At 48.1% G+C, this 144,179-nt stretch overlaps 1 protein-coding gene across 3 annotated transcripts; it reads right to left on the bottom strand.

Moving 5' to 3' along the window:
• Positions 1 to 3,045: 3,045 nt before the first annotated feature.
• On the bottom strand, positions 3,046 to 119,291 carry SCMH1 (Scm polycomb group protein homolog 1). 3 transcript variants are annotated; one of them, XM_067530706.1, is made up of 15 exons: positions 119,255 to 119,291; positions 86,860 to 86,944; positions 83,894 to 83,962; positions 77,807 to 77,877; positions 76,524 to 76,758; positions 72,374 to 72,462; positions 70,566 to 70,809; positions 38,012 to 38,244; positions 37,139 to 37,265; positions 35,809 to 36,009; positions 29,927 to 30,109; positions 27,244 to 27,375; positions 13,660 to 13,863; positions 9,340 to 9,482; positions 3,046 to 5,189 (listed from the first exon to the last, which is right to left on the bottom strand). In XM_067530706.1, exons 2-15 carry the CDS (start codon positions 86,882 to 86,884, stop codon positions 5,064 to 5,066), a joined length of 2,082 nt encoding a protein of 693 aa, XP_067386807.1. In that variant the 5' UTR covers positions 86,885 to 86,944; positions 119,255 to 119,291; the 3' UTR covers positions 3,046 to 5,063. The 3 variants fall into 3 exon arrangements, with proteins under 3 accessions (XP_067386807.1, XP_067386809.1, XP_067386808.1); XM_067530708.1 differs by lacking the exon at positions 27,244 to 27,375; XM_067530707.1 differs by lacking the exon at positions 83,894 to 83,962 and having other exon boundaries at positions 119,255 to 119,290.
• Between the last annotated feature and the right edge of the window lie 24,888 nt (positions 119,292 to 144,179).

The following is a 144,179-nucleotide window of genomic DNA, read 5'->3' on the forward strand; positions in this document are numbered from 1 at the left end:
CGACTGCCCTTCAGTTAGCACCTGGAACCGGAGTCCCACTCATGCCAGCCCAGCCGCTGCTCCCAGTTATAAAGTCAGCCCAGTACCTGGGGGCCAGGCCAGAGCACACTACAGCACAATCCTGGACCTTGAGTCTTCGCCCCAGAACAGGCTCCGTGGACTGGGGACAGCTCCTGCCTCTTCCGAGCGCCCAGGGATCTCAGAGAAGCAGGGAGACGTGTGGGGTTACCACATAAGGGCTGGTGGTCACATCAGTTGGGATAGAAAGACTGCAGGGTTGGTCACCCTGCCAAGGGCCCCGGGGTGTGAACCCAGGAATAGGCCAGGCCAGGGCTTTCCTTGCCCTGCCTGATGCTGCTGTGAGCAAGGAGATGGCTTTAAACCCCGTGTCTGGATTGTGAGGTCATTGAGCATCATCAGCGAGGGGCTCCAGGCTAGTGGGAGAGGGTAGCGTCACGCTCCATGCACCTGGCAGAACTGGCTGAAAGCCTGGCTGGTGCCCCGTGGCAGCGGGGTTAGCCGCTGTGCAGGGCTGTTCGGAGGCGAAATGGACAATGGAGCCAGGCCTGGTCTTTGGCGCGATCCTGTTTATTTACAAAGAACGCACACAGCTCGGTTCCCCTGCGCAGAGCAGAGCAGGACCAAACAGCAGCAGCAGGTGCCTGGTCAGAAATCCACGCCTGCTTTCCACCAGTCCTGTGTCCCAAGATTCTCTCTCTCGGCTTCCTCCCAGGGCCACACACCCACAGCTTCCCTTGCTTTCTTCGGGCTTTCTGGCCCTGCCTGCTTCTCCATCCAGGCACACGCAGCTGCACCACCCAGAGCCCCACTGTCTGCATTTGCAAACAGCCTCCGGAGCCCCTCTCGTTCTCCCTGCCTTAGTTCATGCTCGGCCCTCCCCATGTGGGCTATGCCAGGGCTTCTCTTGGTTCAACTCTTGTTAAGTGGAAGGACGTTGCCTGCTCCCCCAGTGAGCCAGACTGGAGGGTGGCTTCATGCTCCCCCTGTCCGCGAAGTCTGAGACAGCCCGTAGGTCAAAGACACAGTTGTGGGCAGCCCCCTTCACAGCAAGGTCCTTTAGCCCATGCTGTACGTGGGGAGACAGCCAGTGGATCTCGCGTGTGACCGAGGGACCCCCATCTCCCTAAGGCCATGGGATGCAGGGACACATGGGGTGCAGCCCCAGAGATAACGCCCCAGTTCTCTGCCCAACAGAACACACAGTCCCAGCCGGCTCCCCAAGAACACGAGGCGGGGGGAGCACAGCTACAGCAAATAGTGGCGACTGGAGCCATATGAGAACAGGCACAGAGGTGGGCAGGAGCGGCAGATCCAGAGGGGACGGATGGCAGCAGAGCGAGCGGGCAGGCGTAGGGGTGAGGCAGGTGTGGGGTGAGGGGCGGGTGCTGGGGTGGATGCAGGGGGCAGAACGGTGGAACGTGATCAGAGCCGTGTGTGAGGAAGAGGATTTTGGGGCCCCGGGGAGGGGGAAGGGGGGTTGCTGCTGCTCACACTGGGGCTACCAGCGGAGTGCCCCCAGCTAGAGCACCGCACGCCCCTGCCGGGGGAGAGGTGACCCAGCCCTGCAATCACAGCCCCCACTGCCAGTGCTCCTGGGTTCTCGGCTGGGCCCTGGCTGACTCCCCGAGTGCCCGTCTTGTCACTACAGCCTGGGGATCCTGCTCGACTCCTGTAACAGGCCCTGGGCTCGGGGTAGCGGGGGCAAGGCCGGAGCGAAGACTGGCTCTGTTACAGGCTGTCGGTTTCTGCTGGTGTGTGCAAAATCCCTTCTCCCGACCGCCCCCAGAGCGAGCCCCCCCTTTGCGACACCACGAGGTGCAGACCCTCTCAGCAGCTGAAACGCCCCAGACAGGCCCCGGTGTGGTGGGAAGCTAGGGCCGCTCGGAGGCTGGGGGATGGCATTTTATTTAGGGGGATGTCAGAACCCGGAGCCCAAAGCGTGAGCAAGGCAGCGCTTGGGGCACATGGCCCCTCACCGGAGGGCCGTGTGCACGGAGGGTTTGGGGATGAAATCCCAGCAGGGAGATGCCCTGAACGACGCTGTCGAGCTTAATTACACCCAGCCCCTTACGAGGGACTGGGCACGGCCAGGGAGGGTCTGCAGCCGAGCAGGGCAGGTGCACTGACTGCAGCATCCGAGGTGCTGGGAGCCTGCAGAGCAGGAGGATGCAGAAGGGCGTGTGGCCAGACACAGACCGGTTGGTTTCGGTGGAAAGAGCCGCCTGTAAATTGACTGAATTCTGGGATTGGAGCTCCCTGTGCAGCCCCGACCTTGGCCCAGACTCACTCGCTCACTGGGCCCACCCCACAACAGCAGAGCGTGGGGGAGAAGAAAGCAGGAAAGCACGTGCCAGCCACTGCGGTAAGTACCCCAGCCCGTTCCCAGACACCCCAGCTCACCGCTCAGGCTGGGAACAAGCGGCTCCTTACTAAGCTCACTTGTCAATTCCCAGTGATGCCATCCACAGAGGGCTTCCCTGGCCATGGAGACGCAGGGAAGTGCAGGCGTAGGGAGAGGGGAAGCAAAGAGGCTGGCGTCATTTGAAAGTTACCAAGGATTAATCATGATCTGCTGATAGGAGCTTCGGTTCTGGAGTCAGACGAGCGGCTGCCACGTCTCTGGCTGTAGGAATTGCGTGGAAGGCAGAGACCTCGAGCAGAGACGACCTACAGGACTGGCCAGGCAGCTGCCTTGCGTTGCATTTGCTGCTGTGGTGTAAATGCTGCAGAGCCTAATGTACAAGTCAGGGAGGAGTGGGGGCAGGCCAGAGGCTGCAATGGCTTGTTCTAATCCACACACGGCTGCAGCCTCCGGCAGAACCAGCTTCCAGGGGTAGCGAGAGGCCTCCCTTGTGGAGAAGCTGCCATGCAGGGAGAGGCCCCCTCCTCACCTGGGGGTGGGGAGATTCCAGGCTCCTGAGGGGCTGACAGCCCCATACAATGGGCCCGACCCGTGAGCGGGGTCGTTGCAATAGCAGACACATCTAGGCTTCTCTAGCCACCTGACAAAGCCAGTCAATGAGGAACTTTGTTATTCTTTTATTTATAAACAAATCAACATAAAATAAGTGCAGAGGAGAGCGTTGGCTGAACCTGCACTTGGGACCTGCCTACGACAGGCCTGGCTGCAGCTGGAGATCGGCATCAAAGGAAATGTGAAAACCCGGGCAGAGGCTCCTGGGCCAACACCCAACGAGTCCATGAGGACTCCAGTTCGTTGCGCTGTGCTGGGCGCCGGGGACAGATGCTGGGATGTCAGCAGAGATCTTGTTTTACAAACAGCCTTTTATTACGGCTGGATTTTCTTTCAGATTTCCTCTGAGGGGCAAAGCGGACCCAGCACGACTACGCTTGGCACTCTGACCAGGTGAGCCCTTTGCACAGCCGGTGCATTTGCACAGGAGCCCCTGACTGGGGGCCGGGGAGGAGGAGAGAAGGAAGTGCTTGCAATGGAGATTTCCCGACATCCTGCCCTGTTGGTTAATGCAGACACTCAGCGTAGGGAGGAGGCCAGGACACAAGCACCTGCATAACCTCTGGGCTGGCTCATGCCCTCTGCTTGTCGCATGCCAGGGAGTGAGATTCTCCGGGGATTTCGCAGCCTTTGTTGTCCATGGCAGGGCTCTAACAGCTGTGAGTTCATGAAAAAGTGTCCACTGGCTTCCTAGGGAGCAGGCCCCTGCCCCACGGCAGGTGTGGGGCACCTGGCTAGGTCCTTCCCCACTCACTTCTCTGCAGCTGCAGCAACTCAGAGGTGGGACAGCGGGTCACTGCTCAAGTGCCGTCACAAATAAATATACCAAGGTTTGAAACAAGCACACACGTGCCAGTCGAGAGCTGGGACACGCCCCAGGAAGGGCAGAGAGAGGGACGGCCTGCCCAGAAATTGTGATCCTGCTGTCTCAGCCAGCGCCCCCGTCACACCCCGCTTTGGCAGAGGGCCAGTGGGAACCCGCTGATATGTGACAGAACGAAATGGCGAGGCCAGGCCTTTCTAACGGTACCATCTGGAAAGACGAACCTTTACACGGCTGGTAAAAAGCTCCGAGGGTTGCGATTTCATAACAGGTACAAAAACATTTCATTATTGTTTCCTAAACAGATGACAACTTAAAAAGAGAGAAGAATACAACAGCGCGCCCAGCCCTCCTCGCCCACAGCTCGCGCTAGCTGTGAAGGCCTCAGTCCATTCAGTGTCTGCCTCTGCGGAGCATCCCTCTTTGTCAGAAATAAATACAAAGAAATTCCCACCTTGGCATCACCAGCACGGGGAAGCCGTCCAGCTACAGACCCCCGGGCAGGAGGACGAGGAAAGGCTGCTCTGTCCACACAGCAGGACTAGCAGGCTTGCATGCCCATGCTCTGTGCTGCAGTCCCCCGCACACAGCCCTTCACAGAAGGCCGGGCACAGGGTGGACACTGTTTTAAGCTTGCCATTGTGTTACTAAGAGTGGATTTGCAACTCCAGGAGTTGCATTGTCACAGCCTGTCCAGTCCAGCCTGGCATGGAGGGGCGGAAAATGCCAGCATTGGAGGATCTGCAGCAGAGCTGTCCACCTGGTAGCGAGGAAACAAGGCTAAGCCAGAACAGACAGGCCAGGAGAGACAAGGGAACCAGGGCAGAGGAATGACATGAAAGTCACACACTCCTGCAGCGGAATAAAAGGGAAAGGATCCAGCACAACAGAAGCCAGGGCGCTGAAGAGCTGTCAACACAGCGTGTCTTCTCCCCCCTGTGGTGCAGAGGGATTGGACTTTGCAGACTGAGGAGCAAGGAAAGGGTTCTTCTGTTTGCATCAGGATGTCCATGAGTCGAGCTCTGTTTGGTCCCCAGGAGAACCTGTCTGTCTGTCTGTCTCCTTTCACGTGCCCACTGTGCTCCTGCCAGTGGAAGGAGGGGGTGGATGGAGGGTGTTTGGCGGGATCCATGTAGTGATCTGCAGGCGTTTCTGGGAGGTGTCTGCCTGCGGTGTATGCATGCGTACCAGTCTGCAGGGGGACGCGCACGTGTGTGGCCAGGGCTTGTCCCACAAAGAGTCCTCTCAGAACTTGCCTTGCTTTAGTTTGTCGATGTGGTAGCTGAGCTTCAGCGCCGGGCCCAGCTTCAGCCCCATGTATTTCATCATCATGTCGCTTCGCAGAAGGAGCAAGGCCTTCCCGTCGATCTCCTGGCAGGAGGGAGGAAGAGAAGGTCAGTGTGAGCGAGGTTTGCTCTGCCCCACAAGCCCTGGCTGGCACCATCATTAGCCCCAAATCACCGCCTGGCTTAGCATGGGCACCTCTGGAACTCGCTCCCCCGGTCCAGGGGACAGTACTGTGGTGGGGGGCACTAACGGACGCTGGCAGTGGGGCCAGGCAGGTTCTCCTGTCCCTGCAGTGCGTTATCTTCTTGTTAACCCTGTGGGAATACTCCTGACTGAGCCAGCCCAGCAGTGTCTGTCAGCCCCTTGCACTTCAGCCACCCCCTGCATCCACCTGACACACTGTGCCCCACAGCTCCCCCCAACCCTGGTGTGCACCCCCAGCCCAGCCACTCCCATGGGCAGGATCCTTCCCACCCCCGCCCCGTGCCAAAGGAGAACGAGCCAGCCCCGGGCACGCAACTCCCACAGTGCCCTCACTGGCTCAGGTGGCGTCGCCGCGGGGGAGGGCTGCCGTTCAGAAAGGAGAAAGACGGGGCCCAAAGGAGCAGGACATTCCCAGCAGTGGATCCCTGCCTGTCTCCCCCGCACACCCCGTCTTCGGTCCCACAAGGAAATGGCAGCTGCTAAACCCTCATCTGCCCCCATCCCCCAGAGCTTTGCCTTGATGTAACGGGAGTATTGGGAGGGAGTCATAAGGACGCTCAAGACACCGGGCAGGGGCTCTTCAGACAACAGGGAGGGTTTGCTGAGGCACATCTGCTAGGGGTGACTTGGGGGGCTGAGGGCTGCCACGGCACAGCCCCACTGTTTGGGCACGCACCAGATCGACACTTCCTCAGCTGTGGGCCCCGGCCCCCGGGGTTAGCGGAAGAGCTGGCTGCCCACATAATGCTGACTCCTGCTCCTTATTTCCAGCTGTTTCCAAAGATATCCAGGCTCTTCCCTGTGAAGAGCAGCCTCAGGCCTGTGTGAAAGTCGGCTGGAGACAAAGACGAGTTTCCTGCGCCCGTGTCGCCATCGCTCTGTCAGAGGAGGACGTCAGGGAAGAGAATCTGCCGACTGCAAGAGCCAAACCACACCCAGAGCTGGACACACTCCCTGTCTGTGTCAGCCAGCGCTGTGGGGGCAAGGTGGGGGTGGGTGCTACCAGTGGGAAGGGAAGTGACATGTCAGTGGCCCCCACGGCTCGGGGACTCGTGTCTGGGCTAAACCCCAGGACTTTGACGTCTCCCTTCGCTCTCGGGGAAGGCCTGGCCGGTTCGACACGCCTGCTGGCATGGTGCAGTGGGGGGAGGAGGAGGGAAGGCTGAGATGCCCCCAATGGCCCCTGAAAGTACAAAGGGGAATGTTGTTGTGAAACTCGTTGAACAGCTATGCTGAGGTCTCCCACAAGGCAGGCGAACGGAAGAGCCTGGTGTGTGCCAATGCCACAGTCCATCCCTGCCATGGCTTTGGATGTGTGCTGTTTTTATGAGTAGAAGGAATTACTTTACGGGCTTTGTCCGATAATCTTTTTGTCCCTAACTTGGAGAGACGTCGTCTGTCCTGGGATGGGATCAAAAAGCTGGGCTCTTCTGAGGCAGTTTTGCCCAAGAGACAGGCCAGAGTCAGCCAGGGCCTAATGCCTCGGACGGGTTTATTTTTGGTGACCATTTAACTGCAGTAACCTGCACTCCTGCAGCACCTTGCACCCAGCATTTCAACGCACTTCACAGGCACCCCGCATTTTAGCCTCACCCTACCCCGTGCACGGGAGCCAATGGCTGCCCTCCCCATTCAGCAGCGAGCAAACAGAGGCACGGTGACTTGCCTAGGTCGCACAGCAGCTGCGTGGGACGGCCAGGAATTGAACCTTGGTCTCCTGATTCCCAGTCCAGTGCCTTAACCTCCCCATTGTCCTCCCCAATTTCTCCTTCTTTTGGCTTTATTTATTGTCTCCAAAGGGACGTGCCTTTGAGTAGCCTGCTCACAAGGCTTCCCACAGCTGTTGCAGTGGGCAGACTGGGTTGGCAGGCATGCACTGGAGAGGCGGTAGGATGCTGAGGAGTGTGGTAATGGAGCTTCCCCCAGTAGAAGAATCTGCTACGTCCTAACAACCGAGATGACTGCACACGCCCCACGCTACCCCTACGCGAGGCTAAGGACAGTCAGCAGAATCGAACACTTCCTGGGTAGCGGGCAAAGGGGTTTCAGTCCTTCCCCAAAGCTCCCCCAGTGCCAAGCGGAGCTCAGAGGAATAGCCTGCAGTACAAAGGCACTTACTTTCTTCCCTGAAACCGAAGGCCCAAACCATCCCGGGTGCTACTGTGCTCCAGAGAGGCACCTGGGCCGTGCTGAGTCATGTTACAGCATCATGAGCTCCTGCACCTGTGAACTCACGCCAGTGGGGCCAAAAACCCTCCATTTACACACCTTTAATTCCAGGCAGCAACCTCGGGGACCAAACGCTCAGCCCCCCAAACAGCAGGTCTCTGCCTGGTGGGGGCAGGTTTCTGGAAAGTCTGAGCAAACTTCACTCTCCTGTGACTCCCCCAGCTGGAGGCAGAGGACGGCTAGTGGCCACATTGCCAGCAAGTCCTAGACCACGTCTCCTGAACAGGAACATGTCAAACGTGCCTGAAGCTTGAAACCTGAGCTGGATAAAACCCTCCCTGAGCCCGCGGAGGTGGGAACCCGAGGCTCTAAGTGACTGAAGAACATGCTCAGTGGGCAATGCTAATGTAGCCGTTTATTAATGGCCCCCTGCCTTAGGACATCACTCGACATTCCCTGGCCAGGCTAGGCCGGGAGCTCTGACGGGACAAGAGGCTGTCAGGAGACCGTTTCCATGGGGGAGATTTTAGGTGCCTCACTGAAACACATACAGAAAAGTCTCTAACAACAAAAAACAACCTAAACCAACCCAACAGCTACTGTGATTTGAAGTCTCTGAAATGTTCGGTCCAACCTGCACTATCCTGCAAATGGTAACTTGTTTTGTCCACTACATTTCTCTCTGAAGTGCAGACCCAGGGGCTGCGGCGTTAACCCTGGGTAAAGCACCAGGCACTCTTCTCACGTGATTAAAAAAGTATCTTCCATTTCAGAGCCATCTGTACTGTCACCTGATAAAAACTGCCTCCCGCCAAGCAGCAGCCACTGCCAGTGTGCCTCCCTCACTGGCGAGTTCATGAAGACCGCACAGATTAAAAAAAATCACCAAAAGTCAGGAGATGCAGAAGTTCAACCTCCAGCAGTAACCTGCACTCAGGGCTCGCAAGGCCTGAGTCAGCAAGATGCTGGGCATCCCAGCCCCATTCCAGGAGAGCCGTAAGCATGTGAATAGAGACACGGACTCCCTGTGGGACGACAGACAGGCGTGGAATTAGATATGTGCTCAAATGCTTCGCTGGAGCACGGCCAGGGCACTCAGCACCTCGCAGGTTCAAGTCTGCACGCGGCACGGTCTGGCTGCACCCGCGTTGCCATTTAGGACAGGAAACGACAGCGGAAAGTAGCGAAGTGCTTCCTGGAACCTCATGTCTGGGATTTCCACCTTCTTGTAACTTTAACTGTGCAGCCGACTTAGTGAATGACCGCAGGCGTTCTACATTTAACAGACAGACACCAAGACATACAGACCTGAAACCTTCCAATCCAGCCTCTCCTGTGGGGAGGGAGGGTCTTTTGACCAGCAACTCACTGTCATTCAGTGGGATTCACTGTGAGGGACACACCTGTCCCTGCAGGGAGCTGAATTCTAAGGTGCCAGGGTTGAACTATTTCAGCAGAGTGAGTCGGTAAGAAAGGGCACAGTCCTCGGAAGAGCCTGGGCCCAATCCCAGCTGAGAGCGGAGAGCTGGGATGCCCGCACACGTTCACAGCCTTGGAGTGCGGCACAAGGTGCTTGTCGACACTCTGCCCTGTGTCTCATGGGAATACCCGGAGATGTTCACAGCACTGGAGTTACCTTTGAGCAGAAGGGAAGTGAGGCCGCTATCACAAACCTCGGCTAACATGCCAGTCAACGTACACTGGAGGTGACCCAGTGCTGGCTGCAGAGCTGGACTGGAGCATCTAACTGGGCTTTTCTGTCTCCTTTTCTATGACTGAGAGTTAACATCACTGAAGCACCCCGATTTACACCAGGGGAGAATCTGGCCCTCCAGCTGGACATACACACGGCTATATTTACGTGTTTTCGAAAGAGGTCGGCATGGGGTCCCAGCTGTGGATCAGCTTCCCGTACAAAATGCATCACGTCCTCCACCGTCCAGGACGAAGGGTCTCGGCTGTTCAGCCGGGAGGTTTCTCTAGGTCCTAGGTACCTATCGGAGCCTGAAGAGTGGGACAGAAAGAGAGAAACAGTCATTTAGTGCATCAGCATTCTGGACAATGTCAGCACAGCGCCGGCACGGCCGGTGGCGGGGAGTGAAGGCTGACGGCAGCACAGTGCCGGCGCGGATAGTGGCGGGGAGTTGTTATTTACTCCCCTTCCCTGGTTTCTCACTCTCCCTTTCTGAAACACTGGCAGAGACCATGCCAGGAGTTCACCCTGCCAGGCTTGAGTGACCACCTTTGTCTCGCAGGCTCAGCACAGCACCCTCCAGCCCACCCCGCAGCCGCAGGCTCCCCTCCTCCAACCCGCTCTACCTGTCCCTGTGACCCCCATCTCCTCCTGCCTCCCTTGCCTGACTCTTCCCTGGTTCCTTCCCCTCAAACTCCCCAAGTGCTCGGCTCAGAATGCCGTCCCTTGTTCCCATCTGCGTTTTCAAGTCCTGCCCCATTCTCCCTTTTCTTTCTCTTCCGAACTCATTCAATGCATCATTGTTCCGTTCCGTTCTGGAATCTGGCTTCTGTCCTCTCCTCAAATTGGGCTCACCAAGGTCTCCAACAACCTCCCCTTGGCCTGTATCTGTTCTCATCCTACCTGGCCTTTCTGCTGCTCATCCCACTACTGATCACATCCTCTTTCTTGACATGTCTTTCTTAAAGAAGTATGGGTTGGATGAATGGACTATAAAATGGATAGAGAACTGGCAAGAGCATAGGGCTCAACGAGTAGTGATCAATGGCTCCATGTCTAGCTGGCAGCCGGTCACAAGCGGAGTGCCCCAGGGGTCGGTGCTGGGGCCGGTTTTGTTCAACATCTTCATTAATGATCTAGAGGATGGGGTAGATTGCACCCTCAGCAAGTTTGCAGATGACCCGAAGTTAGGGGGAATGGTAGATACCCTGGAAGGTAGGGATAGGATACAGAAGGACCTAAACAAACTGGAGGATTGGGCCAAAAGAAATCTGATGAGGTTCAAGAAGGGCAAGTGCAGAGTCCTGCACTTAGGAGGGAAGAATCCCATGCACAGCTATAGACTGGGGACCGACGAGCTAGGCAGCAGTTCTGCAGAAAAGGACCTGGGGGTTACAGTGGATAAGAAGCTGGATATGAGTCAGCAGTGTGCCCTGGTTGTCAAGAAGGCTAATAGCATATTGGGCTGCATTAGTAGGAGCATTGCCAGCAGATCACGGGAAGTGATTATTCCCCTCTATTCTGCATTGGTGAGGCTGCATTTGGAGTATTATGTCCAGTTTTGGGCCCCCCACTACAAAAAGGATGTGGAGAAGTTGGAGAGAGTCCAGTGGAGGGCAACAAAAATGATTAGGGGGCTGGAGCACAGGACTTATGAAGAGAGGCTGAGGGAACTGGGCTTGTTTAGTCTGCAAAAGAGAAGAATGAGGGGGGGATTAGACAACAGCCTTTAACTACCTGAAAGGGGTTCCAGGGAAGATGGAGCTAGGCTGTTCTCAGTGGTGGCAGATGACAGAACAAGGAGCAACGGTCTCAAATTGCAGTGGGGGAGGTCTAGGTTGGACATTAGGAAAAAGTTTTTCACTAGGAGGGTGGTGAAGCACTGGAATGGGTCACCTAGAGAGATGGTGGAATCTCCATCTTTAGAGGTTTTTAAACTGCGACAAAACCCTGGCTGGGATTATTTAGCTGAGGTTAGTCCTGCTCTGAGCAGGGGGTTGGACTAGATACCTCCTGAGGTCCCTTCCAACTCTATGATTCTATGTCCTCGCCATCTCCTTTCTCAATGACTGCAACCTGATAGTCATTCAGCCCGGCTGGTGAGATCACCTTCCTTGCCTACCACACTGACCCCCACCCCGAATGCCTAGACTGGCTCCCTTCTCCACTGAATCAACTTCAGGCTTCTTGCCTTCTCACATAACTCTGCCTCCTTACTTATTGTTTGTTTGTTATCAAGTCAAGGCCCCCGGGAACTGGTGGGATGGGGTGGCAAGGGGCTGAATTACAGAGAGAGGACGGAGAAGGTATCACGTTTGTTAAACAAAGGCAGAACAAGGACAGTGAACATAAACAACGAGCCTGTCATTAGCACAATCACTCTGCTCCTACGTTATACCCGCTTCCTGCACTCTGCATTGTCCTTGGAGCTCTGTGGGGCAGGGACTGTATCTTTCTGTGTGCTTGGGAAGCTCCTTTCACACAGTGGGTGCTGCTGCAAGCTGCCAACACCACTAGCCTTCTCAGGCAGCACTCAGCTCCCAGCAGGACTCGTCCCTTGGCCTCTTCCTGAAGATAAAGAATTCTGCACATCTCCCCAAAACCTCTTGTGTTCTTTCTGAGCTATGGGAGAGGGAAGGGAATAGATTTTCTCTAAAGATCTGAACAGAGCTGTGTCAAAAAGAGCAGAGGTTTGATCCTTGGCCTGGCCCAGTGCTCATTGAGTGCCCTTGCTAGGTCGGAAAATGCTGGTTCGGTTCTACAGAATAACGAGTGTTGGAAAGTGGTTCCCTGGGCAAGTAAAGCAGATTTTTCACCCCACTAGGAGGCGTGCACCGAGACAATGTGCATGCACCCACATTGGGAGGATTGGCAAAGTATCAGCCCTTGGACCCTGCCTCATTGCTGCCTCTTACCACGGCCTGCTCAAGTCCTTCAGCCTCCTTGTTTCTCCCCATATATATATATATATATATATATATATATATATATATATATATATATATATATACATTTGCCATTTACACTGACTTAGTGTTTTTGATTACAGAAAAGTTAAGTGTTGAGGGACAAGGGAGCTGCAAAGCTCCAGGGGAAGGAGGAGTTTGTGCATTGTAATGATCCCTTAAACTGCACATTTCTAAGGGAAATGATGTGCCCAGGTGTGGCAATGCAACACCACAGACACCAGGGGACCATCCAATGCCTACTAGGGTTATCAAGCTGGCCTTTACTAACTGGTGTCCATTAGAGAACTGGGGTCTGTTCATTGGTTAAAAATAAAGAAATACAAACAAATGTGTTACAGCAACAAAAAAGCTTGTGTGGTTAAGCACTCCAGGGTCAGGAAATGCCGAGGAAAGGGTGAGTGCAACACTTTAGACTATGACGCAGCTGGTAAATATGATAAGTGCTAATCTTAAGGGCACATGCAGCTACACTTGCAGTATTTTAAAACCTGGGTCCCTTGAATTAAAGCCGGCCTGAAAACATCCACATGCAGGCAGCCTGAAGGCTGAATGTTCAGCACTCACTTTCCTGGCTCCTGAGCACTGAATTATGCAACCTTAACATGCCATTAACTGAGTTGCTTTGTGTTTGCACATGCTGCACCCAATTCTCCATTGCGCTGCAGCCTCTCTGTGCACTCTGCCCCCTTCAAGGGCTTCATCTACATGGCTGTCTCTCAGGGAGCTGCCTTGACACAGACCCGGAGCATCTCGAAACTTGGGGTCAGTGTTAGCTGTGCACAATGCCATGGACAAGAGGACCCAAATCATAAGTGTGCTGTATTGTTGCGAGTTTGAACTCTCACGTTCTTGGTGATGTCATGCACACACAATCACATCATTTCATTACAAACAGATGGATTTGGCACACGCTAATTTACTGCATTTGGCAACTTGGCTGCGCCTGTCCCACACACCATTAATTTGACAAATCACAATATAACTGAAGCATCACTAGTGATCTACAAGCACCCATCCAGCTAGGTTCACCTCATGCATTCATCAGCTGGCTGATATGCATACCCATCTGCCCACACATCCGCCCCGTATGTCCTCATTCATAACTCACCTAGCGAGGTCTCCTCAATCTAGCTGCTTCCAATCCATTCAGCTATCACCCCTCAAATCCCCATCCATTCAGCAATCGATTCATCATCTGAACTGCTTCAATTTACACACCCCAGCCTATCCATCAACAGCTTAGTCACCTAGCTCATCATTCCCAGCCATTCACCCATTGACCTCCACATCTCTATTCAGCCACACCATTAACGGTCTGTGCTATCATCATCCACTCACAACTCCACCCACCAACGTACATCCATCTCTAGAACGTCTGCTGAACTGTATGTCTAACAAGCTGCCTGTTTGATTGACAGTATACAGGCCAGTCTCGGGTCCTTGCTGACGTTAGAAAAAGGTAACGGGAGCTAGAAAAGCTCCATGTTCCCAAATGAAGAGCCTTAGAGGGGTGACTTACCCCCAGAACTAAGCCTACGCAAGGCAGAAGCATTGCCCTGAGTGAGGCTAGAGGGCTGGTGCAGATGTCTGTATCCCTGCAAGCGGTAGTCTCTGGAATGCCTGCTGGGACTGGATGAATTGACAGAGTTCAAGGCAGAGTCCATTGGGTCCAGGCGAGGTTCCAGGGGACCTGGGAGACCGTCTCCCAGAACAAAGGTTTCACCTGTAAGGCACCAAGTTACAATCAGAACCAGTAAGGCGTATGCAGCACATAGTACAATTCTATACAGCACACACACATACGAGCAACAGCCATACTGCCCGCATGGTGTGCCAGAGAAATCAGAGAGAAAGGGGTCATTGACTCAGCGCTGCAACATGGTGCTTGTCTAGCCAGTTTCAGTCCTGCTGCTCTCCAGCGCAGTTTAGCTGCAGTGATGGTCCATACCAAGATGTGTGCACTACCTGTTCCTTTGTTAGCATCAATGCCAGTCCCAGCTTGCCCTCTCACATCCTCCTACTGCTTTCACGAGCACCTGGCTTTGTCTGCCAGTGGCAGACAAGGGACAGAAAGTCTGCTGTTCTGAATAAGATCTGAAAGTGTTCCCAAAATCCATGCAGAAGGGGAATTCCTTCTCCAGCTCACAGCTCCAGCGGCGGGAGCAGGAGCTTTGGCACAGCCTGAGTTAAGGCGCTTTGTTCTTTCCTGCGCTCTCCCTCACCTTGCTATCATCCACTAATGTGAAGTGACCCCATCTCCGCCCCCTGTTGGGGTGGGGGACTGGGCCAGGGAGTGAATCGATCCCCCTGCTCTCCACATGCACTCGGGTTCTATTGCTCGAGAGGAAGACAGAGCCAGTGATGGCTTGCAGAGCCCGTATGGCACTTCAGGCTCCAAAGGCTTGCTTGCTTTACGTGTCCTTACTGCTGGCTGAAAAAGGGCACTCCCTGACCCCCAGCAAACAAGGGGTTAAGTCCAGCTCAGTTCCCCCTGGCTCTGAGTGGGGAAGGTATGACCCAAAGTCACAGGGCTGGGCTGAGCCCACTCTGGGCATTCCCTTGCGGCAAGCACTAACCTCAAGCCAAGGGCCCAGCTGGGCTATCCTTGGCTTTTCCCACCGTTGACACAGGCCTTTCATGGAGCCTGGACCAGGCTTTCCCCAGACACAGACAGAGCACCGGGCTCTCCTTATCACCTGCCAGGGTTAGTGCTGATCACGTCATCCAGCACCGCCACTGCTGCTGTCACGCGGGTTCTAGCACTGTCAGTCACTGTCCCCTTCGACCTGCCAGGAGGGCTCTGTGCATGCACACAACGGGCCGATAACGTGCTACGCACACTTCCGAGCCCAACAGGCCGTAGTTCTCATTAAAGATAAGGCTTCCGAGAGGATCACGCGAATGGAGGCGGAGGAGGCCTCCCCTGCGGCTGGGTCCTGAGCAGGGAGGTAACATTACTGCAGCTAGTACCATGATGGTTGACTCTGAACACGGCCTTTGCGATCACACTACCCCTCCCTGGTTCCCGTGGGAGAGAGCAGCCACCAGGGTGCGCTCGATGCAGGGCCTGCAGTATTGGAATTCACGTTCTTTCTAGCTCGCCTCCAACCAGGATTTTCTGACCCCCTGGCACTGCTCGGTTCTCCCTCTCCTCAGGCATGGGGAAAGGCTGAGGCACGAGGGGGAGGTATGCTGATCTGGATGGTTATACGATGTTCATAGGGATGATTTAGAGCTTAAGCAAGTGCCTCTAATGCCCTGGGATACTCTCCCTCTGCTGTGCATGTGGCTGTGCACATGTTGTTCAAGGGTCTCGAACGGTCGGGATAGATGCTGTTAATGAATCCACAGGCGCTACACGACAGAGCCAGCTCCGCCAGCCCAGAGCCCAACGCAATAGTCCCCAAGCGGTTCTTTGTGAATGACGTGCTAAGTCTAAATGCTTAAGAAGCAGATGGTTAATGGAATGAGATGCATTGCCTTGTGCTATGTGTCCATCACAGGACACTCTTTCCAGCCTGGCTACAAGAGCAACTTTTCCCAGGGCCAGCAAAGAGACATTGCTCAGTTGTTATTTGAGCTGCCACTCAAAAAACGCTCCAGTGGCCGGAGAGAAGAGAGAACTGAAACCTGGGCAGGTGCGCCTCCTGGGACTTGACTTTCTTCCCCAGAACTTCAGAAAATTGCTTCATGAGCCCACAAACCAAACAGAGCCTAACCAAGAGCACAGGGAGACAAGGCAGGGATGGCCGCGGAGGAAACGTTATTTATTTTATAAATAACTGATTAATAAAACCCACACAGGAATCACCAGATTTGATGTGGGAAAACTGTGCTACAACCCCAGCAAGTGAGATCACGTTGCAGTCGTGTTGGAACTACAGAGCCATGGGACAGCGTATACTGCAGCTGTGGAAGGGGGTAATAAATAGCTTTTTACTATCCTCCTCCACAGCTGTAATATAAGCTGTTCCATGGCTCTGTAGTTCTAGCACAGCTGCAACCTGGTCTCACTTGCTCCAAAAATGGGGTTTCCACTGTGGTAAAAAATACAATTAAAAAAAAAAATAGAGTATAGCTGATTCCTACCACAGACTAACTGACTCAGAGATGCATGAAAGGCAAAGGAGGCTGGAAATGCCATGAATGCTACTGCAGTAGCAAAGTCCAGAACTCAGACAACAGAGGATCCAGAAGGTAATGGAGGTATTCTCTCCTTTGCCAGCTCGATTGCCAAAAGCTGGGATAAAGGAGACTTGCGTTTAACACTCTCTATTAGGGGAAATGTTCATAAACATGAGCACTATATCTGAATTTGATAGAGACCCAACGTGCTCCGCAGGCTTCAACTCAAAGGCTGAGTGCAAAGATTCTCAAGTGCAAGGGGGTGGGGAGGAGAATAAAGTGTTCCGAAGATCACCAGCCAGGTATTTTCCCAACCTGAATGCAGAAACACACAGTGCAAGTGGATGAAAGGATTTCAAACAGTTGGTTTGCACTGCATCTCTGATTTCTACCTTGGCTGTATGCTGCCTGTAGAGACTGCAGGAAGAGACCCACAAGTGCCAGGAGAGCTTTGGGAGCTGTATAAATATTAATACCAAGAGGCAGCTCTCCATTGAGAGCAATGTCCTCCAATGCAGGAAGAAAGACACTTCCTTTGAGCTGGCTAAGGATATGGAGGTAAACAAGGTCAAGAGTTGCAAGCCAATGGCTTTGGGAATACTGTGAGCTGAGGCCACAATCGCAGCTTCTCTGAAGCTGCTAAGGAAACACCTTTATTAGTCCAAGTTATAGAAGGAATGTGACTTTCAAAGCAAGTGGGGAAGGGGCTGGATTCAGGGGACCCGATGTCGTAACTCTTCTAAGGTAACTCTAGCATGCTCCAGTCACAGGCAGCGCCACTCCAAGCAATGCCAGGGACGACACATAAAGGGGGATAAGCCCACAGCAGATGAGCAAACGTTCAGTGCATTTGGCATTGTAGGAGGCAGCAGGAACAAATGGTTCCTAGCCTTTCGTAACTGTTGTTCTCTGAGATGTGTTGCTTGTGTCCATTCCATGTTAGGTGTGTGCCTGCCCACGTGCACAGCTGCTGGAGATTTTTTGGCCTTAGTAGTATCTGGAGGGCCGGCTCTGGCTCTCTCTGGAGCCCTGCACTCATGTGTTGGTATATGAAATGCCACCAGCCCTGTGTCCCCTCTGTTCCTTTTTGCCATCAACTCTGACGGCAGGGCAAAGGGCGAGTCATGGAATGGAAATGAGCAACACATCTCGAAAAACAACAGTTATGAAAGATTAGTAATCGGATTTTATTCTTTGAGTGCTTGCTCTTGTCGATTCCATGTTAGGTGACTCACAAGCAGTATCCCTGGAAATGGGCTTGGAGTTCACGGATGTGTTGCTTGCAACACTGTTCTGCCGAAGCCAGTGTCATCCTGGGCCTGCTGGGTGAAGGTGTAATGACTCGCGAAGGTATGGACGGAAGACCAGGTAGCAGCTCTGCAGAAGTTTTAGATCGGCACCTGGGCCAGGAAGACTGCTGACGAGGCTTGTGCTCTGGTAGAGTGGGCTGCTATAATTGCTGGTGGAGGCACCTTGTTTGCTCATAGCAGAACTTAATGTAAGAGGTTATCCACAAGGAGATCCTCTGGGAGGAGACCGGCAGGCCTTTCATCCTACCTGCTACGGTGATGAAGAGTTGCGTCGACCTGCAGAAAGGTTTAGTCCTTTTGATGGAGAAGGCCAAGGCTCATCTAACATCCAACGTGTGCAGCCTCCACTCCTCACTGGATTTGTGCGGTTTTGGAAAGAACATCGGTAGAAATATGTCCTGGTTACCGTGGAACTGTGATGTCACCGTTAGTAAGAAGGCTGGGTGGGGACGCAGCTGGACCTTGCCCTTAAAGAACACCATGTAAAGTGGTTCTAAGATTAGCGTCTTCATCTCAGAAACATTTTGCACTGAGGTAACTGCCACCAGGAAGGACACCATCCAGGAGAGAGCAGGAAGCTAATGGCTCAGAGGGGGAACTTGTGAGCCTTAATAGCACTAAATTCAGCTCCTAAGGTGGTACTGTATCCCTGACCTGAGTGTAAAGCCTCTCCAGGCCTTTCAGGAACCTGATCATCATGTAGTGGGAAAAAGCTGATCTAACTCGGACTGGAGGATGGAAAGCCGAAATAGCTGCCAGGTGGACTTTCAGTGACCAGAGGGCTAAGCCTTGCTGCTTGAGATGTAACAGGTAATCCAATATGTCCTGCAGTGAGGGCTGGAGGGGACAGGTTCCAGTCTGAAGCCCAACAGGAAAACCTCCTCCATTTGGCCAGGTACGTTGCTCTGGTGGAAGGTTTCCTGCTGCCCCTCAGGACCTGCTGAACTCGCATGGAGCAAGCCTGCTCTTCTGCACTCAGCCACGCAGCAGTCACGCCATTCGGGTGCAACAGCTGGCCATGGTCCAGGGAGAGGAGGTCCGGCCAGAGTGGAAGTTTCCATGGGGTGCTGCTGACAGCTCTAGCAATGTGCTGAACCAGTGCTGTTGCGGCCACGCTAGGGCTACCGGGATCATGTTCGCCTTGTCCCACTTGATCTTCAAGAGAACACTGAGAACCAATGCTATTGGTGGGAAGGCGTATAGCAGTGCCCCGCCCCTTCCTGTAGGAGCAGGAAGGCATCGGATAGAGAGCCCGTGGTGTGCCCGCCCAGTGAGCAGAAATGGTGGCACTTCCTGTTTTGCCTGGATGTGAACAGGTCCATTTGGGGAGTTCCCCACCTTTGGAAGATCATGGCAGCAGCCTCTGGGTGGAGAGACCACTCGTAACGAGATGAGAAGGATCTGCTGGGGAGATCCGACAGCGCATTCCTGGCACCAGGGAGATAGGAGGCCATGATATGAATGTTGTTCTGCATGCGAAAGTCCCATAAGCGACAAAAATGATGAGGGGGCTGGAGCACATGACTTCTGAGGCAAGACTGAGGAACTGGGCTTGGTTAGTCTGCAGAAGGGAAGAAATGAGGGGGGATTTGATAGCGGCCTTCAACTACCTGAAGGGGTTTCCAGGGAGGATGGAGCTAGGCTGTTCTCAGCGGTGGCAGATGACAGAACAAGGAGCAACGGTCTCAAGTTGCAGTGGGGGAGGTCTAGATTGGATATTAGGAAAAACGTTTTCACTAGGAGGGTGGTGAAGCACTGGAATGGGTTACCTCGGGAGGTGGTGGAACCTTGTCCTTAGAGGTTTTGAAGGCCCGCCTTGACAAAGCCCTGGCTGGGATGATTTAGTCGGGGTTGTTCCTGCTTTGAGCAGGGGTCCCTTCCAACTCTATTAATCTATGATTTTATGATTTATGTGGAGAGAGCGATCCTCCTGAGAGCAGCGTCCTTGCGTGCTGAGATCATTGAGGTGGACTCCCCACCCCAGATCTGAAGCGTCGGAGATCAATGTCACCAAGGGTGATAGCCCCTCGAAAGGCATCCCCTCCAACGTAGAATGAGGGTTTGTCCCCCAGGTTAGGGATGACAGGACATGTGCGGGAACTATGACCACAATATCCAAACTGTGCCTGCCAGGGGTGTAGACCGATGCTAGCCACGACTGCAGGGACCTGAGAAGTCAAATCACATAAGTACAAGCTGCCATGTGGCCTAGAAGCTTGAGGCATGTCCGTGCAGTTGTGAGGGGGTGGCCTTGGACATATGCCATGAGGTCCAACATGACTTGAAACTGGGGCTCCAACAGAAAAGGCCAGGCCTGGGTGGAGATGAAAATGGCTCCTATACACTCTATCCATTGGACGGGACAGAATTGATTTCTGCTTGTTTATAAGCAGACCCAGATCCTGGCAAGTGGCCTGTAACAGACTGAGCTGCACTGGACCTGGGATTGCGAATTGCCCCTGATAAGCTAGTTGTCGAGGTGAGGATAGATCTGTACCCTTTGACACCTCAGGTAACCAACCACTACTGCCGTGCACTTTGTGAAGACCCTTGGGGCGCCTGAAAGGCCAAATGGTAGTGCTGTAAATTGATAATGGTGTTGGCCCACAATGATCAGAGGAATCTCTGTGTCTGTGGAAAACTGAAATATGAGGTCCTGTATGGGTACCTGCACTAGAAAGGCCGCCGAAGAAGCCTGAGTTCTGGTGGAATGGGTTGTGATGATTCCCGGCAGAGGAACATTCGCTTGCTCGTAACGAAACTTGCTGCAGGAAGGTATCCAAGAGGAAATTTGTTGGGAGGAGACAGGTAAGCCTTTCATCCTATCTGCCACCGTAATGAAAAGTTGTGTGGTCTTGCGGAAGGATTTCGTCTGTCCTATGTGCAATGCTAAGGCATGCCTACCATCAAGTGTGTGCCACCTCCGTTCCTCTTCCAAGCCATGCGGTTTTGGAAAGAACACTAGAAGAAATATGTCCTGGTTGTTATGAAATTGAGACACTACCTTGGGTAAGAGGGCAGGGTGAGGCCACAATTGGACCTTGTCCTTACAGAAGATCGTGTACGGTGGCCCTGAGGTAAGTGCTCTAATCTCAGATACCCTTGTCACTGAGGTAATTGCTACTAGGAAGGACACCTTCCAGGAGAACAACAACAAGGAATAGATAGCCAAGGGCTCAAAGGGGGGTCCCATGAGCCTGGATAGAACTAGGTTCAGTTCCCGGGGGGTAATGGGTCTCTAAATTGAGGGTAAAGTTACTTGAGGGTCTCTATACTTTTCAGGAACCTAACCATCAGAGTGTGGGAAAAAACTGATTTCCCTTGTATTGGAGGGTGAAATACGGAGATGGCTGCCAGGTGAACCTTTAATGAAAAGATAGCTAGGCCTTGAAGCTTAAGGTGCTGCGAGTAATCTAGAATAGCCTGAACTGATGTCTGTTGGGGTGAAATTCCTTGGGATGCTGCCCAGCAGGTGAACCTTTTCCACTTGGCAAGATGCGATGCTGTAACGGAAGGCTTTCTGCTGCCCATCAGGATTTGCTGAACCTGGGATGAACATGCCTGTTCTTCAGGGTTCAGCCATGCAGTCTCCACGCTGTCAGATGCAGAAACTCCAGATCCGACGGTGTTTGCCACAGGGCCATAACCACCTTGAGCAGTTCTTCGTGCACTGGCAGGGCAACCCTGGCCGGCACCGCAGCTGCCAGCACATCAAAGAGATTGTCTGAGGTCTCCTTGAGCTTCTCTGCCTCTAAGCCTGCGTTTGAGGCCACTCTCTTAAGAAGCTCTTGGTGGGCCTGAAAGTCGACTAGCGGAACTGATGACCCAGTTGTGACTGCCTCATGTGGGGATGAGGAAGATGACTGCATTGGTACAGGAGGTGGCGGCATCTCCTCCTGTTGCAGGGGGACTGATGTGGATGTCCCCTCTCGGGGCTCGGAGTCCACCTTCAATACCGAACTGTGAGCTTCCTCCAGGGCTACTGGCACCATGGATTGCTTCCCTGATGACCTGTAGGAGTACGGCCCTGGGGCCACAGGAAATCCCCAGGGATTCTAATATGGCCCCTGCACCAGTCACTGGCACTGAGGTCTACCAGGAGCTGAAGGGCAGGGACCTGGCTCCTGCACCCTTGAAGATGGCACTGACCAAAGCGGGTGGTAGTATGTCTGTCCTCCCCTGAAGATCATGGAGGGGCTGTGGCTGACTCCCTTCTTGCAGGATGATGTTGCAGAGAGGGGGACTGGTGTCTCGACCCCTGAGCCCTGTAGTGCTCTGATGAACGCCGTCTTGGCATTGGGGAGCATGATGTCAGTGCCTGGTAGTGCTGCTCCCTGGACTGGTGCTGAGTTGATGAGGACCTATGCCAGGAAGAGGAGCGGGATCGGTGCTGTGCTGAAGATGAGTGTCTCAGTGGCAGGGATCGATGATGGCGTTGATCATCCCTAGGCAAAAGTCCAGGCACCAATGACCGGATTCTGCACCATGTAGGTACGGGAGAACTCCTTGGTGCCTGGGATCGGGATCGATGCCGACCCCCTGCTGGTGAGCGTCTCCGAGACGTGGAACCAGATCGGTGCCAGCTGTCTGAGTGCAAAGTCCTCGGTGCTGGAGCTCAAGAGTGGTACCACTCTGATGTCAAAGATGGTCTTTGGTGATGACACTCGGCCGCCAGGGATGTCCCAGAGACGGGGACCAGGAACGCACCCTCGGGGACTGGTGCTGTGACAGCAGGGACCTTCTCCGTGGTAACCTGGCTCGTGGGGATGCATGCCGAGGCTCAGAAGAGTAGTGTAGCCATTGGGAGGGTCCCATCGCACACTTCCCTTTAGATGATGGTGTCTTCTCCCTTCTCGGTACCGAAAGAGGCTTAGGCATAGGAGGCAAAGGAAGGGCCATCAAGTCCCTTGCCGCTTGAAATGCCTCTGGTGTCGATGGCACCATCAGTTGGAGATGCATCCTTCCACTCCTAGGAGTCGGGGGCGGCTCTCTCAGTGGGCTCGAGGCCCCAGGTGGAGAGCTCCACTCCTGCTGACCCGGCTCAACTGGCTGGTCTGATAGAGGCCCCACACTCGACCCCACATCCCTGGTTTTCTTTGGTGTGGGGGAGAGGCCTCTATCAGAGCGCTGTTTTTTCTGCCTCTTCTTCGACGGAGAGGAAGACGACAGGTGCTGCGGCGGTTCTGGTGCCGGTGAGGCGCTCTGCACCAACGTGGGGCTCAGCACCAATATGGATCAAGACAGCTCCAAGGCTGGTCTCAGCACTGCCTCCATCAGTAAGGCCTTCAGGCAGATTTCTTTCTCCTTTTGAGTCCTTGGACTGCACTTATCCTTTCTATGTGATTCCCCTAGACACTTTAAGCAACTGTCGTGGGAGTCACTAAGTGGGAAGGTAGTGCAGGGCTTGAAACCCAAGACTTGGGCATGCCCCGCTCCAGGGCGGAGGTCCCTATTTACAGTACTTAACAAACAATAACAACACTAGAACTAGATAATGACTACTTAAGGGAACAATTGTAGCTCTCGCAATTCCAGCAACCGCAATTCCAGCAACCGTCAGTGGCAGAAAGAAGGAACTGAGAGGGTGCAGGGCCAGCGGTTCCTGATATACTGCGGCATGTGCACAGGGCTCCAGAGGGTGCCACAACCGGCCCTACAAATACTGCTAAGAGAAAAAAATTCCAGTAACTGTGCACGGAGGCGCGCTCACACCTAGAATGGAATCGACATGAGCAAGCACTCGAAGAAGAATCTGGGCGGCAGCTGCAGAAGACAGAACTGCCTCCTAGAAGTCTGAAGAGCATACAGGCCGAGAGAACGCAAGGTGGCCCTGGAATCTTTCAGGCCATGAAGCCTGGTATCCATTTGCTCTGAAAATAGAGCACTGTCCTCGAAGGGGAGGTCCTGTACTGACTGATTTATCTCTTGGGACAGACCCGAGGACTGCAATGAAAGTACCGATGCATTGACACCGCTGAGGCCATTGACATCTTCCTCCCCAGGACCTGCCTCTACCGCTGGGTCCATAGATTCAGCGCCAGGCTTGGATTCCAAATCTGGATCCCATGCCTGGGCAGTCAGTGCCACAGACCACTTCTCGGATGTGGCCATGGATGACTGATGGGTAAAGGGTCTTAGCATCATTGGGATCCTCCTATGGATTCCAATATGGCCATTGGGTCGGCCATTGGCTTTGGGGCCAGAGTCCCACTAGAAGGCAACACCCAACATTGGCTCACCTGGTAAGTGGTGCTTTTGGGGGAGGTGACCGGACTCCCCTTCGGATTCCGAGGAGGACAATCCCTCCCTTGGGGACCATGGCAGGGCCAATGGCGCTTATTGCTGCCAGCTGAAATGGGGCCCTGGGGAGTGGTACTGCAGGGAGGGTTACCGGCGATGATAATCCTTGGAGTGGTGCCGGCCAGGTGGGGAGCGGTGCTGAGACGGTGGTGAGCAGTGCGGTGTTGGAGAACGAGGTGGTGGGGGTTGGTGCTGGGGATCAGCACCACAACGTCGGCAACCAGTGCCATGAGGATGATGATTGGTACCAGGGAGATCTAGACCGATGGTACGCGACTTGTGATTCCCGCCTCGGAGCCAGAGACCACAAACACGGAGCCAGAGACTGAGGTTGCAAGGGCAGAGACTATCTTCTAGGTGCAGAGGACTGGGGCCAAGGTGTTGTAGACTGGGGCCAAGATTCTGGAGAATGGTGCTGTTCTACGGGCCACTACAGCGGCCCCGTTGCTGGTTTTACCCTGGAGGCAGGTGCCTTGACTGGCTCGGTCGCCAATATAAGGGCACTTGGGACGGGAAGCACTGGAATGACCACCAGGTCCCTAGCCGCTTGAAATGCCTTCAGTGTCAAAGGCACCATGAGGTGGAGGGATCCCCTACCACTCCCAGGAGTCAGAGGTGGCTCGCTCAATGGTCTTGCAACCCTGGGAGGAGTTGTCTCCTGTTGCCCTTCTACAGGCAAGTGGCCTAACACAGGTCCTTTGTCCAACCTTGCCTTCTTATTCTTTGACTCGGGGGAACGCCCTCAGTCCACTCATTGCTTCTTTTGCCACTTCTTTGGCACCGGCGAAGGTGAATGGTGCTTAGAAGGGCTTGGTGCCAGTAGGGCAGGCACTGCGCGCTGACGCTGACTCACTCAGCACCGATTTGGAGCGGGATGGTTCTGAGGCTGGTCTAAGTGCTGCCTCGTCAACAGCGCTTTGAGACGGATATCCCAGTCCTTTTTAGTCTGCAGTCAGAAGCCCTTACAAATTTTACACTTGTTCTCCAGCCATACAGGCAGGGAAGTACCAGGAACTGAAGCTCCCAAGGAATATTTATTTCCCTACTGAGATTTTGAAGAGATAATTTTGCTACACTAATTTAAGTACTTGAAAGAAACCAGCCCTAACTAGGAGAGAAACCCAAGGAAGATGGCCAGCAAGCTGTATCCTCTTTTGGCCCTTTCATGCTAGAGAGGAGATCCATGCAGCATCAAGGGCTGTGGTCACTGGGGGCTCGAGGCCTGGAATGCAACCAAGCTCAGTACTGATGCTAGAGGAAATGCTGTGTAACATTAGGACAGCATATGAGCATCGATCGGGTGAAAGCATCAGCAGCATCACATGCAATGCATGCAGGCCTTGGAGCAAATTAGATGACGGGACAACCTGGCTAGCCATGAAACATGGTGCATATCACTCACACAGCCTGAGAAGATTGTACACGGGACCAACCTGTGGTCACTAGCCACGTCTCTGGCTCATGAGTGCCGGCTAAGTCGTTGTTATGGTCTTGGTATGTCCAGTCTAGAAACTGAGTGTGGCACAGAGGAATCAAATGCATTTCTCCCAGCACAGAATTTAACCTGCTCTTTGAAGAAGCATTTGGATCTCAACATCTGCAAGCGTGCCAAAGCCTCCACCCTGACAGGCAGGAGGTGCTGATGTGACACTGTGGGCAGAGCATTCAGTCACAATTCCCAGCATGCAACCCGCCACTGTGTGGCCAACAAGATCACACTGTAGGTAAAGTGGAGCACCTGTCCTGTGTTGTGTACTGCACCCAAAATGACAAATGTGAAACCTGCAGTGAAGGATGGTTTCTCACTGGGTGAATTAAATGAACCTATTTTTAAAAGAAGAAAGCTGGAAAACAAATCTCCTGTGCAATGAGCAAAGAGGAGCCATTTGAACAGTGACACTGCAGGCTTCTCTGAGGTCCTGCCGACACTACAAACTGAGGTAGGGCAGATGACAATTCAGCTGCAAGTGCAGACCCCAACCAAAAACTGTGTTCAGCACCACTTAAGCAACTGAGGTTACAGGCAAACTGCATTCAGCACTGGAAACCTTGCCAGCAACCATTCACTTTGCAGCACAGACAATGGCTTTCCTGTCTTGTAGCTGGAGAACCCCTCTGCTGGAACGGCAGATGAGCTGCTAGTTATTTCAAGGCTGTTGCTCTACTGACTGAACACCTTGACACCTTACATCCTAACTGGTCCTGTCACGGGGGCGTTTCCGGACATCAGTCTGAGCGCTGAAGCTTTGGCTGCAGTAATAGCTTGGAGCTGGTCTAAGCTTAAGTGAGTGAAGGGAAAGTGACTTTCATTCTATTCCCTGGGAAACCTGCTGGCCGGAGGGAATCTTACAGACCAGTGGACAGTGCCAGAACAGTTCCATTTGCCTCTAAAAATGGCCTGCACAGACTCTTCCACTGTGATTCAAGACATGGATTTTATCCCAAATGTTTACTGAACACAGAGGTTTAAACAGAGCAACTGAACGCTCACACTCAGACATGGCTAGTAGAGTCTGTATCCTTCCATCAAGGCCACTAGCACTGTTCATCTGTTAGTCTGAAGGCTTACAGAGGATGCTTAAAATGTATTTACTCCATTACGCAAAGACTGACTGCGAAAGTTCTACAGTCCTGGATCTTCCACCACAGATCTGTAGATAGATAAAGCTTCCAACGACATCAGCCCCTTTGGAAATATCTCACACGCACACACAGGCCAATGGACCAAGTGCCAACGAGGGCATTTATCCAGCTACTGGCGGTAATGTGTCCAGCACATCCTCCCAAGCATGCATCTGACTGGCAATTGAGAAGCTGAAAGGAACTCTCCAGGAGCCAAGAGGTTTGGGCAGGTGGTTTTACTCAGCTGATTTCATGGATGCTGTTCTTTGAGGCAAACCCCGGTAGAGCTCTTGGGAACTAATTGCGGCTGACTGAGGGACAGGAGGGGATACTAGGGGGAAAACAGCTAGAAAAGGGCAGCAGATTCCCTCTAGCACAAAGTCGACCAGTGGCACTCGCTATAAGAGATGGTCACAGAGTACAATATTGTGACTGGATTGATTAAAAAACGCCTGGATAATTTTATGACTATAAACAACACATGTAATAATAAAAACTAAAATAAAGAGGGTCAAATCTCATGCTCCATGGCATGAGATGATCAAGGCAGGGATCAGAAAGGGTTGCTTCATGCAACTGGCTTGGGGTACAACGTTTTCTTCACCCTCCTCAGAAGCCTTAGGCAACGGCCCTGGCTGGAGTCTGAAAACCTGCCTTGCTGGACCCAGGGTCTGATTTGGCATTGCAAATCCAATTATGCTATACTGCTTAGAACAGCCAGGTCTGGGAAGAGATGCTGTGCTCACCTTCCAAAGGGTGACGGTCATTCTTTGGTAACTTGGGGGAGAGAGGAACGCTGTATGGAAGGGAATCTTGGGAATATCGCTTTGTACCCCGGCCTGGTCCCTGCAGAGTGCCGTCTAACGAACTGCTTCTGTCTATAAAAGAGAACAAGCCCTACTTAGGAATGGAGACTTCCTGGGAAATTCAGTCCTGCCTGAATCATCTATGGCCCACGTCCAATCTCATACATCAACCTGGCAGACCTCTGGGAGCCATCTGCATTTTGATGGCTTAGAATTTTATTTTAATTTTCACTGTTTTGAAATCGGAGATATTAATTGGTGATGGCACACAACTTTTAGGTCCCATAGGCCATTTTATGGCTAAGCTTTTGCCTATCATCTCCTTCAACTAATGTCATCCCATTTCTCCATCTCAAGTCACCCCAAACAATTCCTTTCCCTCCAGAACCTTTACATATGTGTAGGCTTTAGACAACTGGCATAGTCTCTCTCCCTTAGTCATTATTTGGTCCACTTATACCTGAAGTTCTTCAAACCCATCCCTCCAGAACCCTGATCAGCCTTGTCAATCTTCTCCAAATACCCTTCCCTCCAGCACGGCTCCAGTTTTCTAATACTAAGGGCCCTGCACTGTACACAGCCTGCCAGGAACAGTCTAAGCAGTACCATCTAGCAGGATGATCTGTGATGAGATGCCTCCAGATTTGTATCTGATTTCTTTGCAACCTTTCACATGACAAGCTCAGATCCACTTTATTGCCCACAACCATCTCTTGGTTTCCTGAAAAGCTGCTGCTTCCCAAGTATTTCCAGCCAGCACTCACTTACGATTTGGGTTGTATTTCCCCCAGGATATATTAGTTTGCCTTTTTCTAGGCTTATTATTATCCTCTGGGCATATCCCTAACCTCACTCAATTATTTGTTTTGTTTCTCTGTTTTGACTAGTGTCTAAAACCCTTCCCAATTTAGAGCCATCTGAGAATTTCAGTAACACAATATCTGCAGCCTTCTATCAGAAATGTAATGAAGATGTTAACAAGACCAAACCCAACATCAATCCCCAGGGTCCCCCCTAGACTCCTTTCCCAAGATTTTGGAGCTAGAGAAGCTTTCTCCTTCCCTGCATTGTGTAATATCCTGGTTTTACCATCTGAACATTCATCCAAGGGCTTCTGCACAAAGAGGCTGAAGCATATATTGGTTGTGCCCCATAAACCTCTCTATGACCCCACCCCCACTCCGTTGCTGTTCCCTTCCTCCTCCCCAGCCTCCCCCTCACCTCCATCGAGGAAAACCCTCCCACCAGCCTAGTGATCCATCTCCTGAAAGCAACCCCAGATGATGCCCCTAGTTTCCTAGCAGACAGAAACCCTCCTGATGCCCACCCTCTTCACACTGCTGCTAGCTGCACCTCCCTGCATGGAGTCCCTCTGAGCTCCAGGTGGATACCGAGTTCAGCTCTCAACGCACCCCACCTTCCTTCCTGCGTGCCTGCTAGTTCCTGGGACAAGGTGGTGGGAGAGGGGACAGGGAGGGGAAGCAGGGCACAACAAGAGTGCAGGACAGGGGTTTCTGCCTGGACAAATTTTCCAGATCAGAACTCGTTCCTCCAGGAGTCATGCTGACCCCATCTCCTAGTGAGCAGCAACTCTTCCTCCTTCCCAGCACAGCTCCTCGTAGGGGGTCTCCTCTGCACACTGAAGAGTCCTACTTCTCAGGCAATAGCCACAATTAGCTGGTCTCCAGTCATAACCCTGGGCTGCCTTCACTTTTCCTGAGCTGGTCACTCACCCATTTCGAATGATCCATCAGCCACAAAACCTTATCGAGTGTGCAAAGAAAGAGCTTGAGAGGGACTTCCTCTCCCATCCCTCTACAGGATTCCAGCAGATTACCCTTGCGCCATTCGGCCAGCTACGGGTTCTCGCTTGATAGTCATTCCTTCCGGCATTGTGGTGTGTCACTGCTTAGTCCTCGGTGGGACATCATTTGTCCTCTTGTGAGTCCCCGGTAGCACTTTAGTTTAAGAGACATTTTGCAACCTAGTGACTGTTGCTTAGTGGCATGAACCAACTTGCTCAGGATGTGTCGCTTCAGACAGTGAGAGCATCAGCCATGCCAAGAGAAACACAGTCCACCTGTGCACAACACCCCAGCAGTGTGGTTCCCAGTTCTGAGGGGCAGACTGAGATTTTCCGCTGGTACCAAGCACCAGGTGTTCTTTCTCTTGGGACAAGATTCACAGCCATGACAGCAATGACTTTAATACCACTTAGTTAAACTCTCTGTTTCCCTGCTCCATGGGATCACCTTTCTGTCCTCTACACAAATCCTCTAAGCCTGATTCCTAAATTGATCAGTCACCTAGATCAGGTTACATTTCTCAGACTAGCAATGAAGGAAAGGGAGGGAATGAGCAATGCGGAGAGAGAGGAATGGACAGTCAGACACCACAGATGAGTGGAGATCTACTGGCACAAATGGAAGCCAGGTAGCACAGGCAGAAAGTGCAGCATCGTGGATTCTGCCAAGTGTGAGTAATGTTAGATGTCATGCAGTGAGCCCACAGACAGGACTCTGATGTGTGCACCACTGTCATCTCTCAGCTGCAGGGTAAAGTCTGGTTAGGATGTGGTGCTCCGTAGGGCACCAGAAAGCCCACCCCCAGCCCCAGCTCCTACCTGGTAGGTACCTGTCGTGGTCGTACTCGTGGGAGTGCTGCATATGATTCTGAGTGAAAGGCTGGTTCCCGAAGAGGTTGTCGCTGCGCAGGTTGTGGCAGAGCTTCTCCAAGAAGCGGAGGACGTAGGTGATGCTGTTGACTGCCGGCAAGTTCAGAGTGTGCTGTTCCCGATCAAACACGGCTGGAGACAGAAACAAACAGAGCTGAACACAAACGCCCGGGCTGCACAGCCAGCTCTTGTACCTCCATCTCACCTGGTTAACTAAAGCAAACAAAAGCCACTGCTTTCCCCTGGCTTAATACCGGGGAGCTTTCCTCTATCGGACAGGCCAGAACCTGTCTGCTGCACCAAGCATCAGGTATTAGTCTGTTGTGCCTGAAAATTTGATCTTTAAAGGTGAACTGCAGGGCATGCAAGGACAGGCTCTGTGCTCCCTGCTCCTGCGCGGTGGATAAATATGACCTCAAAGTACTTAAAAAATAAAAAATAAAAAGTGGGTCGGAGAAGGGGCTTGGGTCTATTTCTGGGGGGTTTTGCATGAGAAATAATAGTAGCTTCAGCCCTCACCCTCACACTCCTCGCCTACTGCTGGGGAACTCTGGCAATCTTTGGAGAGTCTGGAGTGAAACCTGAGCTTTGGCTCACTAGCACTGCATCCTGCAGCCAGGGCTGGGAGAGCTGCCGGAGGACATTCTCTTTTACGACACCCTTTGGGAGGTGTCATATTATACACACAAAAACCGAGCAAGAAGGAGAAAACAGAGACCTGCGGTCTAACTGGCGCTCTCTGTGCACTCTCTGGCCCTTGGCTAGGGGTTCCCATCCAAGGATCTCAAAGAGGGAAATCAGCAGCTTTGTGGATTTTTACAAGATGCTTTTCTGTATGTGAGGGGCAGCCAGGGAGAAGGGGAAGCCATTGGTAGGATGGTGGAAGGGAATGACTTTGGGCTTGTCTGCACGGTGGGGTTTGGTGGATTAGGTTTGTGTGCATTAACTATTGCGGAACAACTATTCTGAAATAACTGTGTCCACACAACCAGCTTCTACCTACTTTCTCTGAATCAGTGCATACACAAAAGAGGTGTTCAGCATTCTAGGTGGGTATTTCACAGTGCTCTGTCCTGCTGCTGGCCTCTATGCATTCTGGGATTCTTCTCATGGTCCATTGTGGGATATCTACCATAAGGCACTAGAATTCTGGGTCTTGGGATGAGAGCAGTGACTCCCCATGATTCCTCTCATCACATCCCAGGAGTCATCCGTCTTTTGTGAGTCGGTGCCGTTTTCAAAGTGCTGTCAGCAGCGCGGAAGGAACATCGTTGTGTACTGTGCTCCAGGCACTTGTTACAGTGCGTGTATTTGTGATCACACGTCTGAGCAGCTGTCATTCTGCTGCGCCATTTTTGGCAGAGCAGGAGGAAACGGAGCAGCTAACCGTGAATCATGTTTTTCTGGAGCAGCTTCACTCTACTGGATGCTGTTTCTGGGCTTGGGACACCAGCTCTGACTGGAGGAAAAAGATGACAATTCTGACCTGGGGTGACCAGCAGTGGAGGCAGAACTTCAGGATGACAACGGGCCCTTCCCTAGAGCTGTGAGGAACCCCGCAGCTGCAGTGCCATCATACTAACATGAGGGCTCCCCTCAGTGTGCAGAAGGGCGTGACAAGCGCTATCTGGAAGCTCACCACCCTTGACTGCTACTGATCAGTAGCTAACCAGTCTGGTGTCGGTAGATCAACCATCTGGGCCGTGTCATGGAGACGTGTGCTGATATAGAGACTGTGCTGATGCCCAGAGTCATAAAGCGTGGCAATGCACAAGAGGTGGTTGATGGATTTATCTGGTTGGGTTCTCTGAATTGTTTGGGGCATTGCCATGCTCTTATTCTTCGTCCCTCTCCTCAGGCTTCAGAGTTCATCAAAAGAAAGGGGTATTTCTCACTGGCGCTGGTAGGCCTGGCTGATCTCCATGGCAGGCTCACCAGTATTAAGTGGGATGGTCTGGAAAGGTCCATGATGCCAGGATCTTTTGAAACGCACATCTTTATTTAATGAAAAGTGGAAATTTTATAGCTGCAGAATGACAGTGGAGCATGCGTGTGGAAGGCTGAAAGGGAGACGGCGCTGTCTCATGACGAGGCAGAAGGTTGCTGTGCAGTGTCTGCCTCGTGATCACCGTTTGCTGTGCTTTGCACAATATCTGTGTAGGGAGCCTTGCCGACGGGTGGGAAGGAGAGGTACAGAGACTTTCAGAATGTTACGAATGGCCAGAGAGGCTTCTGCTGCAAACCGCAGCGAATTGTCAAGGCCACAAGGTCACAGGATGCCTTGGGCTCCTACTTTGAGGCGAGGAGCTGAAAAGTTGCACTGTAATTGGATTGTGTATTGTGGCAGGGTTTCACGGCAGCATGTGGATGGATTGCTGAAAAAAGTTAGTTTGCTTTTTCAATGCTTTGTGCTATGGCTCTTGGAAAGGGCATGTTATGCTGTGCATGGGACAGGTGGTATTCTATTAAAGCTTATTGAACGTGTGTCAAAAATCAAGTACTGAACAACAAACAGTGCAAATAACATTTATTAATCAAAACTGTATCCATTGTAACATGAACCAGAAGGTAAAAGTGCAAACTGTGCATAACAGTGCAAGCTTTATACAACCCAGCAGTACAGACGTGCACCGCATGACAAAAGTGCTGAGTGCACACGTTAGTGTTGCACTAGTGACAGGCATATGCATGGGTGGGATTTCTGCCTAGTGTCTTTGCCTTGGCGTGTGGAGTGACACAAGAAGAAACCATCGTCAGAGGCTGTGGGATGAAGGAGGGTTCCCAGCGCTTGCTGTTTTCAGTCTTGTGGGGTGGGGTGGGAAATGCCTGTGGCCGGAGCTTTGGCCGGCTACCAGTACGCATTGCTCTCCATGGATTGCAGGGCCGGGGGGGCTGGGGTGGAGGTGGTGGGGTATGGCACAAGACTACGCCAGCATGTTCTCTGTCATGTCTGGTTTTGCATGAGTTCCAGGAGCTGCCTCTGAATTTCCCTGTCACTCTCCCCACGTCCTCTGTCCTCTCTCTCTGGAAGGAGAACTTCCTCCACTCCTCTACCTTCCTATCCCTCTTCTGCAAGACTCTCCTGAGGTCCTCAAACATTGTCTGTGGCCTTCTTTTCCCTGCCCCAGAGATTAGTCAGGCGTTCGGAAGCTGCTAATAGTCTGTTCACGGGGCCACTGGATGTCAGGTGCACAAACTGGGAAGCAAGAAACAGAAGTGGTTATTATAGTTGCCATGGGACCAGAATCACAATGATCAAATGTTGCTTTTCCTCAGTTTCAGAACACCATTTCAGTGCTCCCTTCTCAGCCTGGGGAGAGCTTGGAGGTGGCACAAGGGTTTCACCTGACTTTGCACAGGACCCTGTTCTAATCAGAGAAGTTGGTACGGTGGGGGGCTGCAGTAGGCAATGGGCTTTGGGTCAGTGGTTTGCATGGGTGAGGGGTAGGGTGACGAGATGTCCCAATTTTATGTGGACAGTCCCAATATTCGGGGCTTTTTCTATTACCCCCATCCTGAGCCCGATTTTCCACACTTGCTATCTGGTTACCCTAGTGAGGGGGGTGGAGGCATGTGTGTGGGTTGGGGAGTTGCAGAGGCTAGGTTAGTAATTGAGTGTGCACCTCTGCAGACAGGCCTAACCTTGGAGGATGAACCGAGAAGCAGAGAAGAGGCTTGTTAACAAAGGTGATGAGTATTTAATTCCCTGCATTTAACTCTGAAAATATACCTCATAAAATGCTAACGTAGCTGGATGCTCAGAGCATTAATCAAACTGTGAAGCAAAGTATTTGAAGACTGTATTACATTCCGGTAAGTGACGTTGCAGTAAACATGTCTACATTACAAGGGTCTGACAAACGACCATGGCGCCATGAGCTTGACTGGCACAGGAGGGCTGGCGGCAGCCCACAGTGGTCGACTGGGAAAGGGGCCCACGAGGAGGACAGGACCAGGGACTGGAGGGGCAGATGGCTGTGGGAAATGAACATATCAGGGAAATAATCGCTGCAGAGCAGTAATTCCCTGCCAAGGGAGCTATTTTGAGCACAAGAGGAGGGGGACAGACGCCAAGTTCAGATCCACCCAAAACGGTGGCATCTAATGGGCTCCCAGAACAATGGTTTGTGAACCCCATCGGCACAATTCTATTGGAATGCAGCACATCATACTTACTGGCAGAAGCCCCCAGCCCAGACTCTCAGGCTGTCCCCTCCTGGCTCCTGGGGGTGATTTCTTCCTCAGGATCTGGCTCAGGTTCTTGCTGGGGAAGAGATCCTGGTTTTCTGGGGACATCTCTTCCTCAGAGTCCTGGTCGGGACTGGGGTTTTCCTCGGTGCCTTTGGTGCTGTCCACAATGTACTGGGAAAAATCCCTTGCAAAAATCCAGTCCAGCTCCTTAAAGTAGGAGCAGGTAGTTGGAGCACTGTCAGGCAGTATCTGTCCTTGGCTGTTTTCATAATTCTGCCATCCTTCCTTGTGTTGCAGGACTGAGCCATGTCCCAGGACAGCCCCTCTGAGCCATTTGCTTAGCTGTATACATATATGGCGGCTGCTTTTTAGGCAGGACTGCACTGCTCTTCTACCCAGACTGCAAGGAAACCCCTGATCTGCACATCTACAGGTGTTTGCTGTAACACTCCAGGAACATGGAATCACAAAAGGGGTGCTGCGTGCCACCATTTAAACATGGTGTCATCTGGTCACCATGACTCCAGCGAGAGACAGCGCACACACACACACACACAAACAAATCAGTCCTGGCATGAAGCGATGCAGTGTGGGATACCAGTGGGAGGACTGAAAAACCGACCCAAAATACAGATGCGTCCATCCAAACATTTCTCCGTACTAACTCATTCCGAAATGAACCTAATCCAGTTTCAAAGTGGATTTTCCAATTTGCACAAACTGCTCAGTTGGTTTGGAAGAACTGTGCTGTGTGGACACAGCCCATTTGAATTAAAAAAACAGCAGTTAGTCTGCAGTAAAGCCCCGAGCAACCAAGCCCTTAGTCAGAGTGATGAGCCAAGCAGATGAGTCTAGCAGCAGCATTCTGGATAGACCTGAGGAGGCAAAGTCCAATAGAGAAGCGTTTACACTTCCCAGCCCCCCACCGTTCCAGACCTGTGGGAATCTGTTTGTGGCACCTCAGGGACGGCTCAGAGACTCTCCCCACACTTCCGCAATCCTCATGGGTTCATTTTCAGGAGCCCTACACTGATGGTTAATGAGGCAGGGCAGAGCTAACAAGATCCACCATGGATAAGTGTGAAACTGCTGAGCGTTCCCCCTTCCCCTTACAGGTTTAGGAAGCAGCTGGTATCATTCAACAGAAACAAACACATCACAGCACGAAGAACGCTGATGAAACAAGGTAGGATGGGCTTGAGACTAATGCCCAGGACTGGGAACCAAGGCTGAATTCTGTTCTCAGATCTGCCACCAATTAGTTGTGTGGCCTTGGTTTGGATAGATCACTTCACCTCTCCGTGCCTCAGTAAAATGGGGAAAGAACATGACACTTACCTAGCTGACGGGGTGCGGTGGGACTGCAATGATTAGTGTCTGAGAATGGCACTGTGATTCTTGGCTGAAAGGCACATGGGCGTTTTATTCCTACAAGCATGTTAGACACCCTACCTATGGCTGGAGAAATGAGCCTCACTTGTTTATGTTTTATATAGCCTCATTGTACAGAGCCCTCTGCCCTCCACCCTCCCGTGGAGTCTTCCCCACTGGTGATGGCCATAGCTGACATCAGGATGGTGCTGTGCTCCCCATCTAAGACCTCTCAGAAAGCAGGCAGGGGGAGAAAGCTTGGTTCTTACCTGAAATGACCTCCCCCCCATGGCCTTGCTTCAGGAAGGAAAAGACAGTTTTCTGATGGTAAGCACAGTCAATACAGGCCTGTACTGCCTGCTGCAGGACCACGGAGGCCCGGGCTGGTCCAAAATGGTCAGGCAGTTGCTGAACTTTCTTCTTGTCCAGGTGAGGCCCGGTGCTGCTGGTCTTGTTCAAGTAAATGCAGACTGAGGAGCGAGAGAAGGCTCACTGTTACCCTGTGAACAGATATCCTGCTTGGCCACAGCCCTGCCATCCTGCCACATGCTGTCTAATGCTCACAGACAGGGCGAACCGAGCCAGTCCAGCACAGCCACTAGTCCGCTGCCTACCAGCACATGGCACATTTAGAAGAGAAACAAGCCTCCCTTCCTTGGGCTCATCCTCCCAGCCACTCTGGCATCTCCTCTCTGGCCTCTGTGCTCCAGGAATGCCAGGCTGCGGGAGGGGCGGGGTTTGCACAGTGATGTGCTGAGTGTCGAGACAAGGGTTGAGCCTAAGGGAGCTCGGCAACCAGCTCCCATGAATTTCCAGCTCAGCTCGCTCAGGCTTTCCTGGAGATCTGTCCAGCCGTGCCATGGCGGAGTGAGCGGGCCCAGCTCCTGCCCTAGGCTGTGCAGTCAGCATCAGACTCCCCTTTCTGGAGGCAGCTTTAGTCCTGACTCAAAACCGGAACCGCACAGAAACCTTAGCGTGGCTCTCTCAATCCTATCTCCCTCTCCACCCTACTAGGACCTAATGGGCCCACCTGCCAGCATGACTCAGCAGCAGACACCCTGACTCTTACTGCAGGATTGCTGGGAGATTCAAGAGCTCCCGTTTCCAAGAGAGCTAGGGTGCTGCAGCCCTTCCTGCCTCGGAGCTGCCTGGGCCATGACAAACGCCCCCCCTAGAGCCGCAGAGTTGCTAGCATGAGTGTCCGGCAGCACTCCCTGCACCTAGCTATGAGGTGAGCCTCAGCCCAGAGCTAAAGGCCTCCACTATCTATGCAGACATCTCTCTAGGAGTGAAATGGGCGTTCAGCCCCAAGGGCATGCCTCTTGGTACCTCGGAGCAACACTTTATGGGCGGAAAATGCAGGGCAATTCCCAGCTCTAGCCATGTTCCTGAGAAGTGGAGGAGATGAGGGAAGGAAATGGGGAGCCGTTGGTTCTCTCTCTCCAGCCTGATTCTTCTCTGCTTTAGCCACTCTGATTTCCATATTTGTAAGACTCGCTGCCACATTTGGAAATCGTCATATCTTGCCTTGACATTTTCTGGGTCCCTCCGGAAGTTCCTTAATTGCCTCATCTTCCCTGAGGGGCAATCCAAGCTTACCTGTGGGGGCCTGCATGGCAGAGCTGGGGATAGTAGCAGCATCCTGGGGCACAGTGCTTGTGTCTGGCTCGGGGGTGCTAGTTGTTGGAGAGGTGGGTGCTGGATTCAGCAAAGTCCGAGGTTTCCTCTGTAGAAAGGGATTGGGAAGAGTTTGCCTTTTACTCATGCTCCCCCGTCTGTCACTCCTCCAATATATCGCACCCCCCACTATCCCGCCCCCATATTCTGCCCCCCACAATAGCATCCCCCCTACCGCCCTCATACTCTGCCCCCCACTATACTGCCCCCCCACTGCCCCTATACTGTGCCCCCCAGTATACTGCCCCCCACCACTCCCATACTGTGCCCCCCACTATACCGCTCCCCCCAATGCCCCCATACTCTGCCCCCCCGCACAGGCCTGGGTATTCACCCCAGGTGGGAGGGATGGCCTCACACCTAGCCAGCACATGCACAGTTCTGCCATCCTCCCTACTCCTCCAGCCCCCGGCAGTGCCCTTTTGGAGATCATCCGGCTCCACAGCAGGCTGCCAGGGCGCCCGTGATCAACACAGGCCCACAGAGAGAGCTTCCTGGTACCATTAATCATTTGGCCACGCTTCCTGCAACTTTTAAACATGATCATCCCTGCAGGTGTGAGGCTGGAGTCTAGAGTTACTCCCTCCACTCCACATCCTTGCCCAGTGGATGTGCTGCCAGACCCTGCTGGGTGGAGGTGCTGGAGTTTAGAGATGCTCCCAACCCCCACACTCCATGGGGGTGCTCCCATCACCTGTCAATCGTCAGGCTGGACTTTGCCTCCTAAACACACCACGGCACAGCTGCTCTTCACCCCAGGCACATGTAATTACTGACACATACCTTGTCACCTACCTTACTGCCGGGCTTCGGTCCCCTTTTCTTGGGGAATTTCAAAGGCTCCACTGACTTGGAGGGGGTAGGGATGGGGTGATGGATCAAGGCCTTGGGCGTTCGGCCTCGCTTCTTGCCTGACTTGCGACGCTTTTGCCCAGGTTGGGGCCCCAAAACAGTCTTCATGGCGCTGTGCATGCTGGGCTTCTCAGCGCTCCCTTCGGAGACAGGAAACGGGCTCTTTGGAATCACAACTGCAGTCAAAAGAAAGAAGATGATCATCGTTTACACAAGGTTACGACGGAGTAAGTATTTGCACAGACAGATGTGGATCAGAATAGGAGTGGCTTCTATCTGTAAACACCGCCATCCCCAGGTAGCAGCAACCTTCGCCGTACACTAACTGGAGAGCTCAGAACCGCGGACGCAGATCATTTTTCTACATGTCATGTAGGAACCTAAATCTCCTGATTCCCAGTCCAATGCTTTAGCCGAAAGACCATCCTTTCCCCTAACACGTGGGGCATTCTGGCTTAAGTTAGGTGGCCTGCTCAACCAGCACTGAACTCCGTGAGGAGCAAGGCTCTAGTCCTACCTCTTCATGGTAGTTAACTGGCCTGTCGTGTGTGGTGTCCGGTCCTGGAGTACGCAGAATGCAGAGAGAACACTCCAAACAGGAGGGCCAGTCAGCACCCACCTGACAGTCACAGAGGCAGCGCTCCTCCAAATCCCCTGCTGGCACTTGCAGGCAAAAAGTCAAACTTGCAGTGCCCACAACTGTTCAACAGACTGTAGCTGCGAGGTGCAGCTTCCACCCTCGATCCTTACTGACTGGAGCTGCTATCCACAGCCCAAAGTGCTAGCTCATGTCCGGACCAAATAAGATGACATGCTCCACTCAAGGTGCTGCCCAACCTAAATGAAGTCACGGCCCAGTTGCCGGCAGCTGGCACATGCAGTTCATTCCCACTTCCTTCTTTGGGCTCTCCATGCTGCAAGGTCAGTCTGCCCCGGTATCAAAACACACTCCTCACTTGCCAACCCAAAGGGGACAGTCCCTTTTTCCCTCCCATCCATTTTCTCAAACGTCCTTGTTTTTCTGCATCAGCCCCTTCTCCCCGCAGTTTGTCACTCATCTGTTCACACTCTCATAGAGGCAGGAGGTCAATTGACCCAGCTCAGATGATTAATATTTTAAACATCTAGAATTTAAACATCTATGAAAAATAAATAAATAAATAAGGCCTACATTTTCAGGAATGCCATTAATTTTGGGGTGCATCAGGTTTTGGGAGACCAACGTGAGACACCAATGGATGTTTCAAATGGAGGCACACTGAAAAATTCTTTTGCAAATGTAGATCCAGATGTCAACACTTAGGGTCATGGAGAAAACCTTCGGCCACACCACTGCTTCTGTCAAGTGTCCCAGCTGCACTGTTCTGTGACCGTTCTGCTCTGGGCCTTCCGCCTTTCGGCTGAAACATCCTCCGGACAAGGAGCTCCACCCTTACAGTGCTGTATGAATAACTTAGTCAGGAGTTGGACTGGACAACTTCTCGAGGTCCCTTACAGCCCTGTATTTCTGATTCTATGATGCCAGCTTCATTGTCCCAATAGTCTACCTCTCACAGAGACACCACTGCTGTTCTTCAAACCACCCCCTTTGCCAGGGCTCAAGCATAATTTTTTCAGGCCCAGTAAAAACTTGTAACACAGGCCCCGTCCCACACACACACCACAATTCCTCAACCCATACGTACAATCTCATGAGCCATGACAATTTTTTTTCCTCATGGTAATGGGGGTTGCAACCTGGGCTGGGCCCCCCAGGGCCTCTGGGCCCTGGTAAAGTGTACCCTTCCCCCCGCCATGTGGGGGCCCTGCCCTTGGCATGGAGCACTCTTCTTGATCTGGTCCAACAAAACCACTTCTCTCTCCTTGTTTACATTTCTCATAAAGACTGACTTCTTCTAAGACTCCTCCAAGAAACTAGCACATTCATCCATCTTGCTCATGAATACACTGTTCATCTATATAAAGGGAGAGAACTATGGTGATTACTGGTATGGGGGGGAGGGATTTTAATGTGTTCAATTTAAAAGAAACGAGGAAAAACATGTAACTAAAAAGCGGTGTACCTAGCATTAAGCTAATCGCTATGCTTGTACATTACACCCATTCCCCACACTGGTCTGTGTCCATTTACACTGTACCTTCTTGGAAGCCGAGACCATGTCTTCCTTGGTGTTAGGAAAATATCTAGTGTGGCAAGAATATGGAAGTAGAGCTTGTTGAAATGATTTGAATTTTGATAAAATTATGAAATTTAGAAGGAAAAAATCCTGGGGAAAATCTCAATACAATTGTTGCGATTTCTTCCTCTCCTGGTTTTGGATCAACTATCGAGCTGGCAGAAAAAAACTGAAATGTGACGCATGGATGGTGTTTCAAATTTAGAAGGAAACAAAATCCTGAATTTGTCTCACTTCTCCTCCTACCCACCCTGCTCTATACAGCACCATGCTCCATGCTGCAGAGCACAGAAGAACTTGCTACCCTCTGTGCAGCCCGTAATGCTTTACTTGTTCCCATTGCTTCACTGGGCTAGTGTTTGGGATGCCATTTTTCTTCTAGCCCATGGGGGCTTGTGGAGCTGCAAGCTCTGGCAGTGTGACAGGTACACAGAGAATGACACAAGAACCCCAGCTGTAGGAACGTGGGCCCAGATCCTCAAAGGTCAATGAAAGTTAGCAGCCTAAATACCTTTGAGAATCTGGGCCTTGGTAGCTCACCCACTGTTATGGCAAATAGTGCAGGAGTTGGCTTTGTGAGAGCTCATCCCCATCTTTCCCAAGAGGGGGCACTGTGGGAGGCAATGCAGGAGCACTGGCTGTAGGTAATTCATTCCCAGTTTCCCCCAGCAAGAGCAATGGCTGTGTTGGAGCATAGTCTTTATCACAGATTGGGGCATGGGTAGGTGACCTAGTGGTCAGAGGAGTGGAAATCCAGCCCCATAGTCAGAGCCAGGAGTCTGAGACAGAGTCAAGAACCAAGACCCAGAACTGGAGTCAGGAGTCAGCCACTGAGCACGGGAGCAGGGCTGGAGCAAGGCTGAGCACAGGGCAGGAACATGAGCAACTGCAGTTGTGGGCATAAGCACTGAGCAGCCACAGGCCAGGTGCTGGGCTTCTGAGCAGTCCTGGCAATGCCCGTCAGCCAATCAGGCAATGTGGCCAATTAGGGGTTTCAACTGTGGTCAGCTAGTGGGTATCAGGCCCTCTTTCCTGACAGTCCCCTTCCCTTCGAGGGCCCTTCCACGGGCTGTCAGACCTGGTTTCTCAGCATGAGCCAGGTGGAGGCTCTGCAGCAGGTCCATGGCATGGATGTTTTCAGCCGGTTCTCAAGGACAGTCATCTGGACTGTAGCCCTCCCAACCACCAGTTACTGGAGTTTTCCCCAACTCACTGGGAGGAAAAGGTTTGTTGGAGTAAATAATCTCAAAGGATTCTGAGCAATGGTGGTGATCTGGAGTGATTAGGAAGCATAGTCTCAGGATGGGGCTAAAGGAGGAAAATGTGAAATACCAGATGGATCTTGAGCAAAGCAGGTAGCAGCTTGAAGACTATAGGACTGACTTGTTCCAAGATGTGAATGGGCCCAGGTACTGGTGATCAAGCCTGGCTGACAGGCAGGCCAACGTGAGATTCCGGGTAGATTGCCAGACCTTGTCCTGCATGTCTAGGCTGGAGGCGATCCGACAGCCCTGGTCAGAATGGTGTTTGCAAGTTTCCTACAGAGATCGTCATTGCTCCTTGAGCTCTTTATACCCTTTGTGTAGGTGGGCAGCCCAGTCTGCGACTGCAGATACCAGGGAGGGGCAGACCGGACCTTGTGAGACCAGCGGAAGTTGGGACATCAATCTTCTTTCTAGGAGGTGCTCTGCCAGGCAGTCGTCAATCTTCATACTGAGCCTGATCAAGGTGTCCAGCGAGGCTGGTGGCCCTGGGCCAGAGCCAGCTCGTCTTTGATCTCACCTTCGAGGCTGAGCTGGAAGCGGTAGAGCTGCACAGCCTCCGTTCATGCAGTGTCAGCTACCAGGTGCTGGCACTCCACAGCGTAATTACCAACTGACTGGTGTCCCTGCCTCAGGGTTTGGAGCGTGGCCACGGCTGTGGGTACACAGCTCAGGTAATCAAAACTACTGCCAAGGCTCGAACAAAGCCCTCAAACTGCTTCAGGAGAGGACTATACTTTTCCAAGAGCGGGGAGGCCAACGCCTCCTGGTCAGCAGGCCAATGCTAAGACTCATCAGTGGGGAAAGACTGCAGACACAGCAGGAATAGGGGCCAGCACTGGTTCAAAAACCCACAGAACTGGCTGCAGTCACTGCCAAACTTGTCTGGCTGAGGAATTTTAGCTTCCCAAGCAGGAGGAGTCACGGGTGATGCGGCCTGCGCCTGCAGCATAACGTTCTACACCTGCAGGAGGGCAACCTGCATCGACAGGTTCCGTAAGGTGCCCATTGTCTCTGAAGGGGGATGCTGGCCATAGCGGGATCCGTTCCAGGAACCAATCTGTTCCTACTCTCCTTTTTGGGTGAGCTGCTCAAATTGTCATGGACCAGAGCGCGGGCAGTCCAGCCTTGTGGTCTGTGCAGCGGTGGGCCAGTCTAGTAGTTGGAGCCAGCGTCGGGAACCACACGTCAGAACTGAGCTGGGGAGCAGGGGTGGAGCACGGCAGGAGCACGCTGGGAACAAGGCAGGCAGACGAGTGATTGCAGCTGTGGGCAAAAACGCAGAGCAGCCATTGGCCAAGTGCTGGGCTAAGAGCACTCCTGGCAACGCTACTCAGCCAATCAGGTGACCTGGTGGTTTAGGGGTTTCATCTGTGGTTAGCTAGCTGGTCCAGCCCAGCTGCGGGCCCTTATTCCTGACACCAGGAGGTGCTGTACGGGAATAGTGAGGGGCTCATCCCCAGCCTGTCCCAGCAAGAGATGCTACAGGGTACGGTGCAGGAGAATCCACAGCTATAGTAGAACAATGAGAACTTTTCCTGAAAACCACCTAGGGTTTAAGGCATGCAGATGATGAGTAGAGGATGATTGAGATCTATCAGGGAACATTCTGAAAAGTAATTAAATTGAAGACTGAAAAATGCTGCAGTCCTTATGTGGGGGTTGGAAGGAAGACTGTGGAAATGGATCTGCCTCAGGAACAGAGATCAGCTGCAGGAAGGGGTTATAGATTCAAAGATTCATAGAGCCCAAGGCCAGAAGGGACCACTGTGATCATCTAGTCGGACCTCCTGTACAACACATGCCACAGAACTGCCCTGAATTAATTCCTGTTTGAGCTAGAGCGATCGTTTTAGAAAAACATTCTATTTTGATTTTAAAATGATCAGTGATTGAGAATCCACCACAACACTTGCTAAGTTGTTCCAATGATTGACTACCCTCACTGTTAAAAATTTGCACCATATTTCTACTCTGATTTTGTTTAGCTTCAACTTCCAGCCACTAGATGTGGTTATCCCTTTGTCTACTGGATCAAGAGCTCATTATCAAACATGTTTCCCGTGTAGGTACTTATAAACTGTGCTCAAGTCACCCCTTAACTTTCTCTTTGCTAAGCTAATAAACTGAGATCAAATGTCACTATAAGGCATGTTTTCCACCATCCTCATGGCTCTTCTCTGAACCCTCTCCAAGTTATCAACATCCGTTCTGAAGTGCAGACAACAGAACTGGAAACCGTATTCCAGAAGCAGTTACACCAGTGCCAAATACAGAGGTAAAATAACCTCTTGACCCCTACTCCAGACTCCCGTTTATGCAGCCAAGCATTGCATTAGCCCTTTTGTCCAGCGCTGCACTAGGAGCTCACATTAGTTGATTATCTACCATGACCCCCAAGCCTTTTTCAGAGTCACTGCTTCCCAGGAGAGAGGGATGGGATGATTTATTAGCTTGTTAAAGTAGAGACAAATCTTTCCCGGTCAGGGGTGTGACTCCCCCTTCACTCCCTTTCTGGGCAGCTCCAAAGGTTAAGCTGTTCCTGGCAGGCATGTCTGGTAATAATGGCCTCCTGCAGCAGTAGTTTATAGCCACCCTAATTCCTGCTTCCCATCTCTTCAGTCTTTGCTCACAGGGGCAGACTCCAGACCTCTCACCCCCTAAGGGGCAGCCATGATATTGATTGCAACCTCTGGAGAATGTGTGGAAAGGGGGCTGACCCTTGTGCAACTATGAGAATCCGGATGAACGTGCCAGTCAGCCACAGCCAGGGGAAATGGCGTCATGGATCAGCTGATCAGTCACTTGTAGATCACCCCATCACCTGTCTCTGCCCAAGAGAGGATTACAGGTGTCTGACACGGGAGTGGGGAGGCCTAGCCTGCACCCCAGACACAGCTGTCTCACAGGCTTTACTCAGCATCCACTCCAGAGATGCTGCCAGCATCTCCTACGTACAGAGGCTGTTCTAGGCGTAGGCTGGAGACTTCAGCTTCAAGGCTGCTTGAGGCAGCTGCCCAAGCCTTCCTCGCACCACAGCCTGAGGAAACCGCTAAGGCAGGAGTGGGGTGAGCAGCTCCCCCATGACATCCAGGGAGGGAGACACCAGACCTTGCTGCTGCAAACGCAACTGCCACAAACGAACCAGCGCAGAATGCCCCGAGTCAGGAATCGCTGATGGAATGGAGGCCAGGCAGCTGGGCTGTGTGAAAGGGCAGAGCCGGGAGACTCCAGTGTGTGCATTGCACTGAGTCCATGAACTCCAGCTACCTGCCACAACAGCAAGAGCTTTACCTGGGCGGAAGGATGTCAGTCACACAGCCCTCTCGATTTTCATAGAATCACAGAGTTGGAAGGGACCTCAGGAGGTATCTAGTCCAACCCTCTGCTCAAAGCAGGACTAACCTCAGCTATATCATCCCAGCCAGGGCTTTGTCAAGCCGCAGCTTAAAAACCTCTAAAGATGGAGATTCCACCACCTCCCTAAGTAACCCATTCCAGTGCTTCACCACCCTCCTAGTGAAAATCTTTTTCCTAATGTCCAACCTAGACCTCCCCCACTGCAACTTGAGACCGTTGCTCCTTGTTCTGTCATCTGCCACCACCGAGAACAGCCTAGCCCCATCCTCCCTAGAACCCCCTTTCACGTACTTAAAAGCTGCTATCAAATCCCCCCTCATTCTTCTCTTCTGCAGCCTAAACAAGCCCAGTTCCCTCAGCCTCTCCTCATAAGTCCTGTGCTCCAGCCCCCTCATCATTTTGTTGCCCTCCGCTGCACTCTCTCCAACTTGTCCACATCCTTTTTGTAGTGGGGGGCCCAAAACTGGACACAATACTCCAAATGCGCCTTCACCAATGCCAAATAGAGGGGAATGATCACTTCCCTCGATCTCCTGGCAATGCCCTTCCTAATGCAGCCCAATATGACATTAGCCTTCTTGACAACCAGGGCACACTGCTGACTCATATCCAGCTTTTTATCCACTGTTACCCCCAGGTCCTTTTCTGCAGAGCTGCTGCCTAGCTCGTCGGTCCCCAGTCTATAACTGTGCATGGGATTCTGCCGTCCTAGGTGCAAGACTCTGCACTTTTCTTTGTTGAACCTCATCAGATTTCTTTTGGCCCAATCCTCCAGTTTGTTTAGGTCACTCTGTATCCTATCCCTACCTTCCAGGGTATCTACCACTCCCCCTAGCTTAGTGTCATCTGCAAACTTGCTGACGGTGCAATCTACCCCATCCTCCAGATCATTAATAAAGATGTTGAACAAAACCGGCCCCAGGACCGACCCCTGGGGCACTCCGCTTGTGACCGGCTGCCAGCTAGACGTGGAGCCATTGATCACTACTCATTGAGCCCTATGCTCTAGCCAGTTCTCTGTCCTTTTTATAGTCCATTCATCCAACCCACACTTCTTTAACTTGCTGATAAGAATACTGTGAGAGACCCTATCAAAAACTTTGCTAAAGTCAAGGTATATCACGTCCACCGCTTCCCCCACATCCACAGAGCCAGTCACCTCTTCATAGAAAGCAATCAGATTGGTCAGGCATGACTTTCCCTTGGTGAATCCATGTTGACTGTTCCTGATCTTCTTCCTCTCTTCCAAGTGCCTTAAAATGGCACCAGCTGTGCAGCTGTACGAGCGTCTCTGGTATGGGCTGAAGCTAGCAGGGTGAAGGGACTCCAGTCCCCTCCCTGGGAACACCATGCTACACCCAGGCCCTGGCAGAGGCGAGGTTAGCTCACTGTCGAGTGGACACAGCAGACAAGGCTCTGGGTTGCAATCCCATCTCAGCCATGAATCCCTGGGACATCGAGCAACTCGCTCATTCTCTCTCTCCCCTTCAGCTTATGTGAGATAAAGAGACTTGCTGCACTTGGTGCCTGGACTGCTGGGAGTCTTAGCAGTCTGACTGTCTGACTCCCCATTTACCCGGCACCTGTTGGAATCATTTACACCAGTGCAGAGTGGGTGTGAAACACTACACTGCTGACAGGGCGTTTTAGACCCACTCTATACTTACCCTGCAGTGGGATAAACAACTACAACACGTGCAGGGCATCCCTGAACTGGGCTCACTGTGCTGAGTATATGGATAATGTGAGATTTATGAAGACTTCACTTTTAATTTCCTTTTTTTATGTGCTTGGCTTTTGTAAATAATGTGAAATGTCAGCACACAGTCACTCAGCAACCTAATTTAGCTTTTAAAATAAGGTCTTTATGTATTGGTAAGATGTGCAGAGAATGGGTGTGTGAGTGGGGTGATCAAGTTTTATTACTACATGTCTGGAAGATCATATTAGCAATGCAATCATAACTTATCCAGACAAAAAAGCACAAGCGCAATGCAAACTGAGTGTTTGAAATGGCTGGTTATTTTCCAGATGACTATGATGTCAGCTACAGGTGGTTGTACTGCCGCTAGGTTAAACCTGTGATCAATCCAGGCCTTAGTGACATCAAGGAAAGTCTTGGGCTGCTCTGGGGCCCATACAGTAATGTCGAAGTTAAATATTAATACTTGGTGGTACGTGGAACTGGAATAGCTGTTTCAATGAGACTCTTTTCTGACAAACTGATATAGTCATAGAATCATAGAAATGTAGGACCTGAAGGGACCTCGAGAGGTCTTCTCGTCCAGACCCCTGCACTCAAGGCAGGACTAAGTATTTTCTAGATCATCTCTGACAGATGTTTGTCTAACCTGCTCTTAAAAACCTCCAAGGATGGAGATTCTACAACCTCTCTGGGCAATTTATTCCAGTGCTTAACTACCCCGACAGTTAGGAAGCTTTTCCTAATGTCCAACCTAAACCACCCTTGCTTCAATTTAACCCATTGCTTCTTGTCCTGTCCTCAGCGATTAAGAAGAACAATTTTTCTCCCTCCTCCTTGTAACAACCTTTTATGTACCTGAAAACTTATGTCCCCCCTCAGGCTACGTACACACTGACGGCAGCAAATTCGCCCCCATCAGATCCAACTATCTGGATCGACTGAGCGGAAGTGAAAACCAGTTCAACCGATCTGGAAGTCGATTCAATTAAACCACCTCCTCAAAAGGCGCAGTGCCATGAAGACAACACACTAAAGGGAAGTTACAAAGTTAACAGGAGCTACACACACTACTCTGCGTAGCTTGCATAACTCCTGTCGACTGCTGCCGAATTTCCAGGTAAGTGTAGACTAGGCCTTAGTCTTCTCCTGACTAACCAAACCCATTTTTTTCAATCTTCCCTCATAGGTCATGTTTTCTAAACCTTTAATCATTTGTGTTGCTCTTCTCTGGACTTTCTCCAATTTGTCCACATCTTTCCTGAAATGTGGCACCCAGAACTGGACACAACATTGCAGCTGAGACCTAATCAGCACGGAGTGGAGTGGCAGGATCACTTCACAGTCTGGCTTACCACACTGCTGTGGATACATGTCATGGCCTCAGGGGCTTTCCTGGTAGTGGGTCTCTTTCCTGGCTTCCTGAAGTTGTGTTAACTGGAACCTTAAGGAACACGACCACATGCTGGAGCGAAACGTAGTTTATTAGATTTTGTAAGAGGAGAGGAGAGGAGAGGAGAGGAGGAGAGAGTTCCCTACATATTTTATAGGGAACAAGATTTAGCCATGCTACAAAATGTCAGAATGGAGGGCAACTGCCACTTGTATGTGAGCTCTGATTATGCAACCACAGCACTCATCCACATAGCTAGCTGTACGATTCATGAATGGTCAGAGCCACTGACACTTCATTATTTACCTGCTACCTGCCATCTTTATTGTAAGCCAGGTCTCCCTCAATTTTGCAGCTGTGGAACTTATACAGAATCAAAGCTTTTTGTTTGTTTGTTTTTTGTTTCTAGCCCTTCCTGTTGAAAAGAACATCTTCTAAACGTACCCCAAGAGTAGCTGATGCAGCGATGTCTGCATATCTCAGCTCTGAAAGGTGTGAACCATCCCACTCACTTTAAAGGAGTGTGAACTCCAAAAACTTAACTGTGACGCTTTAAATGCCAACATTAACTATTGCTCTGCTGAATATTTTAGTTGCAACATCCAGCAAGTGTGCTTATCCCACAGCCATAAATCACTCCCCCGTGCCTTGCCAAGTGCTGAAAGCTCCAACCGTCTACCCAACTGTCAAAACCTCCAGCTTCCCCTTAGACAATTTCTACAATGCAGTCATGTCACCAAAATAAATATCCGTGGCACACTGAAAATAGGAAACTGAGGGCCCAAGTTAAATAAATCGAATTTAGTATCAAACTAAAAGCAGAGATACAGTATTGCTAGGACTAGTACAGTGCAATACAAACAAAAAGCTATGTAGCAGAATACATTAGGAGATAGGAAACCCTTCTTTATCTGTCACTGCCCCTCCCTTGAGACACAGCAGTAGCCATTAACCAGTCAGCATTTACCAGCAGTTACCATGTCTCAGTATCTGAGATCCCTGTCTAAGCAAAGGGAAATACTGAGTTCTCTGATGCCATCATGTGGTAATTGTTGGTAACTGGCTTTCTAATGATGACCAGTGAGTGGCGTGCGCCCTCTGATCAAACACACATGTAAGAGACTGGTTCTGTCCCAGGGGTCCAAACAGTTCACCCATCTTTATTTAACCTTCTCGCTACTAAAATGGCTCTGAAACAACTCTTCTTGGAAGGAGAACGTGGTGGGTGGCTCCTTCCTGTGGTGAGTGCCCTGACTGGCAGATCCTGCCCCCTGCCACTCACATGGCATGGGAGGGATCCAACCCAGAAGACAGATTAGAGAGAGATTCAGTGAAAATGAGCAAGTTTACCATGCACTTTCCACAGAAAATCCTGTTCAGAATGTGCTGGAGGCAAAGTCTCAATCATGCAACGGTGGTAAAGCACTGGAACTGCAGAAGGATTAGTGTTCAGTATACGCCTGACATCAACGAGTTGGTGTGTCGGAGACAAGGCACTGAATGGAATCAGCAGATTCCTAGATTTTAAGATGGCAAGAGACCATCATGATCTTCTAGTCTGTTGTTCTGCATAACAAAGGTCAGAGAACTTCACCTACTAATTCCTGCATCAAGCTCAACTTCTTGTTGAGCTAAGAGGATCCAGTCTGGATCTGGTTATGCTTTTGTTTGCTGGAAATCACGAGGTGCTTTGCCACGCACTTCCACCCACTGCTCAGCAGCACTCTCAATACAAAAGTCAGGGCACTTCACATCCTGCGCGCTGACTTCTATCCTGCACTTGTGTGTACCTCTGCAACCTGCTTTGGACAGATCAAGTCTGACACATCCCATTGAAGCCTTTCCGGAGCACTCGAAGTGTAAGCGTGGCTAGAAATTCAAAGTGTGTGCTGAACTGGGTCTACGATTCACCACATGTACAAAATGTTCCACTCAATTAAACGGGGATTATGAATATTTAAAGGAAGAGTGTTCCATTTCTTAAAGGCTTAGAATTTTATAACTGCTTTCTTATTTTAATTAACGTTTGCATGTGTTTGGGTGAGTTCCATGGGCTTTGGATGTTATTGATGAAGCCGCTAGTTTAAGTTGCGGCTGCTCAGCTGGCGTTTTTTTATGTTTTTCTATTTAGGAAAATAAAACAGTTAAACAAAAACCAGCCTTGAGGGAGATACAGCATTGCCAAGAATTGCTCAGCTTCGCTCTGCAGATGGATCTCACATTTACACCACTCAAGGCAACATTCTCAAGTGCCCTAAACGACAGTAACAGTTACACTCAGCCCTTTCATGGGGCCTTTCAGCCAAGGACCTTAACAGGTTTCACAGGTGTTCATCGTCCCCCAGGGCACACCCTGGGAGGTGCTGTGTATTGTACTGAGAGTCACAGTTAGACACTGAGGCCCAGATTTACAAAGGGATTTATGGGTCTAACTCCCAGTTTTAGACTCCACTGCAGTCCACAAACTCCTGCTCAGCTGCATCCTAATCTCACACGGTGCTGACATTTTCAATGTGAAAGTTCCCTCAGCACCTATGTTTCTGCTTCTGGGCATGTGCGCTGTTGCCTCCCTCTAGGTGACTGGATGCCTGCCTCCCACCTGAGCCCCAGTGCGATCCACAAACTGGGAGAAGACAAGGCAGAGAAGCGTCTATCTAATCCAGTAGGTGTGCTCAGAGCACGCCTGCCCTATCAGATCAGACAGTGTTCAAAATGGAGGCGGAGGAAGTGGTGGTGCCCAGCTTGTACCCCAGTGGTTACAGCATTCACCTGGTCCAATTCTGCCCTCTGTCTGAGGGGGAGAAAGGATCTGTAGAGGGGTCTCCCCCCTCTCAAGCAAGCGCTCTACCCATGGAGCTCTGGGGTATTCTTGTGTGGGGCACCCTCAGTCTCTCTTGTTGAAGCTGTTCCACTGTGAATATATAGTTAAATAGTGACTGGAGCAAGGGAACGGGTCCTGGGTCTCCCAGCTCCCAGGCGGGTGCTCTCCCCACTGAACTACAGACTACGGATTGCAAGCAGAAATTGGCACTCCCCTGCAGCCAGGACTTTGGTGCCTAAGTCTGGGAGAGGGCAGGGTTTATGACACGCCCCCTCATCAGGACCAAGGTGGGAGGGTCCCAGAGCTCCAGCCGAGTCCAAATGACTACACCACAATTAAACAGCCCCCGAGCCTGATCCCCGCAAACCTGAGTCAGCTGCTAGGGGCCAGCCTCAGGTGTCTAACTGCAGCACAGACACAGCCTTAGTGGATCTGGGCCTCAGAGCTTTAGTGACTTGCCCAAAATGACAGAGCCGGTAGTAGAGCTGGGAATAAATCCCAAGCGTTCTAACTTCCATTGCCCCCTTCCTAACCTCTAGAGCACACGACCTCCCAATATCTGGACACACACACACAAGAAAAGATTAATTGTGGCACTGGGAACTTCCTGTTCCATGGAACAGCTATTCTAGATGGCAGGCCCTGTCCACTCTATGATTCATAAAGTTTAAGACCAGAAGGGACCATTAGATCATCTAGTTTGACCTCCTGTCTACCACAGGCCATTACATTTCACCCAGTAACCCCTGTATTGAGCCCAATAACTTGTTTGGCTAAACATCTTCTAAAAAGGCATCCAGGCTTGGTATGAAGACAGCAAGAGATGGGAATCCACCATTTCCCTTGGTAGTTTGTTCCAGTGGTTAATAACCCTCACAATTAAAACTTTTCTTCTTATTCCTAAACTGGATTTATATGGCTTCAGCTTCTAGCCTCTGGTTCTTGTTCTGCCTTTCTCCACAAGGTTAAAGAGCTCTTCAGTAACCAGTATTTACTCTCCGTGAAACTATTTATACACTCCCATCAAGTCACCTCTCAACAGACTCAGACTTGAAGGCCAGAAGGGACAATGGTGATCAGCTAAGTCTGACTTGCACTAAAGAGATTGTTGAGATCTCTCACAGTGAGGCATTTCCTTTACTCCTCTAATCATTTCTGTAGCTCTTTTCTGCGTGCCTTCCAATTTTTACAGCCTTTTTAAAATGCAGACACCAGCCTTGCATGCTATATTCCAGGAGCAGTCTCACCCATGCCACATACAGAGGTAAAACCACCTCGCTGCTGCTGCTGCTGCTGCTGCTCCTTTGTTTATTCATCCAAGGATTGCCACAGCACCACACTGGGAGCTTATGTTGAGTTGTTGGTGTCCATTACAATCCCTGAATCCTTTTCAGGATTTCACTGCTTTCCAGGATACAGCCCCGTTCTGTAGGTTTGGCCACCGTGTCTTGTTCCTAGAGTGGTAACTTTGCATCTGGCATTAAAATGCATTTTGTTTGAATGGGCCCAAATTTACCAAGCGACCCACATTGCCATGTCTGGCCAGCCTGTCCTCACCACTATTTACCACTGTGCCAATCTTTGTGTCAGCTGCAAATTATAACAGCAGTGATTTTATATTTACTTCCAGCTCATTGATGACAACGTTGAATAGCACTGGGCTTAGTACCAATCCTTGGAGAACCCACTGGAAAAACATCCATTTGATGACGATTCCCCACTGATGACTACTTTTTGATATCTGTTAGCCAGCTCTTAAACCATTTAACATGTGCTTTATTGATACTGCATAGTGCTAATTTTTTATTCAGAATGGTGTGCAGTATCAAGTTAAATGCCTCACAAAAATGTATCTAAAATTACCTTTATCCATCAAATTTGTAATCTCAAAGAATGAAATTAGATTTGTTTGACAAGACCTATTTTTCAAACAACCATGCTGACTGGCATTAATCACATTCCTATCCTTTAATTCTTTATCAGTTGAATCCTGGATCAGTTTTTCCACTATTTTGCCCAGGACTGATGTCACGCTAATCAGCCTAGAGTCACCACAGTCAACCCAGTTTCTTTTTCTTTTTCTTTTTTTTTTTTTTTGAGTATCGGCACAACATTAGCACACTGTTTCAGCCTTTTAGAATTTCCCTGGTATTCCAAGATTTATTTAAAAAGAACACCAGTGGGCCAGAGATCTCCTCAGCCAATTCTTTTAGGATTCTTGGGTGCAAGTTATCCATGCCCAATATTATTCACTATCTTCATCAATGATCTGCAAGAAAATATAAATCATTGCTGGTAAAATCTGCAGATGAAACTAAGATCAGTGGAATGGTAAATAATGAAGAGGATAAGTCAAGATCTACAGAGCGATCTGGATCACTTGGTAAACAGGGCTTGCTTGAACATGCATTTTAATACAGATAAATACAAGGTATTATAAATAAATACATCTAGGAAAAATGAATGTAAGCCACATTAACAGGACAGGAAACCATTTTGGAAAGCAGTGACTCAAAGGGACTAGGTGTTATGATGGAAACCAATTGAACATGAGTTCCCAGTGCACTAAAATAGCTGAGAGAGCAAATATTATCCTCCAGTTCCTATCCCCAGCTGCCAATAAGCCACAGAGCTGCAGCCCCTTCCCGGCACGTCCCCCAAGCACTTCAAGCAGCCGGAGTGCAGGTCTCTCACGGGCATTGGTTTGCCACAGGAGGCACATGGTTTGACGCCTGGGAACCAGGGCATGCCCAGCCCCTGGGGCGAAGACGACTCTCGATAGTCCCTATCTATTTACATTAACTATGGACACTAACACTAATTACAATAACTATACACACTTAACTACAATAAACGAAGAAACTAAGAGTTAGAGTCCAAAAACCACTGGGAAGAGGCCTTGCCAAAGCAAGAAGGGTCGAAACAGGCAACCGTTCTGGGCAGTAAGAAGGAACTGAGCGGGTGTGTGGCCAGCGGCACCCTTATTCCAGCGCATGAGCGCGCAGCACCAGAGGGCATGAGAGCCGACCCGATGGATATCACTGAGGGAACAATCTCTGGCATGGGTGCGCAGTACACATACTCCTAACATTGAACAGACATGAGCAAGCAGAAGAACTTTGTACATTTACACTCTACACAGGCCACATGAGCCCCTGATGTCTGAAGTATCAATCCCCCCACCCCAAGGTGACTTGTCCATCACTTGCACGTTTGCTGTGAAGAACTCTGAGGGGCCACAGCTGAACAGGGCGCCCTGCTCAGAAGTTAGAGTAGCTATGAAAGAGAAGTACTACGCTTTTGATACAAAGGGAAAGGCTCAAGAAAAGCTTGAGGAATCCTCCAGGAATTCAAGGTGTTCTAATCAGTCCATGAGAGTGAAAAAAGAGTGAGAGCACATGGGTACTAAAGAACCATGGCAGCGCCAAACGGCAGCTATTCTACTGTCTATGTAAGTGTGCGTAAGTTATGCACCCTACCAGCAGTGCTGTCTGCCAGAGCTTTCTATTTACTGACTGGGGAAAGCACAAGACAACTGGGTATAGTTATGTGCCCAGAAGTGCTGGCACTCCCCCTCCCACACCTTCTCTCTCTCACACACACAGTGCCTCACATAATCCAGTTGGCTGAAATTGACTGGATCATCTCCACAATCTACTGTCAACTGTGCATCATGCTGGCAACTCAAATGAAGGAAGCTTATCTGGTGGGTGGAACTTGTAAGTGGGGGGAGGAGAGGAAGAGGTTTCCAACTGGCCCCACGCTCACAAGAGGTGAAAGGGAGGGAGCCACAGGTTGTGCAGGGCAAGGGGCTGGGACGGGAAAGACAGACCCTTGCCCAGTCCAGCCCATGTCTGCACACATGCGAAAACACCCAAATACATTCGGTGAGGACTCCAGCAGCTGCTTGGGAGAACTGGGTTGTGAAATTCCCCATGTTACTGAGTGGACAACACACCAGCAGAGCCCGCAGCTTTGGCCCTGCTCTAGAGACACAAACAGGCCAAATAAACTCATCTGCACACTGCAGGCAGGATGACACGAATCCATTCTGCATGAAGCTGGCAGCTCTCCGAGCAGCCATCCAGAAATAGCCACGACTTTGGCCCAGCGGCATTGTCTAACCAGCTCTCGGTGACACACGCCAGCTCCAGCTGGCGGCCCCCAGGAGAACCATAGCGCACTGCTCTGAGTTATAACACACAGCATCACCGTAGTAGCGGTGGTACTAAAGAGAGGCTTTCACAGTTAATCTGCTGAATACCCTCATCCCCACTACCCATCCCTTCTTTCTCTGCATTAGTGCTCTGGATACCAGCCGTCTGCCTCATGCCCAGGAACAGAACTGCCCTGATCTCCCTGCTATTTGTGCCAGTCGGCATATTTCTAAGAGATTTTACTTTTTTTCTGATCCTCTCTGAAGATCTCACTTAGCTCTGGCTCCCTGGTCAAATGATAGCAGGCGGCCTTTTGGGGTTATCAGGGCTGAAGGCTCATATGGTGCAGTTTATTAAACATTTTCTTCTTCTTCATATTATCGTAGCACCGAGGAGCCCCAGCCATGGAGGAGGACCCCACTGTGCTGGATGCTGTACAGAGACAGAACAAAAAGACAGTCACTGCCCCAAAGAGCTCACTATTTAAGCACAGAAGAGGAGACAACAGATGGAAACAGAAAGACCGAGAGGGGAGTACAAGGAAACAGTATTCTCCCTTCAGGCTGTTTCGCAGAGATTCTAGAAACACTCTCAGAGAGTCGAGGAAATAGCAAAACACTTGGAAAGCTGAGAAAACAGTCCTTGCCCTTGTAATTAGCCGGGCTTCAGGCTCAGTATCAAGCTCCCACACTTAGCAATGCACCTCATGGCAGCAGGCCAAGCCCAGCCTGGCAGGAACAGCCTTCGTTCTTGGCTGCTCTACAACGGCTTTTCCCCAAGTTTCTCACTGTTTTTTTCCACTGATGGAGCGGAACCATTGGGATGCTGCTATCGACGGGCCACTGGCGTTTTAGCCACCATGTCCCCTAGATTCATTCAGAGCAGGATCATATCTCACAGTGATAGAAACCCTAACGGGTGAGATTGCAGGTCAGCTCTGCCACTGATGGAGCTGCATTGGTGGTAACAACAGTGAGGGATTATGAAGAAGAGAAGTTAGTGTAAGGCAAAAAGGCTATTAATGAAAGTTACACTCGCTCTATTTAGCACGGTTCATCAAAGCGCGGGAGCCACTAGATCAGACATTAGCTCGTGCTTGACAGAACTGTGCAGCAGTCATATCAGTAGGGTGTTTGGTAGACCAGGTAAGAGGATATGGTCCATATGGATGTGGACTCCCACTGAAGTCATTGGAAACATTCCCATTGGTCCATGGGTTTTGGATCAGGCCCAGGGAAATGTCACTTCTACACACCCAGTCTGGACACAACGCAGGTCGGTGGTTACTGACCATACAGTTACCCTATTGTGGCCGCTTGGTTCTTTGAATGAAAGGGGTTCAATCACATCAGTACAGTTCTCTGGTTACAGGTGTCCACCAAAAGCTCCACTACATGTGACCCAGGCGCCTTTCACTGCATTCTGTTGTGTTGGTCTACTGGGTTGCGGGATGTGGGCAGGCACAAGCCCACCCATGGCTAAAAGCCCCTCTCCCAACCTAAGGGAGGAGCTACTGAGCCCAGGACTCAACTAAATACAGGGGACAACAAATGAGAAAACAGGAACAGACGTGAAGGTCAAACTGCTAAACAGAGGGAACCTGAGCAGAGAACCTCGGACAGTGCCCACTGCTTCTCAAAGATGTCTAACGATGCAGCTCAGAGGAACTCTGCCTGGATGCGTGATCGGAGGAGTAACAGAAATAGGCCCCACAATCGCAGAGCACCTCCTCAGCCAACATCCTCTCCCTGGTATTGTAGTTGACAAAGAGGTCCCACGACTTTGTGGGGCCACAGACGGGGTGTGCACAGAGGAACAGGTGGGGGGAGAAGTGCAGCCAGAACCTCAGGAGGAGCTTCTGGAGGAGCCGAAACAGGGGCTGCTCTGTTGTGTTGGTGAAAGGCAGGAAAAGCTGTCTGGAACTCCAATATGTAACACTACCAATCACTCACTCGGCACTTCACATTCAAATCCCATAACTAATATGATATAATTTGTCAATTGTCCTCACTAGGCCCCTCTGGAGCAGATTAGGATCATCTCCATTTCCACAGAATTGGAAGCAGTGCCAGAGGGGTTAAATGATTCACTCCAGGTCACACAGAAAGCCAGGGACATAGCTAGAATTAGAACCCAGCACTTAAATTCCCAATCCTGTGCTTACACCACACCTCTTGGCTGTCTCCTATACCCACAGCCCAGGATTCAGCAGTGCCATCTGTGTGCTCCACTCTGACCTGGAGGGCTCCCTTGCAGGAGAGTTAAAGCAGCTTAGGTCCCTCATCCTTCAAGCTTTGGCCTTTCTACTGAGACAAACAAGGGGTCTCCACTTGTGCCTGTACTAGTTGGGTTTTCTGGAATGTGGGCTTATCAGTAAATAATAATTCACAGCTCTTATCTAGTGCTTTTCATCAGTAGATCGCAAAGCACTTTACAAATGAGGTCAGTGTCATTATGCCTGCTACACAGATAGGAAAAGTTCTTCTTTGCACCTAAGGTCACCCAGTGGCAGAGCTGGGCTTTATTTCTGGGTCCCCGAGTCCCAGTCCAATGCTCTATCCACCAGGCTACATTGTCTCTCATATCCACTGGGAAGAAAGATGTACAATATTTGACTTCACATAAACCAAGAAACTACTGGACAGCAATGACCTTCAGACAGTACCAGCTCAGATCTGGATGTGAACAGATAACTTAGAGGCAAAAGATTCTGCATCCCATTTCCAATACCCTGAGCTATTCAGTCTTCTTGGCAAAAAGCTTCAGCACAAGACAACACAATTAACCATGTATTCCTCTTTAGAGGCCTTAATCCTTCTGCTGCAAAAGGACAGGTTTGGAAGCAGCATACTTCAGCTTCTTTGTCAGCTCTGTTATCTGCCTGGCTAAAACGAAATCAAGGTGGGTTTTGAACCAACTTCTGCTGGTGACAGAGACAATCTTTCGAGCCACACAAAGCTCTTCTTCAGGCTAAAACAGGACATGCAACAAATTCAATTCCTGAAATGTCTGCTCTGAAGGCTTCTCAGCCTGGCTGAAGGTCCTGCAGTGAGTCCAACACATAAAGGGTTTGGGCAGAAAACTCTCCCCTAGCCAGTGAAGACTGTATCTCCATAAAGAGACTGGTAGGGATACAGCCACAGTGACTGCTCTTGTCTAATACAGTGTCATGATTAAACAGGCAACAGGACAGCCTGCTCTTTACACACCAGGACAGCCTTGAAGGAAGCGGGATGATGAGGAGAGTGACTAAAGCTGGAGCATAAGGGACTATGCTCCTCCTTAGACACTCTCTTCCCTCCCCCACACGAACGTTCACTATTGATCAGCACTAGGACAAAGCAGCCCTTATAGACATTTCACTACATCACACACCACTAAGAAGGGCCCAGCCTGAGAACACGAAACACGAACACTAAGGCCCTAGCCAGGTACACGTGCTGAAGATTTGAGCGAGCAGGCTGCCTGCCAGTCTTGCTCGGCAGCAGAAGCCTGGCACAGAGGAGTGTTTCCAACAGCAAATATCACTGTGGGGACAGGAAGATATCCTTGGCTGTATTCTCCCCGGGAAGTGGGTAGGAGGTTCCCATTGATAAAGCCCTCTTCCCCTGCTAGTTCACAAACAATGTTCTCTTCACCTAATGCTGTGTGCAGACTTTACATCTTGTAGCCACCTGGGGGCATGAAGGGAGACAAACAACCTGAATGAAGTCCAAATTCCTTGGGTAGGGAGAAATTTTAGAACTATATGGGACCAGGAAAACTGAGATTGGAAGGAAAGCTGCAGCCTCTTGGTACTGAGGACAGATTGGCTCCTATTTCCAGTGCCACCCAATTTTAAGCCATTACAAGCCACATTCTTGCACCTCTGCCTTCCCCAGACCAAGTTCCCTCTCTTTTTTTGAGGCCTCTGTTAGTTCACCTACTTGGTATATCCCAGGACACCGTGGATCCTGCTTCGCCACCACATGTTCAAGTTCCACATTCCCCACTCGCTGCCACTACTCTACAGAGGGCCAACAGCAGTCAGGCCCTCCTCCACTGGGCCCCTTTGAGGCAGCCTGTCAGGAAGACAGGGTGTACAGAGCTTGCCTGGACTCCATAACCCTTCCAATTGCCAACACTAGCCCAGGGCACACAGTTACACGGAGGATCAAGGTTTGCGCCTAGCAAATGAGTTCACCTGGCATCAGGGGCCAATCTCATTGGGATCAAAGAGCTCTAGTCTACACTGTAGTGCGCTTTGGCAGCTCTTTATCTCCAGGCCAGTCCAGTGGGCCACCAAGCTTCTAAGTGAGCACCTCACCTCAGAACTTCCCATCCTTCTTCTGGAGCTGGCTTTTACACCACAAGCCCATCTCCTTCGTCTCTCGCTGCCTCTGGAGTCTAGGTCCCTATGGGTGTTGCTAGTCCACCTCTGGATTTTTGCTTTCTTTGTGCCACTTAACAGCTCTTGTACCCCTTCCCACCAGGAGCAGCTCAAAGGAAACTGAGGGTGAGAAACTGTCCCTCCCTTGACATTTCAGTGCCGAAGAGGGATTAGTTCTAAGAACCGCGATCCTGTGCTCCAGATGGTTTCAGAGTCTAGCTGGTTAGTTTCCAGCAATAAACCCCCAGTCAGCAGCATTTAGACACTTTGGTGATACGCACACTACAGACACTGTAGATCGATGGAGACTTCTTAGCAGAACATTCCTGATCCTCTTGCCTTCGGCACATAGGTTCTATCTGTGCGAACCTAACCTTGTAGAGTTCAGGGCCATAAATCCAAGCAGTAACCAGCCTGCTCAGTACAGAAAGGCATGACACAGCCCTGTCGTCTTCAAGTCAGCTCCCCAGGCCTGGAGCACTGCCAGCTAGCTCACTTCCTGAGCCCTGAATCACATTCATTTTCAGTTGCAAACTCTACAGTCAAAAGAGTTATTTTTTTCTTCTCTCTCTCTCTACCAAGCACTAAAGCATAGGAGCTTATTTCAGTAGTAAATCTTCATCTGCCTCCACTCAGACATCCAGCCCCCCACCTCCTACTCGCCCTCACTTCAAAAGGAGGAAAAGAAACCATGCAACGCTATAGAGGAAAATAAAGAAAAATCACAACGTTATCTGTTACCTTTGCCTCTGGGAGGAAATTCTAGAGTCATTTGAGTCTGATCATCATCTCAGTCCGCCTGAAGCCACCAAGCAGTTAATAAATACATTGTACGACAGCAGCAGTGAAAGGTGAAGGGGGTGGGGAGCCTTGTGAACTTTCTACGCGGGGTTCATCGTTTTCTGGCTTCCTGTTCCCTCTTGAAGCTTTCGCCTCCCAACTAAACACATAATGGCTGGCCTGGCCAATGCCATAAGGGCTGTGCAGCGCACGCCAACTAGAATTACAGGCAAACTGGATAAAGCATGCAACAGATGGCAAGTCCAGGAGAGCATGCGAGCACCACTTAAAATATCCCCATGGTAACTATTTAAAACTATTAACTTTTGCTTGTTTTGTAAGCAGAGCGAGACCGTCTCAAATGCAGCCAGCCCGACACAGAGGAAGCAGTGCACTGACAGCTAACAGCAGACAGGAACAAAGGGAGTCAGGGCAAGCGCCTGCTGTTTATCTGATTGGAGTACTGGGATCTCTGCTGCACCCACTGTAACTTTCCTTGGCCTTGGCACAGTAACCAAGAGGATGTGTTCTTTATTAGCTCTCTCCAACCTGGCTGGGCTCAGAGCTGCTCTGCCAGATGGGCTTGTGCCAAGGCAGAAACTCCACTCCTCAAAATTCCAGCTCACTCAAATAAAGCACAGAACTGCCTCCAGCTCCGAGCCTGCTCAAACACGGTTAACGCTTTCCTTGCCACCTCATCAGCCACCCTGCTGCTGGCGCTAGGGAACACCAGTTCCGCTACTGCTGGCCCATTCTAGAAAGGCTAGGTACAGAACAACAGCCCACCACAAAATGCAGCGCTCTCATAGGTCTCATCCAGGTCGCTCCAAAGCAGCTGGCATCAGACAGTGGGAGATGTGACCCAACGGTCTGAGCACAGGACTGGGAGTCAGGATGTCTTGAGTTCCACTTTAGGGTCTGACACTGACTCCTATGATCTTGGGCAAGCTGCTGCCAGCTGCGTGTCACCGTTTTCTCCCTTGCAAACTGGGGATAATGATAACTATTTGCCTCCAGGGAGGGGGAGGGGGTTAGATACTGAACATGGAGGAACAGATCTAAGTGCTGCTTTTACAGCTGTAGTGACAAGGTTTCGTGAGGAGGTGTTAGAATGTGAGCTGCCTTCCAGGTAAGACAAGATAAAGCCTCACAGATGCTAGACGGGCTGCAAAGGACATGCCCCGCAGTGTCACAGTGGGAGAAAGATCCTCTCACTCAGAGCCAGCCAACTCCCTGCTCCATGCAGGGCTCCTGTATAACACTGCTCATGGCAGCTCCCAAGGAGTTCTATGGAGGGGTGCCATGAGCTGTCCACTGGATCCCTGCTGGGTTCTGGTGAACTGCTGCACGCTCCTCGTCTTCTCCAAATGTTCCCATACGTAACCAAACGACGAGTGCTCGTGTGAAGCATGTTTAGGGCTCCCGGCACTCGAGCATATGCATGAGAGAAGAGGGCCTCTTAAAAGGACGACGGAATTTAATTCAGAAAAAGCTTCAGATGAGGAAGGGAAGGGCTGGGGATGGGGAAGGGTGCTCCACAGATCAGGCCTCAATGCTCAGCAAATCAGGGGAAAGGCTCGTTTCTACTCAGTTCCCCACTTCATCCCACTCCCTGAGCAGAAAGAGTTTCTTCCTGAAGTGCAACTGACATTCCTCTCATGGACGAGGCAGTTGGGAATTGCAAGGAGGATGTTGGTTTCTCCAGAGACAGGAAGATCATTGCCCAACTTGCTCAGTTTCACATATAGTCAGGGGTTGGAGCTGAAAGATACCTCACGAGTATCAAATTCAGGCCCTTCCCTTTCTGTCCTGTCCCCCTGGAGCATGTTAGCTCAGCTGTTCTCCATTCCATGGACCATTTCAGGGGGGAAAGAAAAAAGGACAAGAAAAAGAGCTTCCAGAGATCCTCTCCCACCAATGTCATTCTGCTGACCACCAGGGAGGGCTCTGCAAGCCACTGAGTTTCCCCTCCAAGCAATCTGAGAACTGCTATATAGTTTAAACTCTACTTTGAGGTTTCCCTTGTTGGTATCTTCTCTTTGAGACTGTGCCACGGCCATTAGGGAGATTTACCTTATAGTCAATTTAACCTCGTAATTAATACTAGAGCAACCAAACAAAATACTAACTGCATATGCCCTGTGCAACAAAGATAACACAATCTTAAAACACTGAAGGCATTTTTCAAGAGCGACGCGTGACCTAAACAGCTTCCTCACTTAACTGCCAGATTGTCTCCAAAGACCCAGATGACAGCCTGGCACAAGGACCCCACCCCTCCCATTCCTCCATCTGCCTCAGGGATTCGCTCAACCTTGATGGCCTAGATGCAGTTTAGGAAGTAAGGTACCATCTCGCGTGTGCACTATGACTAGAACTGGTGAAGCATTCAGGCCCATCAGTGAGGAACTCTCTTCTTCCCTGCCCACCAGTTCACCTCCAGATTCCTCCTCTTCACAGGAAAGGGAAGTACAAGCTCTTTCAGGAAATTTGGGTCTTTAGCGATGTACATACAATGCGTTTCCCTCTATGCTATAAAGCTCTGTAACAAAGGGAGAAAGGGAAAGACCTGATCAGTCTGGAGTCCTGGCCTTCCCGCAGGAATGGGAAAGCCTAGCAGCCTCTTCTTATCAGTATTACATTTACACGTTTGTTTGCCCAGCACCTCTGCCTCACTCAGTGACCACTGGGGTTCTATTGCTCTGAAAAATAGTCAGAAAACTATTACATGTTTTAAAAGGTTAGGCAACCTTAATATAGAAGTCATCGCCACTTCCCCTACAAAGTAGATGCAAAGTCTCCCCTTGGCTTAGACTGCACTACTATGACACTGACCAAAACTTTCCTACAACTTAGGCACTTAGTGTGTGTGTGTGTGTGTGTGTATGTATGTGTATATATATATATATATATATATATATATATATATAAATTGAAAGATATAGACACTGTCCATGAACAGAAAACTCACTCACAGGAATCACTTTACAAGGAACTGTCTGCTGTAACACGCCAAGATGCATAATCCATAGGCTGGTCCTCTGGAGAAACCAAGACCCAAGAATAAAATACATGTGCTAGATGAGGCTCTAGAATGCAGCACACTATTAAGGACGTGAGACCCGGTGTTTGGAGACATACCTCTACACTGTCTGTATAAGCAGTGTCCATCAACCCCATCTGTACATCCACCCAGAGAGCACTGAAGAGTAGAACCAAGAGGTGCACACAAGGGCTTCCCAGGATGCTCCCCCCATTACAGATGCATAACAAGTATTGCCCATTGGCCTGGATGGAGAACAGGGGAAGTCTGTTGACTGTCCCTTAAGACAGGAGCATGCCCTGCAGGGCAGTGTTGGCATCCTACCTGCCCTAACTGCAGCGATATTGGGTACCGCAAGTGTTAAACTGGTCAGTGAAAATGACCATCACAATGGATTTGAAAGCGAAAGTTCCCCCCCACCCGCTTCTAAATAACCCGGTGTGACGAGAACACACACAGCAGGGAAATTCAGAGAGAGCAGATCAGAAATATTAACTCACCACTAACCTCCCCCTGCAGCTCCAGGGAGGGGCACAGGGAGAACAAACCAACTGTGTCAATCCACCTACAGCCTGGGGTGGTAAAAAAGACGCCTCTAGGCTATACTAAGTTCAAACGAGAAGCTTCAGTTTTACAGAGGTAAAGAAACTGAAACCTGCAGACGTCTGGTTGTGTTGCACAGGCAGAGCTCTCCCCGGTGAGTCATCGCACAGGACACCTACCGAAGGCAACACGATTCCCAGCACAGAGAGCAGAGATTTGTTCCTCCTCTTTGTTTGACCTGTTTCCCCTCTTCACGCACATGTGCCCTCCTGAAAGTCCCCCTTCAGTATGGCTGGCCAGTCTCCAGCTACAGAAGCTCCACCTAGACAAACACTCTTGAAGACAGGAGGCCATTGGTGCATGGAGTGGTCAATCATGTGAGTATGTGACCAGGAAAAGCCTCTCTTCCACCTCTGTTGGAAGCCATCAGAACAGACAGATCACACTTGAATTAAGTTACTAGCATTACAAAAACATGCCTGAGCTCTTTGAAGCTCTGCTTTCCTTCAGCATGAGCTCACTTCACTAGGCCTCTCTGCATTCTGCTCTATGAAGCCACCAGTTTAATCAGTGAACCCTTTGTATGACCTCCACACATTCTTAGATTTGAAGGCCAGAAGGGACCATTGTGATCATTTAGTCTGACCTCCTGTCTGACCACAGGCCAGACACCGGCCTCAAAATAATTCCTAGAGCAGGGCTTTTAGAAAAACACCCAATCTTATTCCAAATATTGTAGTGATGGAGAACCCACCATGACCCTTGGTAAGTTGTTCCCATAGTTAATTACCATCACTGTCAAAAATGTACACCTTATTTCCAGTCTGAATTTGTTTAGCTTTAATTTCCCACCACTGAATCATGTTAGACCTTTCTTTGCTAGACTGAAGAGCCCAATATTAAATATTTGTTTCCCATCTGATAAGTAAGCTGGAGAAATGTGGGCTCGGTGGAATACCATTAAGTGGATACATAATTGGTTAAACAACCGCAAACAAAGAGTAACTATGAATGGAATGATGTTGGATTGGAAGAAGGTCTCAAGTGAGGTTCCACAGGAATAGTTCTGGGTCTGGTATTATTTAACATCTTTATTAATCACCTGGATGTAGGCATAGAAGCATAATGATCATATTTCATGACACAAAACTAGAGGGGGGGTTGCAAACACTTTGGAAGATCAAGTTAAAATTCAAAGGGATCGTGATAAATCAGAGAACTGGGCTATAGACAACAAAATGAAATTCAATAAAGACAAATGGGAAGTGCTACACTTAGGGAAGAAAAACCAAATGCACAAATACAGAGTGGGGGATAAAGAACGGTTACTTACCTCATAACTCTTGTTCTTCAAGATGTGTCACTCATGTCCATTCTGAATTAGGTGTGTGCGTGCCACATGCACCAGTGCCGGAAATTTTCCCCTTAGTGGTATCCGTAGGGCTGGCTCTAGCACCCTCTGCAGCTGCACACATAGGCACCCGTATATAGGGCACTGCTGGCCCCCCTCCCTCTCAGTTCTTTCTTGCCGGAACTCTGACTAAGCGGAAGGAGTGTGAGTCGTGGAACAAACATGAGCGACACATCACAAAGAACACCAGTTATGAGGTAAGTAACTGTTCTTTCTTCTTTGAGTGCTTGCTCATGTCCATTCTGAATTAGGTGACTTACCAGCAGTAAAACCGGAGGTGGGCAGGAGTTTATGGACGTGACGATGGCAACACTGCTCTGCCAAACCCTGCACTGTCCCGAGCTTGCTGCATGATAGCATAGTGGGATGCGAAGACCATGTAGTGGTCCTACCGATGTCCTGCATAGGAACGTGTGCCAAGAAGGCTGCTGAAGACACCTGAGCCCTCGTGGAGTGGGCTGACAGGGAGGCTGAGGGTGTGACCTCTGCCTGTTCACAACAGGCTCGAATACAGGCCATGATCCATGCTGAGAGTCGTTGGGATGAAACCGGATGCCCCTTCGTTCGGTCAGCAATTGCTATAAAGAGTTGCGTGGAATGACAGAAGGGCTTGGACCTCTCAATAAAGAAAGCCAAGGTCTGTCTCATGTCGACAGAATGGAGTTCCAGAGGGGAACCGTGTTAGTCTGTTTTCAGCAAAACAACGAAAGTTCTGTGGCACCTTAAAGCTCTGGTGCAGGTCACTCAGAGGCATCTGTTTCTTGCAAGAAGTGCAGGGTTTAAACACCGGGGACTGGGGCATGCCCCGACCCTGGGTTAAAACCCGCTAAATTAACTTCTAACCAACAACAAAATAAACGATGTACACTAGAATGAACAGTGAAACCACTAGGAATACTAGAATTGCCAGAGCAAGAGAGTGTTCCAGCACTGTCACAAGTGGTAAAAAGGAATTGGAAGGGAGGGGAGCCGGCAGCGCCCTTTATACAGGCACATATGCATGCTGCTGCAGAGGGAGCTAGAGCCGATTTGATGGATACCACTAGGGAAAAAATTTCCAGCACCTGTGCACGTGGCGCACACACACCTAATTCAGAATGGACATGAGCAAGCACTTGAAGAACTGGCTTGGCAAGAGCACTGCTGTGAAGGATCAGGTGATGGATCACAACCTCAACATGAGCCAACAATGCGATGCTGTTGCAAAAAAAGCAAATGCAATTTCGGGCTGCATTAACAGGGACATAGCACGCAAGTCACAGGAGATGATAGTACCGCTCTACTCGATGCTGATTAGGCCTCAGCTGGAGTACTGTGTCCAATCTTGGTCACCGACATCAATGTATAGAAAGGATGTAGAGAAACTGGACAGAGGCGAGCTACAAAGATGATCAAAGGGATGGAATGCAAGCCATATGAGCAAAGGCTGAAGGAACTGGGCATGTTTAGTTTCGAAAAGAGGAGATGGAGGGGGAACAGGATAACAGTCTTCAAGTACTTGAAAGGCTGCCATAAAAAAAGATGGAGAAAAGTTGTTTTCTCTTGCCAAAGAGGGGAGGACAAGAGACAATGGGTTCAAACTACAGCACAGCAGATTTAGATTAAATCTCAGGGAAAACATCCTACCTGTAAGAACAGTGGAACAGACTGCCTAGGGAGGTCATGGAAGCTCCTTCACTGGAGGTTTTCAAAAGGATGCTGGATAGCCATCTGTCCTGGATGATTTAGACACAACAAATCCTGCATCATGGCAGAGGGTTAGACTAGATGACCCTGGCCGTCTCTTCTAGCCCTATGGTTCTATGATACTTAGAGACTGACCAAGTTACCTCTCAACCTTCTCTTTGTTAAATTAAATAGATGGAGCTCCTTCAGTCTATCACTGTAAGGCAGGTTTTCTAATCCCTCCATCATTCTCATGGCTCTTCTCTGAACCCTCTCCAACTTAACAACATCCTTCTCGAATTGTGGACACCAGAACTGGACACAGGATTCCAGCAGCAGTTGCACCAGTCCCATATATAGAGGTAAAATAATCTCTGTAACTCCTACTTGAGAGTCCCACTTATGCACCCCAGGATTGCATTAGGTCACAGCATTGCATTGGGAGCTCGTGTTTAGCTGATTACCCACCACAACCCCCATATCTTTCTCAGAGTCACTGCTTCCCAGGATAGAGCCAACCATCCTGTAAGTACGGCCTACACTCTTTGTTCCCAGCTGTATACATTTACGTTTAGCCATATTAAAATGCATATTGTTTGTCTGAGCCCAGTTTACCAAGAAACCATATCACCCTGCATCAGCAACATGTCCTCCTCATTATTTACCACTCTCCCAATTTGTGTGTAATCTGCAAGCTTTATCAGTGATGATTTTCTGTTTTCTTCCAGGTTACTAATAAAAAATGTTAAATAGTGTAGGGCCAAGAACCAATCCCTGGGGGACCCCAACGGAAGCATACCAACTGGATGACAATTCCCCATTTACAGTCACATTTTGAGACCTATCAGTTAGCCAGTTTTTAATCCATTTAATGTGTGGCATGTTAATTTTATATTGTTCTAGTTTTGAATCAAAATGTTTTGTCAGACTAAGTAAAATGGCACACAGAAGTCAAAGTATGCTATGTCAACACTACTACCTTTACCAACCAAACCTGTAATCACATAAAAAAAAAGATATAAAGTTTGTTTGACAGGATCTATTTTCCATAAATCCATGCTGAGTTGCATTAATTATATTAACCTCCTTTAATTCTTTATTAATCAACTCCCATATCAGCCTTTCCATTATCTTGCCTGGGATCAATGTCAGACTGAAAGGCCCATAATTACACAAGTGATCCCATTTACCCTTTTTAAAATTGGCACAACATTAGCTTTCTTCCAGTCTTCTGGAATTTACTCAGTACTCCAAGACTTACTGAAATTCAATATTAATCGTCTAGCGGGCTCCTCAGTCAGCTCTTTTAAAACTCTTGGATGCAAGAAGTTATCGGGAGCTGCTGAGTTAAAAATGTTTAACTTTAGTAGCTTCTGTTTAACTTCTTCCAGAGATATTAGTGGAATATCATACACAGAGACATTGTAAATCCAAAGAGCAGCTCCAGTTCCTCCAATTGCTGCCCAAGTGCCAACACTGCACTTGGGGATGGGAGAGGAATAGACATGGTCCCCCCTCTGAAAAGCTTGCCATCTAATTCAAACCTGCCTCACAGAACATCATTGCTATGGGGAGCGTGAGCATGCTCCAATAATGAATACTCCTCAGAGAGGAGGGGCTCTATGGCTGGGACTACAATGCCTGGGCCAGCAGCAGCTAGAAGTGTCCTGGAAGAAGCGCTTGGTGCCTCAGGGAGAGGGGCAGAAGTGCCTGGCGTTTCTCTGAGGTGAACCCTCCCCACAACTTCCTTAGGAGCAGCAATTCACAGGTTCTGGAGGGAGCTGTGTTCATCCCTCCTTGTCCAAAGGGAGGTCAGCTGTTAGGAATGAACAGATGAGGTGAGGGATTTAATGACAGAAATAAAGAAAGGATCCTCAGCACTTCCCCTTCCTCATGATAAAACCACAGAATTGGGGCAGTACTCACCAGGAGAAGGGGAAGGAAAATCTTGCTACAAGAAGAATCTGGGCTGAACTTTCCTGGGGAAATGCTACCAGCCAAGGAAATTTCTTTTCAATTGCCAGGAATGAGGCTCTTCCCCATATGGGCAGGACAGGAGCAATCACTGTCTGCATATCATTCCCAGAAGCACCCCGCCCCTAGTTCTATGGGAGTCCATTATTATTTCCCATGCCTAAGCCTGGCTGAGGTTAATGTGAGAGGGAAAGCCTGTCACAGCTACCTGCTAACTGCGGTAGGCAAATGCTTCCCAGTTATACAGTATTGTTCCCCTGGACAAGTATCATTTCTGGATGTTTCTCCACTTTCCCACCAAACTCCCAGCACAGAAAGGACTGAAGGAGCCCTGCCAGCTGGGGTGATCAGATGAGAAGTTCCCATTTCTGCAGTAGAATCAATTCCCATTGCACTGAAATCTTCCACCATCCTCAAAGCTCACCAGGTTAATTTAAAGGAACAAAAGCCTCCAGCCAACATCTACAGGGATTTCAACCATTTGTGCTGGGAATCTGGCTGAAGATCGGATCTCAGAGAAGCTGGGTAACAGACCCCTGGCTCAAGGGCACCTCCTGCTGGGCAGCTTGAGGCCTGGTTGCAACGACTGAGCATAGGGAGAGGCAGCAGGCGAAACACAAACAAGCAGCAGGGAGAGGGGGGGAGGCTGGGAGCATGAAGGTTAACTACACAGGAGGCAGAGATCCAAGAGAAACAAAGAGTGCCTTTCAGTTTCCATCGGCCGGATGCGTCTTCCTAATCCAAAGAGAGCTCACATCTGGGTCTATTCAGAGGCAAAGCAGAGGCGATCTCGGTCTCTGGGAAGACTGCCTCACTGTGCAGCACGAAGAACAGGGAAGGCTTCCCTCAAACAAGATCCTTGACTTCAAAGGTCACAGAGGCTGGGGGCGGGAGGAGCTAAAGGAACAAACTACAGATTGAGCTGCTGCTTTATCCTCACCTGCTGAGCTTGCCAGCCAGTCTGTTACTGCCCACGGCCATGGCTGGGGACACTGGCAGCCCATTATGTCCTTTGGGACAGGTACAGCTACAGGGAGGCACACAGGGATCAGACAGCCTCAGCAGCCTACATGTAACATCCAGACACTGGGCACCCTCAAGGCCAGAGGATCCCAGCAGACACAGCTTCTCAGCTCAGTAAAACCTGCCTTTTCCAGGCCCCCAGTGGGCAGTACAATGGAAGGGAAAACAAACCAACCCTGCCAAACCCATGAACAGAAGGCACTGTCCTACTGCCCCAGGCTGGGCCTCCTCCCCCACTCCCTCGCCTCCTCACCTTTCCCTTAGGGAGCAGAAGTTCTTTAAGTTAGGACAGCCCTGGCTCCCCGACCCTGTGTGACCCTAATTCTCCTGCTGTATTCCCAGCAATCCCAGGACCTCTCGTTTGGACAGAAGGCACCAGGGACCCTGTGTTTTCTGAAGAGGCAGGCCAGGTTCTGAGTGATCTCTTGGGAGGGGAGAAGACCTGAGTAATATCACTCAGCATCGCCACCTGTCCTCCTCTCCTCAGGAACAGCTGGGACTTACAAACCTGCTTTTATATTTTTACTGCTTATATAGGGCTAACAACATCCTGCTCAGGGAAAAAAGCAAAACTCATCTGCACCTTCCATCAAGGATTTCAAACTAACCCCACGAGGTGGGCAAATAATCTCCCGTATTACGGGGGAAACCGAGGCACGGGGTGGGCAGTGATTTACCCAAGGGGACACACCGTAGATCCGTAGCAGAGCCGGGAACAGAATGCAGGACTCATAGCTGCCAGTCTCTGTCTTCTTTACTATTCTTTGCAGTGGCTGGGCAGACAAAGAATGGAGCGGAGATGGGACACGGCCCTTACCTTTCGTCCCAGGTGGCTGCAGGTTGTCTCCTGTCAATGAGCACCAGCCTACAGGAAAGATGTCCCTGGAATCATAGCGGCACCAGTAATCGAAGGCACCTCTCCAGCCATCGAACGTCACAAGCACCTCAGAGCCTCTCACCTCCCCAATGGTGGCTGGGCAGATGAAGTGTGGGTTCTTTCTGTCCACTGCCTCCAGCTTCATGCCCGTCTTGAAGAAGTTTTGGGATGGAGACGGTGGCTCCTATAGGGGTGGGTTCAGAAAGGTGATTACAAAAGGTGTGTGTCTCCCGGGCTTGGATTAATCCCCCGTCTACACCATCACAAAAGCAGGGCTAGACAGAGACAGGGCCAATTCAGCCACAGGTCAGAGGGTAAAGGAGGTGGCTCCAGTTTATACCAGGGCTGGATTTGGCTCCTGGTTTAAAACATGCACCTCTAGGAGCATAGGCAAGGCCTCTATTTACCTGCTGCGCTCAGGAACAGACAAGCTGGGTGACAGAATGCAGCTACCCCGTGACAACTCCTTAATGGCACGCTGACACGAGACAGGAGCGGGGGTGTCACAGGCAGCCCTGCCTGGAGTTCCCCCTCTGGCCGGCTGCAGCACACTTCCCTTTTCAGAGTTCCCAGTAAATCCACTTCAGGCTCTCTTACTTAAACACCTCCTTCCTTGGGGCTGGGTTAGTACAAACAGAGCTCACCAAAGCCCCAGCAAAAGTCCCAGCCATAGTCCATTTCCCACACGCAGCGTACACCGTCCTTAAAAGCCCACTCTACCCAGTGGCTTCCCAGTGGTCTACCTCTCCTTTCCACCGCACTCTTATCTTCTGCCACACCTAGGCTCCTCGTTGGCCCTCTTCTGTCCCTCCGCCAGCACAGTCACCGCAGTGCTAATCCCGAGTGTGGCCCCCGCTCTTCGCAGTTGGCACCCACAGCCTCCCTGCTGTGCGCCCCCTAGCCAGGGCAGCACCCCTCACTCCCCAGCTCTCTCACGGAGATGTCAGCGGGTCAGTCCTACACCGCTCCCCGGCTTAGACTCGTAGGCACCCCCCGCTGTGCTCCTCCTGCCTCCAGCTCTCGGGCTTGGGGACGCCAGCTAGCAAACCTCGCCAGCTGCTCTCCTGGCCTTCAGCCTTCTCCCAGCAACCACTTTTTGCTCCACTGTGGGACCTTCCCCAGTGCCCTGTACCTCTCACCCGCCCGACTCCCACTCAGGCAGTTCTGATTCACCAGGTCTCTCTCTCACTGGGACTCTTCTTAACTGGCCAAACTGGAGCACCAGCTGTGGCACAGAGGAGCTGGACCGATGTCATTTACTGAGGCCAGCCACGCTGCGGAACAGGGCTCTACATCATACATATAAACCACATGCTCCCAGCTAGCTCCAGCCCTCACCACCTTCTGCTACAGGCCAGCAAAGGGGGCTGCTTTGCTGGAGAAGAACAGCACAGTGACAAAGCCAGGCATTAGTCATCCCTACGCCGAGACCAAGAGCACCCTTAGATCATGTCTGCACTGCAACAAACACTCCGCAGCTAGGCCATGCCAGCTGATGCAGGCTCATGGAGCCCAAGCTAAGGGGCTGTTTAATTGCGTAGCAGACCTTTGGGCTCTGGGACCTTCCTACCTAATCAGGTCCTAGAGCACAGACTGCAGCCCGAGCCCACATGTCTGCTATGTGATTAAACAGCCCCTTAGCCTGAGCCCCGCAAGCCCATGTCGGTGTCTAACTGCAGTGCAGACAGCCACAGAGCACAGCATAGCGCCGACCTGGGCGGCAGAGCCCTTTGCACACAATACGATACCTTGTGAAAAATCCGGAGAGGAGCCATCTCTGCTCCATTCAGAGTCTTCAGGAGGAACATGGGCCAAGAGGAGGCATTCAGCCGAAAACCTGCAGAACAGATGCAGAGAGGGAGGCTATTAAAAATCTGCAAGGTCCACAGGGTGAGGCAGAAGCCAGGCTGCTCCCATGCCACGCCCTCTCCACACATTCATTCAGTCACTCACAGCCTTCATGCACCTTAAGATCTCCCATCATTTTCCTCTGAACACAGGAGAGCTAGGAACAGCCCTTTACACAGATCAGATTGTGGCAGCTGCTTCTCCCCACTTGTAAACAATCAGACATTTTCATTGTCAGAAAAGCTCCTGCCCTGGCCCTGCTGGCAAAGCACTCTGTGTGGAGTTATTGTTTGCACACTGCAGTCCACCGGATGCAGAGAGGACGCCACTGGGCAAGGGTAGGGTCAGGCCCATGACATTATACCTGCTCCTTCTCAGCGCCCAGAGGGGCATCTCACTGGGGCATACACACATCCTACGGTGGCCAGCAGCCTCCTTGCCAACCTTTCACCCAGAGACAAGTTGCAAGCAGCGAAGATACAGGCAATGGTACGAGCTGGACCACGGGTAAGGTAGTGACAGCAACTGGTGCCAATACCATGCTGGGCACCTTGGTATCAGGAATGCCCTTGGAAGTACCAGGAAGGGGCTTCTGGGGAGCACAGGGGTAACTGAGGAGAAAGAGGGTTTCCAAGTATTACTGATGAGTTCCTCACTATATGGGTCTGTACCAGAGAAGCTAAACTATTAACAAGTATGAAAATCCCTCATGTCCAAAAAGCAGTGCAAGCAGCTATTGCTTCCCACCCCACACACCAGCCCCCCAAGGGGGCAAGGACAGAGCACTACAGGGCTTGTTCTTTTTAATGATTTGTATGACTGATCCCAGAGAAGACAGGCTCTCTCAGTCCTTCTTAGGAGAGCAAAGAAAAGAAGAAAAGGAATAAAAGAACAAAGGGTGAGAGAGAAAATGGAGAGAAAGAAAGGAGGGGTGATAGAAATTGGGCTGGGCTATGGCCAAAGGGAGCACGCCCCTGCTAGCCCATTGCCAGGGGCATTCCTCCAATGCAAAGTGGGGAGCCACGTGGGGAGCTTACAGCTGCAGGAAGTGCAGACCCTGAAAGCACGCCCACGAGATGAGTCCTGGTAACATAAATCAGCAGCGTCACTGAGTGTGTGGTTTACAGCCTGGCACCTCAGCTCCAAAGGGTCAATTTCTGATGCTCGCAAGGGTTACCCTTTCATTCCAGCATGTCCAAGTTAACTCTGGGACTGGACTGACACCGACAGCTCCCTGGGAGTCGTAGTAGTGATGAATATATGGGGTAAGTTTTGCCATTGTAGACAAGGTCTGTGCAGCAGAGGTGTCCCAGCAAGCTGAGTCAAGGCTGGCGTTTTATCTAGGCAGTTCTGTCCTGGAAGCCTGGAAACAGAACCCCAAAACCAGCTGGTCCGGTGAGCGACTGGGCACTTAGTGCCACATGCACACGCCAGGCGCTGACACTCTGTGAGGGGGAGCAGAGGGCCAGCAGCTCAGGAGTGCGTGGTTTGTTACCTGTAACTGTGATAACAGAGATCAGCAGATACAGGGGTGACTATCTGCCACGTCTTGTCCCCAACCCTGCCGCTATGACAGATCACAAGGGTAACCAAGCCAGTGACAAGGACTGTCCCATCAGGACCCAGCACGAGAGATGCTCCACAACCAGTTCTACCTACCTCCGACCAGCCCCGGGAGATGAACTGCAGGTCTGTAACGTGATTACTCTTATCGCCCTCTGGTGGCAGACCCAGGAAATAGCACAAACACTCCAACTTTTCAAAACAGACCTGTGGGCTTTATATGCAAAATACGCACATGGACACGTCCAGGTGACTGTACGCACACGAGATCAGCTGCCCATACTGAATGGCCATCTTGTTTTGGGCTGCCTGCTATGGTCAGGCAAGAGCGGATTTTATGGGCACAACGCTGGTACTTCATTTTAAAAAATATGGCTCAGTCAAACGTTGACAACTGTAGAGGTCCTGACTCTCCGGTTAGCGGGAGAGGTGAGAGGGGGACAATGCCTCAGAAATTATCAGCTTGATCATGGCTGGAAGATCCATGCAGGTCAGACTCCCATTTGTTACGAAGCATCTGGAAGAAGTGGACTGCCTCACAGTCAGCCTCCAAGTCCCCATCTCACCAAGCAGATCTTAGCAGTTGTGACCCACTGAAAGGGCAAGGCAATAAGACTCGGAGGGTCCTGCCAGTAGGCCAGACCTGGGCCTCAACGTTGTATGCGTCAAAGCGTCAGCTTGGGACATTTCAACAGCCAAAGGAATCTTATTGCTCACAGACTAGCTTCTCCAAAGCTGACTCATTCTGGCTTTACCAGAGATGTGCAGGAAGTAACTCCAAACAGTGGTTTTGCCTCAGCTGAGTGGAACGAGAAAAGGTGGCTGTTGTCAAAGAAGGGATTTCTTTTGCCAGAGTCTTCTACACTGAACGGAGTTAGGGATTCATAGGGCCAGATCCTCAGCAGACACAAATCAGTGTGGCCTGGGGAACCCTCATGCACGGCGCTCTGCTCTGGCAGGGACCTAGGACTCTCATACCCTCACGTGGCATGGTGTGCCGTTTCCATCCTACACCACTCCCTGCCCCACTAAGATCCTCTTTCGCTCCCCATTCCCAAGTCATGGCTAGCTAGCAGCCTACACAGTATGTCCATCTGACTCTCCGGTGTGTGGTCTCCACTGCACTTTATCAGGTGCAAGTCCTTCACCCCCTGCCACAGCTCAGCCTGGTACACTTCAACTGGGTGTGCTAACTGGATGGGTTCTTTATAGGAACATCTCCTGGGGACATGGCCTCAGGTTAACTGGGACAGTCAGCATCAATTTGGAGATCCACTTGGCACTGCCAAGGAGTGAAGTGTGTTTAACGGAGATAAAGGGTGAATTCCACTATCCAGGCCATTTATATAGCTGTAGCCAAATCAAGTTTTAAAAAGCAAAGCTGGAATGCTGTGTACGTCACTTTCACTCAAGGCAGGACTGAGAGTTACTGGAAGCCTTGTCAGATGTATTTTTTTCCCTTTGAATGGCCTCTTGCCTCAAACTGGGTCAGTTTGCTGCCCAACAGGGAGCCCTAATTAAGAGGAGTGGAATATATGAAACCCATCTAGCTGATGCTCTAACAACTGCCTACACTTTGATACCCAATTCTTTGTGTTGGCCTTTAGTGCTTGGGCACAAATATGTCTAGATGGCAGGAAGGAAAATGTAAAGTGCTGTGGATTAAGGGGCCAGATCTAGCAATGACTGAGGTAGGCACCTGGATTCTAATACTACTTCTTGGTTCTTATCTACATTACAATTGAAAAGGTCCAGGAAGGCACCCTCCACCCTTTGGCTCATGACCAAGTGAGAGAGAAGGGGTGAGAAGAGTGTGTGACTGGCAAATCAAAAGCGTGTGAGTGCTGGCCCAAAGTCACAAGCAATAGACTATGGTCAGGCCAGCCTAGAGCTGTGTGGTGGGACTGAGGGTTTGTCTGCCCAGCAGAGTTCACTTGGGCGATCTGCCTGTGGGGCTAAGCCTCCAGGCTGGCATAGTGTGGGAGGGAGCAGCTACACTGCAAAGCCACACTCGAGTCAGTAAGTCCACACTGATGCTCCATTCACCTACGTGAGGTGCTAGGACTTCAGGGTCATATCCCATGGTTCTTAGCACCTCAGTAAGCTGAGCCACTGATTCCCAGTGCATTGTGGGAGAATGTCAGTTCTTCTGAGCACTCGGGTGGCACTGTGGGAAGGCATTGGTTCAGTCTGTGGGCGGGTTACCAGGCCGAATGCAAGCACCACTTGGGTTTTAGCCTGTCCCCCAGGACACACCAGCTAGCCCAGGTGTAAAGCACCCGCACGCTCAGATGAATGGGTTTTGTGCAAGGACAGAAGCCAGATTAGCGACAGCCCCTGGGTAAACGTACACAATGAAACAAGCCCTGCTAGGTGAGGCCAGTCCACACCTTCCTGTACTGAGCAGGGAAAGCAAAGCAGTACTAGGGTTCCCCCCACAGCTTGTGGCTGTTTTCCATTTGCCTGGTGACAGGATTTCAGACTCACCCAAAGGGGGCTGCAGCATCCCTCCATTCTTCTCGCAGTTCCCTATGGGCTGGATTTCAGCAGAATCCACCAGCCGCCAGAAGTCATTCTTGTTGTCACTGCCATCGAGACGCAGGCGCAGCCGGGCACCTGTCAGACCCACCACAGTGGCGATGCAGGTGGAGGTGGTGTTCCTGGGGTCCTGGGCTTCTAGTTTCATGCTGATCTTGAATTCATTGCTAGGCGGAGTGTATGACTACGAAGAACCAGGCAGCGATTCAGTCAGAGCCAGGACTTCAGACACATGCCCACTTCCTTCCCAGAACCCCGGCCCCAAGCCCCACCTGCACCAGGACTGCTCCTGGCAGCTGAAGATGGACAGTATCCTCCAGGCCAATGTTGAAGCCGGTGTCACAGAGAACAGCAAGGAAAGCTCAGTGAACCAGTGCCCTGGCATCCAGCCACCCACAGTCTATCCCCTGCTGCCACAAGTTTCACCTGGAGCCAGCTCCTTTTCCTGGGCCTTGCCCCAGCAGACCCCTACCCAGCACAGCACACAAGTGATATTTAACAACTCCCGTGTACGTACACACACACACGCACACGCTCACGCACACACGCACGTGCACACGCACACACACCACACTGCCCTTTGCTTTTAAAATAAAACAAAACAAATGTAATTTGGGCATGTAAGTGAAGAGCTAAAGCACCAGCTACAGCACAGGCCAGCCTTGGCACTCCACACACAGCTCTGCTGACACCCTCAATCCTAACCCGCAGCCCCCTCTACTAATTCAGTCCTGGGCCCTCACATCAACCTGACTAATAATTTGGGCAGCCTGCATCGCCAAGCAACACAGCCAGATACTGGATACCCAGGAGACCATAAAACAGCTCATCAAGATTCAGGGAACTTTGCAGAAGGGAAACTGAGCAAGAAACTCCCTCTATTGTCCTGCATCCAGTGAAACCTAAATCATAATTACATCAAGCAATGATCCAGTCTATATAGATTTCCCTCCAGCACCTGAGATCAGCAGAGACACAGAGATGCTTTGATGTTCCCACCCATGCACATCTGAGAGTTGAGTCCCCTGGGTTATTCTGTAACATTTATGGCTTGTACAAATGTATCTGTTTTATCTTTGTTTAATCATACACAGTCCTGCCAAGTGTCTGCTTTCCCGGCTCTTCCTCCCTGTTGGATTAAAGGGACACAGTCTATTCAAAGGTTTGCCCTGAACAGGAGCTCTGGGATCGCAAACAGACCCCTGCCCCCAAGAGGCCACCCAACAAATTACCTGCTTGAAGCAGTGGGCAGGCGCTGGGATGGCACATGTTTCTTTCAGGTATTTATCCCAGGTGAAGTGACCTGCAAAGAGAGGGCGAACAGGGGATTAAAATGGGATCACAGAAAACAGCAAAAAGCTCTGGAAAGCAGCCCCACAGGGCTCTCTGCACCGTTATTGCCAGATGTCTATCCAAGAGATGAGAAGAACTGGCTTTTATTGCCTGTCCTCTGCACTGCACAAGTCCTGGATTTCCATGGCTGGAGGGGTGGGGGTGTCAGCACTGGGTTGGGTACAAGCTGCTCTTCTCACAGATCTGGCAATGCCTGAAGAAACCCACAGGCTGCATGACGTAAGCTACGAGTCTCCTAGAGAGTTGCTCCTTCAGGCCATACATAACTCCAAGACTGAGCAGTGTGTTTAAAGAACAAGTCACTGCAGAATGAGATCGAAATCACCCCAGGGTCAGCAGCGAAGCTCTATACTCCATTGACTTTATGGCTGCTGCCTTAATCATGGCTCTTTTTCCCTTAAGAACACAAACAGATCTGGGGAGGAATCATACAGTCTGTAAGAGCTGATTGGTGGACTGGTCAGCAATTAATCACCTGTCCTGGATGGTTAGTTCAGAGCTTAGGGTACGTCTACACAGCAATTAAAAATCTGTGGCATGCCAGCTGACTCAGCCTCGTAGGGCTCGGGCAAAGGGACTGATGTTCGGGCTTGAGCTGGAGCCCAGGCTCTAGGACCCTGCAAGGTGGAAGCATCCCGGGCCTCGGACTGAAGCCCGAATGTCCACACCACAATTTTACAGCCCCCCAGGCCCAAGCCAGCTAGCACAGGCCAGCTGGGGGTGTCTAACTGCAGAGCAGACATATCCTGAGGCAGGATTGAAGTGTCCTCCAGGCAGGGATTTACAGAGCGGATCCTGTTCGATACAAAGGCCCCTTCAGCTGGAAACTGCCACTGGCGAAGGGCTGAGCACATTTTATCACTGTCCGCACTGCTCTTCAAATGTTCAGGCAGGGCCAAGGAAAGCATTATTCTACTCAAGAATACTTCTTATTAAATGAGGAATTTACTGAAGTGGCCCAAGCAGATCAAGACTCCTGCCACTTAGACTGAGCAGATGGGAAAAGATCTTTTACAAGAGCCTGAATGACATTCATCCAAACAGCACCCCGGAGACCTCAGTTTTCAAATCATTACAAGAGCACCAGTGACAGCACAACAATAAAAGAGTCAGTTACAGTTCCCATTATGCACATCAGTTTATTATTTGATATAAAAGCTCTGATGGTGGTGTGGCTAAGCACTCAAAGGCCTGGAAATGCAAAAGTTAAGGTTATACACCCAACAGTCACCCTGCCCCATGTGTATCTGCAGGCAGAACAATGACAGAATCTGCAAGGACATGATTAATTACTGGCTCTCCAATACTGTATTAGAAACACAATTCTTCTACAATTTCACATGTATACCAGTAGTACACGCACGTTTTTAGTCCTTTACACTGTACTTGAACTTGTTTCATCACTATAATGGCCCACTATATTTCTGTTGACAGATTTTTAATATCAATTCTCCTCTCTCTAAGGTATGTATTTTACCCAGTTAGTCAGCACACATTTTCTCTCCTTGCAGCAGAGGACAAAAGACTTAATTACAAAGCAAACTGAGGGCTGTTACACATAGTTGTTGTCCCAGTTTAACTAAAGCTGTGATTTTAAACTGGTTTAGTTAAACAGGTGCAACTTGTGAGTGGACACTTTTCCATATGCACCTTTAATTTACAAGTGCAAGCTAAATCCATATAAGCCAGGTTTAAATCAAACGGCGTGGACACAAAGTGCCTAAATAACTTTTGAAAAAGGGGCTGAGGTGCTTTTTAGAATTTTATCCAACACTTTTCTTTTTTACACTATGAAAGAAGTGAGTTTATTTTCCTCCACTCTCCTCTTATGCAACACCAGTCAAAGCCTTTCTGCTCAAACTTTCTAAACCAATCCTCCTTTGGCAGACAGCAGCCTAGAAGATTCCAGCCTGAACCGTGAATTCTTGAGTAAGCTGTGTGCCACTAAAAACTGAGTTAGGATGGAAACTTATGTAAGCTTCAATTCTAGCACTGTTTGCTTGCATTGCACTATAATGTCAGCAGACACACAGCAGTGAAATAGAGACTCGCAGCTCTCAATTATTTTTTTGGTAACAATTTATTTTCAAAGAACTGAAGCAAAAAAGGGCGAGGGCTAGAAGATTTCTCTGTTTAGTGAAAACTGACTTTAAAAAAAAAAATTAAGAACAAGTGTGGCAAACTTAGTGCCCCAAAATCCTGTACTGGTAATTCCTTTATATACAGGCAACCACTTAATTATAGGAAATTTCTTTTAAAATCCAATCCCTCATAGGCAATAAATGGAATAGATAACTTATGATGAACTTTGGGTGACTTACTTTTGTCTTAACATGACAAGGAATATGGTCTAGACTAGTTTAGAGAAAGATTCCACACAAATGCAATGTATTAGAAGCAGAAGTAATAAAAATACTTAGCCCTTTGTATAATGCTTTTCATCCATAGATCTCAGAGTGCTTTACAAAGGTGGGCAAATATTACCCCATTCTACAGGTGGAAAACAGAGGCACAAAGTGAGATAGTGACATGCCCACAATAGTGGTATTCCAAGGGGATTGAAATAAGTTTTGTCAAAGAGAAAGCAGACTGTGATGGAGAACAGGACAGGAGATATCCAAAAGGTTTTTGGCCAGGGAGTAGAGAACATATTCGGAGCTCTGAACTTGGAAACAGAGCAAACAATTTAATACAGATACATCAAGCTTGGTCATCTTAACCTTGGTTTCTCTGGTCCCTTCCCAAGTTGATCCAAATGTGATAATTAACTTGCACGTTCGACTCCAACTCTATGCACTGGGGCCTAGCACTCCAGGTGCACTCTATAAAGAGAGGATAGGAGACAGACTGCCAAACTTCTGATGCCATCTTCAAGGCATGATGTGTTCATAGATTATAATACCAGAAGAGACCAGTGTGATCATCCAGCCCATCCTCCTATACAACACAGGCCAAATATGCTGTATTCTGTTAACATTTGTATTTTTTGCTAGCTTTAAATAAATCCGTTCGGAAACCATAGCGGGATATGGATTGTTCTGTCTCTAGGGCACTGGCTCAAGTCTGGCCCAGCTCAGTAGCAACTGAACATTGTATGCTGAATGGCTGTTCAGTGGCCTGTACAAAATGAGTTGGTGGTTGTAGTCCAGTTCTTAGTGAGTTCTTCACTTCACACAAACCAGCATCTCAGCTGGCACTAACTGGCTCCCTTGTGGGCTGACTCAGCAGAAGTGCAGAGGACTGGATGGGCCATGGAGACCAAACTCTCCCCCTCACCCCTAAAAGCCAACAGCAGTGAAGCATGCGGACACAGCAGTGAGAGGATAGCTCGCCTGGCTGATGCTTGCTCTGTGGAAAAAGAGTTTGGTTTCCAGCACTGTCTGGCATCTTTCACCAGCACTAAATTCACTTCTTCTCTCAGACCGCTGGGCTTCCGCCGCTTCCTTCATTCCTCCTGCACATCACAAAAACTGGGCAATATGCTGGGAGCCCCACACTCTGACGTGAGCCTGAATGATCAGACATTCAAATGGAGATTGTTCAGCAGAGTCAAATAAACCAGAGTGCTTATAAATAAGAATGAAAACAAGGAAATGCAGTGAGGAACAGGACATTAATTCAGAGTTAAAGCTGAGACTTAAACACACAAGAGCCAACAAGTTCAAAGCTACCCCATCCCGAGAAACTTGACCAGCAGGACCGTATCAATTAAAGCCACAATTCTGTCACTCTTCCTCACTTCAGGCAGTGCCTTGCTCCATGAGTAACTTCAATGAACGTATTACTCAGAGTGAGTAAAAGTGGCAGTATTGGGGCCTAGCCCCTTTAAAAACTATTTACTAGAGAAAAAATACTCCACATGCACAAGGGGTCAAGCCATGGGACAAATTTATGAAAAATTTAACTCTCAATTCCCTGACTTGCATCACTTTAAATTCACAACCATATGTTGTAGTTAATGCAATTATTTTGCCTGGGATTTGAATGAAGCTGGAGTTTTCCTTTAGGTGTTTAACTGAAATCTGGTTTGGGCTCCATTAGCATTTCAATCCTTGAGGGGTTATCAATCCTATTGAACATGATGCATGTGCATTTCATGTCGCATCTCTGCAAGAAGCATTTGCCCTACCCAGATCAAGGTAAGTCTGTGGCCCATATGTGAGCCTGCTAAATAGTATCAGGGCAGCATATGAAAGCAGGACAGTCTGATAAGATTCAGTATGGAAAAATGACAGAATGCCAATGTCTTCTCTGCTGACAATTCCAATCTCATTAGTGGCTTTCAAAAATGCAAGAATTCACCCTCCCAAACATCCAGGCTCTCACTCTGATGACAGCAGAATTCCTGCAGATCCTACTTTACTATACTTTCCAAGGGTTCTCGCTAACTCAAAGCTGTTAATCTAGGTTTCACATTCACCACAAATACCAGTGGAAGTCATAGTGCACTCCACTTTTTTGCCCTGCCACACACACAATAAGAATTCACGTAGGATTCATAGGTTTAGAACAGTAAAGGAGAAACATCCATGTGCTGCCATGCCACGCCCTTGTCTTAAGAGGCGCCTTGGTCCAGTTTTAACTCTTCCAGGAGCTATTTTCATATCATGTTTAGGACCCTTGTCTTGTAGAACACAGCTGAACCTATACTGTCACAGCAAAGTAAACAGGCCTTGTGTGGAGTTCCATTTGTTATACTGAAGGGATTCCTAGTGTTACACAAGTACTTTTCAGTACATAGACAATTAACTGACGTAATGCTGAGCACAATGCATCTCTTCAGCAATTCCTCACCCTGTCGGAGAGCTTGGAGACTTTTAGCATGGGGTGTAGAATGATAAAAGACAGCAAGCCATGCCACGCTGCCAATTTCAGAGAAAGGCACCATTTCAAATCAATCCTGTCCCTGAACAAAATATATCCCTTGCTGTACTCTGGAACAATGCAGCACCTAGCAAAAAGGAGATCATGATGGACCCCTGCGCACCACTAGGATTATCCAAGCCATGATGGCACCCTGTGATGGTGAATAATGCTGATGACACCAGATATAGAAGCCCTAGGCATAGTCCTGAGACACAGAAGAGAGTCACCAAGATGCTTCCTAGGACATACCTCAGGGCCCAATGACAACACAGAGACCCAACACTTCCCTACAACATACAACAGAGAAGTCATGCAGACCAATGAGTTGGTTTAGTCAAGTGGCTCTAAGAAACATAAGAAAGCCCTGCGCAAAGGCAGGAAGTGCCCCATGTTAGGAACTGTTCACTCTGGGAATGCTTTGTTAATTTCTTTTGGCTCAGTGGATGCGTTTAGTGGGGAATACGGAAATAAAACCTAATAAAATCAGGTATGTAAAAAGGGGGACCTTGTCATAAATTACACTACCCCAAGCAGTCAGAACGTGCCCAGACAGCTCTTCTGAAAGACAGGAGGAACTGTCAGTTTTATAAACTTAAATCTCCAGACGCCCTGCACAGCACCACAACCTGCCCTGCCAATGAACTGGATAGTCCATGGTCTCTAAGGGAGGAAAGGAGTGATTAACTCTCATGCTGCTAACTCCAGAGCTTGCGCTCAGCTAATAGGAGACTGCCAGCTGTGCTGACTCAGAAGGAGCTCCAGTCTACTGGGGAGGATGCCAACATCCTGCCGCTGGAAAAGTGGGAATGTGCAATATTCAATGTTCTGTTACAGTCACAACCACACCCACAGGACTGGGCCTGGATTAACCGTTTCACATGAACGTGAAAGAAGCAGTTCACCTAGAAGTAAGGAAGCTCTTTAGTGCCAGGGAACACGTACCCTCGTGCACACAGACATTTCTACATATTATTGCTATGGGCAAGGCCCCTTAAATGCAGTGTGCATCAGTTTTCCAGCATGTACAATTAGTTTGGGTCCTCAGCAATTCAGTGACCTCAAGCAGAGGAACGAGAGGGGGATGAGAAGCACCTTCTTACCTTGGTACTGGGAAGGAGACTCTGATGGGCGGCCATACTTGTGCTTTCTACCATCTTTCCACTCTATGACTAAGACAAGAAACAAAGCATTCACGTGAGTGAGGAAGCCCACCTGATTCAGTTCTACTCATGGGCATGGAGTGGTCAAGCAGCCGCACACTGGACACTGACTTTGTTTCTCCGGATTCACAGACACTTTGTATCTCGCAGGGAAGAAATGATCCCAGGACAAGAGGAAAGCTCCCACTGCTTGACTCACTCTCTCCCCATCAACGTCCACTGCAGAATCCACCAAGATCCCATCTCAAGTTACAATCTTCACCACCCCACTGACTTCAAGAGAAGGAAAATTCGGCCTCTGGTGTCTACTGGGTCTCACTCTCTACCAATTCTTGCCTGCTAACATTCATCCTTAATGACAAGCCAAGAGGCAAGGAAAGTCCCTTTCATCTTCTACTTCGTAACATTTTAAACTAGGCTAAAGACTGGTGGGCTTCAGGAACAGAATCTGAGAGGACTGGAAATGAAGGTGAGGAGCTGCCAACTCCTGTGCTGTGGGTGTAGGAGGGGGAAGCCTGGATCTGATCCTCATTTCCAGATAAAGGTTAGTGCAGTTATTCTCTCCCCCCCCCGCCCCATCCAACTAAGCCCTCTTCTGGTGATTCAGGGGTCTTGGACATCAATGGGTTTCCTCCAAAGTCCTGAACGATGCTGGCCTCCTCACACACAAAATACCGTACATCTGAGCTCCAGTATGGGCTGCTCACTGCCCAGGTCACCAGAGCCTGGAACACTGAGTACGGCTTAACTCCTGCAGAGAGCAAAAGCCAGCTCTATAGCATCCCACGGCTGCCCAAGGAATGGTGCCGACAGGCTCTACAGCAGGGGTCTCAAACTGGGGGTCGTGACCCCTCAGGGGAGTGTGAGGTTATTATGGGGGGTCATGAGCTATCAGCTCCCGTGCATGCCAGTAAGGATGATATGGCATGGAGGGGGGTCATCACTTTTGGGGGGGGGGGGGGGGGGAGGTGCCACAGCCTGAAATATTTTCAAAGGGGGTGCCAGCAAAAACAGTTTGAGAACCCCTGCTCTTCCGGGTGTCACATCAAATCCTCTTTGCCCATAAAGATCGTGGCCACAGAGGCTGTGAAGTGGCATAGAATGGAGGGATTCTCAAGACCCTTCCCAAAGTCTGATAAGCAAAGAAACAGGCAACCCCCCACAGATGGAAGCCCAACAGAACACGCCCTCTCATGCGATACTTCTGATCAAAGGCTCATTACTTTTGGCAGCTTTTTATTGAGTTCTCTGCAGGATAAGTCACATTTCTGCAGCTAATTTTTCTAATGCAAAATCCTTCATTAAGCAGCACACAAAAATCAACAAAAGGGGAAGGAAATTCCAGGAACACAGGAGTTTCTCTGTGCAAATTATTTTAGCTAAAAAAGTTCAATGAATTATAGAAAGCCAGGTAAATAGGACAGGAAGCTGTCTGTGTGCAGCACAGGCATTGAGTCTGGAACACATGACAGCGCATTCACGACACAGAGGTCACAACAGTAACACTGGCTAGAAGCCTCCTGCTCCACGAGGCAAAAGAAGGCAAAGATGACGAGCTGTGTGAGAGGCTGGATTCAGCCAGCTAGGTCTGAGGACACACTGCTGACTAATCAACCTGCCTCTTTTATTACCAGGCCCTCCAGCTACCTCCCAGCATGTGCTCCCTGTTCCCTGTCTTCCTTCATTTACTTTTACTTCACTAAAGGACAAGTGGGGCTGGAAAGAGGATAATGCTCCTGTAGGATGAACCATTGGAGAAGCAAAGCAAACATTAAAAAAATAAAGGGAAGGGGGAAAAGAAATCAAGCATGGAAATCTCCTGCAATAAATGTTGTGTGTATGTGGCAGATGTGAACAAAGAACCGCAGAGGTTGCTTCACTCTTTGCTGTTCTCCCCTCCCCCATCGTCTGTAGCAAACATGATGAGATCACTCCAGTGAAATGCACATGTATGGAACAACAGTAAAGGAAATCAATATTGCTTTAAAGAACAAAGCCATGAACTGCTAAGATGCAAAGAGCCCGCTTGAGTTTATCCTTTTGTTTAGACAAGCAGCACATAGGTAGCTTGCTCGTAACTGCACAGAGTGCTCACGGTGCCTGCAGGTGCAATTGCCTTGTAACGGGATGAAAGATTCAGGCAACTAGAGGTAAGTGCCTGTGATGTATTTGATCTCCACAAGGTAGGCTGGCCTTCAGTTTCATGCCTCATTAGAGGGGGAGGCTTCTGCCAGAAAGCACCAGCTCGGATCTTGCTGAGAGCACTAGCAGATGGTGCATGGAGCAGGCTCCACGGCAGAATATCACTGTCTGACATGATGCCCCAGATGTTCATAGGGGTGCCATGAGAATAGCAAAAGCTCTCTTCTAATAGCCTTGCCACCCAAGCCAGCCTACGTGCTTCCTTAAAAAGGTCTGCAACAGTTATTATTTGTGCACAAGATGGTGAAGGGACTGTGCAGCAAAGGGAACTGAAATCTTCCCAATGAAGCAGGTACAGTGCAGATAGCTGCAGCATGAGCTCCCCATGCTACTCCCCCAAAGATCTCTGCCCTAACCTCGAGGCACTTCAGAGTCCCTGGGATGGAGATATCTCCACAGCAGTTCAGCTCTGCATCTCTCCTGAGCAGACTGCACTGGCATGGGAATAGACTACATGACAACAGGGATTTTTCTTTAACTTCTACCCATCGGGATGGTGATTGGGTAACATGGATTCCTGTTCAACGGGGTCCAAGTGCGACCTACTCCACTGCTTTGGCTTCAAACTTTGACCCGGACTGGGACACGAGTCCCAGTGGTTCTCCTCCACCTTCATCCCACTCCCCTAATGATCTGCAGTTGATTCATTAGTTTATACCCAACTAATAAAAGGGCCTTCGCCTAGACCAAGCATTACCACTTACCTTTCTGAGGGCCTGGCTTCCGCATTATACCGCCTGCTGCCGTCCTTACACTGGAACTAGCTTGGCTTTAGCTACCTGAAGATGTCTAGGACAAAAGAAATAAACATGATAAAATTCCAAGTTCTGCATCATACAAGTGTCTGCAAGATTAAATACATATGCAATAGGGGAAAAAAAGTGTCCTTTCATCCCAAGCTGTTTAGAAAATCTCCTATTGCTAACATGGACAACCCATGCCAAACCCTCTGAAACCAAAAGGGTCTTTCTCCAATAAGGGAGCAACTTTAAATTTAAAGCAGCAGCAGCACAAATTAGCAAGAGCAGCATATGCCAATCTCTGTGCTCTCCGCACAGCAGGTCCCAGGTGGGGGTTGTTCTTGCTGTCTAACAAAGAGAGAGAGATAGACCTGAAATTTATTAAAGAAACACACTGAAATGTAATATTAACCCTGGTGAGGAGAGTAACACAATCTCCAGCATGGCACTTGCCATTTGAATTGCACATGGCAATTCTGTGCAATTAGTAAGAGGAATTGGACATGGATGCAGGAAATATTTTTCCTGGTAATGTTCCAATGCAAGTCCAAGTTGCTGCTGGCTAGGAAGTCCATTTCCAACAAGTCACGGGATTTGTATTTTTGTCATAGAAAGCATTATTGATCATCGAAGCCAGCTGGAGATTTACTCCAGACATTTAAGTCAAAGGTCATGCTTCCCTTCTTAGCCAGGTCACAGGCCAGAAGGCCAGTTTCACTTGTACCAAGTGATATATAGCATACTGACTAAACCCTGATTGAAAATACCTAAAATAATTGGATACGCCTTAAACAAGCCCACAGTGACAGAATCAGGAAAGGTAGCAAAAGCATGTATTGACTCTAATCTAAATGAAAGATGCAAGTATGTCAATATAAATCCCTCTTGTTTAACAGTGTGGGCAATTCCAAAATTGGAATAACTCTGCAAAAGGAAGCCAGATCTCTCAGCCACATCACAAAATGCAATGCTAGATTTCTGTTTAGAGACACTGTCAGGTCTAACTTGGCTTCAGGATTTTGATTTTGATTTTGTAGAACAGACTTCTACTAAATCTAGGAAAAGATTTTTATTCTAATGAATTATTTTTTTAAATAAAACTTCCCCCTGCAGTGTTTGCAACCTTAAACAATCTCCAAAATCAACGTGAATAACAGCAAAAGAAAGACTAACTGTTTTGGTAACTAAGTTGAAAGAACAGCGAAAAAATTAATTTTACATTATCTGCATATAGTGAAATGAAATGGCAACATTTATTTTCATTTCAATAATTTAAGGTGAATTATGAGGAAGTTTATTTAAAAATATGATTTTTAATCTGGGAGCATAACTTCAATGTCTCCTCCCTAAAATGTTCTTTAATAATTTCATTTGGTTGAAAGGTGCCATGCAAACACCCCAGGACTGCATCCTCTAGCTACAGATGAGAAGAAGGATGATCTTGCTTTTAAGGCATTGTACTGGGGCTCAGAACACCTGGGTTCAGTTCCCTAAGACTCCCTGCGTAACCCTGTGCAAATCAGTGAGGGTGGGGTTTTCAGAAGCATAAATCCTTCTGATTTCTAAAGGGTGTGTGGGCCTAAATCACTTAGGTGGTTTCGAAAACCCACCCTGAATCTCTAGGCACCTTAGTTCCTCATATACAAAGTGCGGATAATGACACTGCCCTCTCATCAGAAATGTGTAAGGATCAATTCATTAATGAGTGTGATGCATTCAGACACTAAGGTGACAAGGACCATCCAGTTAAGTAGAGAATAAGTGCAGCACAGGCAACCTATACAGCATGGATCTCAACCCTGTGCTGAAGGGATAGATTACCTCCAAGTCTCCACAGTCTGTCCCCTCGTCAACTTCTCCACAGAGACGGCCACCATGAAACATAGTAATAAATATTTTGCTAAAAAAGAGGGAGTGCCCCTTCCTTAAAAGAAGGGCAGCTGGATAACATGCATAGGGGACATCTCTCTGCTAAGAGCTAGACTCAGACAACCAATTCATTTGCAATATTAAAATGACATAAGCAAGCTGTCCAGATGAGAAGAACTCGCTACCAGGAGCGTAGGTAGCAGAGTCTGCGACTTATTGTGAGAACAGCCAGGTAATTTGCATACAGGGTACAACAAGGAAGGCTCTCATACAGCATGTAAACATCATGATAGAAAGCTGGGGAGAAACCTATCTCTATTGATGGTCCATGTTATTACCAAGGATCCTCGTTTTCCATGATAAAAAAAATTAAAAATTCTCTGACTAAAAAAACATAAAATGTGCGTTTTTCCACGATTTAAATGAAACACTGAACTTCAGTTTCCCTAGCCTCAGTACACGTAGGTATCAGCTGAACACAATGTTTTATTGATATACAGTAGAACCCTGTTTATCCAAGACTCCATTATCCGCCTCTCCGTATTAACTAACCGAACTACCTACTGCCAGGGGCTGACAGCAACAGGACTCGGGTGATCAGCCCGTGGCAGCTGGTGATTTGGTTACTACATGGAGCCGGATAATGGAGGCTCAGCTAAACAGGGCTCTGCTGTGTAAGTTTTTATTTTTTCACAAAATGTAAAACCGAAAGATTCTCTGTAAAAATGCAAATTCTGTGTTTTTTTGTAGAAAATGGATTTCTAGGATCCCTGGTTATTACCAACAACACAGGGAAATGTAGAAGCAAGATTCTGTAAACTAAATACAGATTATTCAGAAGTCTGAAATCCAAAGTCACTGTGACAGCTTTCCCTGAACTTCTCACAGTTCCACATGCCAGGCCAGCCACACATGGGAAATAAAGATTTTTCATTTCTGAGGCAGAGGGAAAGCCAGTACAGAAGAGAGAATCTCCATCTTTACCCACAACTAGAGTGCAAGACTCTCCATGTAGAAGAAATCAACAACCAGCCCCTTCCTCTGCAAGAAACCAGCCTAGCAGAAGGAAGGTATAGAAGGATCTGCCTTCCACAGCTAACTGATGAGATATTTAATGTGGTCAAATGTTCAAATACCAGTGATGAGCACCACAGACCTGGCTATCAGCTAAACCAGAACCAGAGGTCTAACAATGAAAACGAACAAGGCTTGGCCAATCCACTTGTCTGGCCATGAAGAAGGTTTTCCCAGGTGAGTACTATCAACTTAGCAGAGTTTAAGGCTTTGTTTTAAAAGGCTCCACAGCCAGCAAGCCCGAATCTTTGAATATTAACCTGATCCTGAATACATAATAAGTAATGTACAACATAGCATGTTAACATTTCATTGCAACTTTGCCTTAAAAAAAAATAAAAATTAAACTTTCAGCCATTACAGTTGCAAAAATAACCTTTTATAAATGAATAAAATGTAAACCAATACAGTGCAGTCTTTCTAGGTCTGCGCACACAGTCTCCTTGCCCCTGCTACTGCTCAGAGCATTCCCAAGCTGCAGCAGAGTGAAAACTGACCAGTGGAGTTGGATTTCATTGCTGCTTTTCAGAACCCTATGAGCAGCAGGGAAACTGAAAACAACCCAAAAAATCGAGTCAGTTTCACCACAGAAGCAAAGCTTAGAGCTATTCACTGGAGAGAACTCAGACTGGGGGAGGATTAGCATAACAGAACCATAGCTACACTACAGCCACTGAGGGAACAGGGGGAATAGGAGAGAGAATGTTCCTTTTCCCTTGAAATTGCAAGAGGGGATTCAAATTTATTACACACCTACTAATTGAGCCCAATTTTTAGAAGGGAGCCCCTCAGAAGGGTCTAGGGACAGCACCTCGGTAGGAATTTTAGTACCCTAGTCCTTCTCAAACGGGTATGAGTTTGGCTTTGTGTTCACAAAAAACACCTGAAAAACCTGGAATGCCAGCACCAGCACTTTCTCTGGAAAATCCTCAACATGAAGTGGAAGGATCGCAATACTAACATTCGTGACCTCACAGAGGCCAACATCTTCAGTGTTAATGCCCTGATTACTCAGAACCAGCTGAGGTGGAGTAGGCACTGCATGCGCATGTCTGATGCACGTCTACCAAAACAATTGCTGTACGCCCAACTCACCAAAGGAAAAAGGAAACGGTGAAGCCAAAAGAAACATTTCAAAGACATCCTCAAGAAAAATATCAAGAGATATGGCATTGATATTACACACTGGGAGACAGTAGCCTAAAACAGCACTGATTGGCAAAGACTTGTCAGAAAAAGAATGGGATGGAAGGTGGGTATTGGAATTCAAATAGGGACCATACATCTCGAAGTAGCCTCCAATTACAATAAGTAACCTCCTCTTCTTCTTCAAGTGATGGTGCCTATATGAATTGCAGTCATGGGTGAGTAACAAGCAATGCTCAGCAGGGAGGTGGGTGTGAGGACAGAAGAAATCACAGTCTGTAGGACAGCGTGGCTGACTGCCGTATCTGCCACTGCGGCTGGGGCGATGGCATAGTGAGCAGTAAAGGTGTGGACAGAGGACCACACGGCCACCTTACAAATGTTCTGCCGTGGTACATCTGCGAGGAAGGTCAATGTGGCGGCATGCACCTGAGTGGAATGAACCATGACTCCCAGGTTGGAGGAACTTGAGAGAGGACGTAGCCTTCCTCAATGCAATGGGAAATCCATTTAGAGAGGCTTTGTGAGGAGAGGGTGACCCCAGCAGCACTCTGCGATGGCGAGAAAGAGTCTGGGCAAGGCACAAAAGGTGCAGATGAGTTGGAGATAAAAGGCCAGCACCCAGAAGACATCGAGAGAGTGCAACATTCGTGCCCTGAGGGAGGTGTGTGGTTTGGGGTAGAAGATGAGAATGTGGATGCATTGGTTGAGATGGAACAGAGAGGCCACAGTGGGGAGAAATTTGGAGTGCAGGCGCAGGGAGACTTTGTCTTTGTGGAAGACAGTAAAGGGCGGGTCGGCCATCATGGCCACCAACTTGCTAACCTGTCTCGCCAAAGTGATGGCAACAAGAACATCACCTTCATAGAGAGGTAGGAGAGAAAGCAGGTCACGAGGGGTTTGAAGGGTGGCTTATTGAGGGCAGAGAGGATGAGTTTCAGGTCCCAAGAGGGCAAAGGTTTCCACACCGATGGGAACGCATTGCGTAGATCATGAAGGAGGAGGGTGGTGGTCAGGTGAGTGAAGACGGAGAAATTGTCCACAGGGGTAGGAAGGCACTGAGCACCGCCAGGTGGATGCAGACAGAGGAATGGGTGAGGCCTGACAGTGGGTGAGGTGGAGAAGGTAGTCCAGGGGGATGAGAATGGAGATAGAGCCCAGAGGGTAGCGGTGGCAGTGTACCCAGGCAGTGAAGCATCGCCATTTTGTTTGATAGCAGGTTCTGGTAGATGGCCATCTGCTGTGCATGAGGATGTTGTGCAGAGGCGTGACGCACAACTTGTCTACATGCGAGCCCCATCTAAATACCAAGCTGTAAGGGGGAGTGGGCCTGGGTTGGGGTGCCACAGGCGGCCTTGTGTCTGTGTGAGGAGATACGGGAGGATGGGAAGGCAGATCGGGGTGCAAGTGAAGAGGTGGAAGAGATCAGTGAACCAATATTGGTGAGACCAGAAGGGGGCTATCAGATGACTGTCACTCAATCCCACTGCACCTTGGAGCGGAGCTCAGTGGTCCAGAGTAGGAGATGGGCATTGCCCAGGAATCCTGGCCTAAGGGATTCTCTGGAGCAGAATAGGGGAAATTTGTGTTTCAAGGAAGACACGAAGAGGTCCCAGCGCAGTGTGCCACACTGGTGAAAGATCAAGCGAAGCATGGGGTCATGAAGCTCCCTCTTGTGATTCGTGTAGAAGGACCTGCAGAGCATGTCTGCCAGAGAATTGCTGGTGCCCAGGAGATGCACAGCATGGAGGGTGACCCCATGCCTGGGGCACCTGTTCCAGAGATGAATGGCCTTCACGCAGAAGGAGGGGGACTGGGTGCTGCTCTGCTTTTTGATATACACAACTGCTGTCATGTTGTCGGACAGCAGTTGAACGTGCCAGGATCTGATGATGGGCAGGAACATCTGACAAGCAAAGTGGAGGGCTCGCAATTCCAGTATGTTGATGTGTATCCATGCCTCTCCTGGTGTCCAGAGGCCCTGGGCCATATGACCCTCCAAATGAGTACCCCATCCAGCGAGAAAGGCACCCATGGTGAGAGTAGTGTGGGGAATGGGAAGTGTGAACAGGGTGCTGCCTAAGACTTTGGACAGGTTGGGCCACCAAGTGACGGGGAGGGTGGGGGGCAGCAGGACTGGTTTGCCCAAGTGGTCCGACTGTGGCTTGTAGAACAACCAGAGCCACAGCTGGAGGTTGCACATATGTAGGCGGGCACGGGGCAGTATGGAGGTGCAAGCCGCCATGTGGTCAAGGAGGGAAAGGCACCAGAGGGTATGCATACGTAGGTTGAGGTGTAGCTGTGCGATGAGAGAGGTAAGGGCAGCAAAACGTTCTGTTAGGAGAAAGCCTCAGCCCGTGAGAAAGTCCAGAAGCACCCCAATGAAGGTGAGCATACAGGTAGGGACAAGAACTGATTTGTCCTCATTAATACAGATGCCTAGTCCAGTAAGGAGATCGCAAAGGGTCTAAATAGTGAAGAGGAGGTGGTTGCGCAATGATGCAACAAGGTGCCAGTCGTCCAGGTAAGGAAACATGGAGTGGCTGAGACAACACAGGGGGGTTGCGATGATGGTGAAGACCTTTGTGAACATATAAGGAGCAGTGGCGATATCAAAGGAGAGGACATGGAACTGATAATGAGTGTGTGCCATCGTGAAATGAAAGAACTTCCGATGAGTGGGTGGATATTCAATGTGGAAGTAGGCATCCTTCATATCAAGAGCCATGAACCAGGTCCTATGGAGGAGGGGCTAATGAGAGGGAGTGTGACCATCCGGAACTGGAATTTGTGTATGAATTTGTTCAGTGACTGGAGGTCCAGAATGGGGCAGTGTCCCCTCCCCTCTTTTTCGGGACAAGGAAAAAAGGGAAATAGAACCCACAACCACAGTAACGGTGAGGGAAACATTCAATGGCGCTTTTCTGGAGGAGTGTATCTGCTTCTTCTCGGAGTAGATCATGGGGGGAAGGATCCTCACAGCCAGCATGGGGTAGGCGACAAGGAGAGAACAAGAGGAACTCTATCAAGTACCCCTGGTGAATGATGTCTAGCACCCATCAACTGGTGGCAATCTTGCCCAATACCGGGCGACCAGGGCAAAATGGCCCCCAAAGATGATCTGGAGCATCATGGAACATGCAGTCTTCACGGGTCTCGAGGAAAGAGTCAAAACTGCTGTTTGGATGGATGGTGTGGGAGAGCCAAGGCAGCAGAAGTGGTAGTGGTGGAATAACGGGGTTGTCGGGTGCACAGACAATGGCAAGCTTGCTCCTGTGGGCATTGAAACTAGGACGGGTAGGTGGTGTGGGGATGGGGATGGAAAGATTGTCTCTGTTGCCTCTGGGATGGAGCCGGGGTGTAAATACTGATCAACCACAGAGTGGCATGGGAATCCCTGACAGAGTGGAGAGATTCATCTATCTTGTCGCTAGAGTTTTTGCTGGTCAAAGGGGAGGTCCTCAAAAGTGGTCTGGACCTCCTTACAGAAGCTGGAGGATTGGAGCCAGGAATCCTGGCATTGCACAACACTGGTCACTAGAGAGCGGGACGTGGCATCAGCAGTGTCGACTGCATCTTGAAGCATCGCCCTCATCCAACAGCGTCTGGAAATCCTGCTGTTTCTCTGCTGGGAGGAAGGCCTGGAACTCCGCCAGCTTCAAGTGAGAGAGGAAATCTTATTATGCCAAAATGGCCTAGTAATTGGTAATATGGAACTGGAGGCCCATGGAGGAATAATCTTTGCACCCCAGAAAGTCCAGTTTCTTCTCTGCCTGGTCCAGGGGGGGTGGGTGTGGCCTTGAAGCGTTGCTGTCAGGTGCTTTCAGTCGCTGCATGGCTCACAAGTGAGTTGGGTGGCGAATAGGTAAACAGGAAGTCCGTACCCCTAGATGGAATGAAGTGGTGGCACTCAGTGCACTTTGGGGTAGGGAGCACAGGTAGCCAGACCACCTGGGCCGGTTGGAGGATAGCCTCGTGGATGGGAAGGGCAGTCCGAGAGTGCCCAGGTGGTTGCAGAATAGCCAGGAACTGGATTTGCGCATACTGGACTTCCTCCACCGGGGGCTGAGAGCCACTGCCACACGACTCTGGCCAAGTGGCAGTAACAGGGAACTCAAGTGGCATCAACCCGCACAGCCTCTTAAATCCTCAGACACACCATGCAAGTCAACGGACACCACTGAAAACAGTTCCAGCTCTGGCGCACATGCACATTCACACACGGACCCTCACTCAAAGAAAAATCCTAGTTGAGAGAAGGCTCACAGAATCATAGCAATACAGGGATGGAAGGAGCCTCAAGAAATCACCAAGTCCATCCCCCCATACTGAGGCAGGACAACTATATCTAAACCATCCATGAGAGGTGTTTGTCTAACCAGTTCTTAAAAACCTGCAATGAGGAGGATTCCACAACCTCCTTTAGAAGCCTATTCCAGAACTTAACTAGCCATAGAGTTAGATTTTCCTAAAAATCAAATCTAAATCTCCTTTGCTGCAGATTAATACAATTACTTCTTGTCCTACCTTTGTGGACATGGAGAACAATTGATCACCGCCCCTTTTATAACAGCATGTCAGAGGGTAGTCCCCTGTGAATCCCATCAGGCTTTAACCACTGACCACAACCACTCCAGGTCTCCTTCACCTCCATGTTTTATTGTATTTTGTATTTACAAAGAGTCACCAGCTTCCCCATTTTCTTCAGAGAAGGGTACAGTAGCAACAGCAGCCAGTCCTACCTACTTCTGCTTTCCTTCAAACTTCCAACTCTTCCTCCTACACTGCCTTCCTGTCTGCTTACACAGCCCTAGCTGCTGAGGATACTTCCACCTCAGCTGTATCCCCACTCGGTTAATTGGCCTCATCTACCCACTGCCTGTCTTTCAATCAGAGCTCAATCAGTGTAAACAGGGGGGATTTGAATGCCAGGGTGCCGAGTAAGCTCTTGAGTCAGCAAACCCTGTTACATAGCCCTCAATGTATTTGAAGGCTGTTATCAGGTTCTCCCCCTCAGTCTTCCTTTTTCAAGATAAAACTTGCCCAGGTTTTTTCACCTTTCCTCACAGGTCAGGTTTTCTAAATCTTTTATACTTTTTGTTGCCCTCCTCTGGACTCTCCAATTTACCTACATCTTTCCTACCCATAATTGGACACAGTACTCCAGCTGAGGCTCCCCAGTGCCAAGCTGAGCAGGACAATCACCTCCCACATCTTACATACATGTCTGCAATATACTTCAGAATAATATTAGCCTTCTTTGCAACTGCTTTGCATTGCTGGCTCATTCAATTTGCAATCCACTATAATCCCCAGATCTTTTTCCACAGTATTACTGGCTAGCCAGTTATTACCCATTTTGTAGTTGTGCCTTTGATTTTTCCTTTCTAAAGTGCAGTATTCTGCATTTGTCTTTATTGAATTCAATCAATTCTCCAATTTACCAAGGTAATTTTGAATTCTAATCCTGTTCTCCAAAATGCCAGCAAATTTTCCCACCTTGGTGTCATATACACATTTTATAAGCACACGTCCAATTCGTTACCCAAGTCACTAGTGAAAATATTGAATAATACCAGCCCCAGGACAGGCCCCTGTAGGACCCCACTAAATACATCCTCCACTTTGACAGCAAAGCATTGATAACTACGCTTTGACGATGAGTTTTCAACCAGCTTTGCACCTACCTGATAGTAATTTTATCTCTAGACCACATATCCCTAGTTTGGAACTGTGGAACTGTGTCAAAAGCTTTACTAAATGCAAAATACATCACATTTCCCCCCAATCCACTAGGCCAGTAACCCTATCAATAAAGGAAATTAGATTGGTTTGGCATGATTTGTTCTGGCTATGCCTTATCACCCTATTATCCCCTAGGTCAGCGGTTCTCAACCGGTGGTACTTTGAAGAAGGCTGGGTGGTACGTGAGCCGTACCGCGCTGCCGAATCCGCCGCCGAAAGTCCCCCCCCCCGCCACCGTGAAACCCCGCCACTGCCGAAAGTCCCCCCAACCCACCCACCCCCCCAAAACCCTGCCGCCGAAAAGGGGCAAATGGCTGCAGGGTTTCGGCGGAGGGCACTGTTCCCCCCATGTAACCCCACCACCGCCAAAAGTCCCCCACCGCCGTGAAACCCCGCCGCCGCCAAAAGTCCCCCCCCCTTTTTTTCCCGAGTGGTACTCGGGTCAGGTACAGTCAGGTACTTGACCTGACTGTACCTGACCCGAGTGGTACTCGGGGAAAAAAAGATTGAGAACCGCTGCCCTAGGTGCTTAAAACTTGATTGTTTAATAATCTGTTCCAGTATTTCTCCAGGTATCTAAATTTCTATAATTTCCTGGATGCTCTTTGTTCCCTTTTTTAAAGATAAATACTATGTTTGTCCTTCTCCAGTTCTCTGGGACGTCACCCATTCTCCATGAGTTCCTAGCTCAAGGGTGAATTTCATCAGGATTTGCTGACTTGAAAAATACAGCTAATTTATCTAAATACTCCTTAACCCATTTTTCACTATTTGGCTTGTGTTCCTTCCCCCTTATTGTTAATATTAAATTGTGTTAAGCATCTTGTCACAATTAACCTTTTTAGTGAAGACTGAAGCAAAATAGGCATTAAATACCTCAGCCTTTTTAGTGTCATCCATTATTAGCTCTCCTTCCCCGCTTCCCTTCATCTTTCTGTTGCTCCTTAGGCATTTATAGAATACTTTCTTACTGGCTTGTATGTCCCTTGCCAGGTGTAATTCATTTTGTGCCTTAGCCTTTCTGATTTTGTCCCTGCATGCTTGTGCTATTCTTTTGTACTCACAAACCTTATCAATGTGTCCATGTTTCCACTTTTTATAGGATTCCTTTTTGATTTTCAGGTCATGAAAGTGCTCCTGGGTACAGCCAGATTAGCTCTCTTACTATGTTTCCTATCTTTCCTTTGTGGCAGGATAATTTGCTATGCCTTTAATGTTGTTTCTTTGAGAAACTACCAGCTCTCCTGAACTCCTTTTTCCTTTAGGTATTTTTCCCCTGGATCTTTACCTACCAGTTCTCTGAGTCTGTTAAAGTCTGCTTTTTTTGAAGTCCACTGTCCTTATTCTGCTGCTTTCACTCCTCCTTTTCCTTAGTATAAAGGATTGAAGGCTAGGAGGTTATCTGAAGAATAAATAACAAAAGCTGTGTGCCAGTAACTGAGGGAAGAATTTGGGTCTTAAGACAGATGAGGAATTCTTCAAGAACTCAGAAGCAGTGTGCCGAAACGAAGCGTGTCAGCTGGACCACCAACATATAAACGAGGCAATCAAAGAAGATAAGGAGACAATACAGAAGCTAAATTATAGCTTTGTATCAGTGTTCACCATAGGATAAGAGGGAAGTAGCTTCCTTGGGGTAACTTTGTACAGGTAAGGAGGCACTGTCAGCGACAGAGGTGTCAAAAGAGAGGTGATGGTAGAGTTAGACAAATTAAATTGCAGTAGATCCTCATAGCCAGATGGATTTATACTGGAGTTTAGAAAGAACTAAAGACTAAATTAGTTGAATCAATAATCAAAATAAATAAGATAGCATTAAAACAGCTACAATGCAGGAGGACTAGAGGGAAGCCAGTGTTGTATGTGTGTTTTTTCAAAGGTGCTAAGGATGATCCTAGGAATCAGTGGACAGTGAACCTTACTTCAGAATCAGACAAATAGTTCAGAATTAAAACCCACTTATAACCGGTATCCTGTGATGATCTGGCTGCAGAATTCATCACTTGAGGCACTGCGTTCCAGAATCAAAGCCGCCTTTTTTTTTTTTTTTTTTTTTTTTTTAAAGTATGTTTCCAGCCCATATTGTTATCAGGTTAAATTTTAAAGCATGAATAAAATGGATACTGATGTAGTGCTGTCTTCCTGAAAAAACAGGTCACAGGTGCAAATTCACTTCAATAGGATTTTAACTCTGAAACCTAAAGAGTTTAACTATTTCACTGATGATCATTTTAGAAGAAACATACATCTAATGTGCCTATCCAACAATGTCAAAAGCCCCAAATACCTCTACAGAATTGCTGTAACTTCCAGCTCCCTAGGACAACTTCTACAAGGCAGGTACGCCTTATCAGTACCTGTACAAAGCTCTGTGGCATATCAAAAACTGAAAATATGGAGACAAAGTAAAAAAACTGAATTTAATCTCAAAATGAATAACAGAGAGGCCAATGTATTTATTGCTTTATGAATTTTCATATTTTATGCATTAAAACCTCCATATTTTAAGTTAAATTAAGCTGTCACAGAATTTTCAGTCCGCTACACCAAAGTGCCAAAGAGTGCAGGTATCCCGACAGTTCAGGCTCACCTTGCTAATGAGTATGCGGGATCATAATTGTAAGTCACTTCTAGTGTGGAGAATAGGACAGAAACAAACCAATACCTATTTTGTAAATGTAAATCATGTCATACACGGAAAGATTAACAAGACCAGAATTGTTCAGTATGAAAAGCAGAAAAATCAGAAGAGAGATATTAGAGGCATTTAAAATAACAGTGTAGAGAAAGCCATTTGTGGACTCCCATTTACCCCACCCAGAGTACAACAGGCACTTCTATAAGATTAAAAATATGACAGGTATAAAACAGAGAGAAGGAAATACTTTTTAAAATGCAATAATTAACGTGTGGAATTTCTTTCTGCTAGACACTATCAAAGTAATGGAGTGGTAACGTTCAAAAACGGATTAGACATCCAAATAAAGAACATCATCTGTAATTATACAGCTGAGACAGAAATTACAGAGACCATCAATCTCCATACTGCAAGGTAAAAAGCTGTTTGGTAGCTGAGGTGATCAAGAAAACCCTTCTCTATGGTATAGTACTGCATAATAGCTGCATTTGCGGAGGGTTGAGGGAGGTCAGAAGTATACCTTCCAGTTGAAGCTTATGACATTGGCCATTGTCAGAGGCAGGATAGCAAACTATACCAGCCATTGGTCAGTTCACACATGACAGTTCTGATCTCCAGAATTCTAAACAGAGGGAAAATTCTGTCTTCCTCATGTGGTTTCATTCTTGGACTCCCCTGGTCGGTCAGTCAGTCTTCACAGTGGGTGTTCTCCATCTCTATAGCAACTGGAGGCAGACCAGATTTTTTATCTGAATCTGGGTTTAGGACTGCCCCGCAGGAATAAAGTTCCAAAAGGACAGTATTTTTCTACTTTGGAAACTAACGATAGTAAAATTTAAAAGTGTTATGCAATTCAAGCCATTTGCAGCAGAGCTTTGATGTGAAAGTTAGGGAGTTCCTGGAGGAACGTCCCCATCCCTTCCAAACTACTTAACAATCAAGCAATAATCAGAAAGAGGACATAATGCAGTCCTTCAGGGGAGGGTCAGACTGTCTGACACGGTAGGTTCTACAGAGAAGATTCACAGTTAAGACAGAATTTCCCTTTTCTCAATCCCCTCCACTTCAGATAGTCTTCATGCTGCAATGCAGAAACAGGTAAATCATCCCTAAAGTAGGAGAATCATAGATGAAGGTTGGAAGGTACTTCAGGAGGTCATCTAGTTCAACCACCTGCTCACAGCAGGACCAACCCCAACTAAATCATCCCAGCCAGGGCTTTGTCAAGCCGCACCTTAGAGATTTCACCACCTCCCCAGGTAACCGATCCCAGTGCTTCACCACCCTCCTAATGAAAAACTTTGTCCTAATATCCAACCTAGACCTCCCCCCACTGCAACATGAGACCATTGCTCCTTGTTCTGTCATCTTCTGCCATTGAGAACAGCCTAGCTCCATCCTCCCTGGAACCCCCTTTCAGTTAGTTAAAGACTGCTATCAAATCCCTCCTCATTCTTCTCTTTTGCAGACTAAATAAGCCCAGTTCCCTAGACTCTCCTCAAAAGTCATGTGCTCCAGCCCTCTAATGATTTTTGTTGCCCTCTTCTGGACTCTCTCCAATTTGTCCACATCGTTTCTGTAATGGACACAATACTCCAAATTTGGCCTCACTAGTGCCAAATAGAGGGGAATAATCACTTCCCTCGATCTGCTGGCAATGCAACTAATGCAGCCCAATATGCCATTTATCTTCCTGGCAATACGGGCACACTGTTGACTATCCAGCTTCTTGTCCACTGTAACCCTCAGGTCCGTTTCTGCAGAACTGCTGCCTCGCCAGTTGGTCCCCAGTCTGTAGCTGTGCATGGGATTCTTCCATTCTAAATGCAGGACTCTGCACTTGTCCTTGTTGAACCACATCTGATTTCTTTTGGCCTGTTCCTCCAATTTGTCTAGGTCACTCTGTATCCTATCCCTACTCTCCAGGGTATCTCCCAATCCCCCCAGCTCAGTGTCATTTGCAAATTTGCTGAGGGTGCAATCCAGCCCATCCTCCAGATCATTAATGAAGATATTGAACAAAACCAGCCCCTGCATCAACCCCTGGGGCACTCCACTTGTGACCGGCTGCCAACTAGATATCGAATCGTTGATCGTTCCTTGATGAACGCAATGATCTAGCTAGCTTTCTATCCATCTTATAATCCATTCATCCAACCCATACTTCTGTAACTTGCTGGCAAGAATATTGTGGGAGACTATATCAAAAGCTTTGCTAAAATCAAGGTATATCATGTCCACCGCTTTCCCCACATCCACAGAGCCAGTGATCTCATCATAGAAGGCAATCAGCTTGGTCAGGCATGACTTGCCCTTGGTGAATCCAAGCTGATTGTTCCTGATCACCTTCCTTGCCTCCAAGTGCCTCAAAATGGATTCCTTGAGGACCTGCTCCATGATTTTTCTAGGGTTTGAGATGAGGCTGACTGGTCTGTAGTTCCCTAGATCCTCTTTCTTCCCTTTCTTGAAGATGGGCACTAAATTTGCCTTTTTCCAGTCATCAGGGACCTCCCACAATTGTCACGAACTTTCAAAGATAATAGCCAATGGCTCTGCAATCACATCTGCCAACTCCCTCAGCACCCTTGGATGCACTGCATCCAGCCCCATGGACTTGTGCATATCCGGCTTTTCTAAATAGTCCTGATCCTGTTCTTTCATCATTGAGGGCTGCTCGTCTCCTCCCCATTCTGTGCTGCCCAGTGCAGTAGTCTAGGAGTTGACCTTGTCTGTGAAGACAGAGGCAATAAAAACATTGAGTACTTCAGCTTTTTCCACATCATCTGTCACTAGGTTGCCTCCCCCATTCAGTAAGTAGCCCACACTTTCCATGACCTTCTTCTTGTTGCTAACATACCTGTAGAAACCCTTCTTGTTATACTCCATATGCCTTGCTAGCTGCAACTCTAATTGTGCTTTGGCCTTCCTGATTTCACCCCTGCATGCTCAAGCAGTATTTTTATACTCCTCCCTAGTTATCTGTCCAAGCTTCCACTTCTTGTAAGCTTCCTTTTTGTGTTTAAGATCACTGAAGATGTCTCTGTTAAGTCAAACTGGTCGCCTGCCATATTTGCTATTCTTTCTGCACCTCAGGATGGTTCGTTCCTGTGCCCTCAATAAGCTTTCTTTAAAATACAGCCAACTGTCTTGGACTCCTTTCCCTCTCATATTAGCCTCCCAGGGGATCCTGCCCATCAGTTCCCGGATGAAACTGAACAAGGAGGCCAAACTGATGCCAGTCATGATAGTAGCTTTGCAATCATGTGGCTGTTTTAATTTGCACTGAGCCAAAAGCCAAACCTTACACATAAGTCAGAGTAGCCTGCAGTTTGCCCTGGCACTGCTATGTGGTTCACTGGAGTCCTTTAAATAGGATTCTGCCCTGGAGTGTTATAAAGGCCCAACCATGCAATAGTATCTAGAAGGGAGTTTCAGCACTACATATTAAAACAAGAACAGACACACGAGACAAACGTTTGGACTCCATAATATCATTAAGGTGGAAGGCTCAGGTGTGACTGTCCCCCCTACACAGGAGGTAACCCAACACCCTCCTGTACAAAGGCAGTGACTGCTTCTTTGAATGGCAGCTAAGCATGCTATAAATAGGAGAGTAAGACTGAGCCCCAAGTCTATACTCAACGCACATGCTCAGGGAGTTTTGTTTCATTTAATCAACCCCGCACCTATCCTCTGCAGGGCCCCGTCTTATTTAAATGGTAATCTTCAGGGCAAGGAACATCCAGGAGTGTGTAAAGTGGCATATAAACTAATGACACTATATAAATGCTTTCTAATAGTACTACATTAATTATTTCTATTTTATCAAAAGAGCCCCAACAAAACTTCAGGAACTTACGCATTCTTCCTAGAGATATATACAAAAGCTTCCCTTGACTCAACATCCACAAAACCCCTTCCAACTCACCACAAATAAAATTCTCCAACTCAGTCCTCTCATTCTTTATTCAGACCTCTGCCTCAGAGAAAGCCTACGGAAAGTGAACCCCACAGAATGCCCCAAGAGTCAAGAAATCCAAGTTCTGCCACACCAAGCAAGTGTATAAGTTTCAGAGACAACGATTCACCTCTGAAATGGAGAGAGAACTCTCTTTGTGCAGTAACTGGAGATCTTCGAGATGCGTGTCCAGGGGTGCTCCACTTCAGGTGCGCATGTACCCTACATGTCTTGGAGCTGTGATTTTTAGATGCAGTGCCCATTCGCCCCATGCATACTCTCCAGACTTCCTCGTGACCTGTGCTGAGGATATAGAGAGCCACCCTCACTTCCTTCTCTACCATGAAGTCCTGCAAGACAGAACACCAAAGCAGAGGGGAAGGAGGGCAGGTAATGAAGCACTTACAGGGACACACATCTCAAAGAACTTCAGTTACTGCAAAGGTGAGTAACCTCTCCTTCATCAAGTAGCATTCCTATGAGTGCTCCACTTCAGGTGACTTACAAGCAGCATCCCCACCAAGAGGAGAGAGCTTTGGATCTAATACTGAAGACAGAACTGCACAGCCAACCACAACATCTGATCTGGAAGCACGAACCAAGGCATAGTGTTTGGAGAAAGTATATAACAAACTATTAAAATAACTAACTAACTAGAAAGTTAAATTATATTAAGACCTAAATACAAGGTTAAGCTAAACCTAGATGGAAAGCGGGCATGCTAGACACTCCATCTCAGACCACAGGACAGCTGAGATGGAGCTGAGGGCAGCTCACCTGCAGGACTATATGTACTCGGTCTGGGACATATGAATACAGCAAAGAAGATATCTAGAGCTGAATGTGGACCAGACGAAAACCATACAAGTATCCTGGGAAAACATGCAAGATTCCAGTGAACAACACAGCCATACAGCAAGTGTGAAATTATTGCTACCTAGGAAGCATCATTACAGAAGAAAGACAGACCACAGGTTGAAGTGAGCACCAGAATAGGAAGAGGGAAAGAGACATTCTGGAATAATAAATATCTTATTAGAAGGGATATCAATCTGAAGACTAAATTCTAACTCTGAAAAACTTACATTTGGTCTGTGTTAATTTATGGCTGTGAAACATGGACATTCAAACAACCAATAATAAAGAAAATGCAATCATTCAAATTATGGTGTTATAGAAAAATTCTGAAAATAACATGGATGGACCATGTAACTAACAAATCAGCATTGGAAATTATTGGAACTCAGCAAACGCTAGTCAGAAAGCTTATGAAAAGAAAGATTCAATTTTCAGGGCACATTTTAAGAAGTTTGGCAGATGATGAATATTTATGAGTACTGGAAAGGAAAACCAATGACAGAAGAACACAAGGCAAAAAAAGATGATGAATGGATGATGTGGTATCCCGGGTGGATCAAAAGGACTACTCACCCACAAAGAGATTAGCAGAGGAGTGTACAGAATGGGCTACCAGGCTTGCAAATCTCCAGTAATGAAGATACCACATAAGATGACGATGGGGCACAAGGCTCTCTGGAGCACACGTGGAGCACTACTGAATGGGCACTGCAATAAAAAATCTCCACATGCACACCTGAAATGGAGCACTCATAGGGACACTATGCGAAGAATGCCCTGATACCAGAACTCTTTTTTAAACCTGGGAAATGTTGGTGCAAATGATGAAGATGATCATAGCTTCAGGGTAGCACCTGGGGAGAGTGGAAGCCCTTCAAGATAATCAACAGCAGCTTCTCCATTATTGGGTGCAGTAGAGCCACATGGATGACACACCTGCTACTGCTGAAACCAAAGAGAAGATCTTCAGTTGCTGTTTCAAGGAGAGAAGAGACACAGATAGTCCAACTCCTGACAAAGTCAGAGGGAGACAGGAAAACAGCCCACCCAGCAAGCCGAGAGCAGAAACTATGCCATACTTTAGCTTTCATACTTACACCTTGCCTAGTCTATTGTCTCACCAGCAGGAGAAGCAAGGACAGCAAAGTGTGAGAAAAGCCCAGCCAAGCCAGGCTGAAGGAGGATCCGAAGGAGGAGGTTGGAGGATCCCAGCACATATCCCAGAGAGTGGGGCAACAAAATCAGATAGTATATATAATCTTTATTTCATTCTCTCAGTCACACAGAGCTGTATTAATATATCTGTTCCTCTGGGGAGAAGAAACGGAGCTGTAGCAGGCACCAGTCGAGGGGAGTCCAAATGAGCTCAGAGAAGATTTCTGTTATCAATTTCTATTTGCATTTCATACTGCACAGAATTAACTTTGGTTTGTTCTCTGACTTAGGAAGCTGGGATCTCAGAAGTCAGCATCTTGAGTCTATTGAATCAGGTGAAATATCCTTTGGAATCTGTTGAGTCTAACTGTGAAGAGAAGTCCAGCAAAATGCAAACAATATTTGTGAAGAGTCCAACAAAGAAAACAAGCATTCCTGTGTGCCATTTAATTACTCTAGCCCAATAACACACACCATAGCGAGCAGAACAGCGCTGAATGGCAATTCTTAGCCAGTCCCTGTAAGAAAACCCAAACTGATTACCCATGGCTTAATTGCATGGAACAAGCAGTTGGGTTGTTCTATGTTGGAAACTGAAAAGAGTTGGGAAAAAAAACATGGAATTCAACTCTTTACAAAATGTGGCCTTAAGTAGTCTTACTTTGACAATAACAACTACTGTAGGTGCAGTAGACGTCAGTGAAAAAAAATTCATGATCAAAAGTAATCAAAATGCCATCCTGCAGCTGCAAAAGAACATGCAGAGTCTCCAAATAAGTAATTAAAATATACACTGTTGGAGAACATATCTGCTTAAAACTATCTGCCAGATATTCTATACAGTTTATAAAACCATCAAATATTAGAGGGCATATACAGATATTTCAGCTGACATCAACAGTGTAGTAACTGAACAGATTCAATATGAGAGGAGTTCTTAGTCTGAGGCAGCATGTGCTGTTATCACTGAATGTTTGCCACAATAAATGAAAATTAAAATTGTCTCAACAATGCAGGAGAGTGCAAAACGCACTGTGATGATAGAGAAGTCAAGATCATTAGGCAACCACGTGGCCCCCCTGTGAAACTGAGAACACTAGTGAGACTGTCCAGGTTTAGAACCATTGTCTTTCTTCCTGGTGCTGAATGCAAGGAAAATATCAGACTCTTTGGGCCTGTCTGAGGCATAGTCAATTCACTGAAGACTTCCTGCAGAGCAGCTATTTCTGCTAAAGAAACTGCCATGCTGGGGGAAAATGTGTGGAGTGGCTGATCCCTTTGACTTTATCTCAATCTCTTCATCTGGCATCGCAGTACTCACAGACATCAGATGACATGACAATCACCTGCAAAGACTCTTCAGCAAATTTTGTGTCCTTTATAACTCATCTCCTAAGAATCAAGGACTCCACAGGAGCCATGAGTGTGGAGATATAGCTGATCAGTACTGACAAGCAGTCATTGATATCCACTGGATGACATCAAATCAGAAATCTATAAAAGCCACCAGGAAAGTCCATCCTCCACTACACAAGCATTCCAGTGAGGACTCCACGGACAATGGAGATCCAGAATGCTGTCAAGTGCAACGGTCTTAAAAACATTCTGATCTTCAGTGGTCTGGTAGAAACAAGTTAGAAATCATGATAGACACTGCTTCTGAACTGATAACTAGACAGATGCAAATTAAGAACAGTAACATTTGGTGGAAGCTGACACATTGCTAACAGCACAGATTCCAGTGTTTTCATCAGTGGCTGGCACCTCAGGACTGCATGTGTAGCATACAGACAGACATCAATACTATGTCATTCTGAAATACCAAACTGAAGATATGCTTGAATTCATGCTGGACAGTTCTGCAGGAGCCTAGCTAACACCACAGAAAGTAGGTTGATGACTATAAAGGCCTCCAATTCTTGGATATCTGTCTGATGTGTATGCAGAATAGTCCCTTGTCACAGATTCCATGGATACCAAGAGTTATGACCTTGTTCCATTGATATACTCTTTGCGGACAACAAAGAAAAAAGCTTTTGCAAGAAATTTAGCATATGCAAAATGCGAAAAAGACTGATGGTTCAGGGCCTTCAATGACTGAAAACTGCTGTGGCAATGATTTCCACTGACACAGCTAACTACAAGAGAGAACTCACTATCATGAACGTGCACAATTGTGGCTCCAGCTTCACGCAGGACTGTCCTCAATGATGCTTATGAACCTGGATGGACCATGAGCCTGAAAATCTGATCTAAGAAAATACATCAGAAATATGTCCAGCTTGTTGGAAGGCACTGAGCAAATGCTACTGACAGAACACACATGATGAAGACCTCCACATTACCGCGAGCCCCAATACCTCCACTACAATAATACACCTGGGATGAAATCCTAGTTCCATTGAAGTCAATAAAACATAAAGTTCCATAGAAGGTTTATCTTTATGTAAAATGTTTATTATTGTCTTGTGAGGGGGAACATTATTATTGTTGTTTCCTCACCAGCAATGGTTTTATCAATAGTCTCGCTTGATCACGTTTTGAAGTAACATCCAGCTGTAATTTTTAATGACATCTTGTTGATTTAATGAAAGACGTTACTTCCTGAAAACTTTATAAAACCATATGCATTTTAACTATGAAAATATCAAGTAACTCAGTAATTCACACTGTATAGCTTTAATAAAATATGTTTCAGCTTTACCCACCACTATCACTCATGATGTCAGCAGAATTCGAAGACTGTTAATTACTGTGATTAGCACAATGAGGTCCTGGGTCCATGACTGGGACTTCTAGGTGCTACTGAAATGAAAACAATAAATAATAAAATAATACTGTGCAAGAACCAGAAGCAGGCACTTGAAACTCTGTCAGACGGGCGGCAGGTGCAGGTCAAGGCCAATGTAAACAGTAGTGTTGATATTTTAGGGGGTTTTTTCCTCTCTATTTTGGCAAAATAGTGGGTGGAATTTAAAATCTATATAAAATACATAGGATCCAACGAACTTTCTTCACCAGATTATTCATAATTTAAATTAAGTGCAAGTTTGAGCCTGAAAGCTTTGCAGTGTCCTGTTAGCTGGACTGAAACTGTGGAGATATTTTTCACGTGGTTCTTGGAATTTACAGGAACAGGACAAATAGTGCCCAGGGTCAGTGCACAAATAAGAGTGGCCAATAAGCAGCAGGAACACGAGCACTAAGAGCATTTACATTTCTAAAATATATTTTTTTAGAAAAGAGATTTAGTGTAACTACCTCATTTGGGCAGATCCAACTCCATCATCTTTCCTGTCTGGTCACTATCCCGTTAACTGGATACGTACCCTCACATAACATGGAAATGTGCAACATCTCTCATGCACAGTCATATAGCTCTGAGGTGACTGAAGCAAGTAAACCCTTGTTACGTACAAAGGTGGGACCAAAATTGATCAAAAAGATGCTCCCCAGATAGACACACACAAACATCTCACTCTCTGCAGTGGTGGGCGCTGCTGCAGAAGGGGAGTTGCCAAGGAAACAAAATCCATGTTAGCGCAATGTTTCCCAGAAAGACATTAGGAGAGAGGGGATGCCCACTCAGAATTTGTAGCCTGATCCACGTGCTTGAGATACAAGCTGATCTCCAAGTGTTTAACACTGGGGACTGGCCAGTTCTAGAAAGGTAATGGAACTACTACGGAGCAGCATGGCAGGAGATGGGGTGTGATGGGGAAAGAGTATGTTTCTGGCCAATGTAAGGCAAGGCCAAGTCTGGACACTTGCCTAAATGAGCCCAACTGGTCCACAATCCCCTGCAGAGAACACATCTCCCCAGCCAGCCCTCAGACAGGGCACCACCTCCCTCTAACTTGCTAGCTTTCAACTTCTTCTTCAGGCTGGGAAACAGCAGAGGATCCTGGGAGGGCAGCTCAAGGCAGAGTTTCTGGCACAGGGCAGAGAGGATGTGCTAGCACACTTGACAGCAGTCGGACAGCAGCGGATAGGGAGCATAAGGCTCTCTGCCTGTTAGGAAGGCGAGTCGCTAGGTGTCCTAGCAGTTGGAATGCAGGGGCTAGAGGCTGAGGAGGTGGAGCTGGGAAGGAGAGAAGGGGCTGAAAAATGGATTACGGTGGGGCTGCTGTCCAGGGGGAGGTAGATGAAAACAAAGACTGGAGCCGAGTTCTGAGCTCCCATCTCAACACTCTATGGATGAGGACACTCATTCTAAGGGTTAATCTGCCACTGGCCATATACACTTCATGGTTTTATTAATCCCATAGCTGAACTACATGATGGCAAAAAATGACATGGCTGACAGGCTGTTGTGGATTCTAAGCAAACATGGTTTTGGACTCGGACTTGCAGCATCTGGTTCTCAACGAGGACTGCAGCCTACAGACACCAAAACTGAAAGAAACACCACATGTCTCCTTTAACACACACAAGCAGTTGTAACCCTTGCTGCAAAGTAACTATTCCTAGTCTCCCTCCTGGCAGCACAGAGTCATCAATAACACATCAGGGGGAAGTCAGAATTGCACTGTCTGCCCCCAGCATGCTCAACCAAACGGCAGCAGATGTGGCCCCAGCAATGCATGAACTGGAACAGCTCCCTCGATAACATATCGACATGAAGGAGCCCCACACAGTCTGTTGCACACTGTCAGGAGAGCCGAGGATGGAGAAGAACTGTGTATTTCTGAATGGGAGGCAAGCTGAGTCTCACATACTTGCAGCGACACTAACAGCTCCATTCCTGTAGCACAGCAAAACTCAACAAACCACCAAGATTTCTGGACTCCTCACATTATGTCATGCAGGGATATGCAAGAGCTAATTACAGTAGAGGCCAGGATACTGAGCAGGTCAGCTGTGGGACACACCCCTAAAAGTGTTCCTGATTTTAGATCCTATTGATGCTATTTGATGGGCAGCATAAAGAAAGTTTTGAGAGAGAAGTGTTAGGTCTAGTGGCAGAAGCACAGACTTGGAAGACAGGAACTCCAGATTTTCACTCTGAACCAATTCCTTCTCTAGCCTTGGCAAGTCAATTGATCTTTGTGCCTCAGCTTCCTTATCACCAAAGGAAGGATAATACTGACCTATTACCAACTACACAGTGGAGTTGGGAAGATTACTTAAAACTCTTTATGAGGAAACTCAGTAAAAGTGCTAAATATCATTCTGCTTTTTTGGGCGAATTTATCACAGATCAACAGCCTTAATAACAGAGATTCTCTGTCTATCCACGGAATAGGTATAGCCCAGTCCATAGTGATGCCAGCTTCTCCACTACTCTACCTCAAAACTTCTGCCTCGAGAGACCTCTTCTAAGCTGAGACTTCATAACCCAACACTCCCAGAGACTGATGAGTAGGGGACTCCTTTGTTCAGATCATATGGAGTAATTCATTACTTAACTTTTTCCAATAAGAGCGATCAACAAGGGCATCAACCTGTTCCCAAGGTGATGGTGATTTCTGCAATGCAGACAACAACCACCCAGTGACAGTGTGCCCACTAGATAGTGGTGTGACATCACCAACAGACCATCAGATGGGAGTGACTTTCATTTGTTACCAGCCCCTTCCAAATTTGAACCAGTGACCTAGAGTTAAAAGGCTCCACAGCCACAGTCATTTTAAGCCAGCATCCCGCTTGGATTGTACCTTTAGTGATATAGCAATGATGTATGAAAATATGCACAGTTAAATGGGTTTTAAGCTTGGCAACAAAGGTAATATTTTAAGCAATTAAAAAATATCACACACTTTTACATGTTTTATACATCAACCATAAGATCATCCCTGGGTAGTGTATTCAGAAACTCTTCAGAGAAAAATGGGAGAGTTAAAGACAAACAGGTTCAAAATTTGCCCTTCTCATCACAAAAGGTAACTGAATTTCAGCTGCATTCCCTGAATCCCCCCTGCAATAGGAAAAATAGACAAGAAAAGAAAAAGAAATGGAGAAGCGGACGGAGATGAAAATGTTAATTAATGTTATAAGAAACTCAAACATGTCAAAATTCTCAGTTATGATGGCACCAAACTGCAAGTTCACCCTCCAAGCAATGGGCTCGCATATTGCTCCAGATTCTGAAATAAGAGTGGTTTACGTAACAAGCACAGGGTTCTGCAATAAAAACACAGCTCAGCACACAGGTATGTGAATTTCGTAGCCTGACAAAGAATGTATTTGGTCTGCTTTGTAGGATAGCAGTCACACACAAATTGTTAAGGTAATAATACAAGGCCATCTGGAGCTGCATTCCTCCCCTCCCCCACAGATACTCAACTGATTTGTTTACATGCACTTTTACAGTTTTCTTTCTTCAATGTTTTCCCCCCAATCTGATGAGTGCTCTTTCTACCCCTTTATCTCAATCTCTTCTTGTGTTACAAGTAAAAAGATAACGGGTGCAGCTCATTTCAACCCCCCTTCCAGCCCCAAAACTACTCCCTATAGTTCGAAGATTTGTTTGTTGGTGAATATCAACACTTTGCCCTTTTACAGCACCTTTCATCCAAGGATGTCAAGGCATTTTATAAACATTAATTCATTATGTTTCCAGACAGGTAGGTCAAAGTTAAGTACTATCCCCATTTTTTACCACAGGAATCCGAGAGAGAGGTTGAAACGACTTGCCCAAGTTAGCCTAACATGGCTAACTCACTCTTTTGCTCTAACCTCTGGTCATACCTTGGAGGCTTTTGGAGGGAAGTTTCTTTTTCTTTTTTTATAAAGTGAACTCAGTCTCATGCTTGCTTTTCTGAAATAAAACTATAAAAAGTTATTAAGTCTAAATACTAGCTGGGTGAACTTGATTGCTTCATATTTAACGAGGGTATTGATATAATAGGTATCCCAGAAACTTGATGGAATGAGGATAATCAATGGGACACATTAATATAAGGGTACAAAATACATCGGAACAACAGAACAGGTCATACTGGTGGGGAAGTGGCATTATACATGAAAAAATGCGTAGAGTCAAATGAAATAAAAATCTTAAATGAACCAAACTGTTCCATAGAATCTCTATGGATAGTAATTCTGTGCTTGAATAATAAGACTATAGCAGTAGAGATATACTACTGACCACCTGACCTGGATGGTGATACTGACTATGAAATGTTCAGGGAGATTAGAGAGTTTATAAAAACAAAAAAGTCAATAATAATGGGGGATTTCAACTATCCTCATATTGACTAAGTACACGTCACCTCAGGATGGGATGCAGAGTTAAGTTTCTTGACACTTTAAATGACTGCTTCTTGGAGCAGCTAGTCCTGGAACTCACAAGAGCAGAGGCAATTCTTGATTTAGTCCTAAGTGGAGCACAGGATCTGGTCCAAGAGGTGAATAGAGCTGAACTGCTTGGTAAAAGTGACCATAACATAATAAAATTTAACATCCCAAACCCGGGGAGGGGGAAAGACACCAAAGCAGCCCATTACGGTAGCATTTAATTTCAGAAAGGGGAACTACACAAAAATGGGGAAGTTAGTGTGATGCTGTCTGGATTAGGGGTGACCATTTATATTATTGCTATTGATATTGCAAAACTACAATCATTCATACGAGATATGCCATGTCAGGTACCAATGGAAATGTCATGATTCGCTAAGATCGATAAGCATGTTTACATGTATGTATCAATTTTGTTATAAGTTCTAAATACATATGGTAAATCTGTATTTCAATCTGTATGGTGTTTCTAGGTGACATCAGAGACAGAATGGCAGCAGCACTAAGCCTGCTTAATGGCCCAATCAAGGGAACTCAAAGGTACTAGGAGTCCAGTGAAAGAACCCAGGGGGCTACACCTTATGAGTTACCAGGACATGTAAGAACTTGCCCAGGGACAGGGGACTCTGGGGCTTTTCCATGCCATGTGCTGTGTTTGGGACAAGCCACATGGCAAAGGGACACAAAAGGCAGCTGCACCATCCCCCCCAACCCCATCTTGTTTTCATTCCTGCTTCCTACAGGGGCTACAAGCTGCAAAGACGAAGATCCATCCAGATACTGGATGTACACCACAGGAACCGTACAAGCCTGCAAATTCCACAATTCTACTGATAATCTGATACATATGGACTTTTGAATCATTTGTATATATCTGATTGCTTTGATCTGTTTCTTTCCTATTATAATAAGCCTTTAGTTTTAGTTACTAAAGGATTGGCTGGCAGTGAGGTGTTTTGGGTAAGATCCAAACTTATACTGATCTGGTAATGTGTCTGACCCTTTGGGGATCAGGAGAATATTTTTGGTAAAGGGAATAGTTTTAATAATTTATGCCTTTACTGGACATAGCAGCTAATTGGGAGCCTGAGACTGAACTGTAATAAGTGGGCTGTGTAGCTTCTTGTTTTTAGCTTCCTGATAACCAGTGAGGGGGATCAGAAGCACTGACTGGTTGGTGAATTGACTGCAGTGTTAGCTACCAGTCTGGGAGAATATGCTCTCCTTTTGCAGACTGCCCTGACCTTGGTATTTTCAGGTGGGCTACCTTAGGCACAGATGTGTCACTGTTAGTTAAACAGAAATTAAAAGGTACAGTGCCAAAAGTGAAATCCCTGAAAACTGCATGGAAACTTTTTAAAGACACCATAATTTAAATGTATACCCCAAAATAAAAAACATAGGAAGAGGACCAAAAAAGTGCCACCATGGCTAAACAACGAAGTAAAAGAATCAACTAGCAAAAAGATAAAAACCGGAAGTTAAATCCTATTGAGGAAAATAGAAAGGAACATAAACTCTGGCAAGTGAAGTACAAAAATATAATTAGGAGGACCAAAAAAGAATTTGAAGAACTAGCCAAAGACTCAAAATATAACAGCTAAAAATGTTTTAAGAACATCAGAAGCAGGAAGCTGGCTAAGCAACCAGTGAGGCCACTGGACAACTGAGATGCTAAAGATGCACTCAAGGAAAATAAGGCCATTGCGGAGAAACTAAATGAATTCTGTGCATTGGTCTTCACATCTGAGGATGTGAGGGAGATTCCCAAACCTGAGCTATTCTTTTTAGGTGACAAATCCAAAGAACTGTCCCAGATTGAGGTGTCATTAGAGAAGGTTTTGGAACAAATTGATAAATTAAATAGTAATAAGTCACCAGGACCAGACAGTATCCACCCAAGAGTCCTGAAGGAACTCAAATGTGATATTGCAGAACCACTAACTGTGGTTTGTAACCTATCATTTAAATCAGCTTCTGTACCAGATGACTGGAGGATCGCTACTGTGACACCAATTTTTTAAAAAAGCTCCAGAATAATCCTGGTAATTACAGGCTGGTAAGACTAACTTCAGTACCAGGCAAACTGGTTGACACTATGGTAAAGAACAGAATGATCAGACACATAGATGAACACGACCTGTTGGGGAAGAGTCAACATGGTTTTTGTAAAGGGAGATTATGCCTCATCAATCCACTAGAAGTCTTTGACGGGGTCAACAAGCATGAGGACAAGGGTCATCCAGTGGATATAATGTACTTAGATTTTCAGAAAGCCTTTGACAAGGTCCCTCACCAAAGGTTCTTAAGCAAAGTAAGCTGTCATGGGATAAGAGGGAAGGTCCTCTCCTGGATCAATAACTGGTTACGAGATAGGAAAAAAGGTAGGAATAAATGGTCAGTTTTCAGAATGGAGAGAGATGAATAGTGGTGTCCTCTAGAGGTCTGTACTGGGACCAATACTGGTCAATATATTCATAAATGATCTGGTAACAGTGAGGTGGCAAAATTTGCAGATGATACAAAACTGACTCAAGATAGTTAAGTACAAAGCAGACTGTGAAGAGTTACAACGGGATCGCACAAAACTGGATATTTGGGCAACAAAATGGCAGATGACGTTCAGTGTTGATAAATGCAAAGTAATGCATACTGGAAAACATAATCCCAACTATACATATAAAATGATGAGGACTAAATTAGCTGTTATGACTCAAGAAAGAGATTTGGAGTAATTCTGATTAGTTCTCTGAAAACATCCACTCACTGTGCAGTGGCAGACAAAAAAGCTAACAGAATGTTAGGAATCATTAGGAAAGGGATAGAGAATAAGCCAGAAAATATCACATTGCCTCTGTATAAATACTTGGTATGCTCACGTCTTGAATACTGCAAGCAGATCTGGTTGCCCCATCTTGGAATAGAGATGAATAAGGGAGAATATGATAGAGTTCTATAAAATCATCAATGGTGTGGAAAAAAGTAAATAAGGAAGTGTTATTTACTCTCATAGCACAAGAACTAGGGATTACCAAATGAAATTATTAGGCAGCAGATTTAAAACAAACAAAAGTAAGTATTTCTTCACACAATGCACAGTCAACCTGTGGAACTCTTTGCCAGAGGATGTTGTAAAGACTAAGACTATAACAGGGTTCAAAAAAGAACTAGATAAATTCATGGAGGATAGGTCCATCAATAGCTATTAGCCAGGATGAGTAGCGATGCAAAACTATGCTTTGAAGTGTCCTTAGCCTCAGTCTGCCAGAAGCTGGGAATGGGCGACAAGGGATGGATCACTTGATTGCCTGTCCTGTTCTTTCCTGCTGAAACATCTGGCACTGGCCACTGTTGGAAGACAGGATACTGGGCTAGATGGACCATTGGTCTGATCCAGTATGATCATTCTTACGTTCTTATTATTAACAGATATGGACTTCTCTTGAAGTGAACAATTATGATTCATGGAGCTGTGATGTAAATACTGACCAAGAAGAATTTGAGGTCAATATCTGCCTCAAGGGAAAATAAATTTTAATATTCCAAAAAACAAGTAAAAATATGTATTGTTATGTTACATACACTCTGAGCTATTTCAGTGGACTGGCTTGTTAGTATCTGCATCACACCCTGTACTACATGGCTTCAGAACTACTCAACTGTGTGTCAGAGACCTTATAATGCTATAGCTAATGGTAATTCTCCTTTAGCTCAAGTGGTAGGAATCTGTGGTTTCAGAGCAGTAGATGAGTTCTAGCCTTACTCTCATTCTGAAGTTCTATGTGGCTTTGGTGACAATCATGAAAGGCTTGCTGGGTATGGATTCGTCATACTATGTTCCAAATGTCTTGAGCTAGAATGTTTGCAAATCTTTATCACAGTCAAGACGGGGAAAGTGTGAAAGAAACATTCAAATGGGAAAATGAAGCTGGAGGTCCAGAGAAAGCTACTGTTCCATTCTGAGAGGTCAGCAGGTACTTATTTATATATGCAATATGATTGATAAACACTCTTCTAGACCACAGAGTTATTGATTTCCAAAGAGATAAATAGAAAATGTCATCACATGGCTTTTTTAGCCAATATGAGGCAGGATTTATCATATAAATAACAATAGTAAACACTATTCTAGAGCTAGGCCAGAACAGTCAAGCTCCGGTACATAAAGTTAGGCTTTATTCCATATTTCAGGCATCTTAATAATTGACTTGACTTTCAGAAGTGCTGAACACCCACAACTTCCAGTGAAGTCAAAAGAGGCTGAGGTATTCAGCCATTCTGAAAATAAGACAGCCATTCAGACTTGAAAATATTGTCATAATTCAACATAGTCGCTTCAAAAAAAGTGTAAATGAAACCTCGATGACATGCAGCAGCAGCAATTTTGACATTATGTTTATTTTTAAACATCTTGCTATTTATACAGTCTCAAACTTCTTCTTGCTCTGCTTCCAGTTCTGTCAGAGTGCATCATTCTGAGGGAAATCAGACATTTCCCTATCGATATCTTTCAAAGGGTAAACAAAGAAAAGCCCCAAGGGATAGTAATTATGGGATTTATCTGTCCAGTCACTGGGATTACCCTTTATGTCACACCAGAAATGCCTCAGGAGCAAGGGACCCCATTTTGCAGTAACAGATATACCAGCACCATCCTATAGTTGTTCATTTTTATAATGAACTACATTGAGAGGAGTACTTCAACAACATCCCAACACATCCATATGGAAAGAAGAAAGCAGAAAATTTCTGCCTGGGAATTTGCTGTGATCACCCTAGTTAGAAAGGACAGCAGTGTAGTCTACTAGTTACAGCAAAGGACTTCCTATGCGGCCTTTAGCAGGTCATTTCACCTCTCTCTGCCTTGTTTTCCTCCTCCTGTGAACTAGGGATAATACTACTCCCCCACTTTCCATGAGATTGTGAGGTATAATTAGTTTCCATAAGGCACTCAGAGCCTTGGATGAAAGCTGCTATATAAACACTAAGTATTGTTACTGAATTAACTTATACATCCATCTATCTAGGCACTTATAGGGCCCTCATCCCCACAGTCTCAGAGCACCTCACAAAATTAATAAAAAGAATAAATACGTCACAGGCAGTTGGTCTCCTCCAATCTCCCCCCTGAAATGTATCTTACTAACTGCCCAAGCTTTTATTGGACAGCTACATGCAGATCTTGCTGAAGTAAAACACAGCAAACTCTAGATTGCCCATAGCTGATCAAATAACTATAAAAACCCCCAGCAAATCTGAAATGACAACTATATCAAACCAATCATCAACTGCACAGTTTGCTCCATCCAAATTCCCTTCTCTGGCTGTGTTAATACAGTTCAACTTATTTCTTTCTGAATCTTCCTTTGGACTTGAACCTGGTCCCAGAAAGGAAAGCCTGAAGTTTTATCCACAAGGCCATCATGCCTCTCCCAGGTTTAAAAAAAAATAACACCAAGTTCTGACTGGTCAGATATTTGGGAGTTTAGCGAAAGCAGATGCCTTCTGAAATTTAACCCCATGAGTGCTATAACACAACAGCACACGTTGTAGCAAAGGGAAAATGACAACCAAGCAACAGGTGGCAGCTGTTATACTGTACTTTAGGCTTCCTCCATCATCAGAAATTGAGCAAAAGACAGTACTAAATTATCTTGTATAACTGTGCAGTACATATAATATACGTACACAACCTACACTGCATACACACACGCAGTGCACATACACCCAACAAATACAAAACTTTTTTTTTTTTGTTTTTTAAACAGAAAAGAGTATTAAAGTGTAAGTGTGGAAAAAGGCTCCAGTCCTGCAAGTTTCTCCATGCCTGCACAGAGCATCAGCGAGGCAGCAGGGACTGTCAAGGCGCAGTATCCTGCAGGACTGGGCCAGAGTTTGGAACCAACACATGAGGTTTCAGCTTGACCGTCTCTTGCAAAAGCAAAGAAAACACCCCCCTCTGAAAAGCTTTTACGTGTAATGAGGGCTGAAAACGACCCAACTTCCATGCCCTGACAAAAGATGAATCCATTGCACGCTCTTTCATCTTCACAGAGCTAAGGGAGCGGGGGAGAGCCACTGTCAGAAGTGGAACAAAACAAACCCCAGCGAGATCTAAGAAGTGCCACGGGTCCAGGAGCCAGGGGCAGCCCGTGCAGGGCTGGGGGAAGTTCAGAAGGGCCCGAACACTGGATTTGGGGAAGGACGATGGGCTTGTCCGAGACAGCTGCCTCCGACCCTGGCACCTGGAGGCCAGGTGAGGAGAGGCCTGGGCCGGGGCGCCCCTGGCAGCCCCTCTCTGCCTTCCTCGGGGAGGTTCCTGCCGACCAGGCCTGTGCTGGGGCACGGGGGAAGGCTGGACAGACACCGCCGCGGGGAAACGGGCCCCCGCCCACCAGTTCCTGCCCCGGGCCCGCCGGCAGGCCGGGGCACAGAGGGCCGGGCGGGGGCAGGCAGGTTCCCGGGAGGGCAGGGCGCGGGCAGCCTGACAGGGCACCGCAGACGGGGCAGCGCCGGGCGGGCGAGCGGGCGGGCCCGTGCTGGGAGCCCTGGCAGGGGGCCGGGCCAGGCCGGGTGCCTGCGCGCCTGGCTCCCCGCCCAGCTCCCCGCGGCAGCCAGGCGCGCTGCCCGCCGGCCCGGGGCGCCGCCCGGCCCCCCACGCCCCGCCGCCCCCTCACCTGCGCGGCCGCCGAGCGCTGGGGCTGCTCAGTCCCTCGCCGCCGCCATGTTTCCGATGCGCAGCGCAGGAGGGAGGGAGCCGCAGGCCGGAGGGAGGGAGCGGAGCCGAGCCGGGCCAGCACGCGCCGCCCCCTGCCGCCCGGGGACAGCGGCAGCCGCGGGGCGCGGGGCCGGGCGGCGGCGGAGAGTCGCGGCACGGCCCCCGGGAACCCCCCTCGACCCCTCGCCGGGTACCCCCGGGAGCCTCCACCGCCCCCCACAGCCCCCCTCCCCGGGACACCCCTTAGTGCCCCCATCCCCCCCACAGTCCCCTCCCTGGGTACCTCCAGGTACCCTCATCTCCCCACACACAGCCCCTCCTTCCTGGGACACCCCCATCTCCCCACACACAGCCCCTCCTTCCGGGGACACCCCCATCTCCCCACACACAGCCCCTCCTTCCTGGGACACCCCCATCTCCCCACACACAGCCCCTCCTTCCTGGGACACCCCCATCTCCCCACACACAGCCCCTCCTCCCAAGGTACCCCTCATCTCCCCTGGACAGCCCCCTCCTCCCCTGGACATGTCCGGGTACCCCCCTCACACAGCCCCCTTCCCTTGACACCCCCATCTCCCCAGGACACCCCCATCTCCTGCACACAACCCCCTCCCTGGGACACCCCTAGGTACCTTCATATCCCCTGGGCAGCCCCTCCTTCCCAGGACACCCCCACCTTCCCAGGTTCCCCTCATCTCCCTTCACACAGCCCCCATCTCCCCGGGACACCCCCAGGTACCCCCATCTCCCCTTGCACAGCCCCCTCCTTCCCAGGACCCCCCGGGACACCCACATATCCCCCCCCCACACACAGCTTCGTCCTCCCCAGGAAATCCCCAGCTACCCCCATCTCCTCCTGCACAGCTTCTCTTGCTCGGGACATCCCTGGCTACCCCCATATCCCCCACAGTCCCCTCTACCCCAGACACCCCAAACTATTCCCCCAATATTCCTGAAGCACAGCTCCTTGCTTCCCTGGCACCCCCCACCACAGACACCCTGATCCACAGCCCCCATGATCGCTCCTCTGCTACCCCCCCAATGCCTCCCAGCACAGATCTCCTGTGTCCCTGGGACACATATCCAGCTACCCACCCACCCACCAGTTGCCCCCCAGCACAGACACACTGAGCCACACACCCCTTCTTCCCTGGCACACAGCCTCTCCAGGACTTCTTCCTGGCTACCAAATCTCTCCCAGCTACAAAAACACCTCCATTCATCTACCTCCATCAGCCACAGAAATTCCCACCATTCTCACCCGCAGAACAAATCTATTCAGTGATCACCACCCCCAGCTCAAGAGACATTTTCCATGGACACAGTTCCCTCCCACAACCTCCCCAATTACACACAGATGCCACCACCAACTTCAGAGACACCCCAGTGACCTTCCCAGCTGGAGAGAGATGTCCCCCAGCAAACAGTGGCTACCTATCATGACCTCCATCAGCATCAACAAAGACACCCCGTTTCCCAGCTCTGTCATAAGCACAGCCATACTGGTCAGACCAATGATTTATCTAGCTCAGTATTCTGTCTTCAAACAGTGGCCAGCAACAGATGCTTCAGAGGGAATAAGTAGAACAGGGTGATTTCTAATGATTCATCCACTGTCGTCCAGTCCCAGCTTGTGGCAGTCAGAGGTTTCAGGACACTAACTTCGGTCAACTTCCTTTTGTTTGTTTTAAACCTGTTACCTGTTAATTTTATTGGGTGATTCCCTGGTTCTTGTGTTGTGTGAAGGGGTAAACAGCACTCCCTTATTCACTGTTCAGTCACCTTTTCCAGATCGTTTATGAATATGTTGAATACCAAATTCCCCAGCACAGATCGTTGGGGAACCACATCATTTCTTTCCATTGTGAAAACTGACCATTTATTCCTACCCTCTGTTTCCTATTTTTTAACCAGTTACTGATCCAGGAGAGGATCTTCCCTCTCATCCCATGGCTGCCTACTTTGCTTAAGAGCCTTTGGTGACGGACCTTGTCAATGGTTTTTGAAAGTCCAAGTGCATTATATCCACTGGGTCACCCTAGTCCACATACTTGTTGGAGCCCTCAAAGAATTTTAGTATGTTGGTGAAGCATGATTTCCCTTTACAAAAGCCATGTTGACTCTTCCCCAACATATTGTATTCATCTACATTCTGTTCTTTACTACAGTTTCAATCAATTTGCCTGGTACTGAAGCTAGGCTTACCAGCCTGTAATTGCCAGGATCACTTCTGGAGCCTTTTTAAAAATCAGTGTTACAGTAGCTACCCTCCAGTCACCTGGCACAGAGGCTAATTTAAGCAATAGGTTAAAGGTTAAGCAATAGTAGTTCTGCAATTTCATATATTTGAGTTCTTCCAAACTGTTGGGTGAATACCATGTGAACCTGCTGACTTATTACTGGTTAATTTACCAATTGGTTCAAAATCTCTCCTGTTGACAGCTCAGTATGGGACAGTTCCTCACATTTGTCACCTCAGTAGAATGGCTTAGGTGTGGGGATCTCCCCCACATCCTCTGCAGTGGAGACTAATGAAAATAATTCATTTAGCTTCTATGCAATGGTTTTGTCCCCTGCTACAGCTCCCCTCTCTGCTTCCCCATCTACTGAGCCTCCCACTGAGCTCCTCCAAACAACGCAGATGCCCCCACTTACACAACATGGTGCCAGGTCACAAATCTCCCCAGTCACAGCTACAGTCCTCAGCTGCAGTCTCTCTTCAGAGCACCACCCTCCTAGTCACAGCTCCTGCCTACCATTCCCCAACAGCACACCCCCCGCAACACCCACTTGTCCCCACCCTAGTGTATCTAGCACAGATCCATTTCACTTAGAACAAACATCTGATACCCAGCAAGGACTCAAAGCAACACGTCACCCTGCACTTCTCTCTGCCATTCAGAACTCGGGCAGCGAGATTTCCCAGTGAGGCTGTTCTCTGCACACCAGTTCTGGCTGTTGGAATTGCCACATTGCCCCATAATTCATCACTTGAAGGTTTGGTTTCTGTAACACACGCTGCCTAAGAATGAAACCACACTTCTTTAAAAGTTGCTGGTGGTTCAGAACAACATGGGCCACTGAGAGCCCAGCATCCATCTGTCTGCACATGTTTCCTGTTAAATATCACCGTCAGATTCAAGGGTTCAGTCCTCACATTCAAAGCCCTTCATGGGAGAGGTCAAGTTATCTGAAAGATCCTCTCACTCTGGGTGGTGATCATGACCTTCCACAACAGCTGTGTTCCACTGGGACAATGGAGCCATCACCTCAGGAGTGAGCATCAGTGACACACTTTCTCTTCAATTCATGTTCTCAGACTGTAGTATGAGTGGTTTCCAGAAGTGCATTAAGCAACATGACTATCTGTCACGTGATTTTCTCTCCCTTTTCTCCTAAAAGAGAAAGTTGTGTGAGGGTTTTATTTGGTTATTGTATGTCTGCTGAACTAAGTGGGTTTGTTGTTGAAAGCAAGGTCAGAGAAATGCAACTTGCTTTTGGCACAAACAATAAGTGTTGAGGTTTCAGGAGGTTATTTGATCTTTTTCAAGTTCCTTTCACAGCCTTAGACTAGACCCTTAGAGTGTTCTCTTTCCTGCACAGATGAGGTTACCCTTCCCATGGGCAGCTCCACTGTGCCTGAGGAGTGGAGTTGTTGACCATGATCCTAATCCCTCATCTTTTAGTTACTCTGGGTCCAAGCCATTGAGTGTCTTGAATAAGGACCGAGACTTTGAACTTGATTATATATTCTATGGAAAGGCAGTGAAAAGAGCAGAGGACAGTGCTTATAGTAGCTTATATTGTTGAGGAGACATGCTGTAGCATTCTGTAGTTCTCGAAGTGTCCTAAGGGTTAATGATTTTATGCCCAGGCATTGCTGTAGTCCAGGTGGTAGGTGACAAAATATGTGTATTACTGAGGTCAGGTTGTTGTCCATCCGAATGAGATGCAGTCTCCTTATCAACTGAGATGGTAGAAAGCATTACTCACAGACATTGCTATGTATGAGATTAGTGTCCATGAGGAATCCAGAAGCACTTCTAAACTGAGGACTGAATTGACCAATTATGGGTGTATATCTTCAACCAAAGGAGGTCAATCAAAGCTCCTCAAAGTGTTTCCCGCTACCAACCAGCATAAGCTCCATCTTGCTTATGTTTAGCTTCATCCAGCAAATCTTCATCCATAAACTAATCTCAGCCAAGAGCTGAGCCAGTTTAGTGATAGTGGTGTTATCATACATGGTGAAGGAAATATACAGCTGTGTGTCATCTGTGTAAGACTATCACTTGAGTCTGTGATGTCTTACCGTTGTTCTCCTAGAGGTTTCACATAGATATTGAAAAGCACCGAAGAGAGGGACTGGTCCTTGTGGGACTCCACCGAGAGGGATTTAGTGGTGGAGGTTCAATTTCCCATCACTACATCTTGAGTGAAAGGACTCAGACCATTTCAGCATTTGCCCCTGGATCCTGCATCCTCTTTTAAGCAGGTCAATGTCAAATGCTGAAGAATGGTCCAGGGGAGGATGAGAAGAGATGTCTGCCCAATGTTCATCAAAAACAGGAGATAATCCAATAGAGCTACTAATGCTATTTCTGTCCTATGTCATGGATGGAAATCCAGATTGTGCAGGGTCTACAATATTGGCTTTAGCTATCGTAGGTGGCTTTTAGTTAGCTTCTCTAGACTAGTGAGTAGGACAACCAATGAACCCACTTCTGTGGGGATCAAATAGGGTGACTACCCATCCCTTATTTTAAGGGATATCTCTTGCCAATTTTAAACATTAAATTGGAGTTTATGGTAATTGTATTGTGTTCTTGAGGGCAGCAGAAATGTACACGTGAGAGAAAAATACATGATCTGCTAAGGGAAATGGTGTTTACATAAAATGTTCCTTAAAACAAAGTGTCGTCTCTTATTTTTCATGTGGCTTCCTTTATTGCCATCCAACAAAGATGGTCACGCTAGGATCTAGATGAGCAAAAACCTTGGTACCTTCAGAACAAAATGCAAAACCTGCATCTGCGACCAATCTTTCCCACAATATCACCTTCCCCCTACTTCACCCACCTCCAATCTAGAAAGGATGTACACTCTCACATCAAGAACATAAGACAATGTGTCATTTACAATCCAGAGGAAGACGTTTTCCCTCGGGCAGGTGTGGACAGAGGGCTAGAAGCTAGCAGCTGAGCCAGCATGCTGATCGCTTAGGCACCAATGAGCTCCCCTGGAGAAGGCTGATTGGAGGTGTGGCAAACTAATTGGCTGATCAACCTGGGAGGCTAGATGAGCCAATTAGCTATCAGCTGAAGGGTATAAGAAAGACACAGGCAGGATATTAGGGAGAGAGGACCTGGGCTAGCTAGGTCCAGCACGCTGGGCTAGGAAGGTCTTTGCTGACCTTGCAAGCAAGGACAAAAAGCCAGAGAAGTGCTGTAAATAATTTGTTGCATGAGACTGTAGTGGTGATGGGAATATAAATAAATGACATGAAGTTGCCACTTATTGGCCAGCGTCTGAGGTTTCTAGGGTATCAGAAGAAAGGTATGGCGCATGCCCCATTACATGTGTGGGCTTGTCTGGGATCCAATTCCCCTAGCCACAGTGACAGAAAAACAGATGGGGGAAGCCACTGCAAGGATTTAGCAGTGATGTGATGGAGCAGACTTTGCAGTGGTGGGTGGAGCAGCAGAAGGAATCGCAGAAGACTGTAAAGTCCTCCCAATTGTCATATCCCCTGGAAAGCCCATCCCTGGTGGTGTGGCAGGTAGAGCAGCAGAAGAGCCTGCAGGAATTTCTCTCAGAGCAGGTGCAGCAACAGTTGCTTCCGAAACTGGTGAGTCCTGCTATGGGGAACTGCAGTTGGACACGGGGCATTGGTTTGTGTAAAATGGGGCTTGCGGATGACCCCAATGCATTTCTAGTGATATTTGAAAGTGTAGTGACTGCAGCCATCTGGGACAGAAGAACGTGGATCCTCCTGTTACCACCCTATATGGTGGGGGAGGCTCAAGTGGCCTACAGGGCCATGAGTGATAAAGAGGCTAGAGACCATGATGTTGTTAAGGCAGCTGTATTAAACCAAATTGGCCTGTCTACAGAACAGTACCAGCAGAAGTTTCAGGCTGCTAGATGAGCTAGAGATGTACAGACCAGGGTGTTCACCCAAAGATTCATGTTAAATCTAGATAGGCAGATCATGGGATGGATCAACGTCTTCAAAGTCTGCCTGAAGAAACAAGAAGCATGGCTTACGAGGCATCAACCCACAACACGAAGTGGCGGTTAATCTCACAGAGGTGTATGAGGAGGTGGACTGCCCCAAAAGGGAGGAGCATCCATTTAAAAGACCAGAGCTGGGAACAGAAGCTGGAGAATGTACAGGTGTGCAGCCAGCTGAGAAGAAAAGGGAGGGGACAAAAGGAACTCCTTCAGAAATTCCCTGCTGCCAGTGTAGGAGACAGGAACATATAAGAAGAGACTGTTCCTGTATGGGCTCTGGACTGTCTGAGTTTTGTGACTGGCCTGAGGGGAGTGGGGGAGAAAAATGCCAACCATCCCTGTAAAAATGGGGAAGAGAGATGACTTGTGGACACTGCTTCAAGGTATTCGCTGGCTAGTAAAAATGTGGAAAAGCCACACTGCGTCCTGCTGGGGAGAGGCTGAGTCTGCAGTGCATCCATGGGGACAGAGAACTCGGCCCAATGGCCAAGATCCCTTTAGAGGACTGGGGAAAGTTCAGGTGGAAAAGGGTTGGGGGTTGTGGCTTGACCAGTTGCCCCATTCAATGGTGTTGGGGATGGACTGGAACCTTTTCCCATTTGGGAAGAAGGCAGGCATCCAGGATCCCTGTCATGAAGGAACAGAAAATTCAGGAAAGACCTTCTAACAAGGTCTTGAAGGAGTGGAGCCGGAGAACCCTAGACAGCAGGGCACAAGCCAGGGGGTAAAAGAGGAAAACAGATTCCTAAGGGAGAAGAGAAGAATGGTGGGGCAGATCTTGGGGAAGGAAGCCCTGAGTATATCAGAAGGATAAGGGCAGTCCCTGGAATACTTTGATGCCAGAGCCTCAGGATGAGGAACCCTGGAGTAAGTTGATGGAAGCAGGAAAATAGCGGGCAATGGGCTGATTGGCTAAGCTCCCTCCTGAAATAAAGAAGACTAGCATGGGGAGAATAGATCCTCAAGTTGCTGCTGGTGTAGAGACCTGTGGGCTGATCCAGAATTGTGGAGATAACCCTTGCGCATGAAGTGTGGTTTTTTTTGTTTTGTGGGTAGAGGATGGACAAAGCCTGTAAGGCGATGCTGGATAACCACCCTGAAAAGAGTCCAGTGCAAAAAGAGAGAAACGCCACTTATAAGGAAGGGAGGGTATGGATCAAGAAAAAGGAGGTCAGAGAAAGAGAGAAACCTCGCCATTAGACAAGGCAGGAAGTGTGGGACAGAGCTAGAAGCTAGCTGCTGACCCAACACTCTGATCATGAGAATGGCCATAGTGGGTCAGACCAATGGTCCGTCTAGCCCAGTATCCTGTCTTCCAATAGCTCCTAGTGCCAGATGCTTCAGAGGGAATGACCAGAACAGGGCAATTATCGAGTGATCCAGTCCTAGCTTCTGGCACTCTGGTTTAGAGAAACCCCCAGAGCATGGGGTGGTGTCCTTGACATCTTTGCGAATAGCCATTGATGGACCTATCCTTCAGGAATTTCTTTTTTAAATGCAATTATACTTTTGACCTTGTTTTTTAAACCTGCTGCCTATTCAATGAGTGACCCCTGGTTCTTGTGTTGTGATGGGGTAAATAACACTTCCTTATTCACTTTCTCCACATCATTCATTTTCATGGGAAAAGAGCTAAAGGAGTTTGAAGTGCAAGTGGTGTTCTCATCCATCCTCCCTGTTCAGGGAAAAGGCCCAGGTAGGGACCGTCGCATTGTGGAAGTAAATGCGTGGTTACGCAGGTGGTGTCGAAGAGAGGGCTTTGGATTCTTCGATCATGGAATGTTGTTCCAGGAAGGAGGATTATTAGGAAGAGACAGGATTCATCTAACGAAGACAGGGAAGAGTATCTTCGCAGACAGGCTGGCTAACCTAGTGAGGAGGGCTTTAAACTAGTTTCGACGGGGGACGGGGACCTAAGCCCAAAGGTAAGTGGGGAAGAGGGACACCACAAGGAAGCAGAAGGAGGAGGGTGCAGCAGGGGAGGCCTCCCTGATTCATACTGTGAAAGTAGGCCAATCGGCTACTTATCTCAAGTGCCTGTACACAAATGCAAGAAGCCTGGGAAACAAGCAGGAAGAACTGGAAGTCCTGGCACAGTCAAGAAACTACGACATGATTGGAATAACTGAGACTTGGTGGAATAACTCTCACGATTGGAGCACTGTCATGGATGGGTATAAACTGTTCAGGAAGGACAGGCAGGGGCGAAAGGGGGGAGGAGTTGCACTGTATGGAAGAGAGCACTATGACTGCTCTGAGCTCCAGGATGAAACTGGAGATAAGTCAGTTGAGTGTCTCTGGGTTAAGCTTAGAAGCAAGAACAATAAGCGTGATGGCGTGGTGGGTGTCTGTTATAGACCACCAGACCAGGAGGATGAGGTAGATGAGGCTTTCTTTACTCAACCAGGGAAAGTTTCCAGTTCACAGGACCTGATTCTCATGGGAGACTTCAATCACCCTGACATCTCCTGGAAGAGCAATACAGCAGAGCACAAACAATCCAGGAAGTTTTTTGAGAGTGTCGCAGACAATTTCCTGGTGCAAGTGCTGGAGCAACCAACTAGGGGCCGTGCTTCTCTTGACGTGCTGCTCACAAACAGGGAAGATTTGGTAGGGGAAATAGTAGTGGGTGGCAACCTAGGCAGCAGTGACCATGAGATGGTCGAGTTCAGGATCCTGACAAAAGGAAGAAAGGAGAACAGCAGGATACGGACCATGGACTTCAGAAAAGCGGACTTTGACTCCCTCAGGAGAGCTGGCAGTATTTTAAAGAAACCTTATTGAGGGCACAGGAGCAAACCATCCTGATGTGCAGAAAGAATAGCAAATATGGTAGGCGTCCAGCTTGGCTTAACAAAGATGTCCTTGGCGAACCTAAACGCAAAAAAGAAGCTTACAAGAAGTGGAAGCTTGGTCAGATGACTAGGGAGGATTATAAAAACACTGCTCGAACATGCAGGAATGAAATCAGGAAGGCCAAAGCACAATTGGAGTTGCAGCTGGCAAGGGACGTGAAGGGGAACAAGAAGGGTTTCTACAGGCATGTTGCCAACAAGAGGAAGATTAGGGAAAGTGTGAGAATGAGGGAGGCAACCTTGTGACGGAGGATGTGGAGAAAGCTGAGGTACTCAATGCCTTTTTTGCCTCTGTCTTCACAGACTACTGTACTGGGTGGCACAGAATGGGAAGGAGGTGAACATCCCGCAGTGCTGAAGAAACAGGTCCAAGACTATTTAGAAGGATTAGACATACACAAGTCCATGGGGCCGGATGCAATGCACCCGAGGGTGCTGAGGGAGTTGGCTGAGGTGATTTCAGAGCCATTGGCTATTATCTTTAAAAGCTCGTGGCAATGGGGGGAGGTCCCTGAGGACTGGAAAAAAGCAAATATAGTGCCCATCTTCAAAAAAGGGAGGAAAGAGGATCCAGGGAACTACCGACCGGTCAGCCTCACTTCAATCCCTGGAAAAAACATGGAACAGGTCCTTAAGGAATCCATTTTAAGGCACTTGGAAGAGAGGAAGGTGATCAGGAACAGTCAACACAGATTCACCAAGGGAAAGTCATGCCTGACCAACCTGATTGCTTTCTATGATGAGGTGACTGGCTCTGTGGATGTAGGGAAGGCGGTGGATGTGATATACCTTGACTTTAGCAAAGCTTTTGATAGGGTCTCTCACAGTATTCTTATCAGCAAATTAAAGAAGCATGGGTTGGATGAATGGACTATAAAATGGATAGAGAACTGGCTTGAGCATAGGGCTCAGCGAGTAGTGATCAATGGCTCCATGTCTAGCTGGCAACTGGTCACAAGCGGAGTTCCCCAGGGGTCGGTCGTGGGGCCAGTTTTGTTCAACATCTTTATTAATGATCTGGAGGATGGGGTAGATTGCACCCTCAGCAAGTTTGCAGATGACACTAAGCTGGGTGGAGTGGTAGATACCCTGAAAGGTAGGAATAGGATACAGAGTGACCTAAACAAACTGGAGGATTGGGCCAAAAGAAATCTAATGAGGTTCAACAAAGAAAAGTGCAGAGTCCTCCACTTAGGAAGGAAGAATCCCATGCACAGCTATAGACTGGGGACCGACGACCTAAGCAGCAGCTCTGCAGAAAAGGACCTGGGGTTACAGTGGATAAAAAGCTGGATATGAGTCAGCAGTGTGCCCTGGTTGTCAAGAAAGCTAATAGCATATTGGGCTGCATTAGGAGGGGCATTGCCAGCAGGTCACGGGAAGTGATTATTCCCCTCTATTCGGCATTGGTGAGGCCGCATTTAGAATATTGTGTCCAGTTTTGGGCCCCCCACTACAAAAAGGATGTGGACAAGTTGGAGAGAGTCCAGCAGAGGGCAACAAAAATTATTAGGGGGCTGGAGCACAGGACTTATGAGGAGAGGCTGAGGGAACTGGGCTTGTTTACTCTGCAAAAGAGAAGAATGAGGGGGATTTGATAGCGGCCTTTAACTACCTGAAAGGGGGTTCCAGGGAGGATGGGGCTAGGCTGTTCTCAGTGGTGGCAGATGACAGAACAAGGAGCAACGGTCTCAAGTTGCAGGGCGGGAGGTCTAGGTTGGACATTAGGAGAAAGATTTTCACTAGGAGGGTGGTGAAGCACTGGAATGGGTTACCTAGGGAGGTGGTGGAATCTCCATCTTTAGAGGTTTTTAAGCTGAGGCTTGACAAAGCCCTGGCTGGGATGATATAGCTGAAGTTAGTCCTGCTTTGAGCAGGGGGTTGGACTAGATGACCTCCTGAGGTCCCTTCCAACTCTAATATTCTATGATTCTATGATTTTATAGAGCTCTAGCATATTCCCTGTAAGTTGTCTCTTTTCTAAGGTGAACAGTCCCGGTCTTTTTACTCTCTCCTCATATGGAAGCTAATTTTTTTCTTGCCCTTCTCTGTACTTTTTCCATTTCTAACATATCTTTTTTGAGATGGAGCAACCAAAACTGAATGCAGTACTCAAGATATGGGATTTATATAGTGACATGATATTTTCTTTATCTATCCCTTAGGCATCAATCAGCTCCCCTGGAGAAGGCTGAATGGGAATATTCAAGCTAATTGACTGATCAGATGGGAGACTGGATGAGCCAGTTAGCCATCAGCTGAAAAATATAAAAGCACATGGAGGAAGGAGGACCTGGTTAAGTTGAGCTCAAAGATCTCAAGGAAGGGACACCTCTAGCCCTGTGGTAAAGGGCTTAAAGTAGAGAAGTGCTGTAAATACCACTTATTGGACAGTCTGAGAGATTTCTGGGGCATTAGAGGACCGGGATGGAGCATGCCCCAATACAGGTGGTTATATCACAGCTGCTTATCTGCTGGTTTCCTCACATCTCTGAAGTATATGTTACTGGCCACTGTTGGAGACTAAAGCTGATTTGCTCTGGTGTGGCAATTACTATCTTCCCAAAATATCTGAGTGGGGGATGGAGACTTAGAAAGAGACTTTTTTTGGTGTTGACTAACAAATACGTAAGACATTCGGTTATCGAGATGAATGGTCAGTGTAAAACTAGATAGAAAGATTCAAATCTCTCTCTGGTCAACTTTTATACTGACACTCGTCACCCTAGTATCTGAGCACCTTCCACGTGAAATCAATAGCAATGCCACTAAGTGTGTGTGTGTGTGGACAAGCTGAGTGGAAAGTCCCTAGTGGGTTTTATGGAGTCTCTGGGGTAATCACTTTTTGGGGTAATCAAAGTTCCATGTATGGAATACATGCACAAAAGGTAAAAGATCCATAGTGGAGACTGGAGAGAAGTTTCCTTATGGAATTAACTCACAGTAACCTATAATGTAAATCCTTTAGAGCTCCATCTGACAACCATACAAACACAATAGGAATGAAACAGTAATAATCTGCCACTTATTATGAAATGTTGCCAACATTTTCCAGCACATGTGCAGTCTGTTTCCATTTTCTGTAATCTCTTGGAGGATACAAACACAACAGAACTCCAATTTTACAACTATGAAAAGGCACAAAGATCCAGATTCATCTGGTGTTGGACATACCAGTGGCAGGGTCTGTAAGAGATGTATCTGTGTATAATTGCACTGTTAGGAGAGTGAGGTTACTTAGAAAAATCCTGCCATTTTACCATGTAAAACCATGATGTCTTTCATTGTCCTTGTCCTACTGATTCTGCTGTCTGATATTTAACAACAAACGTCAATTACAAGAAGCAGAGATGGCTGTAGACACGGGATGATCTACAGGAAAGAACACACAGTTAGGAGTCAAAGTGCTAATCCTCACTCTCACGGACTTGTCCTGTGGCCTTGCAGAGTTCATTTTGGTTGGTGGGATGGATCTCCTCCCCCCTTCCCCAACTGTTTGTTTGAAATGGGATGGGGAGAGGGAGATTTAAAGTTTAAAACCAGAAGGTGCCATTAGATCATCTAGTAGTCTGACCTCCTGTATAACACAGGCCGTTACATTTCATCCAGTTACCCCAGTTTTGAGCCCATTAATATGCTTAACCACTTGACAGGTTTTTTTTAAACAGAGGATGATTAAGCACTGAAACAATTGTGCTGAATTTCCAATTCAGATTTGTCTGGTTTCAGCTTCTAGGCATTTGTTCTGCCTTTCTTTCCTAGATTAGAATCCTTCAGTACCTGGCATTTTTTCCCTGTGAAGATTCTTATACACCATAATCAAGTCACCTCCATCTTTTTCATACACTGAGCTCTAAGTCTCTCACTATAAGGCATTTTCTCCAGCCCTCGAATCATTTGAGACTTTTCTGTACCCTCCAGTTCTTCCACATCCTTTTTAAAATGTGGACGCCAGAACTGGACACAGTATTCCAGTATCCGTTTTACCAAGGCCATATACAGAGAGAGAACCACATTCCTACTCCTGCTCACTATCCGCCTGTTCATATATCCCAAGATCGCGTTAGCCCTTTCTGCCATAGAATCATCCTGAGAGCTTCGGTTCAGCTGTTTGTTCACTCTGACCCCTAAATCCTTGTCCAAGCCACATAGGTATGGCCTGCATGCCCTGTTCCTAGTTGTATATCTTTGCATCTGGCTGTATTACAGTGCATTTTATTTGACTCTCTCCTGTTTGCCAAGTGACCCAGGTCTCTCTCTCTCTCTCTCTCTCTCTCTCTCTCTCTCTGTGTGTGTGTGAGTGTGTGTACACACACACACACACACAAAAGCTGGGTGTAACTCTAGCCTGCTGTATGCCAAGTGTATGTGTGGACCAGGCCGCTGCATGCTAAAAGTACCATAGTGCACTTTGATCTGTCCCATTTTTGTCTAGCATCATGCTTTGTACCAGTCCCTGTAGAACTCCAGTAGAAACATGGCTAGTTGATGACAATTCCTCATTGACCAGCTGACAGATCTCCATCTACGTCAGTTCTTATACAATTAATGTGCTTTTTTAATTGAAAAGTGTATTTTCAATTAGAACTTTGTGTGGTACTAAGTCAAATGCCTTACAAAAGTCTAAATGCGTTGCATCTACCCAGTTACCTTTATTAACCAAACTGGTGATCTCCTCAAAGAATGAAATCAGGTTTGTTTGGCAAGCCCAATTTTTTTCCATAAAACTATATTGACTGGCATTAACTATATTTTTCTTTTTTAACTCTTTATTGAATCCTGGATCAGCTTCTCCATTACTTTGCCCGGTACTGACGTCAGGCTAATCAGTCTACAGTTACTTGAGTCACCCTGCTTGCTGTATTTGAATATTGGTCTAACATTCGCACCCTTCCACACTCCTGGAATTTCCCCGGTACTCCAAGATTTCTTAAGTTATCTGGGCCTCCTGACTTAACAACTTCTACTAGGAATAAATATTTTAATGGTCTGGAAAGTCCTTGATCATCCTGTGACACCGTTCCTCAAAGCAGCACCCTGTAACCCCCATATTCACCATTCACATGTGGGTGTGATATTTCATACAAAGCATGCCATGTGACATTTCTTAGGAAAGGTCATGATCTGCCAAAATCCATTGTTCTATCCAAATATGTATATCTTTAGGGTGTGTGGAGTTCAGATTTTGCTGTGTGGTTATTACTGAAATGTGTTGTAAATTTGGAGTCTCTACCGCTTGGTGGCGAACCACTCCCAGGGGAGTTGTAATCAAGAGTTTTACAACTGAATGACGGTGTGGTGCTTGCGCAACTATTAGGACTGCTCAACTCTGACTCAGTTGCACAAGACCACACCAGGGCATTGTTCAGTCCTATGACTCAGCAAAGCCCACCAGGCCATGTCTGGGCTAGTGTCTTCCAGGCACATGGACTGAGGGTATAAAATAAGGGACAGTGGCATCGTGCCTTGGCCTTTCTCCTCCCCTCACTTCTGCTGGAAGGAACAAGGATGCTGGGAGGACACTTCAGTTGAGGGTACTGATCTCAGGCTGTGACATCCAGTGTGGTGAGAACTGCTTGATCTAAAGACTGCCTCGTGTAATAAGATTAAAGATTTAAATTGTGCATTTATCCTTTATTTTCTTTGCTGACTATCTCTGACCTCTTTTTGTCTACCATTTATACTCACTCAAATCCATCTGTCTGTAGTTAATAAACCTGTTTTATATTTTACCTAAAACTTTTTGGCTGAAGTGCTTGGGAAATCTCACCTCAGCTTTCAAAGGTTTGTGTGTCGCCATTGAGGAAGAAGTGGACTGAGTGACACTGGTCAGGTTTCTGACCAGTACAAGATAGTACAGCTCTGGGGTGTAAGGCTGGGAGCTGGCGAGAATTGGCTGTTGCCTTTTTTTATGTGATTCATGAGTGGCTCTGGGAGCATTCCTTCAATCTAGCAGGGTGTGGAACTCCACATGCTCTTGGGCTAAGTGATAACAGCACCTGGAGGGATTCGCTGCTTGTCACTAGCAGGCATTGAGACACAGTCCGGGCTGGAGAGTTAAGGAGGCAGAGTGGTACCCCAGTTCTAGAATGCACCCCTGGCCCCCTAACACATCCCCATATGATGCAAGTACAGCAGCCTGATTCTTTTCAAACACAGGACTGAGTATGTACAGAAATACTTCAGGCTTGTAAACATCACTATTAATACTTTACCATCATCTAGTAAGGGGCTTTATACCCATGCTAAGATTTATTTTACTTCTAACTTACTTAAACTTCTTCCTATTCTCCTTAGTCCTGCCAGCCAGGGATTTTTTCCCTTGATATTTTTAGCTTCTCATCAGTTTTCTGCATGTCATAACTTCTAATCTATATCTATTTACTCCCCCCACATTTGTTATATTTGCTTTTTTCCCCCTAATTGCTGCTTTCACTTTGCCACTGCACCAGGATGGGCTTTTAGCCACAATTGTCCTGTTGCTTGATGCGGGAGTTGTGGCCTTCAGGCCAGTTAATAGACTCTTCTTTAAGAACTACTGATTTTCATTCACATTCTTCTATCTAAATTTTTCATCCCAATTAATTTCACTCATAATTTTCCTCTGCTTTAGGAAACTAGCCCTTTTTGGAAGCACTAAGCATATATTTTTAACTGGTTGGGACTGTCCTTGGTTTGCCCATAATTAATATAATTCGGTTATGATCTCTGAACCCTGGGCAACCACCAACTTCCACTCCGGTGATTTAATTCATCTTTATCTGTGCTAATGAGGGCCAAAATAGTTCCCTCATATCATGTGCAATAACTGTGCCCCACAGGTTTCTTAGCTGGTTGCAGTACTCTGATGCACGTCAGTATGGCCCCTGGCATGTCCACAGGTTGTCACATAGGTGAGTTCACAGGCACATTCTTCCATGTAAGCCCCAGCAAGTCATTTGGTCAGTGGAACACTGGAACCGGCAACAGATCTTTGTAATGTCATCTCCACAACAGTTCTCTCTCTGTTTTAATCTCATATGATCCTGGAGAAACCAGGCACATCACCTCAATCCTGTCTCCCCAAGTTCTATCAATCCAAATGCTCCTGGATTTGGCATGTAAGTATGTGCTTAACTTTAATCATGTTCATCTTCCACGGACATCAAACATGATTAAATGTTTTGCTGAACTGAATCAGGGGACTCAGTTTGTATGCTACAACTGATCTCTACTGCCCACAAGGAGAGAGGCTGTCTCAGGATCTCTATAAAGCAGTGTAGATGTCAAGTGCCATTTAAACTTAATTATAATACTTAGCATATATTATTATCCCCTTGCAATCTGTTTTTTTAAAAAAGCACTTATCTATTAATAATAAAGTAATATCTTCTAAATATGGAGAAAGTGTCCAGTAATTTTTCAAAACTAGTCAGTGACAGTTTAACGATTTAAAATGTTTCTGACGCTGCATTAGTGTTTTACTGTAAGTTAAAGGGTACAGTAGCATTTGAGTAAATGAGAAGACACCAGGTCAAATGGAGACATGGTATCATCTTGTTCACCATCATGTTATACTTGTCTGTGCAAGCTGGGCGAGTCATTTGTAACAAATCTTTTATCGGCAAAAAGTTTTGCCTCTTTGTCTCCTTGCAAATTGTTTGCAACATACTGCAGTTTTCTCTTTTATTCACCATTAAAAATTATTTGCCAAATACTTGCAGTGACTAATTTGTGGACTTGTAGATTGTTCATTGTGATTATTCAGAATTTGTTAGCTTGATTTGGACACATAATTCATATGGTATCATTCCTGTTACCTAATTGGGTTGGCATAATTCTTAGAATCAAGTTTCTGGTACAAATATTCACAATTATGAATGCAAAATTTCTGTAAATATTCTGCAATATTCACTTGTCAGATTTTGGAGATGAAATGAAATGTGCTGTTTTAGTGGGTTTCTTGCCTGCAGTTTTGTTAACCAGAATATTTTTCAGTGACTAAACACAAAACCGCTGCTGACATTATGTTCAAAATCGAACCATAACTTGTTCCTTACTATTCTCTAGCTCTTTTTGGGACACTGTTAGGATTGTCCGACTATATAAACCTCATTACACGTAGTAGCCCTCATTCCCCAGTGTCTTGTGCAATTGTTTGCAACTGTGCGAAGTTAGTATCAAAAGTGACTACATCAGCATAGCATGAGTGTGTTTTACTCCTACTTTACGCAGGTGTAAATGACTAAGCAAATTCCAAGTCAGAGGAGAGTCTGGTCCATTAAATGTATTACAGTAACGATCAGTGAGAAATACATTCTATTTTATACAGTGCCTTTCATACTCTGTCCTGCATGTGGAAGTTGAGGAATAGGAGAGTAGATTATTAACTCTTGCACTTCCTGCTACTTTTAAGATTCTATAAGGCTGACAATCATAGAATATTAGAGGTGGAAGGAACCTCAGAAGGTCTAGTCCATAGTTTCTCAACGGGTGGTACGCCTACCCCTGGGTGTACGTGAGACACAGGCAGGGGGTACCTGGGGAAAAACTAAGTGAAAGGGAGGTGGGTGGCAGCTCCTGACTTCTGGGGAAGCCAGGCGGTGGCAGCCCACTTCCCACACGCTCCCAGCACCGCTGTGGGAGCATGGTGGCAGCCTCCTGAGTCTGAAAAGCTGAGTTTGCAGCTGGGTGGCAGCCACCCGTGCCCCGCCTCTGAGCCCAGGGACAACCTCCAACACCCCAGCTTGAAGAGGGTCAGCAGCCGCCTGCTCACATCTCTGGATCCCAGCTGGCGCGGAACCCTCCTCTCCCCGCTCAGATTGGGTGGTAGTCACCCACCTCCCAGGCTGGCAGCTGCCTGCATCTTGCCCAGGTGGCAACCCCCCTCCCAGGCTCAAAGCCCTCTGCCCAGAAAACTTGTCAATTTCAGCTAGAGCAGTGAAACTGACAACTCTGACAGCCCCAGATTTTACCAGTTACCCTCTTTTCCTGTCTCTCTCTCTCTCACCCCTTTCTACTCTCAAATCTATGGCAAAAAATTTGGCGTGGCATTTTATATTCCCCACCATTGGCATGCCGCTCAAAGCTTCCTACTTTTGGCCAACATCACCTCTAGCCCAGGTACATATGTGAGCTGTGCACCCCTGGTGTAAAGGTGGTAATCCTGCCCACATTAAATCTGACCAGCTATCATATCACAGCCTTATATACTCAGCCCTTCTTCAACGTATGACTCACATTAGTCTGTAAATATAAAATCCCATGGAATATTGAGTGTTGGGTACTTATTAAAATTTTCAGAAGTTAGGGGATACTTGCTACTTAGAAGGTTGAGAAACACTGATCTAGTCCAGCCCCCAGCTCAAAGCAGGACTAACCTCCGCTAAATTATCCCAGCCAGGGCTTTGTCAAGCTGCAGCTTAAAAACCTCTAAAGATGGAGATTCCACCACCTCCCTGGGTAACCCATTCCAGTGCTTCACCACCCTCCTAGTGAAAAACTTTTTCCTAATATCCTAGGCCTCCCCCACTGCAACTTGAAACCATTGCTCCTTGTTCTGTCATTTACTACCACTGAGAACAGCCTAGCTCCATCCTCCCTGGAACCCCCTTTCAGGTAGTTAAAGGCTGCTATCAAATCCCCCCTCATTCTTCTCTTCTGCAGACTAAACAAACCTAGTTCCCTCAGCTTCTCATAAGTCTTGTGCTCCAGACCCCTAATCATTTTTGTTGTCCTCCGCTGGACTCTCTCCAATTTGTTCACATCCTTTTTGAAGTGGCGGGGCCCAAAACTGGACACAATACTCCAAATGCGGCCTCACCAATGCCGAATAGAGAGGAATAATCACTTCCCGCGATCTGCTGGCAATGCTATTAGCCTTTTTGGCAACCAGGGCACACTGCTGACTCATATCCAGCTTCTTATCCACTGTGACCTCCAGGTCCTTTTCTGCAGAACTGCTGCCTAACCAGTCAGTCCCCAGTCTGTAACTGTGCATGGGATTCTTCCGTCTGAAGTAGAGGACTCTGCACTTGTCCTTGTTGAACCTCATCAGATTTCTTTTGGCCCAATCCTTCAATTTGTCTAGGTCACTCTGGATCCTATCCCTACCTTCCAGGGGGTCTACCACTCCCCCCATCTTAGTGTCATCTACAAACTTGCTGAGGATGCAATCTACTCTATCCTCCAGATCATTAATGAAGATATTGAACAAAACCGGCCCCAGGACCAACTCCTGGGGCACTCCGGTTGTTACCAGCTGCCAGCTAGACATGGAGCCATTGATCACTACCCATTGAGCCTGATGATCTAGCCAGTTCTCTATCCATTTTATAGTCCATTCATCCAACCCATACTTCTTTAACTTGCAGATAAGAATACTCTGGGAGACTGTGTCAAAAGCTTTGCTAAAATCAAGATATATCATGTCCACCACTTTTCCCACAGCCACAGAGCGGTCACCTCTTCATAGAAGGCAATCAGGTTGTTCAGGCATGACTTGCCCTTGGTGAATCCATATTGACTGTTTCTGATCACCTTCCTCTCTTCCAAGTGCCTTAAAATAGATTCCTTGAGGACTTGCTCCACGATTTTTCTAGGGATTGAGATGAGGCTGACTGGTCTGTAGTTCCTTGGATCCCCTTTCTTCCCTTCTTGAAGATGGGCGCTATATTTGCTTTTTTCCAGTCATCAGGGACCTCCCCCAATTGCCACGAGCTTTCAAAGATAATAGCCAATGGCTCTGAAATCACATCAGCCAACTCCCTCAGCACCCTTGGATACATTGCATTTGGCCCCATGGACTTGTTTACGTCCAATCTTTCTAAAAAGTCCTGGACCTGTTCCTTCAGCACTGAGGGATGTTCACCTCCTCCCCATTCTGTGCTGCCCAGGAGCTGACCTTGTCTGTGGAGACAGAGGCAAAAAAGGCCTCTGAGTACCTCAGCTTTCTCCACATGCTCTGTCACTAGGTTGCCTCTCCCATTCTGTAAAGGGACCACACTTTCCCTAATCTTCCTCTTGTTGGCAATATACCTGTAGAAACCCTTCTTGTTCCCCTTCACATCCCTTGCTAGCTGCAACTCCAATTGTGCTTTGGCCTTCCTGATTTAATTCCTGCATGTTCGAGCAGTATTTTTATACTCCTCCTTAGTCATCTGACCAAGCTTCCACTTCTTGTAGCTTCTTTTTTGTGTTTAAGCTCACCAAAGACTTCTTTGTTAAGCCAAGCTGGGCACCTACCATATTTGCTATTCTTTCTGCACGTCGGGATGGTTTGTTCCTGCGCCCTCAATAAGGTTTCTTTAAAATACAGCCAGCTCTCTTGGATTCCTTTCCCTCTCATATTAGCCTCCCAGGGGATCCTGCCCATCAGCTCTCTGAGGGAGTCAGTCTGCTTTTCTGAAGTCCATGGTCCGTATCCTGCTGTTCTCCTTTCTTCCTTTTGTCGGATCCTGAACTCGACCATCTCATGGTCACTGCTGCCCAGGTTGCCACCCACTTCTACTTCCCCTACCAAATCTTCCCTGTTTGTGAAGCAGCAGGTCAAGAGAAGCATGGCCCCTAGTTGGTTGCTCCAGCACTTGCGGACAACTTCCTGGAGCAACACACTGCAAAAACTTCGTGGATTGTTTGTGCTCTGCTGTATTGCTCTTCCAGGAGATGTCAGGGTGATTGAAGTCCCTCATGAGAACCAGGTCCTGTGAACTGGAAACTTTCCCTAGTTGACTGAAGAAAGCCTCATCTACCTCATCCTCCTTGTCTGGTGGTCTGTAACAGACACCCACCATGACATCACCCTTATTGTTCTTGCTTCTAAGCTTAACCCAGAGACTCTCAACTGGCTTATCTCTAGTTTCATACTGGAGCTCAGAGCAATCATAGTGCTCTCTTCCATACAGTGCAACTCCTCCACCCTTTCACCCCTGCCTGTCCTTCCTGAACAGTTTATACCCATCCATGACAGTGCTCCAGTCATGTGAGTTACCCCACCAAGTCTCGGTTATTCCAGTCATATCATAGTTTCTTGACTGTGCCAGGACTTCCATTCCTCCTGCATGTTTCCCAGGCTTCTTGCGTTGGTGTACAGGCACTTGAGATAACTGGCCGATTGCCCGACTTTCTCAGTGCAATTCAGTTTGCCTCCCCTGCTGCACCTCTCCTTCTGTTTCCTCTTGGTGTCCCACTTCCCCATTTACGGCTGGGCTTAGGTCCCCATCCCCCCATTGAACCTAGTTTAAAGCCCTCCTCACTAGGTTAGCCAGCTCGTCTGTGAAGATACTCCTCTCTCTTCGGTAGGTGGATTCCATCTCTTCCTAGCAATCCTTCCTTGAACAACATCCCATGATCGAAGAATCCAAAACCCTCTCTCCAACACCACCTGCGTAACCATGCATTTACTTCCGCAATGCGATGGTTCCTACCTGGGCCTTTTCCTTCAACAGGGAGGATGGACGAGAACATCATTTGCACCTCAGACTCCTTTATCCTTCCTCCTAGAGCCACATAGTCTGCAGTGATCCACTCAAGGTCATTCTTGGCAGTGTCATTGGTGCCCACGTGGAGAAGTAGGAAGGGGTAACGGTCTGAGGGCTTGATGAATCTTGGCTGTCTTTCTGTCACATCCTGAATCCTAGCTCCAGGCAAGCAGCACACTTCTCTCGTTTCCCAGTCTGCACGGCAGATGGATGACTCCACCCCCCTTAGGAGGGAGTCCTTGACCACCATCCTTCTCTTCCTCTTGGGAGTGGTGGCTGTGGAACCCCATCCTTAGGACAATGCATCCCATGCCTTCTGATCAACAGGGTCTCCTTCTGATCTAGTCCTTTAACCTTCTCTTCCAATATGGAAACCAGCCTGCACTTTGTACAGATGACGTCGGCTCTATCCTCTGGGAGAAACATTGCACAGTCAGTGCAGTTGACAACAGCAGCTCGCTCACTTTCCATATCTTCCCTCTGAGAGCCTCTTCAGATGCTGTATTTACTGCTCAGCTAAGTTTGAAAGGCAAAAACCCTCTGCTTATTGTGTCTACTCTCAAGTACTTGTAATCACGTGAATGAAAGACCCTTTAGTCTGAAATTTCTCATGCTTATTCTCAACTCAAATTTGAATATTTATGAAAAATTTGGGGAAATTCTACTTTGCTGCTTTGAGTATCAGTGTATGGACCAAAAAAAAATCAGTATTTCTGAGACTTTTCTGGAGAAGTCAGAAATAATGTCTTTAACAAACCTGACTGTTTCACAGCGGAAGGTCACACAAAAACTTACATTTTCCCTAGAGCTAGTCCTGGGGCAAGAGGAAGGAATGTGGGTTAAAATAACCAAGTGGTGGGTGTTGAGCTGCATTTTGGGCAGATGCAGTATGAGTTTTTCCACTCACTTTTTAAGTGCGGTGAGGCCCCCACCCTGATTTAGGCTTCTAGATGCCACTGAACTATCCCAACAATGCAACGCAGAGCGCCTGGGTGTGTGTGTGTACATGTAAATATGTATGTAGCTGGAGTCTGCTGCTTGACATACAGTGTGAGTGGGGTCTTGGTGGGTGTCCATCTTAATCTTGGTTACTGGGCCATTTTTGACCATTCATCTCTTCCTCCTACCCTGAGCCCTCTCTTCTATGCTTATCTCAATGTGCCGTAGTTAGATTAGTTTTACTGCCATGGGCCTGTATATCTTACTTGCAGATATAGCCGTGGACCTAATTCTATAGACCTGATTATACACTTACTTCTAAATGATGAGGAGCAGGGGTGTGAGGGGAGAATGGACAATGGCTGGAAAAAGAGACTAGGACAAGGAGCTGAGACGGGGCGCCTGGGATGAGGAAGATGGGCAGGGAGATGGTGCAGGAAAGAGAGGGATTGAAGGAAGCTGGGAAAGGTGGGAGCCAGAGCTGGACTGCAGCAGCCCTGAGCTGCATTCCAGGGAATGTCCTGCTCAGCTCCAGGCTGAAGCATGTTCAGTGTGGACAGAATTTTTAGGGATTACAGCTACTCAGATCTAAAATCTCCACTGAGCAGGTGTGAACGGGGATTTTTTTTCCTCTCCAAAGGCTTGGAACTTGGCCACACTGGGTGGATTTTCACACGGACAGCAAAAAGTACTTCCCTGGTAGAAGGGCTATCCCCAACCCCGCCATCCAGTTTCAAGTCCTTGCTCCGAAGCATCAGGGTGCCGGACTCTTTCAAAGAAAAGGTCACTAGGATGTTTTAACAGGGGCAAAACGACATATTTTTACCAAGCCTGGTTCTCAGAACAGCTGAATTGTTTTGGCTGAAATTATTTAAAAAAAAAAAAAAAGTTTCAGCCTGAGGTAAATGCCTAGCATGGAAAACTTCAGCTGAAATGGTAAAAGTCTAGCGATGTTATAAGCACTTGTTATAAGAGAAGTGTCAAGCATTAATACTATTATGAACTGGGTGAAACCTTGTTATGGAGTGAGTTAAAACCTCATTAAGATTGGAAGGTGTGAACTCACCCTTCAATTAACATTACTGTAACAATAAGCACCTCCCCTAAGATAAAAGGTGTGTGTGAACACACTGTAGCTTTGGGTTGAGTGTTGTTTTGGGTAGGTGGGGATGGGAAAGAGAGAACACAGGGAAACTGAGACTAGGCCATAACAGATTGGGAGAGAGAGAGCCTGAAGGAGCAGCTGACAACATGGATGCTGGCTGACTCTGGCAGAAACCTGAAAAGAGGTTTTGGGGCTGGGGTGCAGGCTGACAAGAGTGCTCTTTCTGGTGTAAACAGAAGAAGCTGTTTATTGCTGTTCGATTTCTTCTGCTGCCAGGGACCCAGGACTTGGTACGTTCTTTGCAAATAAACAAAACTACATCAAACATATAACTGCCTATCACCAATTTCTACCCCACCTGTAACACCCAGAGGCCCCCAAGCTTCGACTAGCTGCTCAGGTCGAAAATGGACAACAATACATATACCTTCAGAGGTGGAGCGTCTGGAGACATCATGGTAGCTGAATGCAAAGGAGTGCCGTGTGATGTTATCAACACCTGAACAAATGAAATAAAATGACCTATTGTGCTTTTCATCCTGAAGGAGGATCCTAAAGCACTCTATATACCTTCAAAGGGTCTTGAACAGGAACCCAGCATTCAGGCTGACTTGTAGTAAATTAACTCTATAAAAATTACTGGAGTATTAGAAAATGATTACAATTATTAGAAATCAGAGTTTCAACATTTTCCAATTATTTTAAACAAAGAGTTTTATTTGAAATCATGCATTAATCATGAACAGGATTTTCCTTAAAATAACGTTGGAACATTCCACTTTCCAACAGCTTCTAATGGGTTCCCCGAGTCCTAACCCACCATCCCTCCAAAAATGGGCCCCTGAGCAAGCAGCAGAATGCTGTATGGTATCGACCACATTCTGCAGTCCTCCAATTCAAGCAAAACTGTACTCCAGTGGGAGTCAAGCTTGATAAGAATGACAGGATCAGGTATTAAAATGGCAGCCCCATTGAGATTGAGGGGGTAGGAGGAGAGAGACATTGAATGAATTTCATTGAATGGAGATGCTGAAACAACGGCTGTTTCTAAAACAAATGCATTTGCAAAATGGAATGATCAATATATTGATTTAGAAGTACGTATTTCATGCATTATAAGCAAATATCTCTGCAGATACCTGTGCTTCATAGAGCTTTCTCCAGAGACAGTGTCTGATAGCACAAATCTTTTCATATTATGTACTATGTTGCAATACATGGTGCCAGTGTTCCAGGCTCAGCTGGGATCCCTCTTGCTAAATAAATAGTTTTAATGCAAGAATATAAAAATAT

The sequence above is a fragment of the Emydura macquarii genome, unplaced genomic scaffold (assembly GCF_026122565.2).
Source record: "Emydura macquarii macquarii isolate MOO-44397 ecotype Brisbane River unplaced genomic scaffold, CSIRO-AGI_Emac_v2 contig_3113, whole genome shotgun sequence".
NCBI lineage: Eukaryota > Metazoa > Chordata > Testudines > Chelidae > Emydura > Emydura macquarii.

Bases quoted from the DNA above. Each gene is read 5' to 3' on its own strand.
- SCMH1 (XM_067530706.1), bottom strand. From the start codon at position 86,884: ATGCGGAAGCCAGGCCCTCAGAAAG. The intron at 77,878-83,893 runs GTAAGAAGGTGC...CTCTCTTTGCAG, and splicing joins GTCTCCTTCCCAGTACCAAG to GTCACTTCACCTGGGATAAA. The intron at 37,266-38,011 runs GTAGGTGACAAG...CCCTTTCTACAG, and splicing joins GACCGAAGCCCGGCAGTAAG to AGGAAACCTCGGACTTTGCT.